At 33.5% G+C, this 121,171-nt stretch overlaps 8 protein-coding genes across 12 annotated transcripts; 5 read left to right on the forward strand and 3 right to left on the reverse strand.

Moving 5' to 3' along the window:
- Positions 1 to 14,598: 14,598 nt before the first annotated feature.
- On the reverse strand, positions 14,599 to 36,799 carry LOC111062805 (protein-cysteine N-palmitoyltransferase HHAT). Of its 3 annotated transcripts, none has more exons than XM_039427190.1 (10): positions 36,644 to 36,799; positions 28,941 to 29,091; positions 27,930 to 28,102; positions 25,692 to 25,892; positions 23,979 to 24,197; positions 23,086 to 23,226; positions 22,062 to 22,207; positions 19,554 to 19,755; positions 18,529 to 18,670; positions 14,599 to 14,806 (listed from the first exon to the last, which is right to left on the reverse strand). In XM_039427190.1, the coding sequence occupies exons 2-10, from the start codon at positions 29,029 to 29,031 to the stop codon at positions 14,691 to 14,693; spliced, it is 1,431 nt and encodes a 476-aa protein (XP_039283124.1). In that variant the 5' UTR covers positions 29,032 to 29,091; positions 36,644 to 36,799; the 3' UTR covers positions 14,599 to 14,690. The 3 variants fall into 3 exon arrangements, with proteins under 3 accessions (XP_039283124.1, XP_039283123.1, XP_039283125.1); XM_039427189.1 differs by having other exon boundaries at positions 22,062 to 22,279; XM_039427191.1 differs by lacking the exon at positions 18,529 to 18,670 and having other exon boundaries at positions 22,062 to 22,279.
- Positions 36,800 to 38,969: 2,170 nt separating this feature from the next.
- LOC111043450 (BTB/POZ domain-containing protein KCTD3) lies at positions 38,970 to 56,220 on the forward strand. Its single transcript, XM_039427198.1, is given in 11 exon segments — positions 38,970 to 39,175; positions 42,217 to 42,530; positions 44,737 to 45,087; positions 47,983 to 48,076; positions 48,330 to 48,520; positions 49,369 to 49,572; positions 51,947 to 52,063; positions 52,803 to 53,025; positions 53,121 to 53,267; positions 53,698 to 53,879; positions 54,936 to 56,220. Coding segments are annotated over 11 exon segments (2,085 nt in total). The 5' UTR covers positions 38,970 to 39,113; the 3' UTR covers positions 55,136 to 56,220.
- A 422-nt stretch (positions 56,221 to 56,642) lies between these two features.
- On the forward strand, positions 56,643 to 67,824 carry LOC111043443 (chymotrypsin BI). Its single transcript, XM_022328398.2, has 7 exons — positions 56,643 to 56,827; positions 57,853 to 58,021; positions 62,597 to 62,759; positions 63,079 to 63,257; positions 64,241 to 64,330; positions 66,921 to 67,072; positions 67,540 to 67,824. Exons 1-7 carry the CDS (start codon positions 56,771 to 56,773, stop codon positions 67,726 to 67,728), a joined length of 999 nt encoding a protein of 332 aa, XP_022184090.2. The 5' UTR covers positions 56,643 to 56,770; the 3' UTR covers positions 67,729 to 67,824.
- Positions 67,825 to 70,586: 2,762 nt separating this feature from the next.
- On the forward strand, positions 70,587 to 71,396 carry LOC120350828 (zinc finger MYM-type protein 1-like). The gene has a single exon (XM_039425721.1). The coding sequence runs from the start codon at positions 70,587 to 70,589 to the stop codon at positions 71,394 to 71,396; it is 810 nt and encodes a 269-aa protein (XP_039281655.1).
- Positions 71,397 to 73,069: 1,673 nt separating this feature from the next.
- Positions 73,070 to 82,534, reverse strand: LOC111043444 (DNA polymerase lambda). The gene is made up of 5 exons (XM_039427197.1): positions 82,384 to 82,534; positions 81,477 to 81,645; positions 81,021 to 81,112; positions 76,433 to 76,594; positions 73,070 to 74,492 (listed from the first exon to the last, which is right to left on the reverse strand). Exons 1-5 carry the CDS (start codon positions 82,417 to 82,419, stop codon positions 74,385 to 74,387), a joined length of 567 nt encoding a protein of 188 aa, XP_039283131.1. The 5' UTR covers positions 82,420 to 82,534; the 3' UTR covers positions 73,070 to 74,384.
- Positions 82,535 to 82,880: 346 nt separating this feature from the next.
- On the reverse strand, positions 82,881 to 98,813 carry LOC120351123. Of its 3 annotated transcripts, none has more exons than XM_039427194.1 (4): positions 98,767 to 98,813; positions 85,209 to 85,433; positions 84,494 to 84,680; positions 82,881 to 83,661 (listed from the first exon to the last, which is right to left on the reverse strand). In XM_039427194.1, exons 1-4 carry the CDS (start codon positions 98,796 to 98,798, stop codon positions 83,422 to 83,424), a joined length of 684 nt encoding a protein of 227 aa, XP_039283128.1. In that variant the 5' UTR covers positions 98,799 to 98,813; the 3' UTR covers positions 82,881 to 83,421. The 3 variants fall into 3 exon arrangements, with proteins under 3 accessions (XP_039283128.1, XP_039283130.1, XP_039283129.1); XM_039427196.1 differs by lacking the exon at positions 98,767 to 98,813 and adding an exon at positions 87,758 to 87,941 and having other exon boundaries at positions 82,891 to 83,661; XM_039427195.1 differs by lacking the exon at positions 98,767 to 98,813 and adding an exon at positions 87,758 to 87,941 and having other exon boundaries at positions 82,903 to 83,661; positions 85,209 to 85,545.
- On the forward strand, positions 92,635 to 118,905 carry LOC111044544 (N-acylneuraminate-9-phosphatase). Its single transcript, XM_039427193.1, has 4 exons — positions 92,635 to 92,792; positions 107,870 to 108,044; positions 113,057 to 113,292; positions 115,070 to 118,905. Exons 1-4 carry the CDS (start codon positions 92,688 to 92,690, stop codon positions 115,325 to 115,327), a joined length of 774 nt encoding a protein of 257 aa, XP_039283127.1. The 5' UTR covers positions 92,635 to 92,687; the 3' UTR covers positions 115,328 to 118,905.
- On the forward strand, positions 92,834 to 97,870 carry LOC111063175 (neurochondrin homolog). The gene has a single exon (XM_022350860.2). It carries the CDS (start codon positions 93,254 to 93,256, stop codon positions 95,495 to 95,497), a length of 2,244 nt encoding a protein of 747 aa, XP_022206552.2. The 5' UTR covers positions 92,834 to 93,253; the 3' UTR covers positions 95,498 to 97,870.
- Positions 118,906 to 121,171: the final 2,266 nt, after the last annotated feature.

The raw sequence follows: 121,171 nt of genomic DNA on the forward strand, positions 1-121,171 counted from the left end.
ATATTGAGCGTTCAAGTAAGAACTGTCAGAGCTGTATAAATTTGAGTCCATTAAAATTACCATGCTTGCAGGTCTAGTTATTTCTAAACTTTTTTCAAACTCTTCAGCTTATTTTTCTCAACTTCCTGGATGAAATGAGATTGGAACTTTAAGCCTTCTCAAAATACAATATCCTATCTATTTTTTGCCGAAAAAAACTGAAGATCTTGGCAGAATAATAGGCACACCGCTCAAAAATAAATAATTCCATGGAAACCAGTAAAAAAGATCCTAAGAAAAATCATTGCTATTCTTCAATGTTGTTTTTCATCACGAACTGCTTATTATTAAATCACTTTTTGCTATTAGAAAAAAACGACTAGCAGTCAGATATTTTACAATAGATGAATTAATCACTCACTGTGACAACGAGATCTTTCGGCAGGGCCGCCATCTTCTTGGTTGTACTCATAGACAAGTAGAGGGATAGGATGGCAATTTTTAGTGTGCTGTTGGTGTCTATTGGATTAGTGTCTGTTGGTGCTGTTGGTGTCTATTGGGTTTGTTGTGGCTGAGAAGGTAATCGAAGAGGATGTGGGATTTGAAGTTGGTTTGTTTGTTTAATATACATTGTCTATTGCTTTTAAATTGGGTGTATATCTCAAACTGTTCTATTGTGTCCAATTCTGGTCCTTTGTTTTTTATGTGTATGATTTGTAGATCAGTATTTATGTTTTTGTGTTTGTGATTTTCTTGAATTAGGTGGTCGGCAAATGTAGATTCTGTTTTTGTTTTTAGTCCCTGGATATGTTCCTTGTATCTTTGATTGAAAGAACGGCCAGTCTGTCCAATATAGAATTTATCACATTTAGAGCATTTTAGCTTGTATACTCCTGGGAGTTTGAGTTTTTTGTTGTCTTGAATCTTTTCTCTTTTATTGATTTGCTTGTAGATTTTATTATTTGTTCTAAATGCCACTTTATACCCAGATTTTCTAAACATACTTCCTATTCTGTTGGATTTGTTGTTTATGTATGTCAGTGTTATGAACTTTTCAGTTTTGTCCTTCTCTTGTTTTTTATTTTTGATTTTTTGGAGTGGCTTGTCGATTAGGTTGTGTTGCTATCCGTTCTGTTGTGCTAAATATTTTATGGTATTGAGTTCTGCTTTATTGTAGTGTTCAGGTGAGAGGGGGATGGTTTGAAGTCTGTGTAGCATAGATAGGAAAGCTGAGTGTTTATGTTGAACAGGATGATTTGAGGAGTTGTGAATAAGGGTATCTGTCATGGTTGACTTCCTGAATATGTTGAAGGAGTGTTGTTGGTTGTGTTTTGTGATACTTAAATCTAGGAAATTGGGGGTGTTTTCATGTTCATATTCAGCTGTAAATTGGAGTTTTTATCGATTTTGTTTTCTATTTTTAGAATTCGGCAGGCTTCATATCTTAGTTCATCATGATTTTCAGAGTTTGTATGTTGTAGTCCCTGTGTCAATAATTATGTCTTTTTCAGTTTTTGTGTTGGTTTTGTATTTGAGGTTGTGCTTCAGTCCTTTATTTAGGAGATTCATTTCAGAGTCAGAGAAGGTTACATCTGTTATTGCTATTACTGGTATCTTTAAATAATGATTATGATTTATTATGCCATTTCGAGTGATAAAGTATTTTTTTCAATTGAATGTTTCTATCAACCAGTCACGTCGAAAAACATGATTGGTCTTATAAGAAAATTGATTCGTTGAAGAAAAAATTAACATTATTCATATTTAATATTGATAATAACGTTCAATTCACTTTAAACATGAACATAAGCAGTTGACAATATTCAGGATGGATTGACACCGTAGAGAATCATACTCGTATTCTATTCTATCCTTTATGGTCATATAAGCGAATTAGAGATCATCATCGAACATACTCTTCCAAATAATATACAATTTTCCTTCTTGTGTTTGAATGATGAAACACGACCATTGACACGTTTTCATCCAGGTAAACAATAAGGCCTCTTTCACACGTTAGGGGACGTGCAACTTGAAAACTGAACAGTGTTCACGTTTTTTTTTTGTGGAAGTACATTGAGTCCAATCATGTCTTCCACATGGCGATCCCGAGCCAGGAACCTCCTTTTGTCAAGTCTTTTGTCTACCAGGTTCAGCACAACTTCTTAAAATAACATTATGTTTGATTCAACAGAATTCATAAGGACGGCAAAACATCAAAACGACAAATAAATGCTTCGGCCTCTTTCACACGATAGGAGACGTGCAACTTGAACACTGAACAGTGTTCTCGTTTTTTTGTCGAAGTACATTGAGTCAAATCGTGTCTTTCACATGGTGACTCCTATCCAGGAACCTCGTTTTGTCACGTCTTTTCCCCTCGAGGCAAGCAGAGGCAAGATCTAACAATTATGCCGACGTTTCCACAAAGTATGACTCATCACTTTTTTCTCAAAGTCTAACTTCCTTAAAAATATAGATAGAAGATTTCTGATTTCGGATTTGGATTCAGCGACCCCAAATTCTTTAAAGCATAAGTCCCGTTTTCGAAAATATCCGAAAACAAGGAAGTTATGGCTGTTTTTAATAAAGCTTTCTATTATCATATAATTATACGGTGAAAACGAACAGGTACTGTACTATACAGTACGTAAGTACTCTAGCTATTATAATACAACTTACACTGTATTCGTGTAGGAAATTTGGTAGGTTATTTATCTTGATTTCTGAAAATACCCCAAAATAAGGGAGTAAGATAACTTTGAAAAACCAAAGTTTTCCTGCCGATTGAAGAAACATTAAAAATTAGTCTAAGACATATTATGTCTTAGAATAAAAACGTGTAACAAATATCAGATCACTATTCAAGCTATCAAGCTTTTCATCAATTTCATAAGTTTGTGTCGACGGTATATGACATAAAAGGCAAATGCTCGCGCTTGGTCCATAGTTCTACGACTGAGGAATGAGGATTTAGGTCAGCAACTAAAATCGACAAGCCATGATTGTCAATCTTACTCATGATACAAAGCTTTGTACTATGATACATGGTTTTCATTCCGTATCATTCTTTAATAAAATAAAACAAGATTCCGGTTTCAAAACCATCAAAGTCGCCAGGCTGGTCTGAGCTATTCATGACTTTTATTTCAAATCTATAAATTAAATTAAATTTTATATCTATTAAATCAATGCTATTTTTCAAATATGAAGCCTTTTCTATGTCCATCAATTCTCTTAGTGTTTTGTCAATGTGCTTTGCTAATTTGTAAGCTGGTGCTCCTTGATAATTTACTATTGGGCGAATGGGTGTGTCAGGTTTGTCGATTTTGGGTAAGGTTTGGAGAGTTGGGGCAGTAGGGTGGATTTGTTTCAGGTACCTTTTCTGGTGTTTGTTGATCATGTAGATTGAGTTGTTGATAGTTTGTTTTACTGTTTTTTTATATGTTTCTGTAGGATCTTTTTCAAGTTCAATTATATTGTTTCTTGTGATGAATTCTATTGTTTTTTTGGATAAATCACCATTGTTCATTATTACTGTGCTGTTACTCTTATCTGCCTTTAAGAATGTGATGTTGTGTTCCTCTGCTTTTTCTCTCAATTTTTCATCTGTGTTGTTCTCTGATTGATTTGATGGTGTTTTTATTTTGTTTTCTATTTTTAGAATTCGGCAGGCTTCATATCTTAGTTCATCATGATTTTCAGAGTTTGTATGTTGTAGTGTCAATAATTATGTCTTTTTCAGTTTTTGTGTTGGTTTTGTATTTGAGGTTGTGCTTCAGTCCTTTATTTAGGAGATTCATTTCAGAGTCAGAGAAAGTTACATCTGTTATTGCTATTACTGATATCTTTAAATAATGATTATAATTTATTATGTCATTTCGAGTGATAAAGTATTTTTTTCAATTGAATGTTTCTATCAACCAGTCACGTCGAAAAACATGATTGGTCTTATAAGAACATTGATTCGTTGAAGAAAAAAAATCAACATTATTCATATTTAATATTGATAGTAACGTTCAATTCACTTTAAACATGAAAATAAGCAGTTCACAATATTCAGAATGGATTGACACCGTAGAGAAACATACTCGTATTCTATTCTAATTCAATGGAGACAGACACCTACTACCTCCTTTATGGTCTTATAAGCGAATTAGAGATCATCATCGAACATACTCTTCCAAATGATATACAATTTCCTTCTTGTGCTTGAATTATGAAACACGACCATTGACACGTTTTCATCCAGGTAAACAATAAGGCCTCTTTCACACGTTAGGGGACGTGCAACTTGAACACTGAACAGTGTTCACTTTTTTTTTTGTCGAAGTACATTGAGTCCAATCGTGTCTTCCACATGGCGATCCCGAGCCAGGAACCTCCTTTTGTCTATCAGGTTCAGCACAACTTCTTAAAATACCATTATGTTTGATTCATAAGGACGACAAAACATCGAATGACAAAAAAACGCTTCCTAAGTAACTGGCTATTTAACAAAACATGGCTTCACGAAATACATACACGATAATTTAGAATAGTTGGTACGATAGTCATGCTTTTCGCATAGTGGCAACACTGTGCTTGCTCACTCACTTCTCCAGTATGCATTATCCACTCAGCAGTTCTAATACAAACACAGACATCAGTTTCGTTTTACTTGGAATGGAATGACATTTTTTATTCTTTCAATTCCTATTATTACCATAGATCGATTCAGATCAGCACAATGTTTATACTGTATGTTCATAATACATTTTTCTGATTGTTGCAAAGAAATAGTCAATAATTACTGGGAATTTAAAGTGATATTCAACGATTTGAACCTGATAAATTGGATTGTTGAATGATAATTGAAATTCAGTGAAGTTTACTGTACCTACAACATTCCTTTTCCTCGTATTTTATTGGGTGATGAGTGAAGATGATTTCTGTTTTCTTATTTGTATTCATCTTTTCATAGTTCAATATTTTTTTGGGAGAACTAGAACTTTTAAAAATTAAAAATGTTTACCTATGTTTAAACTTTTCAGGTGTTTAAAAACTTCTTAAAACCGTTGCCTGTCCCTTTGTGAGGCAGGAGTATTATTATGTTAGTACGTTTACTATATAATCAATCATATGATAATGAAAAGCTGTATTAAAAACAGCTATAATTCCCTTGTTTTCGGGTATTTTTGAAAATGGGACTTACGCTTTACAGAATTTGGGGTCGCTGAATCCAAATCCGAAATCCTCTATCTATATTTTTAAGGAAGTTAGACTTTGAGAAAAAGTGATGAGTCATACTTTGAGCAAACGTCGGTGTAATTGTAAGATCCGTCGGGTTAATTGTAAGATCCCCATGTGAAAGCACAGGGGAGCTGCGAAATATGAAATATGATCTTCAGGAGCCAGGATTCTGCCGTGTGAAACTAGCCTTAGGCCTAAGGCCAGTTCCACACATAAGGAACCTCCGGTTCACCTTAGGCCCTAGGCCTAAGGCCAGTTTCACACGGCAGAATCCTGGCTATGTATTTCAAATTTATAAATTCAGCATCTTAAACCAGGGGCGGTCTGGCCAGGTCGGCTGGTCGTAAATCTCCGAGGGCCCCGAAGGGGGCTCCCTAAATGTAAAACCTGCTTTTGCGAATTCACTTGGACTTTAAATGTTTTTTGTAGTAACAATAATCCAGGCAATGAATGCTCAAATAAAGGTATAGAGGGAAAAGTTTGGAACACAATTTTCAACTCCACAGCTCTTTTAAGGATAGTACGACTGTTGCAGCAGTTTTATTTTTGAGTGTTTGATAAGAAGTTTAGACCCCCTGTGCTTAGTTCCGGAGACGTTCCAATAGGTACTCAATATGAATGTTCATACTGAAGCATACTGCCAATTAATGAAGACTGAATAATGTGATATTCGAGAAAAGTCACTTGTTGCAAAACTTGAGATTTGACACTCAAAACTAAAGCTGCTGCAACAGTCGTATGGGAATGCGTGAAATAGTCGAATTATACATGAAATGGAAGATAATTTAATGCTCTACAATCTCGTGATTAGCACATTCTTGTTTCATCAATAGTTGAAGAGTTATGAGACTCGAAAGAGTGAAAAAATGGAAGAAAAGCTGGTTTTTCTCGAAAAGTATCAGATTTATCAAAAACCTCTACCAAACAAACTTGTAGGAAATTTATTAAGCTTCATTTTTATGTAGTTGGTTATGTCAATAGAACACATTGTTTCCAAGATATAAGCATGTAAGTAATAAGTGGAAAATGCAACTTTCAAACTACCCTCATCCCTTCAGCATATGATGTAGGGGTTGGGATTTTTTATATTCTCACCTCCAAACTAGTCTCAACAAAGCTGCGAAGTCGAAAATTGTGTTCCAAACATTCCCTCCAAATTTCATTGTCAACTGATCAGAATATTAATGTTGTATATATATATCATATTGTTGCTGAACAGAAAATTTCACTCTCAACACTAAAACTGCTGCAACAGTCGTAGGGAAATGCGTAAAATAGTGAAAATATACATCAAATTGGAGATAATTTGATGCTCTATCAGCATATAATCAGAACTAATTTTTTCCATCAATCGTTCAAAAATTATACGGCCGAAAATATGAAAAAATTGGAGACAGAAGTGTTTTTTTTTAAATGTCTCACCTTCAAAAGCGGATATCTCAGAAACTATGAAAGATATGGAAAAATGTAAGAGACAAAACTTGTTTGTAATTTTGTAACCTTCAAGTTTGCATAGAATAGAAATGTTCATAAGATTCATAGTTTCAGTGATATATGCGAAAAATGAAAAAAAGGTACTTTCAAGGTAGGGGTGAAGACTTTTGATATGTCAGTCCTCTTACTATCCTTAAAAGAGCTGTGGAGTTAAAATTTGTGTTTCAAACTTTTCCCTCTATAATATTTCGTTGACTGGACTACAAGGTAACAAAAATATATTCATTTCTGAGCAACCAAAGCAAAGGCTCTTGTGCGCGCATAAACTATGAAAAGTGTACCCGAATCTTATTACCAAACAATACATTATCTGCATTATCATATTTCCAACTTATGAATTGTGCCTTGGTCAGTATTGAAGAACGATTTGTTCCGAACCAAGATATTTTGAAAGACTGTTTCTGGCTTACTCCGAAAAAGTTTAAAGAAATGAAAACACTTGACAGTTTTCCTGCAGACGTACTTTGCGCTATCCCTAAACTGGCCAAAGTAGAAATAAGTTGAAAGTTAAGTTAATAAGTTAACTTTAGTTAAGTTTTTAAAGGGAGCTAACACCAAGGATAAAGATGACATTCCAAAAGAAGAGCCAGAAGAATCAGATCTTACATCAGACTCCGAGTCAGAGGAAGCTTCTCCCGACGAAGCTTAAAATTGTGACGATGGCAAAATTGCGAGCAGTTCATGTTAACTTGTACCGGTATGTGGCCTACAAATTTGTATTGACAATTCCATGCACACAAGTTACATGCGAGCGAGTTTTTTTCTAAGCTGAAAACGCATTTGAGAGCGACGCTTGGACAGGACCTGGCTTCAACCATTGATGAACGTTGAGAGGGATTTATTTCACAATGTTGTCAAGGACCATAATATTATTGACGAGCTCGCCAAATCTAGCCAAGAAATGTCTAAATCACTTTTAGTGCAATTTTTCCGTTCTGTGTAATCTAACAGTCATTGACATCAATGTAAATTTGATAATTATGTTCAAATGACTTTAATTTTTATCCTTTTTCGGTTATATTTAGAATTTTCATGTTGTATTCCAAACACGTTTAATAATTTTAATTGTACTAATAAATACTACATAAAAAATTTTGTTTTTTATTATCAAACCTAGTTCAATTTTAGTTACTCCCAATCGCAATTTAAAAAAAGTATTTTCTCATGAAAATAACTAAATTTTTTGAAAATAAGCTACCAAATACCACATATTATATACTCCTAAACGGTGTAAAAATCAGTTATCAGGCATCAATTTATATAAAATTTTCGGGGGGAGTGTCCCCGGGAACCCCCCCGCTCTTGCTGGAGGGTATTCCAGACCCCCCAGACCCGTCAGTGGGGGCCCCACAATCAGCTATGGCCGAGGGCCCCCAGCTGAGCCAGACCGCCCCTATCTTAAACGTACATTATCATATCACATCTTTCATCAGCTTCATAAATCAAGATACGATTTCAAACCTAATTTGATCAAGTCTGAGATGCGTGAAAGATAATGAATAATAATAATCCAATCCCTAATTAATGTCAGGTTGCCAGAGGGGTGAGCGCTAGAAGACACTCAACAGCAAGGCGCTAATTAACGGATTCATGTAGGTGAATTAAAACGGTAGACAGAATATGACACGCTTATCTGAGCTCAACACATTACATTTGCACACAACTTGCTGTAATATGCTCTATATAGTAATATATTTGTTGCAGCGTCGTGTTTTTAATGTAACTGTCATTTTAATAAATGTGTGACTCAACGCCCAACCCTACGTTTCCATTCTTAACGACACCTGTGCAGTGCATTATTGTGTCATCCTCAATTTCAAATTAAAATGGCAATACTAATAACAATTACGTTTTGTCGCATACATGTCGAGCGCCTCCAGAATGTTTTGTATCTCTCTCTCTCTCTGTTCCCCGCTCTTTTATTTTGTTTCTCTCTCCACTCGCCAAATTAAAAATAGAAGGGGAGCGTCCTCGCAGCAATAAATGGAGAACGAACGTTGCGAATTACCTCCAATTAGGAGTGCTACCGCTGTTTGCACTGTACCATGCCTCACACGTCTCGCAGCTCGCAGCACAGAGTAGGCCTTGGCCCTATAGCGTGCTGCTCAAGACTGATGAGAATAAGCAACAAAGGGTTGAACATTGACGAAGAGGGTGGGTATAAACGACATACGGAAATTGGTGCATCTTTTGAAGAACACATAAAATTTTATGGACAGTATGAGCAATGGAGCAAGCAAACATTAAATTACCTAGAAATAGTTCAATATTTATATAAGTAGACTAGCAGGGCACCCGTGCTTCGCTACGGGAATTAAAAGATAAGATTATTTTTGTGAAACATTTATAATCTAAATCCTACCGAAATTGTTATAATCGTTTTTGAGATTAGGCCACAACTTGGCATGAAAATTATTGAGTCAAATAATTTGAATAATTAATTGATGTGTTGGAACTGCTCTGTAGAATAGTAGTCCAATTGCAGAGAATATTGGGCGGGGCTTAAGAGTCGACCTCGACTCTATTCATTGGCAATTAATATTTCCCGTTGACAGTTATCAAATTAGCAGTGATCATGTTATTTTTGCTTTTGCTTGATGTAATTGAAGATTAAATTACAAATTAAGTTGATTCGGAATTCTATGACTGGTATCCATGGATCTCTTGCTTATTCTGAAATTTTTGGCATAGCATGACACTTAATTTCCGTTTCACTTATTCAAAAGTGTGAAAGCAGCCAATCCACTGATTCTTTCTTCCATGGAAGTCCATTCATACAAAAGAGTCTATTCATAATAGTTAGTATAACATTTATTGTGGCTGATTCCTCATGTCCTAAATTTTACTATCATAAATATTAAAGTAGGATGAATTTGCATAAATCTGAATAGAGTTTATTCAATCACTTTGATTATTGACTAGACTACCATCATATGATTTCTTTCTTTGATCTTAGCTTGAAACCAACAGCTTAGGGATGAAAATTTGGATGTAAACTAACATATGACTCAATTTAATTTCTATTTAAAATATCGGGGCTTCGAGCTTCGCTTGTTGTTTATTTATTGATAAACAGAATACAATTATTTAAAATGATTGGGGAAGGACTAACAGGCACAGCCCAAAACTGTTTCTTACACGAATTTTGATTTATAGGCTACACTATAAATAGGTTACCATATGTAACAGCGGGAATCTTCCTGGATATTAGTAAAGCATTCGATACAGTTAATCATAGTCTGCTGTTCCGCAAGCTGGAGAGTGCTGGTGTAAGGGGAATTCCACTAGATTGGTTTAAGTCCTTCCTACAGCGTAGGAAACAGTATGTAAGGATCAGAAACGTTGCAAGTGAAGTATTACCCATAACTTGTGGTGTGCCGCAAGGTTCGGTTCTTGGCCCTATTCTCTTCTTAATTTTTGTAAATGATTTGTATAATGGTGAATTGAATGGACGGATAACTGCTTTTGCGGACGACACTGCTCTTTCATATAAAAGTAATAACCTTCAAGATTTACATCAGAAAATGCAGTCTGACTTGAACAAAATATCTCTATGGTTTACATGTAACAAACTTAAAATTAATGTAGCCAAAACTAATTATATGATGTTCAGTCTCTCTGGAAGTGCTGACTTGCCTGCTCCACTGCGCTTTCACTCTCCGGTTTGTTCCTATTCTAGCTGTGACTGTCCCAGTATCAGTCCAGCAAAGACTATCAAATATTTGGGTCTTTCACTGGATGAAAATCTGAATTGGAGGCAACAAATTGAAACTCTAAAGAAGTCTTTAAGGTTCTATTTGATGATTTTCCATCGCATTAAATATTTGTGCGATTTTAATGTAATGAAGGAACTTTATTTTTCATTTGTACATTCCAAAATTGAATATGGAATCACATGTTGGGGAAGCTCCTATTACGCTAACCAGGATCCAATTATTAAACTTCAAAAAGCTTTTATAAGATTGATAACGGGCAGTAGGTTTGATGATCATACATTTCCACTGTTCTGTCATCTTAGAATTTTGCCTGTTAGGTTCCTATATGTATTCAAGGTTTTGTCATTGTTCTTCAATATAAGTGGAAATAGAGGTGTGACAATTGATTACTGTCAGCCTGTTACCGCACTTCGACAGACCAGGCGGACTGCGGCTTCCCAAGTCAGATGTCCTAAACCCAATTGCACTCTTTTTCGTAAAACGTTCATTTTCCTGGCACCTAGATTTTATAATGCTTTGCCGCTTGAGGTCAAGAATGCCATTGCTGCATGTAATTGTGGAAATAAGATTAAGAGATTAATTAAAATTTGGCTTTTGTCACTCACTCCCGAAGCTCTAGAGTTTTTGTTCATAATTATTGTTTAATCCGTCTATTTTTCTTTCCATTCTGTTAACTTTGCATTCTGTTATCTTGCTTTTCTTTTTATTTTTTCTCCTCTTTATTTTTTTGTATTTTCCCTGCTCTTCTTACCGTTTTTTTTTTGCAACATAAATCAATAAATTAATCTTTTCACACAATTTGAATCTCTATTTTTAATGATTTTCTTTTGCTTTCTCTAATTAGCATCATCTCTTTAATAATTAAATACTAATATCCTATTTTGATTACAGCCCATAAATGTTTTTTTATCTCTCTTTTTTCTTTTTTTTTCAGTCCATTCTATTGCTTTAGTAAAATAGTGTGACTCCCTCCAGCGGTCCGTAAGTTGCATCTTACGTGCTGGATTGTATTTTTCTCAATAAGTAATATTAAATTTGGTTTGATTCGTTACTATGCAGTTATGTATATTATAAACTTGTTTATTTGTTTTTTTTATATGCATGTATTTTACATTTTCTTGTATTGAGCTTATTGAGAATAATAAAACTTCAAACTTCAAACTTCAAATATGTTCCATACACTTGAATTCACATCCAATTTTAATCCAAACATAAGAAAACAGAAAAGTGCTGATTTAGATTGTTTACAGACCAAATTGAATAACAAAAAACACTCACTAATCACTTGAAACTGTAAAATAATGATCAACTTTGAAAATTATGATATACTCTAATTTAGGATGATATACCATGTCATGTCAACAAATCAGATTATTTTGATTAAGTCGATTAAAATTTCTAGATTCAACAGCTAGACATAATTCTATCTCTCTCCTACACAGGCACTCTGTTATCGACAGATGACGAAATTATCTGTTTTTCCAAGAATGAATAATTATTATTATCCTTTTCATGTCCTTCAGCGAGTTTCCCAGGGATGAGACCTAGTGCAATCGATTTTTTATATCATAAACCTACTATGTTCCAAATTTCGTGAAAATCGTTAGAGCTGTTTTCGAGATCCCTTGGACATACATAACCATATACAGAAATTGCTCTCTTAATATAATGGGATTCACAACTTTAGTATTGTGATCTATCAATATCAATAGGTTTGAAAGGAAATAGGAGCAGTTTTTTTTAATAGGAGGCTTCTCTCATTGGTTCTCGTGGTATTTAGTCCGGATAATGAATTAACAGACAGTGCAACTGGCTCTCTCAAGGCCATGGCTGCGTACAAACATGAAGCAACAAAGGAACCAATACAACAGAGGCTGAAGAAATTAGTCGCATTTCTATCACCTCACAATACACATTACATTCAACTACCATATGTTTGGAGAGATCGATTTCAAATTTCTTTTGCTATATTCCGGTCACTTTCTGAATCTATTTTTCCAGATGTTCCATGAATACTGTAATGTTTTAAATTAATTAGGTCGCCAAATTTGTTGACTCAACTACAGCTATTGTAGGCCTAATATTTTTCATTTGCACACACTCTCACGTTTTCAACAGATTATGGAAACTTTTTTCTGATCAGCTGATACTTGAGGGACCAATAATCCTCTCTCAAGGAACTTCAGCGAATTTTCCCAGAGTTGAGACCTGTTCCAAAATAATGTTTTTTGTCGCAAACCCACTATATTCCTCATTTAATAAAAATCGTTAGAGCCGTTTCGAGATCCATCCGACATACATACATATCCACAAACACACATATTCAAACAGAAATTGCTTTCTTAGTATAATTGACTTCAATGATTATGATTTCATTCAATGAGAGCTTATTTCACATGATAATAACAGCTGGCATCAAAAGCAAAAATGTCAAACATGATTGAAATTGAAACAGTAGCGATCATCAACATCTAAATAATCATCAACAGTATCTTCATCTGATCTAAATTAACCAAATTATAGTAAGATTCACATCAATGTGTCAGCATTGTTTGAATGGGGAGCATTGATACTATTAATGAGGAATACTGACAGTCAACGAACTATTATGCATATTCTCTAATATTTTTAGAACAAACAATCAATGTTTGGGAATAATTGATTCACGAGAAAAGCGCCTTACTTCAATGAAAGATATTTTTACATTAGGAAAAGCAATAACAGGTATTAGGCCGTTCTAATAAATAACCCCTTTCTTTCGCCCAAGTTATATTTTGGCCGAATTTCCTCATTCTTTGCAAATAGATTACACAAAGGACACTTCTGAAGTTTTAAAAATACCCTCCATATATCATACTGAATTATTAAAATTTAATCGAAACTGTTCAAGCGGATTTCGCGATGTCGGATATACAAACAGAATTAGTCTTGATAGAATAGGATGAATTGATTGAAGCAACTCCAGTCATAAAAGTTTGTTTTATGAAAAATAAAAATTATCTATACACCCAGGAATAGGTTATAGCTCCGATTGAAGCAGCAGTGCCCAATCAATTTGTTTTCGATAAATGCATTTTAATTAGTTCTTCAACTTGGTGCCAACCTATGAAGTCATCTCAACTTAATGCCAACCTGACAAAATTATTAATTTAGTTGCCAGTAGTCAACAACTGTTTTGAAGAGGTACTCTTTCTAGATTATAGTTCTATAGTAACATATGATATGGACATTTCAATTATAATTAAGAGATTGGGAGAAGAAGAATATACATGCTAAAAGACGAACTTTACACCCTTAAAAACCACCCTTAGAGTTGAAATATCGCCAAAAGATTTCTTAGTGAGCACCTAGGACGTATGAGGAAGCTATATTCCAAGTTTTGTTGCAATCCATCCTGTAGTTTTCCAGAAATCGTGATCAGTGAGATAAGAATTTTATAAGTATAGATTCTGCAGAATATTAAAGTTGTTGCTTTGTTGAGTAACACATAAACATTCTCTAATACTTTAAGAAATTGGAAAAAGTTTACAAGAATGGATAGTTTTACAAAAATATTTTCCAGGAGGCAATGTCTGATCCTCATAAAATTTGATAAACAATAATGATGTTGAGTCTCGCAAATTTAATGTTGTGAACTCGAAGCGAGCATAGCATTACTTTTTTTCTGTGTAATAGTAGAGGTAGTTCAATTCTATAAATTACAGTACTGTATTTGGATTTTCGTCGATCTGAGAATATAATGTGATTTCATGAAAAATTAGAGTTCTTTGAACTCCGATATCTGTTCTAACACATACTGTATCCATTTCGATGAAACAATGTCTCTTAGAGTAGAGAACATTATCAAGCATCCAAGCAATATTGCCAATGAAACGTAAAAACCTGGACAGAGAATAAGCTCCAAATTTCTTGAAACTTAATTTCCGCTGAAATATGTTTTTAAAATTGGGGTTGCATAGTAATTGGATCACCCGGGAAGCTACTTTGGAAATTTTGAATTCTGGTTCAACATATTATTCTCAGCATATTATTCATTTATCGGTACCAAGTATCAATTGTTTCACTATCATGACTCAAACAGCAATTTTGGAGATTATTTCGTAGATTTTATTAGACAGTCAGTCTATGAAAATATGTGGAGAGGAAAACGTAATGAAGGCTGGAATAAAGCTACAAGTTTTAAAAATATATTTTCTTATTTATAAAAACGGATAACGGTGATAATATGTAGAAAGAATGATGTGCTGAAGTGGAAATGATTCTATTATATCACTGATATTTAGTAGTTATTAAATGCTTTCTTTGTTTCCATCTGGATATTTCCATAGCTGTTATGCAGAAATTATATGCCAGAATGATGAATATAAAATTGAACAGCCAATTTCCTGAAACAAAAAAAAATCAAAACTCTAAAAGCGATTCAGAATATCTTTATTTAATTATGAATTATTATGCTCAGAGATTGTTGACATCATAAAAACTTTCTAACTAATCACGTTGGAAATCTTTTTATAAACTTTGACCAGTGTAGCGTAAGGTGGGAGTTATGGGGATGTATCCCCCCCCACCACCGAAATAGGATCTACATTTTTTGTGGCCGGATCAGCCACTAATTAGCTTCTAATGTCATATTTTATTTTTATTGTATGGACTTGATTAATACAGAAGAGATGAGCAAATAAATACTCGAACATAAGAGATTAGAGAATAGCACAATTATTTTAATATTATGAGCAAAGAGTTGGCGGTGTCAGTGAGTAGTCTAGAAGTGCGTAGGGAGTAAAATAGCAGAAAACTACAGAGGGGGGAAGCACATAAAAGTGAGTCAATCTTGTTTACTTTTCAACATTCGATATAGTTTATATCAATGTACGGTACCTAGAATGCATTCTAGGTAACTTGGTTTATATTGCTCAAGTTGATAATAGATTATTTAGTTTCATGCATGTGCTGATTGAATAGTTTGACTGCCTATAGACCTATTGTTGATATACTTAAACAAAGCTCCAGCAGTTTTTACTTTCCTTGCCCTATTACCATAGGCAAGGAAAGTATTGCTTTCCGAAAAAAATTAAGGTACCCCAATTTCTAAATTTTAATACGTTTCAAGGTCCCCCCCTGAGTCCAAAAAAGTGGTTTTTGGGTATTGGTCTGTATGTGTGTGTGTGTGTGTATGAGTGTATGTGCGTCTGTGTACACGATATATCATCTCCCAATTGACGGAATGACTTGAAATTTGGAACTTAAGGTCCTTACAATATAAGGATCCGACACGAACAATTTAGATCTAATGCAATTCAAGATGGCGGATAGAATGGCGAAAATGTTGTCAAAAACAGGGTTTTTCGCGATTTTCTCGAAAACGGCTCCAACGATTTTGATCAAATTTAAACTCAAAATAGTCATTGATAAACTCTATCAATTGCCACAAGTCCCATATATGTAAAAAATTCTGGAGCTCCGCCCCATCTATGCAAAGTTTGATTTTAGATACCCAATTATCAGGCTTCAGATACAATTTAAAGAAAAAATTCCAAGTGGAAAAGATTGAGCATGAAAATCTCTACAATTAATGTCCAGTAACATTATTACCTAAAATTTCAATTAAGCTTGAAATTCGAGAAAATGTTATTATTTCAATTGCAAACTGTTGGCAACTGTTGATTCTATTGAAACATTCACTATGAAGAGATAGATAGCAGACTTTGTGTGTCTCCAGCGTTATTGTCCTGTCACCAGCTGGCTTGGATCTTTGAATAGACTTCAGATGCGCGTGAACACTAGCGTCAGGTGATACATTTTCATAACGGCAAGGAAAGTTGTGTGAGTGAGCCACACCAGATTTTTTAGAAAGTACAATCAAAATTTTCCAGTTAATTGTCTAATAAATGGGCGTAGTTTCCACCGTAGAAACAGCAGACCATCCCCCAATATTTGAGAGAATGTTTGTATCCCCCTCAAAATAATTCAAATACTAATTCACCCAATATTTGGGAAAATGGTTGTATCCCCCTAAAAATAATTCAAATACTAGCGCTGAATAAAATATTATTAAAATTTGGAAAAATTGTGAATCGAGTTTCAACTAAGCCTATATTGTTAGTTTGTTGAAAAATTGTTTTTCTACAACTGCGCGTAAAGAAAGAATTTACATACTCAATTCTCCTCGTAAAACAGCTTATTTCTTATTTTTTTGACAATTCCTATACTCTGATTAGAGTCTCTGGGAAGCTTTAAAAACAAACAAACAAACAAACTTTTTCACTCGCTAACCATCCGCGCATGCGCAGTAGATTTTCATTACGCTCGCTAATCATTCGCGCATGCGCAGAAGAGTTTCTTTACACTCGCTAATCAGCTGATGGTAAGCAGCTTGCCAAAAAGTCAGATCTTAGCCTAAAAAGTCGGTAATTGTAGCTCCGCCGATATAAGTAATTTAACAGGTTTGGGCAGTTGTAGAAAAAATTTTGTATGTAATTCGCGCGTAATGCTTCTTTATCACTCTTGCAAAATTATCATGCACCGCTTCGCGTCGCGTGATAACTGTTTTGCGCGAGCGATAAAGTCACGCATTACGCTCTTAATACATAAATAGCTATTTAAAGCCGAAATTATAGCATGCTATCTAATAAAGAGTAGGCCTATTCAGGGCTACTACAGTTCAATGATTATTATGAATTATTTTTTGAAATGATTGAATTACTAATAAAATTCTTTTCCATTCCATTGTATAATATACATATTATGTTATTCAATTGAAAAATCATAGGCCTATGGTAAAATCGAAATAATAAGTAGTAGCCTAATGAATACAAAAATACTTGAATGGAATGTTAGTTTTTGATTGGAAATTGCGTAAACTCGCACCAAATTGAAGGTATATTTTCAAAACTTTCCGGGGGAGAGCCCCCGGACTCCCCTTTGGGAGTCCATGCCCCTTGGGGTATAGAATACCCCCACATCTCCTGTGTCCCCCCGCCAAAGTTTAGGTTCTTTCTACGCCAATGTTATGATCCTCCCTCCACCGAATTTTTTTCTGCATATGCCACTGAGTTTGACCTTTCATAAGTTATTGAACTCCATGCATGACCTGCGTTTCTGCTATCACTTAAGTCGAAGGTTTGATTTTAGACTATATCTGGCATAGAACCTTCATCAATTTTCATTCACGAGTTCATGTATAGTAAGAAACCATTGGTTTTTTTTTAATTTGATTGTAAAAAATGTATAATTGTTTTTTTAGATGTATTAGAATATTCTTAGAAATAAAAATAAAAAACGAAGTACCCTTTTTTTAAATTGTTTACTCACAATATATTTCGGCTATGATTCCATTATCATTATTAGAATATTTTTATTACTTATTATTATTAAACGAAAATCCAAATCAAATGCTGCAATCCACCACGAAGACTTCTGCTACTGCAAATATGACAACAGTGTAAACAGCTAGATGGAAATTCGATGAGCACTACCATTCAAAAATTATTTGTCAGCCCAGGAATCGAACCCAGTACCTACTAATTGCCGGTCAGGAATGCTTACCCTTACACCAAACTGACAATCTCTGGATAGCAGTGCTCATTTTATACGAAGCCATTTATATTTGAATAATTGCAATATCTCAGTAATTTCCATCTGTATTCTTATTACTCCCACAGTATTATGAGCAAGAACATTCGGGGTCATTCAATATGTTATAACAAGGAAATTAACTATAAACAATAATTCTATAATTTATAAGCAGTAAAAAAACAGTCTATAAATTGAATGGGCTGAATACTATAACAATGAAAATGGAATATTTTATTTTTATAAGAAATGTACCGAAAATTTAGATTAACTCATCCATTATTCACTGGTTTATTAACCCTCAACTGAAACTTAACAGTACTATTCTGGCAACTTCAAGAATAATTTTTTATTGCCAATTTCTTTGTCTTTTTCATCAATTATCAATATCTTTCAATGAATTCACTTTCATTGTTTCAATTTGAAGCTTTTGACTCCTATAAAAGGAAAACTTACGAAATATTGGGAATATACAGTACTTGATACAGATTTAAAATATATTAATCTTATTTGAATATGAAATAGGCCTACCTACCTTCTAGAAATTGACTGTTGATCACACCTCCTCCCTCTCCTGGGCAATACATGTAGGCATTGAAATGAATCCCAAAAATACTGAATGGCGCGAAGCAAAGGGCTAACAACCTTTTCTGATTGTTGTTTGAGAATGTATTGTTCTACAAAGTTTGAAAACATAGCATCAGAGAGTATAATGTATCGTGCTTGTTTAAATAGAAAATATTAAATTTGTGGTTTTTATGTAGGCCTACCTCTATTGATTTGTTTAATAAATTACCTGGTTAAATCAGTCTATTAAAAATACATGGTATCTCCATCTTTCACACGATATCCTACGTTTTATTCTCATCAACTCAATTAATACTTGTTAAAAAAAACTTAGGCTGGTAAAACTTAGTGTAAATCTTGGTAGCATGCTACGCTAGCATACCACAAATACTGCTGACTGGCTGAAAATACAAAAATAATACAAAGCTAGCACCAACATTAATGCTTTCATTGCTCCGAACTTACTAATGATTCAATAACTGGTATTAATACTGGGCAATTCGAGTCAGTATTGATTGTATCAATAATGCAACCTACTTGAACTGTGAGCTACAGAATTTATATTTTGATTTCGGAAAGAGTATAAATATTTCTATTGTTGAATCATTCGGAGAATGGTAAGTTAATTTTGTGTACAATAAAGTTTTTATTATTTTAGTTACGCTGCTTGAATTTTTTAAACAACCTTTCATCATTTATTATGGAATTATGCTTTGGGGCACTTAAATGATTGATAGGTAATTTCGGTATGATAGTCATTACTGAGAATGCTTTTCAATGGATGATCCTAGGATGAGAAAAACTGAAACTAAGATCAAACATTGCGTGTTCTAATGGTTACATCCATTTCATTAAGCTAAACATTTTTAATCTACATGAGACAGACTTAATAATAATTAATCATAGATAGCAAACCATATCACTTAGGCTTTATAGGTTTCATCTTCTTCAACGAATTACAATAACTATGCTTAAATTTGATGAGTAACTTACCACCCAGACTTGGAACATGTGAGTTTTTGAAATGTAGCGCATGATTGATTCTAGAGAAAGTTCTATGAAATTCAGTAAGCTCCAGAGAAATATGTTTTCAGAGAATCCATGCCATAAGAAAACATAACAGAATGTCACTCCAGACGCTACTAATCTTCTCCAAAATGTCTTATTCTCTCCTAGAACTGGATCGTAGATATATCTGCAATCACAAACAATAATGAACTAGATTTAAAATCTTCAATTCAGCGCAAGGATATAACATAAATTGATGGAGTCATTGAGCACCTGAAAAATGATGGATTAGTCCACAAGAAATTAATCAAATACTACAGATCAAGAATAAAAAACTGATCAAAAATTGATCCGTTTTTCTATTCAAAAAATGCGAATTCGAAACCTAAAAATTGAAAATATTCAAAATTCGGTTCGTGCAAAATAATCAAAGAATTCAAATTCATTCATTGTCTCAGAAAATAATACAAAAACAACAGATAACATAAAATAATTCACTTGAAAAATTGTAAAGTACAAAAAATATCATGTTAAATTTCTTAAAATTAATCGCCTTTACCAGCAAAACCTGATTGATTTGTGTGCTGCGACGAGAAACAAAACAGTTAGAAAATTAGAATTGTACATCATATGGAAGGAACTTACTATCTAGATTGTTAGTTTTTGTTTGGCATTCTTATCGAGGAGTGAGAAACAATCATTTATAATGTAAAGCGTATCTATGTGTATGATGGTAATAAAACTAAAAAACAGAATTAATTATGTAACAGGTGGAATACATTTATTGATTAAATACACTGAATTATTCTAATAAAGCTTGATTTTGTGATTATGTACCTTCAGAACTGGTAAAATGTACCAAATTGTAATTCTGCATAATTGTAATAAATTCCCCTGGTTCCAAGAATGATTCCTAATTATTGCGATACAATAAGGTTGGTATAGAGCAATTTTGCTATAGAATTGAACTGTTCTTTGGATAAAGAATTTCGTTATTTATTATTCCAATTATGAAATAAAAAGATATTCTAATCAAATATAAAATTATAATTGAACAAAATTATAAAAATAGCATATAGTATATGCAGATATGGTTGTTTTCATTTATTTCATGTGGAATTTACTATAGTAATAGATTTCCTTTCGCAATAGATTGTAGATAACAAGGAATAGATTGCGATTTTTTTATTTTGCAATAATTGTAATGGGGCTAATATATTTATACTTTAATAATATATGTGAGCATAGATGACTAATTGGTGAAATTTATTGAATTTGAATAATATTTTGAAAATTACACTAATTTATTATATCACTTTATAATGGGGATATCGCTTGGCTTGTGAGAGGTTAAATGGATCTATCTCTTATAACTCATGAGAAAGAAACAATTTATAAAAAAGAAAACAAAAGAGAGAATAATTTGATAGAGAACTAAATAATTCACTAGCCGATTATTTGCCTTGAATTTTCACAATCCGAGATACCCAATTGTTTTAAAATTCAAAAATTTCTACGACGGTAGAAAAAAATAGGAAAAATAGATGCCTCTTGGCAGTCGGTTACAAGGATGGGACCTGGAAATATCTACAGCAGATAAACGGGCCCGACTCTATCCCTCTGTATTGGGACACTATTCTCTAGAAAAAGGGTTATAGAAAGTTTTAATTATTTAATCATTAATTAAAAGGCAAATCCTGTATTATTATTTTTACAGTTATTTTATATTTAAACCCTATTACTATTCTATTTCAAATTCAATTTTTATGTTTTCAATTTATTAAATTATTATTATGATTCTATTTATTTCTGGAAAATGGTGTCCCAATGGTGGCCCGTACATCTAATGAAGATAGTCTCGTTTTCTTAACCGACTGCCAAGAGGCATCTATTTTTCCAGTCCAATTTTACTTGTCATGAATTTCCACCATCGTCGACATTTTTTTAATTTTAAAACAATAAGGTATTCGGATTGTGGAAATTCATGACAAATAATCGGCTACATAACACAAACAATACACAAGCAGTTAAAATCTTAGTTGATATCATAAAGATGAGATGCAATATGATGGGAATATGAGTAATGCACCTACATCTTCACAGAAGCGTCACAGTGCTTAATCATAACAATGTCCCTACTTGTTGAACATTGGATAATGGATTACAATTAATTGAGAAACACTGACTGAATTATTAAATTCCGCTTCATTATTTTAGAAACAAGAATGCATTTTCGAGTTGAAGCAAACACATCTTACACACAGTCCTGTATGTAAAATATTAAAGTGGAATTTGACAAAAATGTTTTGATGATCAATGAATGTTTTGATAATGATCAAACGATTTGACGATCAATGTTTTTCAATTATGGAGAAGTTTAACAAGATTTATTCTACAAATTACAATTATTTGAAATTCGAATACAATATTTTAAATTGATACATCCCAATAGAATTCTACTGTGGAATATAGATGAGAAACATAAACCATTACCTTTTCATGAATGAGTAGAAGCCGATGTCAAATGACCGCCACAGCTGCGAATCGCAATACATGTAGCAAACACAAGCGGGGGGTGGAGGTGCATCGTAGTTTTCTGCTCTAGCCAGGGTCCCAGTCAGTCCATAGATTGCCAAGTACTTGATGTAAAAGAATAATGCCAAATAATAAACAACACCATTCAGGTACCATGCGCCCATTTCCTTCAGTTGCTGTGGAAAAGATGATCAGTTTTTCGAAATACACAATTAGTTCATCATCGACAATTATTATGAAATATTTGACAGCATTGTTAAAAAATATTCTCAATTTTTTGGAAATAGTATCAATTTTTAATGTTGTTATTCATATTTTATTTTGTTTGATGAACTGACACATTACATCACATTTGAGTATTATTCATTTGAATCAGAATACCTGAATATCAGTTAAGGAATTTGAAAAAACAATATGGTAGAACAAGAGTACTCTACATCAGGCTTTCCATTACCCACGGCCACACATGAGTCTGGCGTCTTAGGCCCAGGACTGATAATTACGTCCCCCTCAGAATAACACTATTTTATATGATTTCAAAATCTATGATAAGGCTCTTCATGCCTTACAATGATTACTTACCATCACCACAATTATTTCTCTTATATCTACAAAGTGATTTTTAGCTTCAAAGACAGACTGTTGAATTAGGAAGTCTCTTCCCAATTCAACTATTGAACAATCAAAACATTCAACAGTGAACTAAATAAAACCTTGCGCTGTAAACCTACCAGACTTTTCTGGATGACTTGACCCAATTACTCTCATATCGTGCTAAAGTGTGTCTATCAGCATAAAATCTAGGAAGATCTTAAAAGGAACAGGAATCATTCCATCTAATTTATGAATTCAAACAAAAATCATGAATTTAATAATTCACACTCAATAGTAACACTGATTATTGTTATAGAATTTCAACAAGTTAGACATGATTCAACATAATCTCAATGAAAAGAGAGAATAGAAGTAAATTTATACTTACATCCAATTTATATTCAAACGCATGAATGTAAAAGAAATGAAGGAAAACATCGAGGACCAACATCCAAAAAGTATAACGCAGTACGTTGAACGTCAATGATGCAAGCCTCTCTCTGTTCCATATTTTGAATCGCCTACTAACCTAAAACATTTGAAGGAGAAAAAATTCAAGCATACGTTTTTTATTAATTTGATAACAAATATTGTATGAATAAGAAGCTGGTGTTCAAAAGATCAATGTCCAATGGAAAAATTATGCTGTGTCTCTAACAAGAAATTCAAAATATTGTAAGTAAAAAGGAACACAAAATTCACAGAATGTATGAATAAGATGATGAATAAGGTAATTTCATTATAATTTATAACATGGGATATGTATTGTATAATGTATTGTATATCTCTTCCTGGAGTAATTTTATTTAATAAGCTTACATTACATTTGCTTATTTCATAATAATACTATCACATTTATTCAAAGACGAGCAGGTGTAGGCCATGCTCTGCAAGCATCATTATTCAATGATTTAATAATAAGTTTCCATAATTGATTATATTTATGAATTTGCGTCAAACATGTATTCCCTATCACGTACATGTTCATTTGAATAGTGAAATTTATTGATAGTAAAGAAGATTTTCACCATACGACAAGATTAGATTGTTGAAAAAGTAAATTCGCATGACTTTCTGTTGGTGGGGAGTCCCTTGAGGGAAGAGACGTCAATGGACCTTACGACTGTTATACTTCAGTCATGGCCGACAGTTTGAAGTGCCCATCTGATAGCAAGGCAGTGACCTCGTTGAAAACTTGGATTGTTATAATATTATTACAACGCAACTGTTGAATAATAGTAAATAAACAATACAATGATTATAAGAATCCTCACCACTTACCCCGTTTTCATAATCCTCATACATCATGAAAGGGCCCAGGAAAAAAAGTGGTAAGTAAAAGGTATAGCCCAACAGTGAGATGAATACATCGAAGTTCTTCTCGATTCTTGCTTTGCCATTTATATGATCCAAACAGAAACTTATACATTTCAGCAATATCCACGCAGATACGACAGCTGTATTGAGATAAAGAGTATGATCTGTTAAGCCAATAGAAACCTAGGAACAACCGATATATTAATAAAATGTATTTTTCCTTGAACCAACACGCCACACAGAATGTCCCCCGATTGGCTAATCCTCACCAACAGCTGATTCTCAGCCAAGTAGGTCATTCTGGGTGGCATTTTGAATTGTTGGAACGCTCGTCAGAGGCCAGCTTTACACATCAAGGAAAAGGAATAGTACTCCAGTTGACCAGAAGTTATTCAAAATGTTATATGAAAGTATATTACTGATTACAAGTTTTCAATTATTAAATGAAGCACTAAAAAACATACAGCTTTGGGTCTACATCCAATAAGTTGAAAAAGATCAAGATTTAAAACAATAGAGCTATTTGATGATTGTTCAGAATGACAGAGCTAACAATTCTTGTATAGCGAGATTAACTTTAATCTAATAGAATATCTTTTAACACCAACGCTTTCTATTCAACCAATGTGACAATTAAAATAGAATTTATTTATTTATTAATAGATAATAGATACAATCCAGGTGAAAACAACAGGCATTCGCCCAAAACTGTTTTCAACCTTAATTTAAAATAAATAGTCCAGAGGTTATTGTATTATTCTTACCATGGAAAACAAGAAAGACTCTGGTTTGCTTTCACTCACTCAAAAGTTGAATAGGTTGATTTGTGAAACTTTAGTGATCTTATGGAACAAAAGTTTTTTTTTAAATAGATAGAAGCATATTTTTATTGTGACGGGGCTCTCTACTCCTGTACAGAGTCGCAAGTTATATTGTACTGTTGTTACAACTAAACAGGTGTAGGATAGACATCCTCCATCCTGACTGCCGAGCTATTTAGATCCTACTATAACTTGAAAAGGGAAAAACTGATGTTGAAAGCATATTGTCTACTCTATAGAACTTTAATGTTCTATCGCATCGTTACATGTCAGCGTTTGGACAAAAGTATCTTAATTTCTATAATAAAATAATAATATCGAGTGACCTGGCTGGTTCAGATCTGGTGTCAGAGTTTTCAGGTCACACCTGATCAATTTTAGGGCCTCTGACATGACCTAAGGACTGTTTTAGGCAGCCGGGCCGACGGATAACGTGTCCATCCGAAACACCGGAGTGGCCCGAGAAAAAGAACTTGTCTGGGCCGGGATTTGAACCCTGGCCTCTGAATTATAAAGCCAGCATCTAATAATTTATTTTATGGCCACTCCTTAATTTCTATAAACACAGTATGTGTTACAATCATTATTATTCTGTGAATGAAATTATACTTTTTCGTACGTTGAGATTCAATGAAAACCCAATTTGGCCTCCATAGCAAACATTTTCAAACGGGAATCATATTATATGTGATTGTTTTAAAATAAGTATGAATGTTAATCACAAAATTATAAAATTGTCTACATGATTGATTGTCTACAAGTTGATATTAACATCTAGTGGAAAATTGTTTCTATTTTAAATCACAAACTGTTAGTTTTTAATTTTATTTTGATCCAAAACTTTGTCGATACTTACTAATAAGTATGATAATCCATATCTGAAACCATATATTGCGTATAGGAGTAATACAGATAATATCCATACAACAATGGTCGATCTAGTCTGAAGAGCCAAGTAATAAAGACACACCTGACTGATGAAAATCAGACAGATCTCGGGACCAAATGCATTCAATACAACTAAAATTGTTGTCACGAAATAGCATATTGGAACTGCCTGGAATAGAAAATGAAGAAATTGATTATTCTGTATGAAAAATTGAGATCTCTTCATGATTTTATTGCTAAACGGATGATATATTAATATGCTGCCTTTAAACAGTTGATAGACTACATCTATTCAATGTTCCTTTAATGAGCAGACTCGAGTTTTAGTATTAAACTGTTGAGTTCAACCACAAATAAAACTGTAAGAACATACACGGTCTATGAAAAATATGGCAGAGGCCACACGTATGTTTAGTCTATGTTTATTTGGACATGAACTACAGAAAACAATTCTAGAATACACAGTATATTTCTTTTTTATGTGTCCTGATATAGACAGACATGAATAACTAAGTAGTTATAGAGTTAGGATTTTTAGAATCAGGAGGTTTACAAGTCTAGTGTACAATAACTAAACTGTGTATTTGAAGAATAAATGAATATATTTTCCCTCCACCTCCTGTCTAACGTGCTTACTTTACTCCCTGGAACATAATACCAAAGTGTCACTTTTTCGCTCTCGGGAGGAAAAAACAGGAGAACTCCCTAGAGCGTAAAAATGACTCCATTTAAATAACATGTGAAGCATCTCTATTTTAAAAACGTACATTTGAAATAGGTTAGAAGGTCTAAGCTCAGATGAGGAAGCATATAGAGTAGTCATTAAACCAACTAAATTCAATACTTCAACCAGACATTTGATCAATATATGAAATTTATGTTTGTATGCTAAAATTATTACAAACTTCATATCACTATACTAAAAAAATGTATAATTTTTTTTTATCCCATGTTATTCAAAATACCAGCCAACGAATATTCCTCTTTAACTTATTGTTATTACAACATTTGCCGACAGATAGCGCATAGCACTGTCGGCGGAGAACTGTGATTACAAGCCAGCCCAGCTGTTTACGTTTCAGATTATGTTGTAACACATTGTTTGGTCACGTACGTTTTTAAAAATTATTTTATTAGCAGTTTTTATAAAAATGTAGGTGGAGGAAAAATCTTGTGTATATCACAAGTGAAACATGTTTTTCTCCCTCCGGAAAATTGTTGCCCTCGGCTTCGCTTCGGGCTTCAAACTTTTCCCTCAGGGAGAAAAAACAGTACTTTTCACTCTAGATATACAAATAACTATTTTGACAACGGCTTCTGCAACTGATTTTGATGATTGGCAATATAAATGATTCTTATTCGTATTCTTTAAAAATCCATATTTTTATCCAAGTGGAATAGTAGTTTATTATGTAGTAGTTATATTAGTTCAACAGTAAGATACTTATATCAATTTAAAGTGGGACCTCAATAATGAGAACTTATTTAGAAACAAGAAAATAGTATACAACTATATGTGCATCAAGATACAGTATCAAAAATATGAAGCAACATTACACAACAATAGTACACGATTTTGATGTATTTATAACGAGAATTGTCGTTATAAATACATAAAAAAACGTGTATTAATACATCGCAGTGCGGAATGGATCGAGAAACCTTCATCTATAACTACCGTCTTACGAATTTTCCAATTTACTAAAACAATATTTACTATACAGCTATATGTACATCAACATCCAGTATCAAAAATATGGAGCTAACTGAACTCTTGCTCAGCTGGTGTGCAACATTTCACAACAAGCGAGACCAATTTCAATGCTAGTTAGTTATAATATAACTATAATAATATATTATTATAATATATAATATTCAGATTAGCCAATTGAAAATAAATAATCCTGGTTAGAGCTACACTACAGATTGATGCATTAAAAAAATACTTTTTATATTTTACAACAATAAAATTTTTATCCCATTTTGGAGAGCGTTCGAATTTTTGAAAGCTCAAAGATCAGAAATTTCAATTATTTGAGTCACAACATCTCTGAAGACAGTGTATATTTTATAAGTCATACTGTCATCTAAGTGGATAATTTACATTGATACAAATTTCATTTCAATAATATGGAGTTTTTCATCTTGATAAAAATATTCAATAATGGGAGCAAAAGGAGAGTTACTTCCGGAGAGAAACGCCTACCTCCAAAAACATCCATCTTGTAATTTCGGATGCTATAAGATGAACAAAAAACCAGGGGTAGATGGATTTTAACAGATTCAACCACATTTGCCACTCATAATCGGCACAGTCTTTCTTCAGGTTCCAAAGCCAGCCATCTTCAAAGTCTTCCGCATAGTCGGAAAATTCAAAATCTGGAAAATTAATACAGTAAGCATTAATACAGAGCACATTAAAACAGTGAGCATTTCAATTTAAAAATCTAAAACTCATTTCAAATTACTTTTTACACCAATAATTTTCCTAACAAATGCAGAAAAATTATGGAAAATTAATAACAGTAGGGATAACAGATATTTTAAAACATAGCAATGTCTACAATAATAAATAGGCTAGACTGGATAATTTTCTTAAAGAGATTGTTGTGTTATTTACTGTATATTTAAGTAACATGAAATATTTTCTAGTTCTGATAAAGTTGTATTGTTAAATTGATTATATTTTTGAGGGTCTTTGAGAGAGAACGATACTTTTTGAATACGAGCAAAATGGAATGGAATATAAAGGCCATCATAATCAATTGAAAATGAAAACCCCCCCTTTTCTATATCACTATATCAAGCTTTCTAGATACTTCTACAACACAATACCAAGAGTACATTGCTTTGATAAATAATAATAATAGTGGATCAATGAAAATATAAATGGGGGAAAAGTGTTTGATTAAAAGAACAAACAGAAATGTATTTTAAAACACAGAGTACCTTGGAGAATATCGTATATATTAGATTTATATAAAGTTTATAAATATAAAGATTGAACATGTTTCAAGCTACATAGCAAATTTTAGTTATTTGTTTGCTACCTTTTCTACTGACAGCTAGTAGGTGAAGCCGAATAAATTTTAATACTTTACATAAAAACTTGAATAACATAGATAAGTGTCACCAATATTATACTGTGTATTTGAATACCATTTAAGTAGCTGTACAGTATCTACGGTATCTATGAATTTAATATTTTTATACTTACATTTTCCTGCTTCATACACATGGTAGGAAGCAAACAGAAGAGCGGAAAGCCACACTAATCCATTGAAGTATAGCTCAGTTTTTGGAAGCATTGTGGGTTATGTCTCCATTCCAACACACATTGTCCAGTCGTTCTTCACATTCTATTAAACCTGTAAATGGAGTTTAGTTTACCTTAGTCAGATTAGATTTTGTTATCTTACCTAAAAGTTGAGCAAATATTATTTTTTAATTGGGCATAATTTGCGGAAGTGCTTTGTAATGACTATAGTTCACTTGGATAGAACAGTAAATCATACATGTTACGAATAATCTGAAGGGTATATAAGTTAGGTATAATATAAGATAAATCAATCGTAGTTGACTTGAAAAAATATATATATAATTAATATACAATCCATTTATAGGAACAGAGTGCATAGCTCACACATAACATCAATGCAGACTGTATATAATTTGGTTAGACATGTCTATTTGAATAAAAAAGGGGACGATCACTTATGTTAATATTAGAATATTGATAATATGAGTATCAATACTGGAATTCTATACTATAAATTTTATTGATTCACTCAATGTGAAGTGTCCTCTTCTACTTTCTTTATTTTGGATTTTTTTTAATTATTTGAGGCTTATTTTTCTAAGTAATGATTAATTATAATAATTATTATACCATTGAACTACTTTGTGAAATAGAAGACAAAATACACCCAAAATTTTGTTGAATATGATTAACTGACATCACAGATTCAAGACTATGTTTATTTAGTCTATGCTGACATTTACTTTGGAGTCACGGATATATTATTATTTTACAGTTTCAGGTAAACGGCCAGTTTGTTACTTGTGAATATACAAACTTTTTATTCGGTTTTCATCCTTCGTATCTTATCACAGTATTCGCTGTTATTCTTAATGTAGTGATTGTTTATTCTTTTTAGGCTGATGCAATGTATGAAGATACATGGTGCAAAGTATTTAATTTTATTCATGATTGTTCTCTGATAATAATTTTCGTTCTGAATCATACTATAATCAATGCTCCTGCTATCAAGTTGTTTTTCACTTATTGATGAATTCGATTTCATTTTATCGGTCCTATTCAGATAAGATAGGTCACTTTTACTTTTCGTTAGCAATACAGTTAGGCTCATAATAAAGTTCAATATAATGGCAGTTCAATAGCAATATATATAGGGCATTAAATGATAAACAATCTAAGCTTCCGTAATTTCACGATTACAACTTTTCATTCTAAATTAAATCGATTGCTGCTGTTTTCACAATTTTTATTCTTACATGGTTTCAAATCGCATGTATAGTTGGAGTTACTATTTTTTTTCTTCTTCTTTGAATCAGGAGTTGGTTAGGTAAATCTCATCTAATGTTATTATAATGTTCATGGACAGGCTAGTGTTATACTTTAAAACAAATACTAATAAGATAATACTTCATCACATAATTTTTATCATCCTCAGTTTAAAATTTCACTGTAATCACCTATCATATTTCATTCTTCTCCCATATATATATATATATATATATTTCTTTTTTATTTTATTTCATTTTGTTCGGTTTTTTTTTCTTTTTCCTCATAATACTGGATTTCAATATCTTATACCAAAACGTTAGAGGTCTGCGTTCCAAAGTTCCAAACTTTCCGGAAAGTTTTAGAGTGTGATGCTGATGCAATTGTCCTCACTGAAACATGGTTGTACGATGGAATTCATAATGAGGAATTGTTCGATGAGCGGTACACTGTCTTCCGCAGGGATAGGTCTGGTGATCAGGGGTTGAGGGGTGGTGGAGTACTTGTTGCTGTTCGCAGTTCTCTTAAGGCCGTATTATTATCAGAATTTTCATCACCGGTTTTTGAATCTATCTGGATTAAGATTTTATTAAATAATAAAGATCCGTACTACATCAACGCTGTTTATTTTAAACCATCGACTTCCTATGAGACTTATCTTAGATATTTTGAATTGATCGAATCATTCAATGAAATTTTAAATAGCAATGTAATAGTCATTGGTGACTGGAATATTCCCGAAATAGGTGGCTCTAACTTTGACTTCAGTAGAGGGTCTCGTCTGGCAGCTGCATTGGGACTTTTCATGGGGGTGATGGGCTTAGAGTCTTATAATGGAATTGTCAATTGTAATAATCGGACTTTGGATTTGGTTCTTAGCTCGTTCCATGTCTAATCTTTCCGGCCTAACATGTCGCATCTGACATGTTAATGTTTCAAGATGCGATGACTGTTTGGTTGCCGAGGATAAACATCATCCTACGCTTTCCATTTCTTTTCCATTGCTTCACATGAGGGCAGATCACGGAGATGAATCAAATGACAAATTTCAATATGTTTTCAAGAGAGTTGATTTTCTTCGCTTGTATGAATCTCTGAGAGACGCTGATTGGACCGCTGTCTATTCATGTTCGGAAGTCAATGAGGCAACTGAAGTTTTCTATAACATAGTTTACTCATGTTTTGACCTGTGTGTTCCTAGAAGAGCCGCTGGTGATCGGATTGGCAGGTACCCTCGGTGGTATACTAGGGATATAATTCAAGACATCAAACGGAAGGAGAAATGTGCCTGAAAGAGGAGAGTCTCTGCTTATCACGACGAGGAATTTAGAAGATTGAGATCCGCTTTGAAACTTAAAATTTCTCAAGATTATCAGGCTTATATGAATTCAGTTCAGACAAGTATTGGTGGTGACATGAGGAACTTCTGGTCTTATATAAATAATAATCGAAAGGGTAAGCGGTCAGAGAATTTTATGAGATGGAATAATACTTTTGTCGCAGGTACTGAGATTCCAGAGGCGTTTGCAGATTATTTCTCATCTGTTTTCAACAGAAGTGACAATCATGCTGGAGTTTTTGATGACACAATTGGTCACTCCCCTTTCCACTTGAATTCTATCTCAAGGGCTGATATAGTTAATTCTATACGGAGCTTGAAAGGTAATGGATCTGTTAGTCCAGACTTGGTTCCACCGTATTGCATCAGGGGCTGCTCCGATTTGTTTATTGAACCGCTTGAGTTCATTTTCAATCTAGCACTGAAAACATCCACGTTTCCTGATATGTGGAAGCAAGCCAAAGTAATTCCCATTTTTAAAGCTGGGAGCAGACAATCTGTTGAAAACTACCGTCCAATATCCATTATTAATTGTTTTGCAAAAATTTTCGAAAAATGTATTTATAAAAAAATATTCAATCATATAGAACCGTGGATTGCTGATTGCCAGCATGGATTTTTGCCAGGCAGGTCTACAGTGACTAATTTGTTGCATTTCCGGAGTGAGGTATCAGCTTGTCTTGATGCAGGTACTCGTGTTGACACTGTGTATACAGATTTATCAAAAGCTTTTGATACTTTAAACCATACAATTTTGGTCCGGAAATTGTCATCCTTTGGGTTTTCACTGTCAAGTGCTAGATTTATTCTTTACTATCTGTCTGATCGGAATCAATTTGTTTCTGTTGGTGGTCTTCATTCCAGATCTTTCAGTAGCCCATCAGGCGTTCCACAGGGTTCAAATTTGGGGCCTTTGCTCTTCATAATATTCATAAACGATTTGCCGGCTGTCATAAAGCATTCGTCTTGTCTGCTGTATGCAGATGATGTGAAGATCTTCAGGGTGATTAGGTCTGAAACTGATTGTCAGCTGCTTCAAAGTGAAGTAGATAGTTTTTTTGATTGGTGCTTGAGAAATCAGCTCAGAGTTAATATTGGTAAATGTGCTACGCTGTCTTTCACAAGACAAAGAGATCCGCAAATTCCCATCTATAGAATCAATAACCAAATAATTAAGAGAGCGGACCATTTTAAAGACCTTGGTGTAATTTTTGATCCTGAGCTCAATTTCAATCATCATGTGAGAAGTTTATGTTCCAGAGCATGTCAACAGATTGGATTCATTCGGAGAACCTGCTCTCAATTTGATAATCACAATATTCTTATTCTATTATATAAGACACTTATCAGAAGTTTATTAAACTATTGCTCTGAAGTATGGCATTCATGTCTCGCCTCTCATAAGCTGGAATTAGAAAGAATTCAAAGTAAATTTCTAAGGTTTGTATATTTCAAGCGTTTTAAAATGTTCTGTCCTTTCAATTTTCCCACAGCTAACCTAAGAGCCATATTTGATATTCAATCCCTGGAAGCAACTAGGAGCTGTAAATTGCTTTTGTTCCTATATAATATATTGAACAACCGTGTCCAATCAACCTACCTCCTTTCATTGCTGAATATATATGTGTCTTCAGTTTCACGGCGTTCCGGCTTCAGATTTCTTCCTCCCCAATGCAACTCCAATAGTCACTTCAATTCTCCAATCAACCGCATGATGAATCTTTATAATTACCATAGTTTTGACCTAGACCTTTTTCATATGAATCCCAGTCAGTTCAAGAAGGCATGTAAGCGGCTCCACCCAATGTGACACCTATTTTTCCCACGCTAGACCTCATCAACTTACATAGAGTACCATATTTAGTAGATGACTTCCTTTCATTCTTAGCTCTGTTATCATTTATCTCATTATTGGAATGTTATTTGTATTTTCTTGATTCCCCTCTCATTATTTTCTCATATTGTAAATGGTTTCTAGTACAGTATAATAATAGTATAGTATTTAGTATATTAAGTTTTCAGTATATTTAGATTCTCATCACATTTTTTTCTCTTCACAAATATGAAATAGTTTTTTCCTTATGTCTTTCTCTCGATTTTTAAGTTTTTTGTAAAGTGCTTATTGTAATTTTTTGATTGGGGAGCAATTTTTGGGTTTTCCCGTGTGCTCCCATATTGTTGTAAATAAATAAATAAATAAATTTAATATGGTAGGCTATTTTCACATTCGTTCAGATATTTTCACAGCGTTCACATCAGCGTAGCGTAGCTTTCAATGTTGGCAGATAGGACGGCTACGTCTTTCGAAGACGTATTTCAGCGTAGAATAGCATAATGTGAAGAGACGTTCACATTATAATAACATAACTTTACAATATAAATCAGATTTAACATTAAAGACTAAAAATTAGCATGAAAATAGTGGTTTTATGATTAGAAATGAGTGATCATACACCTATCCGAAATGATCATTCTATGAACATAAATAGAGTATTCTTTGAACTTAATAATCACTGAAGATCAGTTGAAGTAATATTGTGTGATCTCTCAAAAGCATTTGACACTGGAACACTACAGTATCCAACAAACAGGCTATCATTGCTGGAGGGGACACTATACTGAATACAGTTTTCAATATTATCTATTGACAAATAATACACTAAAAATAAATATCATCTTCAAGTATCAATAAATTTATTGCCCTAAAGCATATTTCAACTGAAAGATGTCTATATTCATTTAGATTGCTGTGATATTATCTCTAATTCTTTCTGAATTGCTTGACAATATTAGTTATTCAAAAATCTCACTCAAGTTCATAATCATATTAATACGAGTACATAAGTAAGTTGAATTCTATCTTTTGTTTTAAAAAGCTTGAACATGTGGTTTCTGCATGAGCAAAGGAAACAAAAAAAGGTTTAGCATGTTGACTGAAATCTTCAAGATATAGCTGCTCTATGTGAATGAATCCATTGTAAATCTGACCACAAACTTCAATTCCCATTTTTCATTATTTTTTGCCCTTGTCTTAGCATGGACAAGACACGGGCAATGATAATGGACAATGAAAACATGTAATGAGACCAACAATCTCAAAAAATTGACTTTTGTGATTATGTAATCTTGTAGAATGAGAGCTTTTTTTCACTCATCATCATGAGGGGAAACTTATTTGACATGTCGTAAACTATTAGAACCGTCGCAAAGTAGACCCACGCTAATCCACCTAAAGCACTCCATGCCGTGGAATGTTTTGTAAACCATTGCTATAGAATTATCCATAATAAATCAGCTGACAAGTGGATTATTCATTGCATGTAATATTATCATTACACAGATGTCTGGAGAAGCCTAGCAATGGTTTACAAAACATCCCACGGCGAGGTGGTGGATTAGCGTGCTTGCTTTTCGTGGATTAGCGTGGGTCTACTTTGCGGCGGGCCTTAAAGCTGTGCTTATTGATTACCTATTTAATGCAACGAGAGAATAATAATCATAATCGCATTCAGCTGATCTGATCTTCATCATTATCTGATCTTATTATTCAGCTAAAAGAACCAATAACATTGGAGTTCTTATACTTGTCGTCGAACGTAAGTTGATGTTCATTAACATTTGAGGTCTCCCATAGGGGTGTAATTACATTGAATGCGTATATGTGGAAGTGAAAGTCAAATCATGCATGAACCGAAAACAATGAAAAGTGTCATTAATACAAGTTGTGACATGAGTCATGCATGTAGCAGCTGACACTGAACGCATCAGCAAGTGCAAGCGTTCAAGTGTGAGTAATCCTACATGACCAACATGAGATACAGGTAATGATTACTATTGCTCTTTCCAGATTTTATCTCATCTGCAAGCTTGGTCATTCATAACTAAGCGTGCACTTGCACATATATAAGCATCTAATGTGATTATATCCTTATGTAAAAGAATGACTATAATTCTTAAAATGTGTAATAATTATTAGTTCTGCATGCCTTTTGAAACACTATATTAGTCACTAGTATTCGGTGTTCAGTGTAAGTTTTCCTACATGAACTAAATGAGATACAGGTTGTTACATGTATCATGCATGTAACTGCTGATACTAAACGCATCTGCAAGTGCAAGCGTTTAGTGTAAGTGATCCTACATGACCTATAGGTAATGTCCTGTAAATAATGGTTTCGCCTTTGCTCTTTCCAGATATTGTTTCTCAAGCTTGGTCGCATATGTATAACCAAGCGTGCATTTGCACGTGCACCCATCTAATGTGATCATATTATTATTACTCTTATCTGAAGAATAAATGTAATTTCTTCAAATGTGTAATTATTAGTTTTGAATGCATTTTGATGCACTATATTAGTTACTAGTATTCTTGTTCTAATCAGCAAATCAGAGCGGTGTGATTCAAGACACTTTACCAACTTGCTTATTATCAAATTTTTGGTTGCAATCGATCTAATAAATAAACCAATTTATTCATTGACTAAGCTGGCTGAGGAGCCACTATTTTAAAACCTTTGAAACAGTCTGTCTGGTACCCCCAGTCGAGGACGAAGACATCAAGTATCAAGTTTAGGCCTGGTTGCACAAAAGCCGGTTAAATTTTAACCGAGATTAATTTCATGAGAACCAATCAGAGAAGCCGTCTTACCAAAAAGGCCTTCTGAATTAATCACGGTTAAAATTTAACCAGCTTTTGTGCAATCAGCACTTAGTATATTACACTATCGTATGTTATTTTGAACGTAAAATTTCTAGAATTAGACACCGGTCTTTAAACGTGAAGTTTACTCTTAAAAAAAGATAGAACAAAAATGAACCGATTATCATCTTATAAAATTATTGATCTAATACTGTAGAAGATATATATTTGTATTTTATCGTTGAGGTTAAAATTTTTGAATATCAGAAATCATTAACTTAGATAGCTCTTTTTGGTAAAAGCTCTTAATAGAACAGAACTTTTATTGTTTTTCATTCACTTTTTGAAGAAAATAAAATATAAATAGATGTGTTTTAGAGTTAAAATAAGATTGACTATTGTGTTCTTAATACTTACCAACGTTTTTTCACTAGAATAGAAACTATCACAATTTAAACCAGATAACAACTTCAAAGTTTTAAACAAAAAAGAAAGGTTATGTTTTGTTTGAGATTTCATTGCCTTCTAGATGACAAGATAATCTTTGAAATTAATCATTCTTTTTTCAAATATTATGGAATATTTCAATGGTTCAGAAATAATTGTATTGATTTCTACAGTGATAATAGATATTGTATGAATTATAATTGGATTGATAGAATGAATTCTGCTTGAGAAGATGTTGTTTGTACTGCTGTTAAGTGGTACTACCACAAACCTGATTTATGTTAGATGAGGACAAAGTGGGACTATCACCAACTTTATTCAACAAAAACAAAGTCCATGTTAAAATGACAATAATTTTCTTAACATTGTTATTATTCTTTTCATCATTCAACAAAGCAGATAAGGTGAGACCGCCAGCTTTAAGTGGAAGAAATTAAGCAGATCTTTTCGAGAAAAAACCAAAACGTAAAAGCTAGTAGTTGGCCACTTGAAACCACATACAAATCCGTAGATGGCAACTTCAAAGCTAGTAGTTGCCCGCCCTCTTTTTTATTGTTTATTTACATATTTCCTGTATTTAAACAATCAATGAGTATGAAAAAATATATTTTAATGGTAATAATGTAAATTTGAATTTGAAACATTAATATACAATTAACTTTATACAGAAGAATAATGTTTTGCAATATATTCATTTAGTCATTAAAATGACTATTTGTAATGTAAATTTGAATTTGAAACATGAAAAAAACAATTATTACGGTATACAGAAGAATAGTTTCTTTGCATTATAGTCATTAAGTCAATAATTATACACATCCAGTCAATATAGTCAGTTAGTCAATTTAGTCATAGTCAAACATTTCAGGTACATTGTATAGGTCTCTTGTTCTGCTGACTTTTGTCGGCTTTTCAATGCTTGTAATATTACATTGTCCATTCATAGTAGAGCACATCTGGGGTCTGGCCGAAAAGGCCACTTCCATAACTTTCCACTCGGAGTCATGGCAGAAATTTTAGCTTGAGATGGGAGTACCTCCAAAACAGCCCCCGGGTAAAATTTGCTATCATACTGAACAATAATGTACTCCCCGACAGCTTTTTTGGGAGGATACTTGTTGTTATCCCACTGGAAACGCTACTGCGTCGTGGTCGTCGCTCTGCAGAAACTCCTCTACAGAGTAATAAGGTCTGGCTAGCAGGTAGGTCTTCAGTGCCCTCTTGAACCTGTCTTCCCTCTCTATGGTTCTAATGTTTGCTGGAACCCTATTGAATATGGCGGAGCTGAGGAATTTGGGCCCATTTCTGGCTAAAGTAGATGTCACCTGCTCCACATGAATCAATCCTGCTTGTCGAGTGTTGTATGGATGGACTGCCTCATTTCTAATAAACAAATCCTGGAGTCCTGTTTTTCTTACCAACAGCATCCTCTTCTCCTTCATCATCTTCCATTTCATTTCCAAAAGTGACATTTGCACATGTGTCCGAATACAAAAAAGAGAAACTTTCATTTCTTCTTAATTTTTTATGTTCAGTAGCTTCTTCTGATCTGTGTCGATCTCTTTCAAATTTCTTTCTTTTCTTCCAGTGCATCTCTCTCCTTCTTTCGCTTTCATTTATTGGCCTCCTCCAACTTCTGTTTTTCAATATTCTCTTTGTTTTCCATCTTCAATCTCAGGTATTTCCGATAGTCTTCCCCAAAAGCTATTGCTGGTAATTTTTCATTTCATTTAATTTATTCATAGATAATAGATACAATGCAGGTAAAAGCAACAGGCATTCGCCCAAAACTTCTTTCTAAACCTTAATTTGGAATACACGGTCTAGAGGTTATGTAAATAATAACTTAATTCACTTAATTTTTCCTTATGCTTCCTTTTTGTATTCTTACTCATATCTGTTGACTTATAAAAGATATGTATTTTTAAATGGACTTGGCATAGAACTGACAGATGATGGTCCAGGTAGTGAATGAATTGGTGAAGAAGATGTGGTGTCTGATGGGATCTCAAAGACAACAGAGTTAGAGTTGAGTAATGCTAGCAGGTGCTCCATCAGCAGAGATAAAAGAGAAATCAACTAAATTTCCAGATACAGGCACATTATCAGCAAAGATAACAGGTAACTCAGCTACATTTTCAAAGGCAAAGAAGTTATAATAATAATCACCTTCACATTGTTCCATAATGAAAATGTACCTTGTTGTCGGTATTTATAATTTTTGTTGTTCAACTTTGGCACAAATGTAATCCTAAATTCTTGATTGTGCTGCACCCTATGTGGCAAACCTGAAACCAATTTGTTGGTGATGGTGAGTGTGAGTGCGAGCTCATAATGTTTTCCTTTGTGATTTTGATTAGTGATGATTGAAGCAATTACTTTGAAATGAAATTGCCTTGATGAATTTTTATTAGATTTGGATCTCTTCTTTTTCATCACCATGTCAGGAGTTTATCCAAATCATAATGGTGAAATAGTGTATTTAAATGTAGGAGGCACAAGGTGAGCAATGAACATTATTATGTTTTTACTAGGTTAGCAAGTGGTCTACTCTTTTCAACAGCTGTTCCTTATCCCGTTGACATAAACAGATTGACAACATTTTAATTTGATGTATAAATAGCTAATTTTAGGTTTTCTTTTTGCTTGTATGAAGCAGATAGGAAAGTTTGAAGTACAGTAATCTATAATTATCACACTTATAATAAACACCTTGAAGGTGTTTTTCCACAAAGCTTGAAGTTGAACAAAGTTCTGCCCATATATAAAAAAGGCTGTGGATCAGATTATAATAACTTTAGGCCTATTAACATAACCACTACTGTTTCAAAAGTATTTGAAAAGGCTCTAAATGATCAAATCGTGGGTTTCTTTCTTCGAAAGAAACAATCTTTTCAACAATTCTCAGTTTAGATATAGGACTGGGAGAAATACGGTTAGAGCTGCAATTGATCTATGAAGGGATTGTCTGAGTTCTTTAGAAAACAAGAAATTTACTCAGACCAAACTGTTTTACCTGTAAAAAGCATTTGACACTGTATCGCACAAATTGTTGCTAGATACGCTTGCATTTTATGGCTTCCAGGAAAGATCTTTGAGACTGGCAGAATCTTATTTAGGGGATTGATTCCAGAAGGTTGTTTTTGAGGAATTTGAGTCACAGTATCTACCTATCTCCCATGGCGTGCCTCAGGGGTCTATTAGGTCTTAGGACCTATTTTGTTCATCGTCTGTATGGGTGTCAGTGCACTAGAAATATTCAACAGGATGCCAGTGAGTCTCCGTGTGCGGGAAGTGAAGATATTTGAGAGGGTGCTTTGGGCAAAGCTTGTGAACCTGCCGCTTTACTCCATGAATGAGGAGGCGAACTATCAGGGTCGAACTCAATACAGAATTTTTTTAAATTCGCTTTAACTGCCACCCATCTTGATCTTATGTTTTACCTAATGACGCAATCTATCCAGCTAGTGCTGGTCATGGATGGAGAAAACTAAATTATAAATGATCTACCAACAATTGTAAACCCTCCAGCCAAAAGCTATTTGTTTGCGGATGATTTGTGTGTTTTTCTGAGCTTGCCCACATTAGTTTCATTGAGTCAGGCTTCCCAGAACTTGGCTGATTCGATCGAGAGCTGGTGTAATTCAAATTTATTATGTGTAAACTCTGATAAAGTTTAGAACTTGACTATTAGTTATAATAGAAGACTGACTATAAATGAGGAGAAAGAGGCAAAGTTTCTGGGCTTCACACTTGACACGTGCCTTAGTTGGTCCCAGCATATTGACATAGTTGATAGCAAGCTGAATAAGGGAGTCTTCTTAATTAGAAAACTGAGGTCATATGTCAGTTTGTATGTTTTAAAGGTGATTTATTATGCTCGCATCAATTCTCATTTTTCATATGGCACCATACTTTGGGGTTCCAGAGCTTACAGTGGTAGACTTTTTAGATTACAGAGAATGGCTCTCAGACTGATTTGTGTGCTTTCTAACCAAGCACCGAGTGCTGAGCATTTTAAACTTCTGGGAATATTGACTCTACCTTCAATATTTGTTTAACAGAGCCTTATTTATGTTAAGGAGAATTTGGAGAAGTTTGTGGAGCAGGGGATAGTTCATAGCCATAACAGTAGAAATAGGGGTAATTTGACTACTTATCGGTATACCTATTCTAGTACACAAAAAACATTTTTATTTTTATCAATAAAATTGTTTAATTCACTTCCTGAAGATCTTAGAAATATGGAGGATGGAACTTTTAAAAATCATATGAAACGGTTCTTAGCAGCTAACCCTTTAAACAAGATTGAAGATTTTTATACATTAGCTAGGAATATTCGGTTATAAGTTGAAAATCAGGTGACATATTATCATAGGGAACTGATAGTGTAACTTACTGATGTAATATATTTGTATTTTGTATCATGTTGTGTATATTTGACACTTGTATTTTATCTGAAGACCTCAGATATTGCTGCAATAAAGATTCTATTCTAATAAATTTAGCTACTAGAAGGTTATCTGTCTATGCCTGGTCTATGCAAAGCCTTCTGCATATGTCTATGCGAAGGCTTCAATTTTTTATTGTAAGAATAATACATCTTTATTTTTGCTCAACTTAGCAATATCAGATCTGTTAAGCTGTGTTTACACCAATCCTTATAGATTCTATTAGATTGAACATAATTATTTATCATACACATGATGCACATAATGTGTTTGTCGCAGCTTTAATTTTCAAAATTCAATTGAGTTGTGAGCTACATAGCTGTAGTTTTCACTTTACGTTCTTACTCAACTTTCAATAATAGAAATTGAATCATTTTTAAAGACTTGATCTCTTGAAGAGAAAGAAATTGACTCATTTTTAAAGATTTGATCTCTTCAGTTTCTTTTCACTAGTTGAAGGAATCATCTACTGCAGTAGGTAATGCTTTACTAGCAAGTGGGTTACTTTTCACCTTGAGAATATATAAGTAGGCTTTTTTCAATGGTTTTATGTTTTGATAACTTTGGTTAAATTCATTATGCTTACAATATAGTCGTATAATTTATATTAGGTTACTAACCTCTGTATCATTCCTCCATGTCATAACTATTAAAACCTGCTTATTCTTGATCGAATAGATTTGCCACTAAGTTAGTCACTATTTTCTAAGTTCATACATGGTTAGTTCTAATTTCTACGTTCTTGTTCTTTGAGCTTTACAAGTTTTTGATTCCATTTGCCGGCCAGTATAGCCGAGTCAACTAAGGCGTTGCACAGCTTGCACCCTTCAGTCTGATAGAACTACCTGGTTGTGGGTTCGAATCTCATCGAATAAGCATAGACGTTTATCATTTCATCAAAATCACTCCCATTACCCACGCACATGCAAAAAGCTCGTGTGGGCTTTTCACATTACCCATGGAAATCTGTGTTCATCATCCTCAGCAAGAGAGGATAACAGCAGGTGTATTTTTTTCAAATTAAATATTTTTATATTAGGCAATTAGGCTAATGCTTTGCATAACTTTTAGTTTAAATTCTTCTTTTTTCAGATTCTCCACTTCACGACAAACTTTGATGTGGATACCGGACTCATTTTTCACAGCTCTATTAAGTGGGCGAATTGCGAGTCTCAAAGATGAAACTGGTGCAATCTTCATAGATCGAGATCCAAGACTGTTTGCGATTATATTAAATTATTTACGAACCCGTGACATTGATTTGAAAAATGTAGAAATCAGATCTCTGAGGCATGAAGCAGAATACTATGGGATTGTGCCTCTAGTCAAAAGACTCATTTTGTGTGAAGATCTAAATCAGTCTTCCTGTGGAGATGTCTTCTTCTATGGCTATCTTCCACCACCCAGTAAGTTATCTCAATTAAAAAAAAAGTTAAATTTCATATTATTCAAAAAAAAAATTCAGAGCTTCAAATGCAGTGGCATCTGAAGGTCTGAAAATTAGAGAAATTTTGAAAGAATCAATATAAATATAATGATAACTTATATTATTTCAATATGTGATTTGCTTGTTATTGCAGTGTGTTAACTGTAAAAGTACTGCTATATCATGCAACCAGGTTACAGTGCACTTGGCTTGGCACCAATAAGCTTGTTTAGTTCAGGTTGTGATGTCTCTTTGACAGAAATGTATTTGTATTGTTCTGAGTTGCTGTGAATAAATATTGTGATTGAAATTCCAAGAAGATTTAAAGGGTACTTTTCCAAATTCTACAGCACCATCAAGACCATAATAGTTTGATCTTTCAAAGGATATGCTACACGTAGCGTGAATGTCCTAGAACCTGGGAGTACCGTGCTAAATGTTTAAATTGAAAACCGTCTCTGCGGTGTAGATTCAATGTTTAGATTCTTCTCTCATTCACAACACACATGAAAAAGATTAATGAATGAATATTTTATCGGTCCTTAATATTCATAAATTCATAGCTAGTCAATAAAATACAAAAACATCAAAATGAACACAACACTTGAAAAGTATTACAAAAACAAATCGTAATCAGTAAACATACCTAAAAAGATTCATCAACGATATACAAGCACTTAGAAATCAATAAATCTTTCAAATCCTTCTTAAATTAGCTGCACTTTGAAAAATAATACAACAATATAAAACGTGTATTCAAATACTAATTCTATATATTCTAGGGTTATTCTATTATACACTATTAAATGGGTATGATCACATTGAATGCACTTATGTGTAAGTGCACGCATGACCAGGGGCGCAGAAGAGAAACAAAATGTGGAAGGAGCCATGAACGCGCGCACTTCCTGCCTTCCTGGTGGTGCTCAGTGGTCGAAGCGTCATAACGTGTTTCTATGTCTGTTTCCAGATATTTTCAAAGAGAATGCACACATGGTCTCGCGTGCACTTGCTCATACACGCATCCAATGTGATCATACCCTTGTTTAAAGAATGAATGTAATTCTTCAAATGTGTAATTATTAGTTCTGTATGCCTTTTGATACACTATATTAGTAACTGTATTAGTTCTTCAGTACCAAACATATACAATTGCTCCTGAACTCCTTACCAATATTTCAAGACATTGTTCTTGAGTACGAAACATATCTAAATATCATTTTCAAACTGTCCAAAAGTCCTTAGTTACTCAAAAGCCGCCATTTTTTTCACTCACTATTTTTTCTAAATAATGACTGAACATACGAAGGTGAAACTTTGCACAAGCATTCATGACAACTAGACAGGGCTACAAAAATCATAGCGATTTTTCGAATTCATAAAAAAAATTGCGGCTGTTAAAAATGTTATTTCTTGAATAACGAAAATACTGTTGAATTTACTAAAAATACAAGACAACTTTTTTAATAATAGTATCTTGTCACATGGACGGGAAGGGGCATTTTGCAGGCGATAATGATGTTTCTAGTCAAGGCGTTAGCCGAGACGAGAATTTTATTTGAGCACTGCAAAATACATTCACGTCCAAGTAACTTACACTATTTTTTGTCATAATATTAATTGTCATAATTGAGAAATAGAAAACATAACCTGCTTGTGCTGAAGTTACTACATGCATTCTATAAACAACCTAGTTTACAAATTCCGAATCAAGAATTTTGTGGAAGACAAAAATTTAATTACCAATCGATTGACACCTCATGTTTCAAAATTGAACGAATATTAAGTGAGATATGGCAGATTTAGTGATAGGTGACCGCTGAATGCCAAGACCAAGAGGGTTATGTAACGTTCCATTATTGGTTGAAATAATCTAAAATCGCTTACGAATAACATACAAAGTAGATGGAGATTGAAACAAAACTCCAGAGGTCACTTAATTACTTATCAGTAAAGCTGCCATATCTCACTTAATATTTTAGTATTAAACAAACTTAACAGTTTAGTTTTGAAACATGAGGTGTCAATCGAAATTCTATTAAATTTACTGAAAAAAATATTCTTGTAATTACTTGTATTCTTGTTATTACTATATAAATTTAATTTGTTTGTTTATCTCATCAGTTTCATTGATAATTGAAAATATTGTTTCTAATGGATTGTACTCTTTGTTTACTTGTTCACAGTAGCGCCCGTACACGAACCGGTGAGCGCCGGAACGGGAACTGGAGAGGACAGTCCGGCCCGGACCGGTCCGTCACGCGCCGGCACAGACAGCAGCAGCCAATCAGCAGCAAGCCACGCCTCCTACCTGCCAACGCCACACACGCACGCGCGTACCCCACACACGCACTCGCGCAATTCATCACTGGACATGCGCATTGCGTCCACACGCAGTGCAAGCCAGGGCAGTGGCCCAGCCAGGGGCTGTCACTCCCGCACGACCTCTCTCGACCTCAGGCACACTCGCAACTCGTCCGCCGATCTCAACAAGCTCATCAGAAACGATTTGGGGCTCGTGTTTGGAGGTAACCAAAGTGAGTATAAGTCATATTCTCCATTTATTATCATATAGTCTACATGATTAATTTTATTGAAATGGGCGTTAAATAATTAAAATAGTATTGTCATGAGTGTTTTGACTAATACATGGACATCGTCAGGTACAAGTAATGGAAGTTTCATCAATTATTGGAACCACCTGTCAACTGTTGATAAACCCATGAATTAATTGTATTTTGAGGAAGTGTAGGTACATTTTACAACACTTTTCTCTATAGCTGCGTACAGACTTGAGCGCCACGACCCCACGCTTTCCACTTTTTATCAGCTGATTATATCTGTAGTTGTACAGAAGCAATAAGGTACAGAAAGTATAAACATAGTGGTAACCCACCCGTCCTGTCTTCAAAGAACAGGTTAGTTGGTGCTGGTAAACCCAAAACCCGAAAATAAGTAGAAGTTTGGTAATTGTGTGATCACTCACCTCAGGATGTGAAGACTGGATGTGGACTGTATTAGATATGTAAAGATAGGCTGCTTGAATGATGTATGGTTTCTCAATTCATGTATAACTTGTTTTGCAATAGCATAAAACTAAGAACGCGTGCAAGTAACAAATAAAACTGAATTCAACTTTCTCCAACGGGAGATTATAAACATAGTCTATAATACACACATATTTACGTTTCACAGAACGTTTGCACGCACTGTGCATATCACGGAACGTAAAGCACGGTCTGGCTTCGACCACAGTAGCAACAGCATAAGTGAGCCCGGCTGCAGCTCAGCAGCTCCGCCCGGGCGGCCCGGGGAAAGGGTGGCTAGGGTAGGGAAGAGGGAGGAATAGAGCTCACCCAGCCAACTTCTCTAGAAGGAGTAGGGAGGAGAGGTGGAAGCAAAATAACCAAAACTAAACACTCAACTTAAGATTTCCGCTTAGCCGGAAAAATCCACCACATAGCATCAGCATAACACAGGGACAGGAAATTTATAATTGAGTTGATTTGAAGAGAGAGTTATTGGTCAAAATGTAGCCAATAGGTAAAATTAATCTTTATTACATGTAGGCTACTTTAAGATTAATACTGAACGGACGAAATCAGATCTCTTTGCGAGGAGCGATTGGAAACTTATATTTTATATTAAGGCCTGAATAATTACGGAGAAATACACATGTCCCTCCAATAGGAGACGAAACTTGTTCTAAAGCTGCTAAATAGAATTATATCAAATAGCATAGATCCTATTCAGATTCTAAGCATCGGAGGAAAAGGGTATTCAAATAAATAAGACCAATACAGTCCAGTTGAACTTGACTTGGACCTGAAGTTTGGCGTCTCATACAGATGGAGGGAACAATTTTAAATCTGGTAGAAAAATTCAAGTACCCGGGTTCAACAATTGATAAAGAAACATTGTTTCTTTTGAATGTAAGATTATAAAATCCTGACGTGTCACATGCTGTGCGAGGTCTGCTCGACTATACAGCTTTATGTGACAAAATTAAACTAAAGACGGATTACTGAACAACGAGATAGCACATCGAGTAAATACAGTCTGGTTAAATTGGAGGAAAATGACTGGAATATTTTGTGATGGAAGAATGAATGAAAAACTAAATGGAAAAATATATAAAACAGTCGTGCGGCTCGCTTTGACATACGGAGTGGAGACCTGGGCAGTTGAAAAACCCATGAACACAGACAGGATTTCAGTGAAATGAAGATACTGTGGTGGAGTTGCGGCGTAACTAGTAGGGATAGAATCCGAGATGAAATAAGAATAAAGGTTTCAGAAATATCAAAGAAAATGTAAGAAAAAAGACTGCAGTGATACGGACATGTGGAGAGAAGGGAGGACGATTATATGGGAAAAAAGATCGACCACTTAGATGTCGAAGGCACTAGGAAGAGGGGAAGACCTAGGAAGAAGTGGGACTAACTTTTTCGGGTCCGAGCAATAAAGGCATCAGAGTTGTCGTGTTACAAATGCCAGAGGCATTTCCGTGCCACAGATCGTCGATGGTGCATTTTGTTGGGCAGAGGGCACACTCCAAAAGATGTCCAGTGTCCTGTAGTTCATCACACTCGCAGTTCAGGTCGCCGGCCTCTATTTAATGCCATCAAGCCCGGTTCAGTCTTGTTGGTGTAACCCCAGTTCTAAGCTGGTTCAACACCGCCCATGTTCGCAAGTACAGGTCAAGCCCTGAAAGTGTTGGTGCTTGTTTTGGGAACCATGGAGGTGGATCGGAAGATTTAGAGCTCAAAAAAACTTCCTTGATTTTAGCCTTGAAGGTGGTGGCTGCTCCATTTGGTACATCACATGTCGTATGTCAAAAGTTGTTTGAATACAAGAAATGAGAAAATTGTATCGCCAAGGTCTTGTAGAGAAGGGACTAACACCAAACGAAGCCCATGACCGAGACTCCTGGAAGCGACTGAACCGAAATTCTGACCCCACCTGAGTGGGAAAAGTCTGAGAAGAAGAAGAAGAGGAGGAGGAGCATAGATCTTATTCTAATAGAGTCTTTTCTCTACCGGCCAACCTAAAAGATTTGGACACCAGGAATTTCAAAATTAATCTCAGAGATTGGCTGGTTGAGAGACCATTTTATTCATTAGATGAGTTTTAAAATTGGACTGCCTGTGTCTTGTATGTGATTAAGTAGGCTAAGGCAGGAGTACAGGTCTGAGTGATCTATGTGACTGGTTTTCCTGTTTAAACATTCTATTGTGTGTTTTTCACCTATATAAGTTGAATGTTGACCCATCCTCTGTCCACTATTGTGGATGTTCAGGACATGATAAAAATCTAATCTATAGAGTTATAAACTTGTTTCAAATATCAACTACCACATTTGATTCAACGGACAAATATAGTGTCTATTTTTCTGTTTTTCCATGTCAATTCACTCTTTAACTTGCTTTCAGGTAATAACTGGGCGGACCCCCTCAGAGTACAGATTATCAAAGCACATCACCATTGGATAGTTGTTGCCTATGCACATTTTGTTGTCTGCTACAGGTAAGCTTCTATTATTCCAATATGACTTGAGATAATAATTTTTTAATCATTGGGTTAGGCCTACCTTTTGTAGATTTTTTTTCTATTTGGCTTTAGGGTTGTCTTTTAAACCAAGACTTTTATGCTCAACACTATATAGACTATTATTTTCATACCGTAATCTACTCAATATCACAATGCTACGTTAGAGTAATTTGTATGCATTTTACTTTATTGGGGTTCTTCTAAAACTCAAATGATTTGTGTTGCTCAGGCTGAAAGATTCGACTGGCTGGCAGCATGTGTTCACATCCCCTCACATAGAAAGCTGCATTGAGAGAGTCGCAGTCAACTCCAAGCTTGTTCAAAATGGTGTCAATGAAGTGTCAAAAATGGTAGCTATCTCATATGCTAGTCATATACGCTTATGGGGTCTGACAGAGCTGGGATCTCGAACCAACATAGGTAAGATAAATTGTATCTCTATTCGTGTGATAGTAAATAATATATCACCTGATATGTATATATTTTTCTTAATTGATCTTTTTTTAATTTATTAATATGTGAAAACATAATTTTCAAAATATATATCTATGTATATATGCGAACACATCAAAACCCCCACGATGAATATTCCTGGAGATCGGTAACTAATTATCAGAATTTATGATGATAAACAGTCTATTCTGTCACCATTGATCTCACAATTAATATATCACGAGATATATCTGTAACTAATTATCAGAAATGACAATTGCTGCTTTAACCAATCATTAAGGGCTGTTTGCACAGTCAAAGCTTAAACTGAATTCAATCAGCTAGTGACTTAAACTAAAAATGAACCACATTGTAATGATCAAGACTTGATTTGGATTCAGTTTAAAATGAAATTTAATCTAAACTGATACTTTGCAAACGGCCCTTACACTCATAAATCATATTTTAAATATTATCGGAAGAGTATAAAATTTAAATTTATACTAATTTAAAAAAGAAGATTGATTTGTAATATATACTGGTATAGGTGATGAGATCCTCTTTTGATTATCTTACACGAATATTAACTTTAGACTAGATCATTGATTAATATTATGATTAAAAGGTATATTGTTGAGATAATTGCTATTTTTATAGTAGCAATTAATTTGATATTACGATTCATATATGACTCAATATATTAATTAATATTTATTTCACTTTCTATAACGAACTGCTAGTTAATAATTCGTGACAACAAAACATTGACTGTAGTGTCGTTAAAATAGTTCAAGTACGAATTGTTAATTGATAGTTGATATCATAATTGTTTGCAGGAACATTCAATCTGAATGTGCGAGTGGAATGCTTATTGTTCATTGGCAGCCAATTAGTGGCGCTGTCACCGACCGGCAAAATAGGCGTTTGGCATTCAATGACTCACAACTGGCAGATACAGGACGTGCTTCCCATCTCATCGTTCGACACGGCTGGTTCCTTCCTCTTGCTTGGCTGCAATAACGGATCCATCTACTACATCGGTAATTCACCACTTCACTTCTCATTAACATCATCATAAGTTGACATCGTCAATAAAATGTTTGTGCCGTGCTATGAATTAGAAAGTTAATTTGGAATTTAGAATTTAGAAGCACACACAATATAACTTAATAAAAGGGATGCTTGATAAACATACCTAGTGCTAGAGAACGGGAAACCAGAAATGACAAGAGAGACAACGAAATAGAGAGAAGATATCAACTATATTGTCACCTCTCACAGTTAAATTCAACAATTAATAAAACAAAAGAAGTTACATCAAGAAAACCGAAAATAAAATTACTAAATTTAGAAAGTTATCTTTGATATAGATAATTCGGTAATAACCTATTCTGTTTGCTTTACATTGAAAATGTTTTAGATTGAATCATAAGAAGCTTAAAGGACTCTAATTTCAGAAAGAAGAATTGAACGTTATCATAGATATTGCTCAGAAGCTAATCACAAATAACAAATAGATATTTTAAGAAAAAATCCAACAGAAAATTCTTAGAACTATTAGAACATCCAGAACACACTTGGAAACTTTTAAAACACTATCAAAACATGATCAAATATTAATAATCCCCAATAATATCTATTCTGTATCTTTATATCATGAAACCTGCAAAGACAAATATTCCTCAAGTATCACATCACGGAATTTTATATAGGAAGACTATTCAAAAAGATGTGTTATCAAAACAAATTTAGAAAAGCTAGGGTCCTTGAAACTTCTATTCGATCCTTTACAACTTTAAGACCAAAATTATTTTAAAATCAAAAAAATTCCATTTCTTCTAATAGGTACTCTACATTTCTACATATTACACTCAAATGTATCTATCACAACAAATTTAACACTCTGATGGAAGCTTTCATTGATAATCATTTCCTTAATTATATTATAATCTATAACGTACCTTTAGTAGCGGTTATAGGAGGAAAATCTCCATTGTGAGGTGACAATTTGATAGGCTATCCTCTCTTCTCAATTAAAGCAATTACTGAGGCAAAAAAAAGAAACTAAAATGCTACTAGAACAGAAGGTTCCAGAGCCAAATACTAAAAAACCTAAAGCTGGCATAGAAGCCATGATAAACACAAAGTTCTGTGACTACATTTTGTACTGCTTACAACAGAGGACAGACGCTGAGTGAAAGCACTTCGCTTTTCTCGTCTTGCCATGGACAGCTGTAAACGGCCTTACTAGATAGGAACCTAACCAACGTTAACTGTGATTGGGAGTTACTATTTTCTAGAAAAATTTCCGCCAATAGAAAGAAACGATACAACTACAATTTAAGATACATTCTCCCACCAAGTGACAGCTATTTTTCCTTGACAGCTATAAATTCCTTGCCTTATAAGGTCATGAACCAGACTGGTGCTCCAAGAAAAACGTTGATTTTCTTAGTACTATAACTTCCACGCACACACTTACAGAGTCGACACTAAACAACGCAGAAAAGCAAATGTCATGAACTAAGCTGATGCTCAAGGAAAATCGTTGTTTTTCTTAGTACCATAACTTCTACGCACACACTTGCAGAGTCGACACAACACAACGCAGAAAACTAAAACAGCAAAATCCATTTTCACAACAGACTAACTTCTCAGGCTAATTCACATAATTCTCATCACTCACAATTGTAACAATAAATATTGTTACAAGTTGATCTAACCTATCATTTCAAATTGAGAAGAGTGTACAACTGTATAATTTTGCTTAGCATTATAATGATTATATTAGTAAATAAATAACTTTCATGATTGATTTTTTCATTTATATATTCCTCATAAATTACAAAATAGATCAATAAACTATACAATACACATTGCTACAATTAAATCAATGTACAAAATCAATTAGGAACTACTTTCCCAAAAGAGCAATCTCGAGCTTGGGGAAGGAGCCACAAATATCATATTCTTCGAACCATATTGAATGGGAAATATTTTTGTTCACTTTCCTATAACTGAACAGTATTCGATGAAATGTTCTTATTTATTATTCTATATGGGTGTGTAGTAATCTTTCCCAATGTGCATATCCCTGTTTATAAAACAACACTCCTGGTAAAACTGAACTGTTTCCCTTGCGTTTTGCCAGTGTCACTACAGTAATGAAATAGGGAATTTCCTATCCATTGAAGAATTGATTTATAAAGGAAATTGATGAATAAATAAAAAATGATAATTTTATTGCCAAGAAACATACATGTTATGAGCAACGTCAAAATCACAATGTGTATTATAATCTAAAATAAAGTCGTAACACTATACACTAGAATATTACACTATATATATTTCAGTATACTCTAGAATATTCTTCACCACTGCAATTTATCACACTAGTTCTCTACTATTTTACAGATATGCAGAAGTTTCCGTTGCGTATGAAAGACAATGATCTACTAGTCACCGAATTGTACAGAGATCCTTCTCACGACCCCATCACAGCTATCTCTGTCTACCTTACGCCTAAAACCAGTACGTATACAAACCAGTGTTTTCATAGTGTGGTAATGGTATTAGATGAAATATTGAAAAAGTATAGTAGACTTGCTTGTGAACTTACATGCAGTAAAACGCCAATAAAAAGGATATCTCTTTTTAACGTTTGATTAAGAATACTCTAGAGCGTACTCAAATCAAATTGTATTCCTTCAGTGTGCGGTCAGCCTAATTACCCGTAGGTATATAAAGATAAAACGATCATTCAGGATATATTTTGTATCAATCATACGTTGGATATAATATGTTATTCAACTGCCTCGTCATAGCATCTCGTCACTAACATTGTGCTTTTATAAAAATCTCTAATAAGTAGCCCATAACAATGCAACCAAACCTACAATCCCTACAATCAATCATTCATCCAAAATTATAATTTACTGATACATAATGAAGTGTGATATATTGTCATGCATAATATATTATGCATACCGAATGTAATCTGAAATTATAAAACCATAAATGTTTTCATCCTAGTACTTTTTCAATATTCTTTATATATTGTTCAATACGAGTATTGATGAATTAGTTCAGAGATTCAATTCAATTTTCCAAGTTCCAAGAGAGTTATCTCCTTAAGGTGGGATGTAGATGGATAATTTTTAAGGGTCTCTATTGATTTTTCTCCAAATAGAAATAACAATAACTGTCTAATACTGTTATTCTATTGATAATATGCAGTGATTCTTATGGCATGTGTTTTGCTATTTTGCAGCTGCTTGTGGCAATTGGATTGAAATAGCTTATGGAACGAGCTCGGGTACAGTAAGGGTCATAGTGCAGCATCCAGAAACCGTTGGAAATGGACCGCAGCTATTCCAGACCTTCACTGTACATCAGAGTCCCGTTACAAAAGTTTGTTGTCATTTGATAAATTTCTGTAGATGGTAATCTGTGTTTTATGGTAGAGCTTCTCAGGCGTCCAATTAATTGATATTGTACTAGATTATTTATTTACTTGATCAAATTAAATTAGTTGGATTTATTCACCTTCATAAAACTCTCACCTTTTGTGAATTAGTTTTGAATTTAGTATTCGCTGTAGTACTTACTGAATTTGATACTATTAAATTGGTGTTCCAGGGCCGTTTGGTGAGCAAGATGACGAACAAGTGTTCGTCCAAAAAGTTGTACCAGAAACACCGGAACTATTTGTCAGACTAGCATCCAATGGAAAGAGGTGAGTAGCAACTCAATAACAAGTGTTCCACTGGCATATTCATTGTTCTGTTGTGGAGTTCATGAACTATCTATTATAGGAAGTAAATTGGATTCAAACTTGTTTCTAAGAGTTGGATAAAGCTTGAAAATGATGCTCTTAGTTGAAATACAAAGTAAACAGTTTCTAGCTTGTCATATTTTATTTTTGCTCGATACTCGAACATTTGTTAAATAAACAGTTTTTAGTTTGTCTATTTGATTTTACTCAAATATTTGCTAAGTGAACAGTTTTTAGCTCTTTTAGTCTAATATCTGTTCTTACATTGTGGAATAAGTTCTGGTGTAGCATCTAGTTGATGCATAAACCAAATTGGACTAGAACTCTAACTTTCACGGTTGTACCAAATAATTATATTATTGGACTAACGTTTGCTTGGTATGTTGTGCAGGGTGTGCGTGATTCGTGCAGTGGATGGCTCGACAATAACATCGTTCTGTGTGCACGAGTGCGAGGGCTCGACTAGGATGGGTTCAAGGCCGAGGCGGTTCATCTTCACTGGCCACAGCAACGGCGCTCTGCAGATGTGGGACTTGACCACTGCGCTTGCGCTCTTCAAGAAAGCCGAACCTGGTGAGTGCAACAAAAGCCTACCTCACAAAACACCTGGCAACCATAGGCGCTATCGTTCAACTCATTAGCCTACGTCACAATCATTATGTTTCCACACGGAATGAACCAGCTAATTTTTAATAGCCTTGCATCATAAAAGCATGTTAAAATGAATAAACTATTTTGAACACTTTGATCTCCTCATTATTAGTAGTAGAGTTGGCACTAGACTTGAAAGACTTCTTCATTAAGTCCTAAAATTAAATTAAATTCATGTTTTTTTTAATACAAAAAGGTTTTGTCTACTTGACTTGAATCATGCTTCCAGCCGAAGTAAAAACCCCATTTTACCAAATACAAAATGAAAACTTCCAATTTTGAATATTATTTTTTGGAACTGGAATGATACTCTAGTTTCAAGTTTATAATTAAAATGATGAATCTTTCAAGATTATTTTTTGCCTTTGACAATTCATCTATCGTCACAAAAACACAAATAATACAGTTTGAAATACAAACAATTTCAAAATAAAAATAGAAAAAAGACGAATTGTAATGAAAATATAAATGTAAAAAACGTACTGTATGTAAAGAAATTTTTGAATATTTAATAAGTACATTTGTAAAATTTTTATTTTCATTATAATTCTTCTTTTTCTATTTTTATTTTGGAATTTGTATTTCAAACTGTATTTTCATAAATGTAACTGATTTCTACCAATTACATCTCAACTCCTCTCTACCTTTATAATAGTTTTAATTTTTAATTTCTCAAGATAGCATAATATAGTTTCAGTAATCCAATGAGAAACTTTTAAATTAAAGTAGTCTATATTGTGGATTCACAGCCTCAAGAAAAGATTCATTGATAAGAACAATGGTATCATACCGTCAAAAGCAGTCTTATTTTTTTCATAAATGGATTCATTAACAAGATCAATGGTATCATACAATCAAATGCAGTCTTGCTTTTTTCATGGATAGATTCATTGACAAGAACAATGGTATCATACCGTCTAATGCAGTCCTGTTTTTTATTCAATTGTGATTGCTAATTGGTAATTGTTTGTGGTGCAGCAGTGCAATCGAATGGAGGTCCAACGGCCGAAGAGCTGCTGAAGTTGTTGGACCAATGCGACCTGAGCAACAGTCACTGTTCCACGCCGTGCATCTCGCCGTGTCCGCAGCTGATTGGCTCCGCGTCGCGCATCAAGGCATCCAACGTAGCATTCCTCAACCAGTCGCACAACCAAGACCATGCTGGAACCCCGTGCTGATTTTCCCCTACAGCTGATAGCAAAAGTAAATTCAAATCCAGACAACAATAATTTTTAGGAACTGCAATAGGATGCAAAAATACGGCTGCAACAAACGAGTTGAACTTCAATCAAGGATAAGCGCAATGGTTAAGTGGTAGAATGGATATTTTTGTCCTAACTTCGCCACACCATTAAAAAAACTCTTATTCTATTGAAATAGGTTCGATTTACTGATTTAGATATACTGTAGTTGATCCCAATTTGTTTAACCCCAGAGAATCGTAAATAGTATTAAATTTCTACAATGTATGTCATTTGTCAATTTTCTCAAAAATACTTTTATACTCGTTATTATTGGTAACTATTCTTTCCCATTTCATAATGGATGTTGGATTTTTTCAGATTTTGAAAATTATTTAACAATGTTAAAGTTATTCAGACAAAGTTGGTAACAAATAGTCTGTGGTCATTAAAAGCACCTATAAATCTGTTGAAACAAATGTATCTTTCACCTCAAGGAAAATCTTCTTTCTAGCGATTTCGTAAACAGTAATTATTTTTGTTTGAAACTAAAATAAATTGAAAAAGTGTACTGTGGAACTGATTTATAAGTTTGGTCAAAGTCACCAAGTAAACGAAATGAGGTATTTTGTAACTTTTATTTAATTTTTTATCCAGAGTATAATACTTTAATGCTAATTTCAAGATAGATCTATTGTCCTTGAAAACGCAGGGAACTATTAACAGTCAATATTTATCTCATGTGATTATGAATGATTATCATTCTTCATTAGTTTTTCTTTTTTAATAGAGATTAGTAGCCTATATAAATAATATCATTGTAATCTAAAATCATGTATGACGTATTGTATGACCTGCTCTTATTCACACCAATAGAATTATTTGCTCTTTCGCATTGTATATTCATATCAAATAATGATTGTTAGTATATAGATGATTTGGCAGATATTGTTAACACGAAATAAAATATGTATATTCTGTAAGTAGAAAATATTATTGTTTTGATATATGTTTTTATGAAATGGATTTATAGGAAGATGAAATAAATAAACTGAGACTGTTTATTTAGTTGTTGATTACAATATTTTCTCTTTTGCTCTGATCTCCTAACTTGAAAAAACTCGTATGTAGCCTCCGGTTGAACAAGTATTTTTGGAAGTTTTGAACTTTTAATAGAATATTTGAATGAAATTCCCGACTCCGGAAAGAGGCTTTTGTTCCCGCGCACCGTTTGATAGCCCATGCCGAGAAGAGCTTTTACAACTCAAATTTTTGAAGGGTAACTTCACTCAACTCAGTAATGATAAAATTGAATAACAGTTTATCTCCAAAAAATCGAATGTATCCATTGATAAAGAATATTTTTTGAAGCATCATTCACGTCAATCATCGTATTCAAGTTGTATTGTTTTTTAATTATTCACTTCATTATTGAGTTATCTATTGATAATTTGGGACCGGACTTCCCACATAAAACCTGTATTTAAAATTCTCAATTGCCACTTCAATTGGAAAACAGTACTCGAAGATAAATAACGCATGTAATTGTTAACATTTAGTATTTATTCAGCCTTTGACAAGATCAAGACAGTAGTGTTGTCTACTCGAGTGGGTTTACAACGTCCTTCCAAAATGAGAGACATCTTCACTTGGCTGTTTTTGTCTATGAATATTTTTTATCTTGCGCAGGTATGAAATTAGCATTTTTCTCAATTTTCGCGCTTTGATACTAATAATACACCTAGTGGTCTAGTGGGAAAATTTAAAAAAATTTTACGAATTTACGATTATTCAAAGGAGTTAACTTACAGGAATTGCAATATTTTCAAATTGAGTTGAATATTAAATAAGTTGTATATAAGTTTATTTTTTAATAAATATTGTAGTGAGGCACGGCATAGTAGTTATATTTACTTCCAAGTTATTTACATCTTCAAGTTTAACCTCTTCAATCATGTTGCACACTCCGAATTTCAATCAATTAGTAGAATTAAATAGATTTGGATTTACCAGGTATGTTGTGCATTTGAGTTGTGCACAACGCTGCAAACGCAACATATTTTTATACTACTTTTTTGTTAGGGCTACTCTTAATTATCAAGAAATAGGAATAAATTCAAAGTAGGCTACCCTTTTTTAAATAAAAAAGTACTTAGATTTTTGATTAAAAAAGGTCATTTGTCTCTTAATATAAATCTCAGTACCCTTAATGTCCGAAACACGTTGTGACAAAATAATTTAAAAGAGTACTGAGTACTAATATTTTTATTTATAAAGGTACTTTGATTTTTATTTTTATTTCTTGGCAACATTTACTGTAGGCTATACCGTATTTATTTGGTTGATGTATTGATGTGTCATTCAGTAATACGCCTCTGAATTGACAGTCACTTCATCACTTCTACAGTACGGTAACTGATTTCCTAAAGATCAATATTCATTATTATTGTTATCACACTTCCCACTAACACAAATGCTTCACAAATAGGTTTAATAACATTTTCTACTTGCCTACGAAATAGGGACTATTTCGTCTTTCCCTATAAGAAAGTTGGGAGTATTACCTACTAAGTAACTATCGTACTACCCCAAAGACCTGACTGTCAAGTTTCAACGCGAATTTCTAAATAAACTGTATGTTCACTCCATAATATGGAATCCGTCTTTTGAAAATTATAAAACCATTTGTTTTCAAAAATGTTTTACCATTTCAGGCCAAATTGACAGATATCGATGGATTTCTCGTAGACTTGGAAAAATTGGAACCTCCACTTTCAGTACCAAATACTAGAAGATTGCTTGTGAAATCGGGAATATTTGAAAATCCAGTTGGAGGACCAAATAGTGGCGTAGGAAGATGGTTGAATTACTTCAAACCTAATGGTAATTCATCTTGTATCATTTGATTTTTCAATGATGAATAACAGCAATGTAGGTTCTAAAATGACTATAGAGAATATTTTATTAGCATATTCTTTTTAGATGTAATTTTATACTGATACCAGTCAAACTACAGTAGAACTCAACCTAATTTTTTGTTACCGTTATCTAGAGCACTTGTTAGGTAGCCTAATTAGGCCTGTATATTGAACGCCATCAAAAATCTAGAATATATTAATTTATTCCTTGACCTATATATCAGATATATATATTAAACTATACTAGTAGTTCTGTGAACAGTATACCTCGCGCTCAGTAAGTTACATTGACCTGTTGTTATGTTTTCTCAAAAATTAATAAATAATTTATCAATTTAAAATGTCTAGAAAAAATCCTAAATAAACATAGAGCTTTCTGTCCTATCGTACCATGACGTGTCGTCCCGGAATGTGAGTGTGAGCGCTGTTATCAGGTCTAGCTGCCGTCGATACGCCAATCCAATCAACCCATCAGAGAACATTCTGTGTTGGCGAAAAATCGGTGTGTTGAAATTAACAAAAAAAACTACCATAATGCTAATTTCCTACAAACTTCATTTTTCACTTTTCATGATTTTAGAAATCAATTTCTTTTCAATAATATTTGTTGCAATTTTGATCATCTTCCAGATTGAAAAAGAAAAATGTAAAAAAAATGTTTTCTATCAATAAGTCCAAACTAAACTAGAATCATGGCCTCAGCTTATGGAAAGACAAAGTTAGTAGACAACTGTCTACCGTACATTTTCAAGATGGATAGATACCGTACATTTTCAAGATGTTCTATGTTTTTGAACGGGTAGTATTATAGTCCACTAGACTGACAGAATCCAAAGTTAGGGCAGTGGACTGTGAATGATAGTTGTTATTAATATCTACAAATAAATCTTTGAATTCTGTGCATAAAAATACTGATAGCTTGAAGTGTGGCAAGTACGCCAATAAAAGACCAAATGAGTCAACAAGATAAGATTTGATAATAATAAAATAATAATAGGCAGATGGCCACATACAAAAACAATTGTAAGTAGATTGAGTCGAAAAATCTTGGGATAATTACAACATGTGATAAAAGACGTTAGAGAAATACAAAATTTAAATGAAATTAGGTCAATGACCATTGAAGCCTGACAATAATCAAAAAGGTATTATTAATGATACCTGAATTGCGAATATAAATTGAGTGCTAAAATGAAAAATTTACTGCTGCAAAATTCAATCTTAATGATTTACAAAAGGAATAATAATAAATGACAATGAGCTGTAGATAGTGCTCAACAAATAGAATACAGTAATATAGGCGGCATGGGCCTTCAGTAAACTAAATGTCAATTTAGACATCAATAGAACAATTAATAGGCGTCGGTGGCCTCAGTGAATTGAATGTCAAGATAGACATCAATAAAACAATTAATAGGCGTCAGTGGCCTCAGTGAATTGAATGTCAAGATAGACATCAATAAAACAATTAATAGGCGTCAGTGGCCTTAAAATATCACTTGTAAAGCCAAGGGTAGCTGTCAAATACAATGAAATAGTTGTTAATATTGAGTACAATTATATAGGCGGCATAGGCCTTCAGTGATTTGAATGTCAAGATAGACATCAATAGAATAATTAATAGGCGTCGGTGGCCTCAGTGAATTGAATGTCAAGATAGACATCAATAAAACAATTAATAGGCGTCAGTGGCCTCAGTGAATTGAATGTTGAGATAGACATCAATAGATCAATTATGTAATACATGCGTAAATGAAAATTGAATAGAACGATTTACGTAACCTGAATAAAATTTTGAAGAGGAGATGCAGCCAGGCAGACAGGCAAGGAATCCGCAATACCCAAAGGAACAGGACATCAGCAAGCGACGATGTGATCTGGCCATGCAATGACAAGAATGGAAGCGTCCACCACAGCAGGCAAATCCCCCAGTGGAAATGTGAGCAGGAGCATGTAGAATTCCAAACGAATAATCCGACCTTCAAGTTGCGGAATTTCTAGATTGATTTCCAAACGGTAGAGATGATGAACTTGAAAGTTTGAGTTTCAAGAGGTGAAGCCAATTGTTAGAAGAATGGCAATTGACGCCCACACGAGGTTGTGAACTTGACAAAGTTTATCAGCGTAAATATGTGAAGAAATCGATGAATAATTGAATCACAATTGAAGAATAGAATAAACGAATTAATTTGAAGGAGTAATTCACACCTTAAAAATGTTCCGTAGATCAGATGAATAGCGATAAACGCCCACACGAGGTTGCAATTTTGACAAAGTTTATCAGAGTAAATAAGTGAAAAAATCGATGAATAATTGAATCACAATTGAAGAATAGAATAAATGGATTAATTTGAAAGAATAATTCACCTTTAAAAACGTTCTGTAAACTAGATGAATTTGGATGAAAAGTTTAGACCGGGAGCGAGATGTGCACTCACCGACTAGACTCCATTGAAAAAAAAAGAAGACAGACCGACGCTCAAGCAACAAAAGGAAAGCGGAAATGTCAGCCACGTACATAACACGTTTTCAAACGTTTGGTGAAAAAGTAGCAAATATCTAGAAAGTAAGATGCCTAAAGACAAAATAAATTCCAAAAAATCAAATAGTACAAATATTAAAATTGAAACGACAAATAACACGACAAATAATATAGGAAACCAACTTGATTGGGGCAGTAACATGGAACCTTGACTGTGACGTCACTGGCCAGCGCAGACGGACAAAATGACGACATGATGTCTACGTAGTAGCGGAACGAGTAACAAGTGGAACCGTTACAATAAATGCTTTGTCAGATTTTACAAGACAGCTGATTTATGATGAATAATTCTATAGTCTGATTTTTACGGTAATATTGGCATATGAAGGAGGCTCTTTCCTTTTAAGTTATCCTTGAAATGAAAAAAATTCCAAAAACCTTGTATATACGTCGACGCGCAATTTAAAAAGGAACATATCTGTCAAATTTCCTGAAAATCTATTACCGCGTTTTGCCGTAAATGCACAACATTTAAACATAAAGAGAAATGCCAAACCGTCGACTTGAATCTTAGACCTCACTTTGCTCGGTCAATTATCATACCAGTGTATAGTTCTGTGAACAGTAGACCTTGAAGCGGTTACATTAAACCACAGCATATGCTCGAATAGTATACCAGAAAAAAAGTGCTCAGTAGTAAAGTACCTCAAAAAGTACCTGCTAATATATTTGCTGACGACCTAACAATTTATTCACATTTCCAAAATCGCAGTTCACACATGTCATTGATCAAGTGAACAATGATATTGCATTACTTGTTGAATGGCCTTGTGCTCATAGGTTAGCACTTGACCCTTCAAAAACTTCAAGTATTGACATAGAACACCGTAGGCTTTTGAATCAATTGGATGTCCCTAGCGCACCCCCAGTGATCATCAATGCTACTAATGTTCCCTACTGTTCCAGTTTCAAAGTACTAGGCGTATTAATTGATTGCTCATCGAGCTGGCGGGAACAGGTTACTCATGTTTGTAATAAGGCTTTTGGAGGAATGCATCAACTGAAGAGTACGGTATAAGAAGATTTCTGTCCAGAGCTGTTCGCACTACCCTTGTCATGTCCATAATAATGCCGTTCTTTGATTATTGTTGCATTTCTTATAACTTCATTACTAATAAGTTGAATGGACGGCTCCAACGCGTTTCTCTCGAATCACTTCATTCTTCGTGGAGTCGGGTTGACTCAAATATTAAATAAGCGTAGACATTATCCTCTTCTCTGTCAAGTGTATGAAATTCTGGTCCTGAGAGTAGGTCCTACTTATCTAGCAAATGATTTCATCCGTCTTTTTGATATCAATCAAAATCGCAATACAGGTTTCATTTGTATAGGCTACCTTGCGAATTCTTATCCATCGCACTGCAACATTCAATTGCTCGTTTGTGGTAGCTGCTGAAAAACTTCGGAATGCTATTCCTGAACATGTAGGTTTTCTGTTTCTCTTAGCGTTTTCAAGATGAGACTTTCAAATTACATTTGAAGGACAATGTTTATTTTTTGTTTGTCTCTATTTTATTTATCTTATTCATTCTCATCTGTTATTTTTGAGTTGGGAGATCGATGAGCGTATGTGTATATGTTTAGAAAAGTTTGTCATTTTATTTACTTGGTATTGATGGAATTTGAAGTGATTACTTATTTCTATCAAGATTATAACAAATAAGATCTACTCTTTGTTTCTAAAAGTTTTCTTCTCAACATATTTTGTATAATTTGTTTCAATAAGCCTGTAGTATTGGTATGCAATGGGTGTTACATGGCCTGCCACTGCCAATAGATTGTAATTTGTATTAAAGGATCAATAAAATTAAGAAGGTACCGTATTCAAAAATGTATAACAATGTTGATAAAAAAGTTTTTAAATGATCGATTATTACAGGGGCGCCCACAGATTATGTATTGACATTCTGGGGGGGGTGGCTCAAAATAAATCGTGATTATTGAATAAAAACCCGAGAAAAGCACTGTTTTCTCATAAAAATCCTTGAATTATTCAAGTTTCCAGCATAATTCAAGGACAAGATGCGACTTCTCAAAGCCAATTTCCATACCAAGCGGCTCTTTTTCTCAAGAGAAAAAATGAACAAACTCATTCTTCGTTTTGTGGAGGCTCTCTCATCTCTCGATCGCTTATATTAACAGCAGCACACTGTCTTGACAAGTGAGTACAGTAATGACCTCAATCATTAATAACATCCTTATCATTTATTGTTACATTACTTATTGAGTTTTTGTTGAACAATAATAATAAATCATCTCTCTCGTATTAATATAGATGGGGAGGATATTTAATAAATATATAATATAGTATTAAACATAATTAAAATGAATATGCTCCACATCAAAATATATATCCTAACATATTATTAAATTTCATGTTTAACCCGCTTCAATGATATCATTATAAGCAACTTCCATGTATTACAGAACAATATTTATAGCCCAGAATTAACAAGTTATAATTTTTTGGCATATTCTAGTATCGAGGAGGTTGAGGTATGTTTGGGTTGCATGCACTTCAATAATGATCATGAGAAGAGGAGAAAGGCGTTTTTAGTGAAGAAATCTTCAATGATAATACATGAAAGTTGGGATCCAATGAATTTAAAAAATGACATAGCACTTCTGATTTTACCCACAACGGCACCACTCACTGACGGTAAGTGATTATTGAGTTTAATAGAGATCGATTTTTTTAAATCCCAGCACTTGAGTTCTGTTGTACTTTTAACTTACGTATTCTTTCAAAAGAAGTTTGTCGTTCCAAGTTGAATGACCAGTTCACCTCTCTAAACTGCTTTCGACTTCCTTCTTCAAGAATACGTGAGAATAAACGTTCATCAAACAACCAATAATAATTGAGAATGAGATTGCTGCAATACCTATGGACAAGCTCCGAGAAGTCAAGCGAAATGTTGTCCAGATGTGTCAACTACAAAAAAAAAACTTTTTTTTCATATTTTATTCGAAATGGCTATTTATTTACATTCAAATGCTTGATAAAAGTATTACAATTTTGCCGATAACCAGTTAGAATAACTTGTATCACATAATCCCTGTTAATTGAATAACTCTGTATTGATAATAATGGTGTGCTTTATGATAAGGAGTCTTTCATTTTGGACTTCCTAACTTTGACCACTGATTGCGGCCGTCTAGTTAAAGCTACAATTTGTTTAATTGGTTTTCATCTATTCAGTATGTCTTTCCAAATTACCATGAAAAGTTATACAGTGAAAGCAAATGATGGAATTGTATAAAAAAATTATTATTGTTCTATGCAAGCGATGTTTCAAGAGTTTTGCTCATTTTATGGTCGCTATAATCCGAGAGAACTACTCGCTATTTGGAGAATTTTGCCCCACTCAAGAGCTTGGGCTCTCTGAGTTCGAATTGACGATTATAGCCAATGATTATCGTCTCTTTGTGGCCCAAACTAGACGATGCGATATGGATGTGAACTATATTCTTTTATTTCAACAATAATAAGAGGGTGCAATGTGCCAGAGACAGCGCATAAAACAATTGACATTCTGGAGTTGATTTTGAGACATGTCTATTATTTTGTGCACACTAAAATCGTGTGATTTGATCCACTTAACGTTTTCTTGTCGGTGTTCCCAAGGAATTTTTCTATTTCAGGTGTAATCAAGCCTTTAAAATTGCCGAAATTGGGAAGTATGTTTGAGGGTGTGGAAGGTACAGTTAGTGGATGGGGCAAGACCAAATCAAGTAAGTAGTGTTTACGTTCATTTTAAATACCAAACCTCGCGACTGAAGAGCTCGCTATTATTTCATAATACTGATGACTTATTTTTATCTTAGTTCACTCTTCAAAGTTCCATTTCAAAAAAAAAACAAAACAATTAGCTACATTGAAAATGTGTTATTGTCTTTCTTTCAATTTAAATACAGTTTTGTTTTTGAAGCCTACCAGCCAACTTTGCACATAATAGAATGCCTAGAATAGAATTACCTCAACTGATTTAATAAAAAATATGCTGTTAAAATATTAGCCCAGGCAATAAATGCTCAAAAAATGGTATGGAGGGTAAAGTTTGAAAGACAATTTTTGACCCCGCAGTTCCGTTTGGGATAGTGAGAAGGTAATCATATTAAAATTCCCCACTCCTACTCCTGGGCTAAGGGGCTGAATTTCCAACAAGTTTTGTTCAGTTGAGTTTTGTGATATCTTAAATACTTTTTGCGATAATGCTCTTGAAAGTGTGGGATTTTTAAAAACACAGGTTTTCTTCCAACTTTTTGCAGGCGCATAGTTTTCGAGATATATGCTAAAAAACAAAAAAAAACTATGTTTGAACCACCCGCAGTCCCTTAGCACAGGGGGTAGGGATGGGGACTTTTGATAGGTTTACCTCCTTACTACCCTAAACAGAACGGAGGTGTCAAAAATTGTCTTCCAAACTTTTCCCTCCATAACCCATCATTGAATGGACTATTTAGGATAAAAACCTTATGAAAAGAGAAATTTTAAATTTGATTACCATCATAAACATATTACCAACACAATTGTAATTATATTTTACTAAAATAATCTTTTTCAATATCCTCCCTTGTTATAAAATGACAGAGTAGTTTTTTTGACCAACGAACTCGATTTGTAGAATGGTTCTGAGAATATGTGTTCGAAATTTGAAGTCTATTGATCAAAGCGTACTCTATTTTTCGTAAAATATACAAAAATCAACTCTAAACTAGTAATTCTTTTAGCTTGTCCAATTAATAAATTACTAGCGAGTGAATTTGTTACAAACATAATATTCTTTTCCAAATATGAAAAAGAGCTCGATCATTATACTTGATTGAAATGATTTGAGAATATTTTTCTTCTCTTTTCGTCCTGTTCTTAGCTTAAAGGCTTAAACTCAGAGGCGAGGCGTACGGTCATCTCTGGATTCGCCGATGGATGGACAGAAATTGATATGTAATGTGTATATTATTAAATTGACAATATTTAAAAGAAATGCCAAAAAGAAGGTGAAGAACCCAAAAGCTAATAGTTTTTTGCGAGCACGCTAAGTTTGAATAAAGTAGACTACTGCATCATCAGTTCCATCCGTTCAATGTGATTCTCAAAATTATGCGATTCCAGTAATGCTATTGAGCATTCGTTACCACCACTCTTCTGCATCATTACTCTCCCTCTCCCCGTAAACGATGGTGGAGTAAACGGTCAAAGACATCGCTATTTTCTGCGAGTCACTGTTCCGCGCCAGTGTTGCAAACGATAATTATTTTGTCTGTAATTTGTTAATATATTGATAATTATTGTAATTTCATTCCTATTTTTAAATTTATTTCAATTATTAAGGGCCAGTTTCCGAGCTTGGCGTTTAGCTAAGTTCTAGACTTTTCAACTCTGAAAATTGGCTTTCCGAAACGGGGTGTAGACGTATCGAGGAGGGTGTAGACGCAGTGCCCAGGAAAGTCAAATTTCTGAGTTTGAAAGTCTAAAACTTAGCTAAATCCCAATCTCCGAGTTCAGGAACCGGACCTTATAATTATTGATAATTACATTATTTAGTTTGCTAGTTAGGGTATTAGTTTGCAACACTGGATCTAGACTAGACTCGACAGATAAAAGCAATACACAAGTGTGTATAGTGGAGTGTCGATAGAGGAGTCTTTGAGAGAGAAGGATGACTTCTAAAAATGAAAGATTATTATATCTTGATTAGCGGAGGGGGGTGCAGCTTTCATTCAAACTTTCAGCTGAATTGTTCATGGAGATGACTGAGCCAAAAAGTCACGCCTCGCCCCTGCGTTAAACCATTATTCTGTAATTCTAGTTTAAAATTTACACAATCAGATTCCTACTGGAACATTTTATATTTTTGACTGAATAGAGTAGGCCTTCCAGGTACTGGCTATAGATATATTTCTTCATTGTGAAATACAAATTGCACTATCTCATAGAAAAGCAGATGCCTAATTTTCTTTCTGCTTCTTTTAGAATTTCTACAAATTTTGAATAAATATTAAAGTAAGCAGATTTGGGCAGAAATTGCATATTAATAAAACAGTATTAATTAAACTAATATTCAACATCAGAAGTGTAGTTCTATTGAGCACTGAAAAACCAATTTACGAACTTATTTTTATTGTGAAACCATTTTTATGTAGGGCAAAAAACTTTTTTTTATTGTAGAAAATAATTTTTTAGAGAATATGATAATGTTGGATCCTCAATGAATGTGAACCATTGTGTTACAAATATCATGAATTCGTTCTATTGAATAGACAAAAAAATTCGAAACTATTGTCATTAAATTCAGAGTACAACTTTTGACATTTTTCGCAGAGGCAAGTGGCATATCAAAAAAACTGAAATATATAAGCACTGCTATTTTGGACCAGAAGAAGTGTAAAGATTTCTATAAGGAAACTTCAAATTATACAATTGAAAAACATCAATTATGCACGGACGGCTCAAAAGGAAAGAGTACTTGTCAGGTAATTGGTAATTTCTCCTAAAGTATGTTTGAATAGTTCGGCTTGAAAGCCAGATTAACAAGTACACAACATAATTTAGAACAGTGAATTTTCAATCTTCCACTGTTGATGCAACAAATTCAAAACGTTGATTATCTTTAAAAAAAATGTAGGCATATTAATAAAAAAATTGAATTATTTGGTTTCTTAAATGTCGGTTACTGAGAGATCAAATAATATTGTTTCATATTAATAAAATATGAGAAGGGTAAGAGAAAATTTTTATTTCTATTGTACAGACAAGTAACCCTGAATAGCATTGAAGTGTTTATATTTCTAAAAATCTTGAATAATGGAATGTTACAGTTATTCAAGAATAAATTGGACCTGGAAAACTGATCGATTTTTCTATCGATTTCGAGAATATAAATTTTTTCTATAGAATGCTATTTTTAAATATTAAGAATCTAATTATTTTACTTTTCTAGGGAGACAGTGGTGGTCCTCTTGTAATCAAAGAAGGAAATGAATACACTCAAATTGGAATAGTATCTTTTGGATTAAGGGATTGTGAAACGAAATGGCCAAGTGTTTACACACGTGTGAATGTTTTCCTACCATGGATACAAAAGATCATGAAAAGTCTGTATAGAGACAATAAAATCAATAATAATTAACTAATATTGGCTTAAATATTGTCCCGATCCCGCACTCATCCTGCACCGGAAGACGCGAGGCTGATAAAAGAGAAATAATTAGGAGTCTGCAAATATGAAAATGTAAAATTACCTTCCAAAGAATGTTTAAAAAATCCTTAATAGAATAACAGTGATTTTCAACCATTCGCACACCTTTTGTAATCCCAAGCATTTAAAACCAATAATAGCTTTGTCAGGAGAGCATTTTAGAGAAACCTGTCATTAGTCTAGGTCTCTCGGTTCTTCGCCTTTCGAAACCAATATTGCTTTGAATTCGAAGACGAAAGGTGAATTGGAAAATGAATAAAGGAAGTTACAACTATATTCAAAAGCAAAATTTATTTCAACAATAATAATAATAATAATTATCAATATATTTACAGTTTTGTATAAAATTCCTGATTGATCATACATGAAAATTAATGATTGATTACAAATAATAGCAAATGTCATCCAAAATCGATAAGAGCAAACTTCTTCATTACATTACTATCAAGTAATGCAAAACTAAAAGAGAGAAAAATATAGATTTTATTTAATGTCTTCTTATAAGTTTAATTTACTTTGGAAGTTTATGGAATGAGTCGAGAAGAGACTGTTCATCTGTAAGTAAAAAATAGGCCTGTTTCTGTATATAGTGACAGCCAAGGACGAGGACTTGCGAACTGTTTAATAGACAACAACCTGACATGTGTTGGTTATGTCTACCCAGGAGCCAAAATAAAAAATGTTATTGAAAATGTGTGCTCTCCCCAACAACAAAAGTGATTTCACAGTGATATTGGGTGGAACAAACGATGTATCGTTTAATGATGGTGAAAATGTGTTGATAGAACTTGAAGATAAACTGGAAAAAATAGAAAATAAAGTCATAGTTGTGGACATTCCACTGGCGCCGACTCCATAAGGCCTGGGTGGGCTCAAGCCCCCTCAAAAATAATTTTGGGGGGGCGGAGCCCCCCCAAAATTTCAATTGTCTAACTTAAAGAATCTGTTAAAAGTATACAGTTGACCGAGTATCGGAATTATTGAAAACAGAAAACAGCGTTTTAATAACTGTTAAATATTCTTGTCATCCTTAAAATTTAAATTAATCAATTTCAATGTTTAGAAAGTAAAGACAAAAGACTTCATAAAATAAAAAACCCGCAACTTGTAGCTCTAAAGTTGCAACCAGTTAGCAAGCTATAAATAGGTTGCCTATGACTTTTGCCAAGGTCACTGCTCCCGGCCGGCCAAGGGAGGGGATGAAGCACCGCCATCTTTGTCTAGTGGAACCGCGTCAAACGGGACATCGTCCCTAGTAAACAAACACTTGCAGTCAGTTCCTATTAGTTCAGTTTACACCGTGTTTCGTTATATTGATGTGATTGAGTGATTGAGATTGAGTATTAGCAGTGAATATTGATGGAGTATCGAGTGTCAAGTGAATTATTGTAAGTGATACAATATGGACAAGTTTGTATTTAAAAAAGCGCGTGTTGATGAGATCACAAAACCACTCCCAGCACTGGAATCATCTGTAGTGGTACCTGGAACATCTGCCAGTCCCAGTAATAGTGACAGATAGATTTGAACAGCAATAAAAAGGTAATCGGTAAGGGAAGATCCTTTCAGAAGTCATGGGTATCTAAATATTCTTGGTTAGAATATGAAAATGAAACTGACAAAGCATTTTGTAAAGTTTGCAAAGATGCAGAAGCGAAAGGCCTTATTAAGTTTACTCTAAAGAGAGAAGATGCTTTTACTTCTGTCGGCTTTTCAAACTGGAAAAGGGCCTTGGAAAAGTTTCGTACTCATGAAACTACCAATGTTCACAAGGAGAGTATTCTTAAATTGTCAACTGTTTCAAACTCAAGTGTAGCTGCCCAGTTAAATGAGCAAATAGATAATGACATGAAAAAAGCCCGGTTAGCGCTAACTGCTATTATCACAACTATGAAATTCCTATGTAGAACAAGGTCTAGCAATTAGAGGCCATGAAGACAAAAACTCGAATTTTTTGCAACTATTGGAACTCAGGAAAGAAGATGTCCCGGAATTAAAAGACTGGCTAAATCGTTCAGGTTTTAAATGGACATCCCATGATATTCAAAATGAAATAATCGATTTGCTAGGTCAGTCTGTTCTGCGGTCGGTCTTATCTAACATTAAAAAATGTGAACACTTTTCCATCATGGTGGATGAAACAAGTGATGTTTCGATCCACGAACAAGTATCATTTTGTATTAGGACAATAAATGATGATTTGACCACCAATGAAGATTTTATTGGATTATATGAAACGCCAAACACTGATTCCAAAACTTTGTTTACTATTGTCAATGACATTCTGTTACGTTTGGATTTGCCCATTGAAAAATTGAGAGGACAGTGCTACGATGGTGCTTCTAATATGAGCGGAAAGTTTAATGGACTGCAAAAGTTAATTTTAAACTTGCAACATCAGGCCATTTTCGTCCACTGTACTGCACACAGTCTTAATTTAGCAGTTGAAGACAGTCTTCGGTGCCTGACTTGTATGAGAGACATTATGAACCTTGCAAAGGATCTAATTAATATTAGAGAATCCCCAAAAAGGATGGAACTATTCAGAAGTGTAATCAGTGCCAATGCTACCGTTCTACATGATACATCAGGAATTCGACCACTTTGCCCAACTCGATGGACAATGAGAGCATCAAGTGTGCAACAAATCTTGAAGAATTATGAAAATATTTTGGAGTTGTTTGAAACCATCTCTTCCTCGGATAAGAACGAAGCAGGTTATAAATGTGCAGGCTTTTTGGAATCAATGCTGACTTTCAAGACGTATTTTACAGGTTTATTGCTATGTAATGAACCCAGTTGAAGAGGTAAATCGCAAAGTTCAATCACCTGATTTGAGCGTAACTGATTTAGAAGATATGTTTATTAACCTAGTCTGTATTTTGGAAGAAAAGCGTGGAGGGTTTGAGGACTTCTGGAAGTTTTGCCTATCAGTGAAGCCACCATCAGTAGCTGAACCGGAACTAGCAAGAAAACGCCGCATTCCTCAACGGTATGAAAACAAGGAGGCTGGAGCACCCCACACATTCAACACACCAGCTGAATTTTTTAAAATCAAATACATTGAAATTTGTGAAACTGTGAGGTCTTGTGTTGCCAGCAGATTTGATGCAACAGGACTGTCAAAGGTCATTGCAGTGGAAAGGGAGTGTCTGTCTGTTTTAAACGAAGGACAAAAAAGTGATATGACACGCTCTAAAGAGTTTTTTCAAAATGATCTGGACACTGACAGATTATTCTTACATTTGTCAATGTTAAGTGACATTTCCAAACAAAAGAAGCTGCAACTTCGTACGTTGAATGATGTTAAAAAGTACTTTGAACTAGAACCCAGTGTGAAGGAAATGTTACCAGAACTTGTGAAAGGCTTGAAACTGCTTCAAGTTGTGCCGGTGACGTCAGCAACTAACGAACGTTCATTTAGTGCCCTGCGCCGCCTCAAAACCTACCTTAGAGCTACAATGGGACAGAAAAGACTCAACAACTTAGCGATAACTCATGCTCATCAAGATATTTTGGAAGAAATAGACATTTGTCAAGTCATCAACGAGTTCATTAAAAGGAATCCAGTCAGAAGATCCAGTTTTGCACTCTTCTAAGGACAAACTGTTCTGTTTTCTCTTCTAAGGATAAAAGTTTCAGGTAAAGCCTCAAATTCTGTTTACTTTACATTCTAATGTCAATTTTTCATGTCATGTTTTTTAAAGACAGTTTTCAGCAATTCTTTATCTCAGAATTCTGTTATTTAGGCTACAATAATTTCATTCAATACTACTTAAATTATTTTTTAAAGAAGTTGGCTGTATTTTAAACACAAATACAAAAACACACATACATTTAAAATACAAGAACTTAATTTTTGATTGAAACTTATGTAACCTTTACCTAAAATAAATAGAATATTTTTGATTGAAACTTATGTAACCTTTACCTAAAATAAATAGCTTTTGAACCTCTTAGTAACAGTCAGTTTTGTTACCTATTTTTTCATCCATACTTGATTTTCTAACTTTGAATTCTAAGCAAATTATCCTATAAAGAGCTAAGTTGAGAACAAAATTTTTCAATAGGCCTAGGTTTCATAACAGGCGATGGACCTATTTATTAAAACTTATACATGAAGTTGATTGGTTTACTGTTAATTACACTTTTAATGTTGTTATAAAAGAACAAAAACAATGAGCAATCTCCACTTAAAAAGTTGCCCCCCAGACCCCCCGGTGCAATTGAGCCCACCCAAAGTTTTTGATAAGTCGGCGCGCATGGGACATTCCATTGAGATACGATCTTCCCCATAGGTCATATGTCAATAACGAGGTTGAAATAATTAATAATAAAATCTATAATCTGTGTAGAAAGTTTTAAAATGTAAGTTACGGTATTATAAAATCAAGTTCATTTAAACGTAGTCACTACACAACACATGTACTTCATTTGAAGTTATCAGGTAAACATGAACTTGCAAGGCAAATTGCATCAGTTGTGAATGAACAAAGAAATCAACTAAATGATCTTACTAAAAATGAAACCTGTAATTCAAGGCGGGAGTTGATTCTAAAGCAGAGCTGGAACTCCTGATACCCTACATTCCACATCAGTTCCAGAATCTCAATTACAAGTGGATGATCTTATTTTGTTAGATGATCAAACAGCAGCAGACAACAGTATTGACAACGGCAACCCATTCCTTGTAAGCCTATATTTATAAAATTAAATATTAAGACTGTCATCAATCTTTACATCTTTGAACTTGCTGCTTACTCTCTAAAGAAATTACCAGAAACAACTCTTAATGAACATGTCCACTCACACAGCACACGTAATAGGGGTAAAATGAATTTCCAATATTGCAGATTAAGTAAATCACTTAATAGTCACTGTATAATGTACAAAAAGGTTTACAATAGTTTGTTGGGGTCCATTAACAAATATGATAATATGACTTTTCTCAATAAATTGGATATTTGGCTGAGTGAAAATCCTTTCTATGACATTGAGGAATTCTTTGAGCATCCACATATAATTATTTAGTGTTAAGTATTAGAAGTGCTAAAGTGTTGTTTCAATCAATTCTGTTATTCAATTCCAAATATTATTGTCTGTCCTGGTGTTATTTTTATTGTTTTTTTTTTATTTTTAATGTTTAAATTCTATATATATAATGTTTTTATTCACCTCGGCTTTAGACTAAGGACTCTGCTCCGTTTTCATGACTTTGTCAATACATGTATAATTGTGAACGACAATAAAAACATTTGATTTGATTTGACTTGGATTCAGCTTTCCAGAAAACAGCAATTCTTTTTTAGACCACATAAAAATGTCAAAGACTCTGATTTAAGTGTAAATACAGGTAAGTGTTTTATGCATTTGAATATTAATGGACTGAACAATGACAGATTCAACAAATTAGAAGAGCTCAACATATTTTTCAATCAGAATAAAAGTATTACTATTGTATGTTTAAATGAGCACTGGTTAACAAATGTCACTATCAGCATCTTGAATAGGTTAGAAAATTTCAAGCTAGCATCATATTATTGCCGTCAAAATAGATATGGAGGATCCTGTATTCTAGTAAAATCTGAGTTGAATTTTAAGGATAGCTCTGATTTAACAGTAGATGAAGAAGAAAATATTTTTGAAGCATCTTGTATTGAAATAGAAGAAATGAATGCTCTCATAATCTCTATCTATAGAAGACCAGGCAACAATGAAACAAAACTGTTTTTGATTAAACTGACCAATCTTTTTGAAGCAGTTGGATGAAGCCGCCTTCAAGAGAACCGTCAGGAAGCTGCTTTGTGACAAGGCATATTATAATGTGAATGAATTTATGAGTGATGATTTGAATTTTTATCAAAAGTGGTCACTGTTCTATCTGCCATCTGAATAGTTGTAATTATGTGTATTGAAATTGAATTTTATGATGCCATCTACCCCACAAGTGTGAGTGGTAATGGATGAAGCAGAAGTTATTAAAGGTAGCGTCAACAAGTGTGGTAAATCCAATTGTTGTGTGTATTAATGAACAAAGCAGACATTTTCAACTTGTTTTATAAAATGTTGGTCACAATTATGTAAATCAACAATGCATATAGCCGAAGTAGCCTATATTATATTTATGAAAGTTATAACAAAATCATTTTATAACATAAATTCAGAAAATGTCTGTCTTGTTCATCAATAGACTCAAATATTTTTTTACCGCACTTGTTAACACTTTTGTTCGTTGAAGTATCCCTAAAATAATATTTATAATCTTTCTTGTAATGTTTAATTTCATTTCCACCTGTTGTAACCTGTACACATTAAATTACTCTACATATATTGTTTTATATACATAAATAGTGATGCTATCTTGTTGAAGCCACTCACCGAATATAAAAACCTCACTTTTTACAGACATGTTTATTTTGATGTGTGCGACATAATGAAGGCACTGTATATCTAGGTTCTATTGTATCGAAATTATAGAACAACATTTCTAGGGAAGATTTTTGTCGATAATAAATTACTGAGAGTTTACTGACATAAGGAGATTCAGCTGGTAAATTCGAAAGACTTCATACATTAACAGACTGCTTTTAGTGGTCTCTTTCTTCAGGTGGCCTGTATTCCAGGCCTAGTAGCTTAAATATTGATTCCTCAGTTGGTGTTTCTATCCGCCTGCCCTCATTGCATTTTTCAGCACCCTGCAAAACAGTAGCATATCATTCATCTACAAAAAGTTATAGTGAATATGATTAATTTGATATTCCATTACGATCATCTCGTACGAGTGTAAAATTACAAGAATTGATAGAAACAGAAAAGTAAGATGAAATAGATATAATCAGCTACAAGAAGTTTCAAAACTAACATGGAAACCTCTTGGGAGCCCATTATATAGCTAAACATTAATAATAAAACCATCATAAATATAATTAGGTTCAGAGGTGCTGCGTTAGGTACTCATATACAGAGGGTCGAAGATTCCATTAAAAAATCAGAAGACTCAATGGAGTAAGGCCTGATAAAAATTTAAGATGGTTACAAAGATACAAATGAATATTAGAGAACGATTGTTTCTTGTGTTTTTGTTTCTGGAAAATTGATAATAACTATGTATTTATTACAATATTAATAAGTAACATTACTCATTTACAAGTTCTTTCAAGCATGACCGCATATGGAAGTACTAAGTACATTTCATGAATATTAGATTACACATGGTACTGTATAAATATAGAATCCAGCAAGAAAAAATTGTTTTAACATCAGAAATTTGTCCTCTCATAAATTCTAATAAAAAATAATATAAATTAAACATTAAGAACATAAATATGAAGAAGGTACTTAATAAATGATCTGAAGTGACAGCGACAGTATAATAGCCATATAGTGAAGTCTACCACACTACATGACAAACTTGGACACATTCAAATTCAATTTATTCACAGCCAACAGTACAAATTGTAAAACAAGGCAGAATCAGAATAGTTCATGTTAATGAACACTGGTGCATACAGGATAAGATAGATGTTTATAAGCTTGCTGATTTTTCTGGAGCAGCTAGTTTTGTAGGTCTACTCAGGTTCAGCTATTTATGTTATAGAGTATTTCAAGCATCATTTAATTCACTAAGTATTAACTCCTTCTGTGAGCTTAAACAATTTGAGGCAGTTATGATAGCCTTACATTCAGTCAAGTTGATACTTGTCTCAGTTTATCAGTTCCCTGATTCATCGATTGAGGTCTTCACAGATAAGCTGTCTCAACTGTTCGATTTTATTGATGTCACCCCTAATTATTACAAATATAAGATTAAGCGGTATAAATGAATGTAAAAACCTTTAGAGCTATATCTTATAAATATATATAAAATACAATCCATCAATGTTGTTTTCCATCACGAACTGCTTATGGTTAAATCATTTTTTCTACAACTGCGCGTAAAGAAAGAATTTACATACACAATTCTCCTCGTAAAACAGCTTATTTCTGAGGAGAATCTACTTTTTCGCTCGCTAACCATCCGCGCATGCGCAGTAGATTTTCTTTACGCTCGCAAATCATTTGCGCATGCGCAGAAGAGTTTCTTTACGCTCGCTAATCAGCTGATGATAAGCATCTCGCCAAAAGACAAACCACTCTCGGTCAGATCTTAACCTAAAAAGTCGGTAGTTGTACCGATTCTACAGCCATGATGGATATCAGTGTAAACGAATTCTTATAAAATCCGCCAGATATAGCCTAAGTGATTTAACAGGTTTGTGCAGTTGTAGAAAAAATTTTGTATGTAATTCGCGCATAATGCTTCTTTATCGCTCTTGCGCGATAAAGTCGCGCATTACGCTCTTAATACATAATTAGCTATTTTGCTATTAAATTCTAGCTAGCTAATTCTGACTGCTAGTCGTTATTTTTAATAGCAAAAAGTGAAATACAAGTTTTGTAACAAAGAATTAGCACTGTTTTGTTTTAACCATAGAAGAATTGAATCTAGAACCACTAGCTCTACATACGTTTAGAATATAACCTTTTTGTGTACCGTACCGTGAATAGCTGCTCTTACTGGGATGAACGACGAAAATGAACAATGGAATTGAAAGGATAATGATTTCGAATTGGGAAATAAGTACAAAAATAGTACCTTTCTGAAAATATCAGCTGACAGAGAGTGCTCAGATAGACTCATGCTTTTGCGGGATGCCAACAGACGGATCGATCTATTGAAGAGAGCCGATCCAGTGTAGTGCATCAACGCAGGTGCCTTCTCACGCTCTGTCACTACAAATATATCTAGACGTCTGTGCTGAAAAATCACAAGAAGAGTTGAAAAATTGGAATTTTCATAATAAAAACCTTCACCGAATATTTGGACATTGTCTAAGGAGAGAGAGGTTTCATTTGAAAAAGGTTAAATTAATTCATTTGAAATTAAGTTATTGTAGTAAATTTGTTGCATCTAGTCATTAAATTATATAGTGAATAAATAATTAATTCGTTGGCAGTTTCTCACGAATTACATATTATACCAAAGCACAGGAATGAAAATGTCTCTTGGATTCATGATATACATACATACATTTAGAAATAGGAATAGTTTATTCTGTAGTCGTAATACATGATTTATTAAAACTGATACAAAAACTACAATATTTACAAACTTCAATCTTATAATTAATTTATTTAATACTAGCAGGGAAAATGTTGTGTTCTTTGCACTGGAGAAAATTTTGTGTTGTAAAATGCAATCTCCTTGTGTCAAGGAAACATAAAAACATGTTATCGGATAAGCACGTTATATTGTCGGTCCCGGCTGAAGTATGACAGTCGTAAGGCCTATTGACGGCTTAAATTATATATATATATATATATTATATATATATATATATATATATATATATATATTCAAGCGAGGTGGAACATCCGTCAGGCACTACCCACCAATAAAAGCCATTGCCATACGAATATTATTATAAAAAAATTGAATAATTATTATTTTGTCAAAATTACGTGGATTATCTTTATGTGAGTTGAAAATTCTCAGCAAAAAAATGAGTTTGATCGGTCTCGAACCCGCAACCTTTCATTCATCAGTTACGCGTGCTACCAATTAGGCCACGGAATCACTGGGAGAAAGCCCTGTTGGTTGGGCTTTCATCGTTGCGTAAAATTTGAAACTGGATAAATTTGTTTTAATCATGAGAATGAAAATATGTCTATAACCATCCCCAGTAAATTCAGAATATTAATGTAATATTGTGAAAGTTAATTAGTTCATCAGTTATGATGCGTCAGTCATGTATTTCCTATTCTGTACATGTACAAGCCAATTCCCTCCTTTATAATATTATATATATACATATACACCGTGTCCCACAAACAGGTTTACACGTTTGATTTTATATTACGTGCCCATTCATGCACCTAACTTTTTTTAATTTCACACAGATCACAAAGTGGGTTCTAGAAGTATTCTGGGAAAATTTCAAATCCCCAACCTTCGTAGAAACAAAATGGCGGCATATTGAAAAACGATACTTTAAAAAATTAAAAAGGTGTTTTTGGTTTTATAAAATATTTTTATAGTTGCACTTTGGGGCAATATGATTCAAAATAAAAAACTAGAACATAGCCTAATGAAAAACCTAAACTTCCAAAATTATCTAAACCTAAAGTCCAAAATTATTCAAATTGGAACCCATCTACAGCAACACACTGATAACAGCGCTCAAGAAATGATTCGTAAGCTCTCACAAAAAAACTCCGCGGTATCTATTGATCGTTTTAGTTCCTCATCATTATTGAAGCTATGAGTATGTAATAGTATGAAATTGAGTGGGTATATTGCAGTTGTTTTTTTGTGTGTCTTATTTTTCAGGTTTTTGAACTGGAATGAACTTTGATTCTTACTTTCAGATTTTAGTGTGAGAATATTTGACCATGTTTATTGAATTTGCTAACTTGTTGTTTAGTTGCCGAAATTATAGCAATTTTCGTGCATTTTTCAAATACAGTTTCAATTTCATGTCGAAAAAGCCACTATATTTGAAAATTTTACTATCATTGACCTTTTTGCAGCTTTGGCTTTTCCACTGGAAGTTATGCTCAACGCTCGTGGAGGGGGAATAATTTTCAGTGAAAAGGCCGCAGTTCGAATTGAGACATAACCGGATAAACTTCATGTAACGGTGTGCGAGCCTCGGTCCTCTGAATGGGAAAATTTCCCATTCAGAGGGACAAATTGTCAAATTTTTGGTAATCAGTAATTTTGATTTAGTTAAAGTCCGAATTCGAAAGAATCAGTAGATGTAAAATTAATAGGTTAATTGTGTGCGTGAATTTGAGTAGAGGTAGTGAGTTTCATTACGTTCATTGAGTTTTGGATTATGTGTTCTAGTTTTAAACTTTGTAAAGTTCAAATATTGTTAAAATGGCGAGTGCCAAAATTTTGTTGTTTTCGTATTATAGCTCAAAATTTAGTTTCATAGAATGACCGAGGCCCGAATTTAAATGCAGCAAGTTAGCAAGTTCCCAAGTGTAGAAATTAAAAATTAAATATGCCTTCTGTCCTAAATCAATTACTGGATAGATTTGTTTGAAAATTTGAATGTTACATGACTTTTATTAATTCGTTCGATTTAGAATTCAATAAACCTGATGTTAAATTTTAAAAGTATTTTTCAATGGAGTTCCTAGTTCGTAGTTACTATAGTTGCTAGAATGGGTGACAATTAAATAATGATGATAATCTTTGCATTTGGATGAACGAATCCACTATAAGCTCCCAACCAATCAAGGATTCAAACATAAGTTTAGTCGTATAATTCATCAAATATTATAGAAGAGTAGAAACACCCCCTCCGATTACATTTGGTGGCGTGCGGTGAGAAAGTCTGCAAGAATGACTATGGAACCCTTGTTGTCGAATATTCCACATATAAGATTTTTTATTTGGAAGATTATCTAAGTCATGAGATAAAGTTATCAACGGTTACAAGTATAAACTATTTCCTTTCAGTAACCCCATAAAAAGGAGTCTCAAACAGTTAAATCTGGTGATCGGAGTTGCCAATCTCAAAAATCACTTCCACGACCAATCCAACGGCCATGAAGTTTCTCATTTGGTAATAGTCTAGTCAAGGAAAGGTTATAGAATATAGAGTGAAAAGTTGGGAAGACAATTTTTGACCCCGCAGTTCTGTAAAGGGTAGTAAGGAGGTAAACATATCAAAAGTCCCCAACCCTAACCCCTGTGTTAAGGGGGTGGGGGTGGTTTAAAGGTACCATTTTTTGGTTTCTCGCATAAAACTCAAAAACTATGTGTCCTAAGGACTTGACTGTCATATAACAAATTAAAGCTTACATAATGTCCTACAATATTCATTCTACAACTTTTTTTATTTCTCGATAATCAGCATCAGCTCTTCCTGTCGATTTTTAAAAAGTTATAAAAAACAAAAATAGAAAAAAATTGGTGGCAAACGTGTTTTTCAAAAATGTCACACCTTCAAGAGCGGATATCTCGAAAACTAGAGGAGATATAAAAAACGTTGTAGAATGAATATTGTAGGAATTAGGTAAGCTTTAATTTGTTATATGACAGTCAAGTCCTTAGGACACATAGTTTCTGAGTTTAATGCGAGAAACCAAAAAAATGGTACCTTGTTTACCTCCTTACTACCCTTAATAGAACTGCGGGTTCAAAAATTGTCTTCCCAACTTTTCCCTCTATACCCTTATTTCATTCATTGCCTGGACTATAATTACTTGACATGATTTGCGAAATGAGATGGAGCACTATCTTGTTGGAAGATCGCTTGATCCATTTCTGGTAGCATCAAATGAGCCAAGACTAACGCAACGTAGTAAACAAATCAGATAATAACTCATCAAAGTAGTTTTTATAGGAAGCGAATGGGTAAAATGTTCAATATGCCGCCATTTTGTTTGTACGAAGGTTAGGGAGCTGAAATTTTCCTAGAATATTTTCAGAACCTACTATGTAAACAGTGTAAAATTTAAAAATGTTCGGTATATGAATGGGCACGTAGTATAAAATTAAACGTGTAAACCTCTTCGTGGGACACGGTGTATAAAGTTTCACAAACAATCCTTTTTATGATGAACATAAAGAAAAATGTATGGTTTGTATTTTCATCACATTCAATCAGTTTTATTAATATAACATTATTTTCATAAGAATTATTATAATTTTATAGTTCTTTCATGAATGAGTTTAGATTTACAGTAGAAGTAAAAATGGATTAAGACTCATGCACAAATGAATACTCATTGATCTCTGGATCTACCAGTAGTTCTGGAACGAGAAGTTAGAATACATCCTATTGTTTCATTTTTTGTTACCTTCATTCTGAATGTAATCATGCGATATCATTTGTAAGTTCACCAGACAGCATTGTGTAATTTTACTTTTTGTGTAGTTGAGAAGTTGATATTGTGGTAGTTATTCATATCGAATAAAATAATTTCTGACAATTTCTTAGTCTTTTTCATTCAATTGTGTAATTTTGTTGTATTGCAGTAATATAATTATGAACGTATGTAACTAATCTATAAAATTGACAATCAGCAAGAAGATTCAATCTAATGTGAGTTTAAGAAAAACAATCGAAGTATGTAATGAACTTTTTTCATATTGTAGATGTTTTTCATGTTTAATACCTCTGACATGGGTTACTTTACGAAGGAAAAATAATATAGAATAAATGTACCTTTCTTCCTTCTCCAGGCAATTTGCAGAGACCCATATACTTATGATGATTTCCATTAGATTCTAGTGGGGTGAGATCATCAGAAATAAATCCTGTAAAATAATAAATTGCATTAATAGATAATATTATAACTCAATACGATTAATAGACGTAAGAATTGAATAACAGAATATCAAGTCAAACTTATTTAAATATATGATTATCACTCCACAGGACTGATACAGTCTCAATCAATCAAATATGTTTCAAAAATTGAATCATACACAAGTTTCCTCAAACAACTCTGTAACAAAAATATTAGTTTGGGCAAGTTTATACAAAGCCTCAGACAGCGCGAATAAAACGTTCGATGTCTGAAAGATTCCACACACTGCAATACAATACGAGTACACGCGTCGGTTAAAAATGCGTATAAAAGGGCCCTTAGAGGAAGGTTAAGTTCAAAAGACATCTTACCGTTTGTTCTTAATTTTACAAGGATGGAGGTCAGGAGTTCCTTCGAACACACTTCATCAGGTCGGATGAGAAGCAGGTCAACATCTCCGCAGGTCTGTTTACCTCTCCTGTATGAGCCGCAAATCATCAATTCAACATCTTTACAAATGGAAAGCGCTATTTCTTTAACCTAAAACAAAAAAGTGAACCAAAGATTGTTGAAGAGATGAATTAAGGATTATTTCAAATCACGTAAAAACCTAATAGCTGAATCAAATTTTAGCATCGAGATTGAGTAGGGTGTTGACAAAATCGAAGTTAATCAATGCTGTAGATATTTTTATAGCATAAGTCTGAAATAGAGTTTACTATTCGAACTATACCATAAATATAATAATTGTTCTAAACAGAAATTCTTATATAGACTGCGGCAGCAAAACTTCCTTATTTTAAAAGTAAATAAAACTCTTTTTATGGATCAGAATGTTTGTATTTATTTCTTGTAATGTAGACACATATAATAAAATTCATCACATTGCCTTGTAACTCACTAATCTACGAGAAGGAAATAAACTCATGGCAATGCTACTACTTCAACCAAGAGTCTCCTAGAATAACACAACTTGATGTACTTATGGATGATGGATTTGAAAATTCACATTTTAAAAATAAGTTATGAGTTGTTAAAATACGTTACTGAGTTGTTTAAAATTAGTATTGGGTCTGAATCGATCTCTTGAATAGTACCTCAGATGAAGACATTGCATACACTAGCCTAAACTACCAATGCTAGATACTAGACGTAGACTGCACAAAGTACACTTCAGCAATTTAAATATACATATTTTTGAGATCAATTTTAATCCGGAATCAACTAAATCATGTTATTGATCACGGTTTATTCAACTCATGCTTCCTGCACACTCACCTCTTGGGCAATTTCTTCAACCTCAGTTCGACTCATCCTATCTTGAATTTCATCAAAATACTTGAGCCCTATTTTCTGCTGCTTTGAAAGTGATGCCTTCTTTTCCAAATCTTCCAATGTTCTGAAACCCTGAGAAAATATTTTTTATAAAAAACTGAAACATGAGTCATTTGGGCTCATCCAACTTAATCATAAACAATTTCTCAACTGATAAAACTATATAAACCAAAATGAAGATTATTCATCATTTGGATGATATCAAGAATTATTTAAAAATGTTTTCCTCTTTTAAAGACCTTTTTTTATTCTAATAGTAATTAATTTAAACATTCAATGAAAGCTTTATGAATAGAACTAAGAACTTCTTATACTGAAAATATTTACCGAAGAAGAACTAAATATCTGAAGGAAATTCATCGAGTGAAGCTATCCAAAAAACATTTTTCATTTATTAGATGATTTAATGTTTATTTAGTTGAAAAATTACACATTTCCTTGGACACCAATATTTGGACTCTGAATTATTATGATTGATTATAAGGAAAACCTATACTTAGGCAATACGGTACTGTATTATAATAATTCTGGAGAAAAGCAATACGCATAACTTTCATTCAAGGAATTACTAAAGGATTGGACTATTTTGATTCAATCAATTCATTTATTTTACAAACGTACATAATACGAAATAACAAAGAAAAAATATAAAATTGTGAAATAAAAGTGGACAACCCTAGGCATAAGCCCGAGTGGGATGTAGAAAAATTCCATATTCATTAATTTATTCATAACTAGTATTCTATATGGTACAGAAAAAATGTTAATAAAATATTGGCAAAAAATAGTTTGAGAAATTGAGAGAGTTCAATGTGTTAGACCTCCCAAAGGTTTTACTTGAAACAGTCACTCTTCGATAATTATAATTCATTCACATCATATAATTATATTTTTATCTTAATTTCCCTTTTGAACAATTGACTAGGATCGTTTTTTCTTCTACTGTATTTTCAAAGCTAAATCCAGATGACTAGGCCTATTTCATTTTTCACTAATAATAAATTTGACATTAAACATAATTACATCATAGCTGGTTATTTCCTTGCCGTAGTTTTTGATGGCGCTGATGGCTTTTTCATAGCTGTACGTCCTCCATTGATCCCCTCGAGCCCTGAATGCATCAGCCAATTTCTGCAGCTCTGTGATTACGGCTTGGTTCTTATTCTGAGAGCCTTTCAAATCTGTTGATAGCGATGAAAGCGAGCATAAGTACTTTGGAGCCTGAAATTTGTCAGAATACCATCATTGAAAAAACCCTTTTCTAAATTAACCAGATATATTAAAAGTGTAAAAGTCTTCATTACTCAACCTTATTGTGAATGTGGACAACATTAGATCAAATAACTTCATAAATAGCAATAGAAGAATGTGTTTTACATCAAAATATTGTTGGCTAGATTTTTTGTTTTTTGGAATGGGAAGATAAAACTATTATTTGTTCGAATAAGGATAGACTTGATTGGTTTACCATTTTGTAGTAATTGGTAGATTGACCCGCATTGAATGAAATGACTCAAGCTGTATTCGCACATGTCAGTGACAGTGAACATGCCCGTTACAGTGATAATATAATTTCCATGAATTCTAATGGGACGGACTATGGAATGCATACTCACTCGACCAGGCTAAGTGGGAATAGTCCAATTGTAACTCATGGCAGTTATATTCTCACTGTGCAGGTCACTTACACTGTCACTAATATGTGGGAAACCAGCTTTATACATTAAACAACTCATACATTGAAGAGGTTGTGATAATTTCAAGTAATTTTTTCCAATATAAAAGGTGATTATTTAGCTCGATTTCCAAAATTTGACTCTCCAATGCAATTCAACTATCTCTGCTATTATGTCAAGTCGAGATGAGATTTTACTGAGTTTACTTGTAAGATCTTTATTATTAGTATTGCCGGAATAACTAACAGAAGATTTCTAGAAACTGGGATGTAGAACGTGTTTCGCATAGAATGACTAATATTACTATGGTTTGAGGTGAAGATTTTTCTATTTGCATAAACAGTAGTTCATACATGAAAACTGATAATAAAACATACCTCCTCTCCTTTGAATTTCTTAGTTGGTGGCTCGTCTGTTGGTTGAGAAAATTCAGTTTCGCTGTCATTTTTCTCCTCATCGCTGTCTTTGACATTATTTGCTGTAACATTGGAATCAAGATTTACCAGGAAGGGCTTACAACTCAAACGAGAGTTCTGGCTTAGACATTCACATATCCATTCCAACCTGGAATATAATAATTATCTCAAGAATAAATAAGAAGATTTCAGTCTGAAAATAGGTATATATTATTCTAGGTGCCTAGCAATGTAAGACACAATGTAACACAAAATGTTTACTATACATTTTTCGTATTAATTTATCACTGGTTACTAATTACATTAATGTAAGGCACATCTTCACTATTTCTTGTTAGGCCTGTATCTCAGAGACAATTGAGATTTCCTTGATTTTATTGTTCTATCAATGAAATTGATGATTGATGCATAGATTCGCATGTTCTGTACCTATTTAAAAAAATCGATTACCTTGAAACTTACGTTACTTTTAAAATCAGAAGTAACTATGGTGAATGATGGTGAAATGTTCTTGTTCAATAGAAATAAGCATTATAAGACTATAGTGGACAAAACATTGATACAATAGTGGAACATGGTTCAAATTGATAATTGGTACAAAGGAAAATCAACAGAACTGAATCAGATGACATTTTACAATGTTTGCAGTCAAGTTGAAAGTGAAAACACAACTTACCGAACAATTTCACACTCCAGTCCTTCTCTATATCCAGCTTCGTTCAGTATATTCAGACATCCATCAGCATCATTACACAGTGCATCGTCAATGACAATGTGAGTTGGTGCTTTGGAGAGCACTATGCTCTCATATATGCAACCACCATTTTCTTTCACCTTGGTACTAAGCATTGTTCGTCTCAAGTTACTCAAATTCGCCTTGCATATGAAAATATGATAGCCGCTGAACAAAGAAGGCATTTTCCAAGTGGCAATGTTTCCCAATACATTCAGGGAAAGTTTGAAGTATTATGATAATCATTTCACACGAATTCCCAAGTTCTCAAGTAGTGAATCTGTGTGAAAAAGTTGAACGATAAAAATTAGTTTCCTAGTAAAAAATACTTAAACTTACTGGCTATAAGGTTATGTGCACCGATTATGCGATTTTTCAGCGGACGTAATATTAAAGAACAGTAATACCATGCAGGAAAAGCATAAAAATTATAGCAATTGAAATGAAGAATGATTGACTTGAAAAATATAAAACACGTGGAAATGCTGATTGCAAATATTTAATTTTTTAATCGTGGGGGCCTATAGATAACAGAAACAGTACATTAAAACAAGAGAGATCATGCTTTCTTCTACCATAGATGAGCTCTTTTTGAACTTAGGCTATATGGTGCTTGAATTTTCTTAGAAAGATTCCCATTCACACGAACATTTGTAAGGATCTTAAAGTTTTGGGGAAGGTGTAGCAAATATTACTGATGGGTGGCTTCTTTTATACTACACAGGAATTTAGTAGTTTGCGAGATCCAGCATTGATACCTACAACTATATATAACGATAGAGGAGGCCAAGACGAGTACAACCATGTTACATTGATTGGTGGAAAGTTGAAATTTTCGCCGACATTATTTTTATAGTTCTTTTGTAGCTTCAATAGGTTCAGAAATAGTCGAATCAAAGTTTTTAATTTTTCAGAATACGGTACTTCAATAAATTTTGAGTTTAGAATATCAAGTGACTGGATATTTTTCATTCATAATTTATTATTTTACAAAATCCAATAGCTTAAAATACCTATTAATCACTAAATTAACAAGTTGACTACTTTTTAAAGAAAAAATACATTTTTGCACATTCCTTGAAATATCTACTAAACTGTTGAAGTAACAAGGCTGACAATCGGCAACGCTGTTGCCCTATCTTTCTTATCTGTCGCTTCTACAGTATCTTTTTCCACTGCAATTATAACCTTCTAGTCGTGACCCTATTTTTTCTGACGTTAGTCGTGACCCTGGGTCCCAGGGACCCACTTCTTTCATATTGAATATTTCAATATATTTCAGGATAATATAATGTTATTCTGTGATTCCAATATGTCCAAGGGTTATTGATGAACGCATTGAACACTTATGTGAAGCAGAAATCGATCTTTTTTATAACCTAATTATAAAATAAATTTGTGAAACCTTGCATTTTTAGGGTAGTGAAAAGTGGCGTTTGGTTATTATTTTATATAAAGTGAACAAAAAATTCTAGTGATGAATATTATGATGGATCTTACATGCAACACTACTAGAAAGATAGGAAAAAAAATTGAAAGGTCATAGTTCACTCTTGGGATAGTTTTTACCCTACCCTCAATTTCATGTTGCACAATCTTTGCAAGACTTATGAAATTATAGTGATCAATACTATTATAAATCCTAAAACCTACATGAAACACTACTAGAAGCATTAAAAATATATAAGGTCTCATAAAGTTTACTTTGAGGGGAGGTTTATAATATTCCTGGGATCACCTGAAGTTCATTGGTTTCACTATCATTCCACTCAGGGTCTCTGGGTCAGTATTCTTATATTGAACTATGAATTTATTACAAGTATCACCAATGACATTGAAATAAGAGATCTAGAAGTCAATTTGTACATTCTTCGAAGTCTCTGTTCAAAATAAACATATTGACTGTTTGAATCCAATTACTATTGCATAAAAATTTGCATTTGAAAAAAGCAAAAAAAGTTACGTTAGTCGTGACCCTTGGGTCCCTGGGACCCAGAAACGTCATTTCACGAAAACAACAAGTCACAGAACACTCTACAAGTTTAAGTGTACTGACAGGAATTTACATGGGTGACAATAGACAGTAAAGCAAATGGAAGCAAAATTATAACTAAAACAAAAATTGCCCCGGCCCCTGGTACTTAGGGTCACGGCTAGAAGGTTGTAGACCTCACTTTCTCAGAATCATCACTACGGTATATCTACCCTAACCAGTCACAAAGTAATGAATATTGTCTTCCTTTTTTATGATTCAATATTTTTTTATTGAAATATTATAATTTGATAAAGGAATACGTGATGTATCCGTTCTGTACTAATTATTATTGTTTAAAATTGATAATTGATTTCATCATTATTGTTTTAAATTGAATGAAAAAGACTAAGAAATTGTCTTTTTCATTCAATATGAATAATTACCACAAGTTTTAAATTGATATAATACTTTACGCATAACCTCAATACAAGAATTGAAAATTTCTATTAGAACTCACCTCTTCAAACATACATAGATTGGGATGTTTTGAATGACATTATGTCTTTATATATTTCATTTTTAAACTTAATTTTACATGATTGTATTGCACGGAGATCCAATTTGAAATACTAAATTAATAATCCTTATTATGTTTTCTTTTTGTTTGCAGTTCGAGCTTCGAGTTCTCTTGAGCTATGTGCTTTCTGCTTCTGGCGCCTTCTGCTGAACATGTGTTCGTGACCTTCTAGATAATTTTGAATTATGAACGTTTTGTATAGGTTTGATACAAAAAAATTCGGTTACAATTTCAAAAGAAGATTGACAATAATTTCCCTTATTGTATTAAGAGTATATCAAATTTGATATTTTCAATCCTCATTCTCGCATTCACAGAACTTTTGTGAAGTGGCACTATACAAATTTACGCAAGAGTGAATTTGTAGATTCTACGTAGGAGAATTTGACCGAATTTCAATGTTCTCAAATTACATCGTTATAATCTTGAATATTATAGCATAAAGAAAAGATAGCGTAAGGCACCTTGTATCAGTTCACTCTGATCATAGTGACGTCCACGATGGCAGTTGAGAAAAATAGGAAAATAGTGTTGCCAATTATCTGCCTTACCACTGCCTTCTATGGAGGATAGCTGATACTGGTACCTATCTGATGTAATATCAACTGTTCATTATTATCAATATATAAATATCTTCTTATTCAGTTTATTCCCATGTCTATATAATATAGGGTCGCTGTTTCTGGTTAGCCGCCTCCAAACGCCTCTGTCCTCATATTCACCACCATCCAGCTCCATTCCCGTGCCCCTCAAATCCCACTCCACACAATCCCTCCATCATCTCCTCGGCCTTCCCCTCTCTCTTCTACCCACTACTATCATATCAGAGATTCTAATTCCCAGGTATTGTCCATCTCTTCCCTTAACATGGCCATACCATTGAAGCCTCCGCTCCTGAACCTTCTTGGACACCTGTACCACCTTTCTTAGTTGTCCCTTTAATTCTTTCATTCCTAATCCTATCCAGTGTTGTCACTCCACACATCTACCTAAGCATCTTCATTTCGGGCATATCTAGTTTCATTTCCTGTGAATTTATAATAGGCCATGTCCCCGCACCATAAATGATTGCTGGCCTTATAACTGTCTTATTGACCTTACCTTTCACACTGATTTTCCTGCCACATAATACTTCTGAAACGTCTCTCTAATTTCTCCACCCAGATTTTATTCAATATATGGTCTATTTCTACATCGACATTTCCATCTAATGTGAGGCTAAATGTGAACCAATATATTTGAAGCTATTCACCTTTCACCCCTTCATCTAATAAAACACATTCTCCAATGTCCTCCTCTCCATTAACAACCATGTACTCCGTTTTCTTATGGCTGATCTTTAACCCCCTGTACACCAGTTCTTTCCTTCCTACTCCATCTCTAATGGCATCAATCAGGACTATGTCATCCGCAAACATAATATATTCCAAAGGGGCTGGTTCATTAATGTTCTAACCCAAAACGTCCATCATAAGATCAAAGATGTAAGGGCTGAGAGAGGATCCTTGATGCAGTCCAACTGCCACAGGAAAATATATAAATATATTGAGTGTTTATATTATTCATCCATCAAGAAAATATATATCTTCCAATGATATTGGAAATGTTGTGGAGGAGCTGGATCTGCAAAAAGAGACTCCTTCAACCCCCCTAACAATGAGTAAAGACAATACCTACAATTACTCAATAAGTAATAGGTATTGATAGAGTGGTATTCCAATGAGTTTGTTCTTCACAATTGTATGGAATCTAGTTTGGTTTGCCTTTTATGGTATCTCCTTGGGGAGACTATTGAAAAAATATTTTACAACATGGATATCTCATGACACATTGGATATTTAGATTCTATAGCCTGTTTTAGGAAGCTGTTGTAAGTTACAGCCAGTATGCTGCGAGGTATCTCCAATGAGGCATCATGTCTGGTATTGAGCACAGAACATAGCTCACTGGCTGAACACAGAGGATTCCAAGACTCTTGAAGAGAGGCCAGCAATGATCCCTCAAGTCTGAGAAGGACATTATCCTCATGTTTTTTTGTTTGTTTTTTTTTTTTTTTTTTGAAGAAACAGAACATAATGAAAGGGCTGATGAATGACCCTACAGCAATAACCCATAATTAACATGCCTTTGATTCGAGACATCCAGGTATAAATGATATGATATTACTTGTGAATTCTTGTTGATTCTTGTTATAGTCCAGTCACCATACTTACAATAGTTACATCGGTGTTTACAATTTATATTGTAGTTCTGATTTTTTAATATATTGTTTGGACACATAAAAGTCCATAAGTCCAGAACCAGATTTTTCATGCAAAATTTCCTTGTGCTATATATACAGAGTGGTATATACCAAAAACCTCATTTTCCAGTTTTCAACTATTTCCATTATATCCTGTAATCAGACAGATAAAGTTGCTCTTGCCTTTTTTTAGATTATGAAATTTTTAATAGAATGAGATCATTGGGAACACTCTTATCTTCAATGAGTACTGGGTTACAATTTTTAAATAATAAGTGAAATTTTAGGAAAAAAACTATTTTAATAAATTTTAGCTTTTGAACAACAATTCTTCTGATTGGTATCGTATACATTTCAAAATCTCACTGCACTAATTTCGTGCTCCAAAATCTGAGACCAATGCTCTATTCCACATAGATTTCCAGGTACACGACCTGACTGACAATAATCTACAAATTCATCAAATTTGGCAATAGTAAGAAGTTACAAAAGGTTAGGGCCATCTGCTCTGTCAAATGACAAGGATAGCAACACCAATGTTAAATCAGTTGCTGCCTTTTTAATGTGGACCTCACAATGGTTCATAAATAATTCTCCATAGCATTTGGCAACAGTGCGGGAATAGAAAAGGGTGGATTTATCAGATAGAGAATTCTACCCAATTTAAAAAGTAATTTGACAACATATTGATAAATCACATGGAATTGATGAGATACCTTGCAGTCTGCTGAGACATTGTAAACATATAATCAACAAGCCTCTAACTATGATGATAAATAAATCCTTCGAGACTGGCACATTTCCAAAGCAGATTAAGATATCAAAATTAGTACAAATTCCTAAGAACAGTGAAACAAAAAATGTCAGAAACTACAGACCTGTTGCAGTTCAAAGTGTATTTTCAAAAATTTTTGAAATCATATTTCTCAAAAGACTTTCTATTTTTATTGAAAGAAAAAACATCTTCACTTCTCAACAGTTTGGATTCAGAAAGGGTCGGTCAACAGCAGATGCAATATTCGAACTGTTGATCAACATATATGAGAATTTGAATGCAAAGGAAGAATCAATGTGCATATTCTACGATATGACTAAGGCCTTTGACTTTATCCCACACAAGAAATTGATAAGGAAGCTGCTGACTCTGGGAATTGGGGGTATGGCATTGAAATGGATTGCAACTTATCTTTCAAACAGAAGACAGACGGTTTGTGTGAGGCATACTGGTGTGGATAGCTTGACCAAGCACTATCATTCCAAAATTCTGGAAGTTTCAAATACAGGAGTCTCGATTTGCCTGAATCGATTATGGAGGGAGGAATATGGATGTTTGCTGATGATGTAAGCTCATCATGAAACAATCATGAACAGCTAAGAAACAGAACGCAAAGAGGTTTACAACAAATGCAGGAATGGTGCACCAATAAACAGTTGATACTAAACAGAGGCAAAACAAATGTAATCAAGTTCTTCAATCACCACTGCTTAAACTGGACAACTGGACGGCTGTAGTATTGCAGTAAATGAATCCACAAAATATCTTGGGATCACTTTGAATAGTAACCTTCGATGGAATCAGCACATTGAAAATGTGTCTGCAAAATTGACATCAATATGTTACTTGATTCGTAGACTCTTACCTATTGTAGAAAATGATATTATTTTCATGAAGGTATAATATGGATGTTTTAGTAGCATAATGAGTTATGGTATAACAATGTGGGGTGGAAGCACATTGGCAAAAATAATTTTTCTGTTACAAAAGCGTATTGTATGAACAATTTGTGGAGCACCATACTTAGCGCATTGTAGGCTACTTTTTCGTCAATTGAATATTTTGTCTCTGCCATCAACATTCATCTTGGAGTCGGCCATGATGGTGAAGAGAAAGCCAGAATTGTTTATTAGAAATGAGGCAGTCCATCCATACAACACTCGACAAGCGGGATTGATTCATGTGGAGCAGGTGACATCTACTTTAGCCAGAAATGGGTCCAAATTCCTCAGCTCCACCATATTCAATAGGGTTCCAGCGAACATTAGAACAATAGAGAGGGAGGACAGGTTCAAGAGGGCACTGAAGACCTACCTGCTATAATGAGGTCCACGTTATAATGACAGTGGATAAAGATAGAAGAATATCGATGCCGATTCTCTGCATCAATCATATTTCTACACCATCAAAAACATAATTGGCACCGTTTTGGACCTAGAAAAGGATAGTATTACCGGCTTTGTCGAATGATAGACAAGGATAGCAAAACCAAAGTTGATCAAATACTGTCATTATAACGTAGACCTCACTATAGCCAGACCTTATAACTCTGTAAAGGAGTTTCTGCAGATCGACGACCACGACGCAGCAGCGTTTCCAGTGGGATAACAACAAGTATCAAGTACATTTTTGAAATACACTATTCAAACAACTAATTTTTGACCACTCTATATTCAAGCAATTCAAAATTACCAACAAGTACTCTTGACTCCATGTAGAGTGGACTCATCTGTTTTCTCATGGAATCAGCTGCAAGCATCGAACAAAGCCAGCAGCCACTCCATGGTTCATGCTCATTCATTATACTCAGTTGTCAATTGTCATTTCTAGCAGAAAACAGAACAGAAACTGAAATGGCTCCGAAAGGAAGACAGATGAAGACAGTGACTACTATTTTGTTTGATTTGGACAATACTTTGATTCCAACAAAACATGGTGACAGAAAAGCAATTGAAAAGGTATGAAATATAGTATTAGTTTTCTATACAAATACTCTAATAATACGGTTCTATTTCCATTCTTATACATACGCATGCGCAGTAGTGTTCCGTAATCTCTGATCACTGAGTGTGTGTAGTGGTTTTTTTTTGGCTTGAACTGCATGGCATAGCCTACGTTTGTGGTGGTGAAGCATATAGGTTATTCGAAGAAAAGTTACGTTTAGTGGAGAATTTATGAACTGAATCTAAAAATAGATTTTGTAAACTTTAAATGTAGAAACCCTAGAACACTCCCATTTTAGACTGCTCTAGCTAGTCGGGTGTTCCAAATATCTTTCGTTGGCACTGAATCTATTCGGGTTAAATGCACTTTCAGTTCACTTCTGCTCGTCTATGAGGTGATGTTACGCTCTTGTCGGCTTTGTGTTTTAGAGAAACGTTTGTTTTGAGTTCTACGAGTGAATTTGAACTGTTCTACAATGGCTGCTAATCTTCCTGATCCGGTTGCTAAGTGTGTGACAATACTAAAAGCTGCAAGCAATGATACAGAAAAGTTCGCCGCACTGTTTATGGTGACCAAATTAGTTAAAGGTCCAATGTGTGATTCAGCTTGTAAGAAAGCCCTCTTTGAAGCCATTGGATTTAATTTTCTCAAGAGACTTTTGCTGACATCTGATGTTCCTACAGATTGTCCTCCGTTGGTTTATAAATCAGTTGCAATGTCTGTTTTGTCTAGTTTTTGTAATGAAAAAGAGCTTGCCTCTCATCCTGAGATGCTTAACAATATCCCAGTGTTTTTTGATATTGTTCAACAAGCTGATGATGATGATTTTGATGACTATTTGATAATTGTTAGCGAAGCTTACCAATGCCTACTTAGTATAGCGTCGTATGAAGCTGGACAAAATGCACTATTTGAGATGGGAGCGGTTTCAAAGCTGTCGGAAATATACTCTCAACAAAGTTTTCAAACTGATGAAGCACTGAACATTCTGGTATCGCTCGCTAGTCGATTTGGTCCTGCAGTCTGGCAAGGTGATAGCCCTAAACCATTTCACGGCCTCATGAACAAGATAGCTTTGGATTTTGAGACAGATCAGGATGAAAGAAAATTTGAACTATGTAGTATTATGTACTCGTTGCTGTTCAACTGCCAAAAACAGGTTGTAGCTGAAACTGCTGGTGAAGAATCATGGAAAGCTTCTATCTTCAAAGGTTTGAATGATATTCTTACTAGTAAAATAGGCAAGGCTCAGCGTGACCCTGCATTGAAATTAGCTTCTGTTATTGTTGATGTCCTTGGAGTGGAGTGGTGTTTGACTGATGAAAACAAACCGCGCCAATTCTTCCTACTACTAGTACAGTTGTGCTCAATAGAAGTTCGTATGCAGCTCGAAGATAAAAATTTCAAAAACATCATTGATAATGCCGAATTGGTCTCAGCTTGTTTTGTATTTCTAGAACATGCCATCTCTTTTATCGCAGCAGAAGCCAACTCAGATACTTTTGAACTTGAGCAAAAAGAAAAACAGCAAATATATACCGCTCTGAAAGGGGCATTTGCAGCTGTTATCAATGTACTATCCAAGCTTGCCAAGGATTCACAGAGCAATAAGAACACTAAAATGACTGTGGAAGAAAAAGTTTTTATCTGTGCTATGGTCAGAGTATTAGCAGCATGGCTGGCCCAAGAGACTCAGGCCATGCGCAATGCAATCTACCAGATTCTACCCTTCATACTCGGTTTTGCAAATGATACTTTCTATGCCTATAGAGCCCGTTACATAACTGAAAAAGTACGCATGGAGAACAAATCTCAGGCCGCTCTGCCAGATCAAGATCCTCTGAGTCAGATAGACGTCCTTCGACTTCTCCTGCCAGCCCTATGTCATCTCACTGTTGAAGATCAGGCGCGTAAAATCCTACTAGAAGTTAAAGAAGATGAAGTTTTGCATGAGTGCCTTGCATTTCATTGGTCGATAGTTCATTACAAAAAACCTCCTATACCAAAATCTGAGAGGAACAAAGTGAAGAAGGAACCAGAAAAAGAACTTCCTGCTAAACTTCTTGAAGATATGAAGGACTCGCGAGCAGCTATGATCAGCATTTGTAATATATTCATGAACATCACTGTATTGGAACCAAAGATGGTTGAGGAGAGTAGTACGTTTGCGACAATCTTGAAATTTTTGTTCAACAACCTGCCTGATTTGAAAAATATTGCTGAGAACTTGGTTCTGCACGGTAACATGGCTGTGTTCGGTCTGCTACTGTTGAAGCAGCACTCAAAACGTGTGAATAAGAACGACTTTTCGATCTGCCGGTACATTCAAGCAACAATCAGGTTCCTGTGGGATGCGTTCAACGTGGATGAGAGCAGTGACAACAGTCTGGTGGTGGCACTGTCCTACAAGGAGAAGTGGATGGAGCTGATGGAGTTGTGGTTTCTGGGCATGCAAACCATGAGTGCTGTTCTGGGTGCAATCCCTTGGATCTCCGAGTTCGCCATCGAAAGTGGATGGGTGCAGGGCATAGTCGAAACACTCAATAAAGTCAAAATTGGTGGAATTCCATCGAACACAAAGTCTGCTTATGAAGATTTCCTGTGTAACCTGGTGGAAGCCAACAACAGTATCACACAGGTGCTCAAGGAGAACAACGCGCTGGCCATGTGTCGCAAGCACAGGTTCATGGAGCTCGGAAAGAAGCTGTTTGGTGACTAAACTCATTTCCCATAAGCTGGTGAGCAGCCCGACCTCTTACATTTCTAAACGGCCAAATACTGTACTCATACTTGAACTTCCAAACCCATCCTCCATGTCATAGGTTTCATAATATTTTTTTTATTTAATGATAACTGCAAAGCTATATAGTGGTGATAACATTAGTTCAAAATAAAAAAAAAACATTTATTTACAGTTTCAAACTATTAGTGAACTATGCAATTCCAATACTTGAAAAATAAATAAATATAAGTGATCAAGTTAATTCAAGATCTAGACTTTTGTAAACAGTTTATCTCTCAAAAAGTGCATCAACTATTTAATTGAAACAATTATAAGTTATCAATGATTATTTGTTACCATTGCTTCAATGAAATTCATCTATTTTTGTTGATAACAATCAACGTTCTAAACTGAACATGGTTCAGGGGGCAACAAGATTATGCCTTAAGGTCATGTTTAAATTGCAGTGCTGCTAATGGTGGAAATTCAGAGAATCAATTCTTTCCTTGGTTATGCAATTTGATCGGCTATCAAAAAAATTGTATTATCATTCACCGCCCTTTGTATTCTTTTGAATACCGTACTTCAATAGACCTATAATCATTTTATTATTATGAACTCATAATTACTGATAAATAGTCAAAGATGAATTTGTCGTGATAACTCGATCCATCGATGTTTACAATAGTCGATTCTTGGCTATCCTTATAAGTTGAATACTGCATTCATATCGGCATATTTCGATTAATTTCTTGCTTCCGCATTCGTAACATGAATAGACTAGACAGATATTATTTAGCACTTGAACTATAATATACTGCACTGATTGATTGTCTAGTATGTGAATAAAATTTGATTATTTTTACATAAACGAAAGTTTAACATATTTTAGAAACATTTATAAAAATTTAATAATTTTTACTCTTGAAAGACCAAAAAACTAATATGATTGAAAAATAGGTACTGTTGTTAAAATAGTAATTTATAAAAATATATTCATTCCCGTGTTGTCCATCCATTCTCTTGCACTATCAATTTATCATTGAATTTTAAAAAATTGAATAAGCTCTTATAACAATGACGATCGTATTGATCTAGTGTCAACATCAGACTGAAGAACTTTTCAGCATGATTATAACTCACATTGCTATAAGTATAAGTAGCCTACTTATTCCTCATCAAAAATGGTTTCAAATTCAAACTGTTTGCTCACTTGGCACCTAAAATTTATTGACATTTCAAACATTTTTAGAATACTAACTCCTTGGGAGCATCACGTAAATTATGATTGTATTTAATTTATTTTATTTTCTCTCATTTGTCAACAATGTTTGTTTAAAATGGTGAAATTCAGATTAGAGCAGTATATGTTGAATAATTATTATTTCTAGTGCTCATTTTACTGAGATAAGGGTGTTCTAAAATTATTATAATCAATACGTTGCTATTCTTAGATTGAAATATTCATTATTCACTGAATTATGAGGATTTCACATCAAAAAACACTGTTTTCTGTATGTTTTATGTTCAGCCTACCTTGAGTTGGGAAATTTCTCTTGAAACTAAACTTTGAATCACCAACTTCCCAATATTTTAAACTCTTAAATTCTCAATACAGTAGTAGAATATCAGGCTATCTACAATAGATTCTACATTTCATAAGATTAATTTCAAAACCTGTATGGGGAGAGGTGCTAAAAATTTGAAAAAATATTTACGCTGTTGATCATAATGATAATGTAAAATAATTATACATGATCACAACAATAATTGCTTTGCTGATCAGAAAAAATATTAGATTTTTCCTAGGTGAAATGCCTAGACTAAGTACCTACTAATTCAAGCAATCTTAGGTTTTGATGTAAATATATTGTATAATGAGGCTAACTTATTAGTTTTACTGTATCTCTACAATAGTACAAAGTTACTAATCAAATAAGTACAAATTCTATGTATTGATTTGTTGGGAAAAATATTCATTTATGCTGTACAATTTGATATTTCTGAGTGCTTTTTAGTCTGAGAATATTTATATGAAAGTATTTTTATGACTTCATAGATTTTTCTAATAAAGCAAATATTATGTCAGTATTTGAAATTTTCATTAAATATCGTCTGATAAAATAACTCATTTTCTAAATATCGTCTGATAAAATAACTCATTTTCTTAATAAGTTAAAAGATAATTAATTGTGCAGAAAAAATTCGGAAATTTTTGTTCGAGACTTGTTGAGGTACAACAATTATGAAACATTTCATGTATTTTCAACTATCATTCATTTTTGTGCGTTGTCTCCATAGATGAATTTTTATGCTTTTTAAATTTTGTACTGTAATGCTTTAATTTTGTAAATAAATTTCTCAATCTCAGCTTCCTCTTATTATTTATTTATATTAATGCCTCAGTCCAGTACTTATAATCCATAATTAATTTCTGCTTCTACTCCTATTTCCAATTTAATACATTTTAGAGCAACATAGCAATAATATTCACTTGCACAATTTATGGATAAATTGAATTAGAATTTGTAATCCGCATTTAAAAAATGAATCATTAAAATTCCAACAATCTAGGATTTTTTCCATACATTGTATTAGAACGGCAGAATGCATTTACTCACAGATAGGAGGCATTAAGGCTGTGCAAAGGCTAAAAATAAACTTTTTACTGGTGATATGTTCCAAAGTTTTTCGATTTGTATACTATCAAGCTATCAAAATGAAAAGTTTTCTCAGGAAAACATTTTTTTCCGATCATTACTTTTTGAGATATGAGCGCCTAAAATTCAAATTTTTGTGACAGAACATTTCAAATTCGGTAAGAGATAAATCCATGAGATTCAGAGGATAGAGTCTTCATGGTATTGTTGAAATAGTAAAACCAAAATTTTCTGAAAATATCAATTTTTGAAAAAGTAATTCAATTTACTAAAAATGACAAAAAATAACTTTTAGTTGAGTTATTTTTGGTAAATTGAATAACTTTCTCAAAAATTGATATTTTCAGAAACTTTTGGTTTTAATATTTCAACAATACCATGAAGAATCTATCCTCTGAATGTCATGGATTTATCTCTTACCGAATTTGAAATGTTCTGTCCCAAAAATTTAAATTTTAGGCGCTCATATCTCAAAAAGTAATGATCGGGAAAAAATGTTTTCCTGAGAAAACTTTTTCATTTTGATAGCTTGATAGTATACAAATCGAAAAACTTTGAAAAATATCACCAGTAGAAAGTTTTTTTTTAGCCTTTGCACAGCCTTACACTGTCGTGCGTCCCCAGTACAGTATATCCATGCAGGAGGCGCTCGGCTCGACACATCATGGGTCATCGGCATAGTCACTAATCATTGGATGAATACCTATTAAACTGCCAAGTTTTCCCCAAGAGTAAGACTTGCTTTACCAGTCTAGCAATGTAGGACTGTGAACGGCTTGTGGTACTTATGTATGAATCTTATAGTAATTTGTTATTATCGTTAAGATAAAATGTGTATGAAATCAACAACCTCCAAGTTCTGTGCATAATTTGCATTTATGATATTTACATATTTCCGCATAATAACAGCATTAATCTTATCGCAACCGAACACAGCAAATAATATAGTTGTGGTCAAAGTTCATCAGTTACAGTAATAATTCATTGTAATATCTAGACAGAGGTTTCTGCTTCTATTTATAAACTCCATGCCAATATATTCAACATCTTTCAAGTAGATTTTGTATAGGCTATGCTTTCGCCTTGGTGAAAGGCGTCATTTTCAAATCCTGTATATTTTATGCAAAACTGTTATATCTCTTGTACCTACACATTACTTTCCAATTTCTGCAACAAACTTACTAGTCCAGTCACTATTTATACATTGGTGCTTGCAATATATATTGTAGTTCTGATTTTATTATATATTATTTGGATACATGAAAAAAGTCCAGAACCAATTTCTTCATGCAAAATTTCCTTGTGCTAGATACAGAGTGGACCAAAAACCTTGTATTTTCGGTTCATTTTCCAGTTTTCAGCTATTTCCGCCAAATCCGTTAATCGGACGGATAAATTTGCTCCCGCTTTTTTTTTAATTTAACAATTTTGAATAAAATGAGATCATTCGGAACTCTTTATCTCTATTGAGTACTGAGTTATAATTTTTCAAAAATGAATGAAATTTTTAAAAAATCAATTTTGATGAATCTCAGTTTTTGATCATCAATATCTCCAGATTATTACCATTCAGATGTATAATTCAAAATCCCTCTGGGCGTATTTTCGTGCTCTAAATCTGAGATCAGATAGAGAGCTCTATCTCATACAGATTTCCAGATACACCTGACAACAATGCACCTTGTATTGCACCTTGAAAAAAACTAATTTTTAGCTTCAACAATCATCACCAACTAAATTATCGCCACATTGATAATTTGCACAAGGATATAAGTTCATAAGATTATGCTCTATGAGGATCACCCGTTAGATGCAATTCATTTCAGTATTTCCTAGAGGAGAAGCGTGCATAAGCACACCTCAAGGATCGAAATTTCAATCACTAGACTATACTGGTTTATTGTAGGAATGAATGAATATTCAGGCCGGAAGATTTATATTGTTCCCACTGTTGATAATAATATTATTCATGTACGGTATACATTTCTAGGGAATAGTAGGGGTTACATTCATAACAAATGAAATGTTTTTCATCATAAATATACAGAATCTGTTATACCTATTTCTTTAGAGCAGCATTTTACTGTAAATAATATAGCTAATATCAAACTTTATGCAAGTAATTTTTGGTCGTTTGTTTAATATTGGTTTTACTGGTTCGAACCATTAAAGAGAAAAGCAAATAAGAAACATTCAATCTCAACAATGGTTGATCATGGAGGAAAACGTATGCAAAAGTGAAGAAATATTACAGTAAGGCCTAATGTATGAAGAAATGGCTTCAAACTCTAAAGAAGAGTTTAGCCGTGACGATTGTTTACCACATGAATCAATCACTCATGAAACTCGCTCAACTAGTTTGTTGTACAAGTTGTGAATCTGCGTCCAATGGCCAGCATTACGGTTGCTATCATTTTAATGATTGCTCATCAATAAATTCAAAACCAAACAGGAACTTGCCATCCCAATAACAGACTACCACACTAAACTGGCTTCATAGTGAATGTCAATGTGAAGGTCTTCCTCCTGGTAATTTATCCCCGCACGCGATCAACAAGGTTGCATATTATACTTGAATTTATTCTACATTTGTTTCAGTGTCTTGGAACATGCACGGAATATGCAGTAAAGTTGGCTTATCAGAGTGCATGTTCCGAAATATTAGAAACATTGACTTGGAATATGGTTAGTTTATGCACCTGCAAGACTCATGATCTAGAAATTCACGATATTAGTCTATATCGACGTTTCCAATGCTATTTATAATCCCAAAACCAATTAACTCCTGAAGCCTGTTCCGTATAAATTTGGAAGTCCAGTAGCATAGGATCAGAGACAAATAATCTGGATTTTTAAATATCTTTACTCTGATAGGATTAAGACTGTCACACAGGACACACACTGGACATGAAAAATATCATAGCTTGCCGTTCTATTCATGCCCCGCACACACACACTCACACACACACATCGATTCTTGTTCGTACGATATTTTCCCATCCTTATGAATTCTATCAGATTAAACGGAACTTGACAAACATAATCTGTTTGGAATCTAATGAATGATATAGCTTCAGTTTTGACACAAATAGAATAAATATCTAAAAGATTGTAAAAGATTTGATATTTTTGCGTCACTAGAATCTGAATCAGTATTGATTCACTTCCAATGGTTGTTGAAGTGTAATTTGCATGCGATATTTCGAATAGTGTGGCTTGCTACCTTTGGGAATGCATAATATTGTGCAATATGATAAAGGCTTATTCCATTGCTAATAAAATATCCATAATTTTTGGTAATGACTAATAATTGGTATGACAAATGAAATATCACAATTATAGTTTTTTACTTGGAGTTGGAATAATAGACTCTCTGTCAAATATTCCACGTTTAGGTCTACAGTTTACAGATTGTTGTAGGTGACTTTTTTCCTCCATATAAGTAATAGACTAATGATTTACTTGATGTTCATTTAGATCCTGAGTCTTAGCAATAACCACATATTTACTTTTCTAAGGCTGGTTTTACATTGCAGCAGTATTATTAAATTGGAGAAAACAAACTTGTTTTTACTTGCAGTCTGGTCTGTCCGTCCCATGGGTCACCACAGGCCAATCGGATACGATGTCATGTGCTTGTTCTCTCCAGTCTGGTGTTTAGCAAAGTCTTGCCAAATAATTCCGCTTCTTATGTAAGAGGAAGAAGAACTGTAGGTCAACAATTTTGTACGGTACCTGGTATCTACCGCGTGTGCTTGTACTTTCAATTTGACTTAGCCCTTTCTGAAGTAGGTAACGACCTCATGATCATGATACATGCACGCACATTGATGATACAAATACAATACAAATAAATTTTATTTCAATTAATATAAAAATAAACAATCTAATCAATAAAATGTACATAATATTCAAAAATACAATATATTAAATTTACTACAAATATAAATAAATTGCATTCTTTCGGAAATTAAACCTACTCAACTATGGGAAACCCATGTTTTAGAGCAGGTGTAGTAGTAATACAATTAAATTTAGAGTGGGGGTGCAAATACATTGGGTATGTGAGCTCACATATTGTTCGAAACTATGTTTTCTATATTATGTATTCCAGTTGTTGTGATCCAGTTTTTAACGGCGCATTTAAATTTTCTTGAGTTTTCTATTATCTTGATGTGTACAGGAAGTAAATTGTGGAGTTTTGGTGCTAGGTGGTTGAAGTGTCGTTGGTATGTTGCCTTCCTAGCCACGTTCGTGATAAGTAGGCTTCTATTTCTTGTGTTATGACAGTGGTTTCTGTTTTGAAAGCTTTCTGGGTTCTTGTGCAGTCTGCAAATAATTTCTAGGGAGTAGAGTTGTCTTGCGTCCATCACACCAAACTCATTGTAGAGCTGGTCTGATGGATAACGAGGGTGGCTTCTGCTTGACTATTTTAATTATTAGTTCTTGCACTTTTATAAGGAGGTCGAGGTGAACGTAGTTTGTTCCTCCCCATCCTACAATTCCATAGGTAAGCAAAGACTGAACTAAGGAATAGTAGACCATCTTCATGCATTTCTCGTCTATAATTGCTCTCAGCATTTTGAACTTGAATATTATTTTTCTTAACTTCTTGCAGAGGCAATCTATATGATGATCCCAGCGTATAAAAGAATCTAGTATAATGCCGAGGTATTTTATTGTTGGTTTTCTGTGGATAGTGAATGCCGTGGTGTTGGAAAAGTTGACTGTTAGAAGGTTTTCTGTGGGCTGTCCATGTTGTGTAGCTGAGAAAGTTAGAAAGTGGGTCTTGTCATAGTTAAGAGTGAGCAGATTCTGATTTAGCCAATGTGAGATTTTCTGTAATCCAGTTTCAGCTTTACTCCATGCTATTGGTCACGTTGGTCCTGAAAACTAAAGAACTGTGTCATCTGCAAAGGTGGTGATATTGCCTTCAATTTCCATACTGCACAGAGTATTTATATAAATCAAGAAGAGTGTTGGACCAAGGACTGTACCTTTCGGTACTCCATATTCAACTTTGAGCTTGCTGCTTCTTTGTCCATTGACTCTGACACTGGGTCCGGTTTGACAAGTAGCTTTTGAATAGATCCCATGCCACTCCTCTGATTCCATAGTTGTAGAGTCTCTCCAGCAGAATATCATGTGACACAGTATCAAATGCTTTTTTCAGGTTCAGGAAAATTGCCAGTGGTTTCTCCTCACAGTTGATTTTTTCTGTTATTTGTGAAATGACATTGTGGATTGCATCATTGGTACTACAGTTTGATTTAAAGCCATATTGATTTGGTGATAAAATATGTTTCTTTTCAAGGAAGTTAATAAGTCTTGATTTGATACATTTCTCAAAAAGTTTTGCTAATATATTTAAAAGTGATATTGGTCTATAACAGTTTAAATCGTTCTTGTCCCCTGCTTTAAAAATTGGGCATATAATAGCTTCTTTCAAACACTGAGGAAAGGTACCTTCTCCTAGGATTTTATTGGCAATCAGTGTTAATGGTCTAGCAAGAGTTATACTGTTCTGTTTGAAGAGCTCTGGTCTGAAGTTATCTGGGCCTGGTGTGCTGTCTGATTTGAGACTGCTGATTATTTTTATCATTTCTTCTTCATCTACAGGTGTAAAAAATTCACATACTCTAGTGTTTGTAACCGTGGGTTCGTCTGCAGGTTGTTGATTGTTTAATATATTTTGTGCCAGTTCAGATCCAATATTTTTGAAGAATTCGTTGAAAACTTTTGCAATGTCTTCATCATTCTCTCCCAGTTTCAATTCTCTTCCTTGTACATCCAGTTTTTTTATTTGTGTTCTTGGTCTCTGAACTTCAGTTATTTCACATATCACCTTCCATGTCTGCTTTGCATTTCTTAAGTTTCCAAACATGTGGGAAAAATATTACATTGATAAAAATGGATAAATGGTACATTTATTTAATCAGCAATGCAAAGTGGCTGTCGAGGCAGAATGATGTCTCGTCATACACTTCTCATACAAACTGAACTTCTCCTACACAAAAGCTCCTCTACAAAATCAATAACTGTGAAAGTATTTATTCTTAATACAAGATTCACTTGGAACAGTTCATTGTATTGATACAATTTTATCTGAATGAAATGCTCATTGGAATTTTGATAGGTTTTGTTTGGTCAGAAATTCGTATTTAATTTTCACATATTGGGCTCTCCTTATTTAATAGGGTCAAAATACTATAATTGTTACTCTGAATTTTTTTGAAAATTACATGAGGAAATGACGATTTCAACTGTTGATTCATACTCAACAGAGTGTTTGTATGAATTGATATCTATTTACAAACAATATTGTGAGTGTGTTGATCTCATAACTGGTTCATGAACTTTCCATTTCTCATTGTTCGGAATGATTGATTGTTGATAGAAATTTCCTCGACCCATAAGCTGTTGACCTTTTGAGTTGAACTTCTGCCTGATGAGTAGGATGCAAACAAATGGAGTGACCTGAATAAATGAACAACTTATAAAATTCATCAATTCGTACAGTTCAATGCGTTTAAAATCCCTCCAACCTTCGGGTTGTGCCAAGATTTGTGCTGCCTCATTTATTTCTCCCGTTCGATGTAATATTATTAGATTCATCCCATTTCCCTGACCTAGATAAGCTTCAATTTAAAGCTCCAACCTTCGCCTGACTAGGGTAGTATCCATCGTAAATAACTTGAATAAGTCTATCAATTTAAAGAAATAAGCATAAGCATGTCAAAGCCAGAGTGTAAATAAATTAAGAAAATGGAATTTCACCACAAATTTAGTTGGTTCATCATCAACATTCGAATAATATTCCCCGATATTAAGAATATTTTAAACTAATTTATACTAAATTATACGATATTATTTATTCATCTTGACGTTGAAAATAATCCACATCAAATTGCATCACACAAATTTGAAAAAGTATTATCACAAGAAGAACATTTTTTTGTAAAACCAAAATATACTAATCACGGTGCAGCATAAGGACCTGAAATACAATAAAAAAATTGAATAATGAATAAATTCACTTACAATCTACATAAAATTGCATCACATAAAAAAAAGGTTGAAATGTTTTTAAATTTCATTCAATCTTATGAATTGTATTCATGAAATTCTCAATGCGCCATTCCACAAAATATAACCACTCAACGGCCAGTAGTTACTTTATCATGTTGGCAGTTTTATTTTTATGAAGATAATATTGTCACTTCAAAAGCTTTTGTAGTTGTTGAAGTGGAAACGTTACATAACACCCAGACAAAATCTGAGTTTGAAATTAAGGTTAATAAGAAACTATTTAAAACCTAGTTTTATATAAAATAAATATTGTTAAATGTGGTATCCTGTTTAATTATTTTACATGATACATTTTTGATGGAATGTCTAAAGCTGTAAGTCAAATTTTTATGTATCAGCTCGAAAAATATAGCAAATCATGAGAAGACATTCTCTGTTATTCAGTGCCAAAAATAAGCTACTTTAATTTGGTATTTATTTTGGCTCATGTGTTCTGGACCCAAGCCATGATTTTTTTGCAAATCGCAAAATTTTCCATGATTTCATGACTATTTTTAAAGACTGATTTGGAGTGAGAAATGCGCACTTTAGCTGAAATAGACACTTCATTGAAACCTGTAGTGAATGCTTCACATGCTAATAATTATTAGAAACTCTGTCAGTTTATTTCGAAGAAGTTTTTTCTCACTTGTCGTAGAATTCTTCACAGAACTGAATTCTCACTAAGTGAAAATGCTGATTTCGTAGAAAGTATTTTCGAATTAATATTTCCTAGTGTGATCTATCATTCATTTTGTATAGAAAATATTATTTTATAGAGTATTTAGGCCGGTTACAGAGCTTGACCGACCGTCAGTGCGTACGTCAGTCGCGCTTCTCTTTTCCATAGATATTCCATGTATCCGTACAGAGCACGACTGACGGCACGCATACGTACGGTCAGGACCATGCGTTTTATACAGCGTACGAAGATTCGAAGACCATCGGTCGAGCTCGTGCGTATCCGTTCCATCGGTCGACTGAAGCGCTATTAAAGCAAATAGAAGCTTTCATAGCTGTACTGATCAGTAGCCCGATCGCAACATAACCAATGAGCTGACACCTCTGCCCGACAATCAGCTGTTATTGAATTGAATAGCATAATGAATGAACTCAATTATTAATAGTGTCATATTTGAATTCAGAGTTTTTCTATACATTTCTTCAATCATTTCTAAATTTTTTATTGAAAAAATCATATATTATTAATATTATCTACATTTATTTGATCCGTAGCTTAAAGTGACTGCAAGTATTCCCAATGGTGATTCAAGCTCGAAAAAGCTCATCAAAATTTCTGATGGACATTCTGAGGTAGTTGAAAAATATATCTTCATCCCAAGCAATGATGTATATAATGGTACTAAATTACCTTTAAAATGCTCTTTGGGCTACCATCGGGTGAACTTGATATCTAAGTATTTTAATCTTTCTTTTACGAAGATAATAAGCTGCAATTAAACAATCTGTAAAGGCGTCCATTTTGTGAGTTAGAAAAACTTATATGTATGGTCAGGATGGTGCATAATTTACGCACTGACGGTCGGTCGAGCTGTGAATGTGTAAAACTGATTCATTGATGCGTACGGTCAGGATGGTACATACACACTGACGGTCGGTCGAGCTCTGTAACCGGCCTTGGAATCAAGCAAGGTCGCATAATATGATATCAAGTTCTGAAATCCTCTAAATATTTTAACTCAATTATTGGATAGATGAGTTTTATCGGGATGTCTTATATCACATAATCAGATAAACGGCATCTATTGGTTCTCCCGTTTAGAATGGTGCCTGCTTGAGGTCATTTCTACTAAAATCACTTCCTGATGGTTAGGAAACCACCCAAGACTGTAGCTTCACTTAATTATCATAATCATCATACCTCCCATCACAAGGCCAGTGCTTATTTGGGCATCGTACTCAGTAAAAATAACCTAATGATAAATATGAGGAATTCATTGATTTTTGCAAACAATTATTGGGAGAGTATTGTGCATTTTCCACATTATTTATCTATTTTACTATTTGAATAGATGATAGTGTTATTGCTATTAAACTGGTTCACAGTTTTATTTTTTACTGAGGGTGATGCCCACATGAGCTCTGGGCTTGTGCGTGGGTAATGAGGTGGATGATAATGAGAGATGAATGGACCTACAGTTTCAGGTGGGTTCCGAACCACCGGGAAGCGATTTTACAGCTCATGAATCATATTCAGAGGAGTTGGCTTGAGCGGTCACCCTTCCAACGGGAGTAGCAGGCGCATGATTCTCAACTTATCCAAGCGATAGCATAGTGACCTCTGAGTCAAACTGCTCCCCCAATGTTACTTTTGTATGATCACTTGTATGTATAAAAGTTTTTTTTATGGAGATACATTACTGAACATAAGTGTCAAATATTCATTCATATACTAGATACGGTAGATGGTAAAATAAGTATTCTATTTGCACCCTTTACAATAATAATCATTACAAGTATGCTGGTGCTGTTGGTGAATTAAGAGCCTCCCCTCCACTCTAAACACAAATTACAATTTAAAAATAAATGGATAATAATATTAACAATGTTGGAAATATACGATTACAGTAAACAGATAGAATTATTGACGTTTGAATAATTGTTTGCTTTTTATTTTTAGACGGCTAGAATACTCACGGATAAGTACTGCATGCCAGAAGAGGAGGCAGCGTCAGTCACGTCGGTGTTCCTAAGAAATTTCAGGTTATGTCCGCATAATGAAAATGAGAAAATTGATGAATGGCGTATATTTCTGTGGACCAATGCTCTGACAGATCAATACAAATGGGCAGCTAGTAAGTAATCAGTTTCCTTATTTCTACCTCTCTAAAAACATCGACATCATCATTCCAACGAAATTAATATCGCTCTAAAATATTTTCTGAATGAACTTATATGTTTATTATGTTGAAGCCTTGTTGCCTGATGGAATGCTAATGAGGGATAAGTGAATATCATAAATTGCTGACTTGATTCTCATAATTGTCATGATTTCAAGCGAAGACAAACTTGGAGTTGTAAGTACCATCATCCATTCAAATTGTGAAAATGACTCATGTAAATAGATTGAATCTTCTTGTTCAGTGTTTGGTGTACATAAAAAATAACCTACTTAATGCTTGTTCAATATCCATCATTCAGATACATTTTGTGTTTCATTTCTATTCAACTTGTCTATGTCTATGCATCTGTTCATTCAAATTGATAATGATTTGCGCTCAGAGTTTCAAGTTGATTTCATTCATTTCAAAATCATTTCATTCCATTTGGTCATGAAATCTAGAATTCAGAAACAGCCCAGTTTTTTCAAAAGCATTATTTATTCAATTCTCATCTGAGAATCAATTTTTGCAAATGTAAGTCAAGTAATTATTTATTCACTGATTTTAGCAAAAAATATATTGTTTATGGAGAAGGTAAGACGGAGAAGGTATTTATTATTGTAGGTAAGTCCAATAATACATGAAAAAGCTATATTTAAACCAGCGAAATATTAGTATATCATTCACTATACTCTCTTCATCCTTTGATCACTATATCTTATCCCTCTCCTTGGGGGAAATGGGTTATTATGCATTTTTCTCATTCCGGTATTCCATTTTTAATGCCAATTCATGAAAATAATCCAATAGTCTCAAAGATTTTGCTTGATAATATGTCAATTGCAAATCGACGAAAAATTAAAATCTTCAAATATTTTTTTGCAATTTATTCATCTTTAAAGACAGCATATTATTTATATTCCTTTTTTTATATCTGTATGTGTTGCTTCATTGAATTATTATTATTAATTGTTGCGATGAGTTTCAAAATAATATAATGAATGGGTTTGTTTCTATTTCCATGATTAATCTTTTCTGATCTCACGCATCTAGAAAATTTCTTATTATTGTAGGTAAGTAAGTCCAATAATACGTAAAAAAGCTATATTTAAACTAGCGAGAATACTATTAGTATATTATTCACTATACTCTCTCCATCCTTTGATCACTTTGTTGTTGATATTTTATATGTTTCTAATATTTAGTCATAATTATTCATCAATTTGATATAAAGTGCATTTATTGTCCGTACCGAACATATTGTTGATTTTTATCCATATTGATGTGATTCCCTCACCTAATGACTGTTTACACATTATCATCTCTCATCAACTCAATTCAAAATCAATTCTTGCTATTCTATGATTGTAAAATGGTATTAAATTAAAGCAGATGAACCAATTGAAGAGTTAGGTACATAGTTTGAATCAATTATAAAATTGAATATATTGATATATTATAGAAAATAATCACTTTAATTAAAGCAGATGAACCAATTGAAGAGTTTGTTACATAGTTTGAATCAATATAGAAAGTAAATTTGTATGGCTTTTGCTGGTGGAGAGTCCCTTGCGGGAAGTTTGAATCAATTATAATATCGAATATATTGATATATAAAATAATTACTTTTTAGAAAAATCATTGTCTATTCAATAAAACTTGAGAGATGAAAATAGTTTATGGCCAGGTGTTGTTAATTGTTTTATTTCGCAGTTAGATTTTACTGTTAAAATTATATCATATTTTTTTTAGTTTTATCCACAATGAATTCCCAAACTGGAAATGAAATGAGATTATCATCAAGTTCAATGAGTACTCGGCTCAAGTTTGATTTAATTATGTCGAAACAAAACTAATCGACAGTATAATCAATCTCTACTCAGTTCACATCAAAATTCGTGTATGCCTTACAACCACTATGCTCTCTTCCTTAATTGTGAATGATACTTATTCAAATTTATTCGATAAATATACAAATATTAAAACTCATTATTTTTTAAAAAGTATCAGTCCTCCACTCAAGAACTCATCTAATGAACAAATCAACTGTTAATCGTGATTTTAATGGCATGCCAATCATGGATGGTCATTGAATGTTATGAATGCATTATTTTCATCATTCAATTTCAATTTAATCCATCTTTGAATGAATCAGATGATAATCTCATTTAGTAGTGTTTTATTAAGTGTGCAGGAGACCAGAATTCATGAAAAAGGATTCCATTCAAAATTATTAATGTAATGACAATCTAAACATGACTGAAACCTGTATTCTAATCCGCATCATTCTATCCAACGTATTTTCAATAGAGAGTCCTTTGAAAAAATGATTAGAACTCATGAATACTACAAAAATAATGCATTTTGAATTGTCATTCTTTACTATCATTCACTTTATTATTAAGCACAAACTTCAGTAAGTATTTGCTTTTTATATTTCAGGATTTAGCATATACGATTATTATGTTCGGTCATGTACAATCAACTTGTTTTAAATTACAATTTTTATTATTGCTTAAAAAGATTAATACTCTCGAATGTGAATACTGGACCTGCACACTTATGAAACTATTTCCAACCTTAGAATCTATGGATAGATATAGCAATTGGTCCTTGACTAATGAGTGTGACTGTTTTGGAAAAAATAATTTGTATTTGTTTGCTTTCAGTCACAGTTCCAGTTATCAACACGGTTGTTGAATCGTATTGGTAATGAAATAAGCTAATATTTCATTAATAGAGTTATGTATTTGTGCTTAATGAACATGTCACATTAGAAATAAATATTGAAATTGTAATTATATTTAAATAATTACTTAATTAAAGTATACCTAGTCTTCAAAATGATTTCTGTAATATTTTTGCAATGTTGAGAATCGAAGTAGACTAGAAAATTAAAAATCGCCTTCATTATTTATCAAAATTGAATAAATTAAAAAAAAAACAATTCCAAAATAATGTTCTTTGAAACTATATGTATTCTTAAACAAATTTAATTATTCCCAATTATATTGAATTGAATGAGATAAATTACAGATAAATTGGACAAAAAAATTAAGGCAAATTTGAGATAGGTCTACTTTTTAAGTTTTAAATCCAGTTTTGATATGAATACTGCAGCTACGTAATGTGTGATACTATAAGTGAAAAGGAGCATGAAGAGTGAACTTCACTGTGGAGGTGTTAGAATTAATTCAGCACAGTAATCGATTTGCTTTGAATTATTAATGCTTGAATAACTTGTCCATGAAACCGTTTATAGGTGTGACATGTTCATAAATGCAATGCTAATCTTCTTGCCTATCCTATTTATGTTTAAGAAACGATCCTATTCTCTGCTATTACAGGGAATGTTTTGTATTCAACATGCTACACCATTTCATAGAATTAATTATAAATTGAAGAATCGTAATCGATTAATCACCGCCGTTGAATTTAACCGCACTCTCTTCATCTTTCACCACTTAAATTGCGAGATTTTCCATATTCCTCATAAATACATTGCTTTGTTTGATCTGATGTCTGCTTTTGAAAGCTTGAAGAGATTGCTGTTCAAGTATTCGATTGAATGCGACTTTCTTATTACTATTCGGAATGCGAGCAGCCAATAATTGCAAATTATTGATAATGTTTGACTCGCTTTGCTCTCGACGCCCACTAGTGGATCGGACTTATTAATTATTCACGGTACAATGCCTACTGACAAAGATAAACATGAAAACCGCAGCTATTGGCAACGACTGTTCTCTCTAGGAACTGTATTATTTCTTCCCAAACTGATAATTATTGTACATGTATAGTTCCATATCTGCTTAGCTCTGTTTAAAATATTGTTCCAACAATATTATTTTAATAATATGAAAAATATTATTGAGCGTAGAATTGTATTTAGATCAATTATTCCTTTGTAAACAAGCCTACCACATTTGAAAACGTATTACTAACTTCCTATTTCAATAATCGAATGCACGAGGGAAAGAGGCTAGCCTTCTTCTGAAGTTTTCCGTGATTAATGTAATATTTATTAACATCACTATTTTCATGTGCATGCATTTCAGAAAACCTTTCGATTTTCTGAGTATATTAACTCTTAACCTTCTATTAAAAATGTTAAGCTTGAGTTTCAATTTTCTTTAATTAATCATTGTTTCTGTTAGAAGATTCCAAAACCAAAATTGAATGAGAAACCATTTTCTCTTGGATTCACATCAGTGATTGGGGATGTATTATTTTGGAAATAAGCATGAATACATTTGTCTCATTCGCAAATTTTCGAATTAGAACCAATATTATTATAATATAGTTCAAATCGTCCAAAAACTCATAGACAATTTAAAGTAATTCCAAATTGTTTGGATCTTCTCTCTCCTCACTGCTGAATAATTAATCATTCCAGTTATCTCCTAATGATTTATTACCCAAAAATCTCATATAATTTTACTTTTTGACCAATTTTTTTATGAATTTTGTATGTAGAAACAGTTTCGATACTGTCGGTTAATCTACAGCTGCACAGTATTTACAAATCAACTTTTAAAATAAATATTTCAAAGCTAATGAATTTGTTCACACAAAACTTGAATCCATTCTCTATTCTTCATGTTGTTTGTAACAAACCCTCTACTACACGCAAACTCTGTGTTACCAAATAATACAATTAACAAATAATGTGTTTTCACGTAAACGTTGACTTTTACACTGCATCCATTTCCAATTTTCATTATAAGACAAATGAAAACAATGCATTGTTCTTTCAACTAATAATTTCCAACAACCAAGCGTAATATCAATACACTGTCTGTAATATCTTCTAAAATAGTATGTCTATCTGTATCGTGATGCCCTACATGTTGAAACATTATTCTTTTGAACTATTATCCTCTCATGAAAACTGCTAAATTTGCTAATTGTTGATCGTTTATTTTCAAGGTTACTTGAGGTTAGTTTTACCGTTGAATAACCGTGAGTGAATTTTGTTTCTACAGAGGAGATCTACTCGGAATGGATCCGGCTTCGCTATGAGTGCCTGGCGCCCGGGTCGGGAGTCATTTCCATGCTGAAGAAGCTGCGCTCCAAGTACAGCGTCGGCCTCATCACGAACGGCACCTCAGAGTCCCAGTGGGAGAAAATCAACCAGCTCAAGTTGCGCACCTATTTCGACTGCATACTTGTCTCTGGCGACCTGCCTTGGCAGAAGCCCGACAAACATATTTTCTACCGGGTGAGATATCAAGCCCCACTAAATACTCAAGTTATCTTCACTTTTCTCGGTACCTTAGAGTCCGCATCACACAGTGCGATCTCATATCAAATCATAGATAATTCACCTACTTCTATTTAAGACTAGCAGGTAACCCGAGTCTAATTAAAAACTTGACAAACTGAACACTTGAAGAATTTAAATAAGGCCTTTGACCATCCTCGGTAAAATCGTAATGATGCTTCGTCATTCGTGAATTTCCTATCCCCCACATGTACAAGCCGATTCTTTATTTTATTATATCATAGATTTATGCCCGGTTGCACAAAAGCCGGTTAAATTTCATTCTGATTAATTTTACGAGAACCATTCAGAGAAGGCTTAATCACGATTAAAATTTAACCGGATTTTGTGCAACCGGCACTTAGTTTTCCATTAGACCTGTATTAAGTCTATCAAATACTTTTTATAACTATAAACAAATGTATGTATGAATGATTGTAATATGATCATACTAGCTGGCCCGGCGAACTTCGTACCGCCAAATAGTTAATGCATCGCATGAAAATCTTAGCTGGATGCACACCTGAGGAGGCGCGATGCGGCATTTTGCATCCAGGTGCTTCTTGCTTATTGGTTTGAATGGAAGCAAAGCAATGTCTTTAGAGCATGTAAATATTTAACCTAAGGCCGCACTGCTAGATGGTTACACACAGAACAGTCATTTTGTTTTTTAGTCGGAGCGTTTAGAATAAATAAAATACATGGGCAGTTATGGAGCAGCACACACTCTTGTCTACTATCTACCGACAGCTGTTGGAAGACGCAATGATTATAACAGCTGTTTTTTATTTCTGTGTGTGGCCAGCTCACAAATCTTCTCCCATAAGGATTACATGTAAACTTTGAAGGACCGTAGGAAAGAATCCAGAAGTCTGATTAAAAACTTGATCGGCCATAAAGCTGGTCCTGAACATAAAGAACACAACTACAAAAATCATCAAATTCGGTGTACACCTAAAAAAGTTATTAAATGCCAAAATTTGAGGCTCGATTTTTATTAATATAGATTATACTGTGATACATATGACTGATATGATACCATTACTCATATAACAGTATATTTTTTGGTTTTCTTTGTACCTTACATTGAAAAACTCGCAGATTTTAAAATTTATTCATTTTCGACTCAATATCAAGCCTGTTGTTCTTTCTCAATAATAATTATTTTGGTTGTGATTACGTGTGGTGTATGGATAGAGAATAAAATCCAAATTTCCAGTGTTTGTGCTAATCAGGCAACTACTTGTAGACTTGCATCTTAGAAATTTAATTCTCAAGTGTCATATCAGTTTCTGAATCAAATATTAAAAATCTGATGTATTTTTCTTATTTTATTTATGTACTTTGTATCTAATACTTGAAATCTATAAAGTGTCATATTTATTTTGTCTAAGTTTATTCAACTTTTGTAACTTTTTTTTTGTAACTGGGCACCCGCCGAAAAACCTTCGGGTTTGGCAGGACCCTCAATTGTTTTTAGTTGTGATTAAAAATTTTGATTTAAATGCTCAAACTTGGAAAATGCATCATATAGAGAGCACACTACACTTCAAAGCTGAATTGAACCATCAAAAAATATCAAGTTATAAATTTAAATGAAATGTGCAATCTTCCGCCAATTTGTAATCTGGTAAGAAGCATTACCGGACCAATGCATTGTATGATGTAGACTACTAAAACTATTCCAGTAAGAAACACTCTGTTAGATTGTAATCGAATGAAATGTTTGTTTTAGGCGTGTGAACTGATGTCGGTGAATCCAGGTGACTGCATCATGGTTGGCGATAAGATGGAAACAGATATAATCGGCGGCAAAGCGGCTGGAGTCCTGGCCACCATTTTGATCTCTCCGAATCCATCTCTGAGTTATCTCAATTATCCTAGGCCTGATTATGTGCTGGAAAGCTCCCTTTTACTTCTAAATCTGCTGCACAATCAGCCAGAATTGGATGTCATGGATGACTCCAATAGCAATAGTAGCGATGGAAGCTGATTCTTTTCTTGCTCATCTTCTAACTCAACTCTCTTTTTAAATTTAGTAATTTATCAAGAATGCCATATACATCGCTAGCAATACTGCTAAATTAATTTTCACATTCATTTTCTATTATATCATAAGCTATAGTATGTAGCTTAACAAATTATAATTCTCTAGTATGTTTTTATTTTTTTCCAAGTTTTGATGTCTGTGGATACTATGAGGGTTTATTTCCACTGAAAGTTTCTTTTTTAGATTTTTCCTAATTAGGTATAGATAGACTTTTACTTAATCGTTCAAAGTTAAATAGAAATCTGTATATTTTTATAGAAAAGTCAATCCCAAATTGAACTAATTTGTACTACGAATAATAGACCTATTTATTAACTTGTAGGTACTATTGGATCTATTTACAAACTTTCTTTGATTTGTCGACTATTATTTTCTCTCGGGTGAAATCTGCAGTGTTTTGGAGTTTGTCTGAATACTCGTAGAAATAAGTAACTCAATGTACCTGTCTGTACCTTATTCGTCCTACTTAGATTTAAGCATCATACTAACATAATCAAGTATATTCCAAGGTGTTACTGGTAGACTTTTTAAACTATTTTTCAATCCTTAACTTTAGTTTGAGTGAATATTCTTTTTCTACATGATTGTCTCAAAATTTCTTGACTGGATGGTAGTATAAAATATTGTGTTACCTGTTTAACTCAGGTATATTCTAGAGATAAGAAGGACTTTGTAAATAAAAATTTATTTAATTGTAACAGCATTCAATATCAATATTTAGTACAATACTGGTTCGTTTGAATTTTGAAGAAGTGAGTCTCAGACCTCAGATTGTACATTTTCCCGTCTGTTACTTTATTTTTCAGGTAACTTTTTTGTTGTTACCTATAAGTGTTATTCCAATTATTTAATTATTGTGATCGGTTAGGTTTTTTCTCTATGGTTTCTTAGATCAGTCAAGAATTCAGTAGTTTTAAAAAAGGAAAATATTATTTTAGAAGATAATTAGGAATGATTTGTACTTAAATCTGGAAATCTACATTTCTTGAAGCAATATCCATTTTAATGCCTGTATTTTATTGTTTGCAATTCAAACATCTGCAATAGCCACAATAGGAGTTATTTTTTTGGTGCTAATAATAAAAAGAACATAAAATTATATATTTTGTGTACATTATCATTAAATGTACTGATTATGATAATCAAGATTTTATCCTGATTGTTTACATACTGGGAAGAAGAAAGTGGTGATTATGTTCGTATTTCCATAGTTTTTATACGATTTTCCTTGTATTAGTATTACTTGATAAAATTTGAATTTATTAGATCTGGGATTGTTGCTCTACTTATAAAGATTTTTTATAAAAGTGATAAATTTATTGAATGATCTTGTTCTAGAATATGGATGGGAACTAAACTTATCCTTTTTTAATGATCCATTGGATATTCTAAAATGAAAATGATTCTGCGAATAATTAATTTTACTCTCAAAAATTTAGTTATTGCTTTTCATTTTCTAGACAAATGTTTTTATTGTTTACAGCATAGATTTAGTCAAATGTTTTACTTGATCAAGATTTGTCCTGGAATATATTTTGATGGTTAAAATTAACTGAATTCACTTTCATTTCAATACTAATGCAATATAACTTGGCAAAAAGTAATTAAATAGGCAAGCGTGAAGATGCAATGTTTTGTTCTCTTAAATTTTCATTAATCAAAGAATCACTATCTTCAAAATATATAGGCCTCTTGAGTTTTTACCTCTCAATGCAATACATTATTTTCAGTAATTCACTGGCTGTGAGAAAATTGTGAACTTTAATATTATAAGAGTCAGTATGAGTGCGAGTGTTTCAAAATGAACATAATATTAGAGTGATAAGAAATAGAAAAACGTCTACTAAGTTTTTGTATTCTATAGTGTAGGTAGTTCAGGTTGTCTCAAATTACTAATATTCAAACATAGTTTTTCATCATCCACAAAAAAGTGAACTAAGATTATCAATAAATTGTTTACAAGTTATGATACCCTGCAAATGTTTATTTATTGGTGTATTATCCTATTTGTCTATTATGATTGCTTTATTGGAATAAAAAGTTTTGGTAAAAACTAATAATGGTTTGAATTTAATTTAAATCATTCGCTTACAAAAAGGAAGTAAATAATATTGAAATTGAAATAAGGAATATTGATAAAATAAGTAGTATACAAGTGTGTCTTCAAGGCATGATTCTTATTGTTTATTATCAAGTTGATTGTCAAGAGTTAATTATTATTACTTTTCTGCGGTGTAAGGTTGTTTTATATTTTGAAAGATCACCTCCAGATGGTTTTCAAATATTCTGGTTTCTACTTTGAAATTCAAAGTCTATGCATGATTAATCAAATACAATGATAAAATATTACACAAGTGTATGTCTATAAATTTCAGTTAATTTTCAACGAATAGTAAAGCTTTGCGGATAATTGATAAAAAGAACTGGTGTTGGAACTTGTGAGAGGATAACATACTATAAAAGTGTTTTTTAATGTTCCAAGTCATATAATTATCATCTCCAGAATATCTATATGAATTTTTACTATAAAGTGTTCATCTTTTCAAATTATCGCATCATTTAGTGATAATAAAGCAATTTGTAGTATGATTTTGAGTATGAGAGAAAGTACAAGGAATTAGAAAAGAAGCTATATTGAGTTTCGTTTTGAATTACGCATCAAGAAAAGTGTAATTAATAATCAATCTTTAAATATTTATGTGAAACAGATAAATGAGTTGTGTCTGAACATTTATCATTACATACATATGCAGTTCAAGTACAATTATTACCAGTAATCAATAATAAAATAATTCAAGAATTTTTATATGCACATAATTATTATTAAATACCGAATAATTAACATAATAGCTTGATTGAAGAAATGTTATTCCCAAATATTCATAATAAGAGTTGTCTAACAGAAACTTTTTTTGAATGATTATTTTATTAATTCAAACTGTAATTTTTAAACATTTTTATCAGTTCGTATCACTTCAATAAACTAGAGCTAGGTGGATCTCAATTTCAAATAATGATTTTATTATAGAATCAGAAAAATAGGATATGAAAAATATGTCGTATGAAAGGTGAATATATTAATATATATGTATTGAAAGGTGAATGTTTAATATTTAATATATTCCGTTCTGTTCTAGTGGTGTAGGCTCTATAACTGGAGTCGAATGAATAATCACTTTCAATGATGATTGTAATCTTGAAGACTGATCTACCGTATATTATTATAAAAGAGAATTTGATCTTGAAATATTCCTGGAGGTTCATTTAATTAATAGATTTTACCCTCCAACCCACAAATGGAGTAAATCACCGCACTTTTAAAGCATATTTAGATTCGCATGTATAATATTTTTTGCATTCTGTAGCGTACTTTATTAACAATGCTAGCATATTTTGTAAATTAAAGGTAATAACATAGAACCTAATTCTATCGTGTCCCCATCAATAAATTTATGAAAAGAATGTTTGCCATCGCTATCAATGATTGTATTGTACTTTTTTTAATAAAATAAATATTAAATCCCATGCTTGTTTTTGTTGATCAAATAATTGAAAGTGTTACTCTTTAGAAGCAGTAGATTCTGTTTTAGACAATGATCAAATTTCTTTTGATATACCGGGTGTTTCAACATGAATAGAGGTGGTTTAACATTATATAACATGGCCAACCTATAGTGTAACTATAGAATGGTCATGGTTATAATATTCATTACATCAAACTAAGGCCGGCCACTAACGACAGCAGGTCTGTCAAGTGTCAAACATGGCTGTACAAGCTATTTGTTTCTTCAACAAGATACTCAAAGCGAAAACAGCAGATTATAACATAAAATGAACCACCAATAATAATAATAAATAAACCCACGGATAATTACAGATTATAATGATACAAAAATAATTCAATAAAAGACAAAAATCTTACTTCAAAAAAATGTTTGCTTGAAGCCTTTCGCCGAAGGGCTTTTTTATGTACAAAAAGCTTGTACATACATGTTTGACAGACCTGCAGTATTATTAGTGTCTGGCCTTACAGCCACAAGTGATAAGTCAAATGGGGTCGATGTCAAACGAGGCAAACGACAGAAGAGTTCTGCGACAGTCGAGACCGGCGACATTCGAGGCCAGCGACGGTAGAGGACTCCTGAAAAAGAGGCCTCAAATGTCGCCTGCGTTAGGCGACAGTTGAGGCCACTCTAATTTTTGTACACTCCCGACAGTCGAGACCTGCGACCGGAGAGGACTCCTGAAAAAGAGGCCTCAACTGTCGCCTGCGCTAGGCTCTCCAGAATGGTAAACAGCACCAAAAGAATTATCATTTAATTTGTATGGATTTACCAGCAATTGAATAATATATTACATCCCATTATTCCTTCCATATTATGAATAAGTATTGCAACTTTACAACTGTAAATAAACCTTAGTTGCTTCATCACAACAAACGAAATTTTCAAGGATAAGCCCTATCTACTACCTTCAAAGTTCATATGCTTTTTATGAAGGAAGTTTCCATTATGACAACCTTTTTCAATCAATGAATTGTCATAGTATTTTAAATACTATATTACACAAGATGTAAAAAGTTCTATACCGTACTTATTGGGAGCTGGTTGAGGCTTTACAGTATTAAGTATAGAGGTTCATTTCTCTATCTACTGCTACGCTGTGTGAATGAATTAAGAGTTGGTGTGTGTCTGTGTGAGAAAGAGAGATTGATTGATTGATTTTATTGATAGTGTGCTAGGTCTCGACAGACCCATTGCACAAAAACAGCATTACTAAATATATATCTAGATAATTAAACAAAATAAACGATAGTATCATGAACAAAATAGTATTAATGCAATTAAGAAAAAGAAAAATTAGTAGATAATTGGAAAATGACAGATTAATTGTTATAATTATAAGATAGCAGAAAGCTCTATCCAGGAGTTAGAGAGAATAGAGAAAAATAAGGGGACAGGGAGAAGAGATGAAGAAAAAAGTAAAACATATTATATTAAAAAGAAACTACAAATAAAGCACAATTACTTTTAAGTGGCATTGAAAGATCTGATAATGAAACTGCACTTCAGCGGACCTCAAAAAGCCTACTGAATTCACATCCGTCAGGGAGAGACAGTGTGTGTGTGTGTGTGTAGAGAGAGAGACAGATAACATAACAATAAGGAGGGAATAGAAGTGAAAATGGTCAGAGTTAAATTCATATTCTACTCTTTTCATATTCATAGTTTATTTTCTGATTTCATATTTAGATTCATCTTTTCAATGAAAAGTTTTAAGTGTTCAAACCTTTCTCTTTGTGAGCAAAAAATTATTATCTTATTAACCTAGTACGTTTTTACTAGAAGGCTATATTAAAAACAGCCATAAGTCTTTTGTTTTCGGGTATTTTCGAAAATGGGACTTACGTTTAAAAGAATTTGGGGTCGCTGAGTTCAAATCTGAAATCAAAATTCCTCTATCTCCATTATTGGACGATTTAGATTTTGGTGGTTTGGATAGCGTTTTGTTAGTAGGGCAGGCCGGGTTCGCGTTGCTTACTACTAGTGTGTAGTGATTTTGCTCCGAGTCGTTCAAGGACACGAGCCAACACAGGCCACATCCGTAGGTGTGTAGGGCCCTTATTAGGCAGGAAAAGTAGTGATGTAAAGCTACTATAGTGAGATCCACGTTATAATGGCAGTATTTGATTAACATTGGTATTGCTATCCTTGTCTATCATTCAACAAAGCAGACAGTGCTATCCTTTTCTTTTCCCGCAATGTTGCCAAATCGGTTCTTAACAAT

This window comes from Nilaparvata lugens, chromosome 4 (assembly GCF_014356525.2).
Source record: "Nilaparvata lugens isolate BPH chromosome 4, ASM1435652v1, whole genome shotgun sequence".
Taxonomy (NCBI): Eukaryota; Metazoa; Arthropoda; class Insecta; order Hemiptera; family Delphacidae; genus Nilaparvata; species Nilaparvata lugens.

Coding starts and splice junctions, on each gene's coding strand:
- LOC111044544 (XM_039427193.1), top strand. CDS start 92,688: ATGGCTCCGAAAGGAAGACAGATGAAGACAGTGACTACTATTTTGTTT. Junction 92,793..107,869: donor ACAGAAAAGCAATTGAAAAG/GTATGAAATATA, acceptor TTTTATTTTTAG/ACGGCTAGAATACTCACGGA. Junction 113,293..115,069: donor ACAAACATATTTTCTACCGG/GTGAGATATCAA, acceptor TGTTTGTTTTAG/GCGTGTGAACTGATGTCGGT.
- LOC111043444 (XM_039427197.1), bottom strand. CDS start 82,419: ATGAGTCGAACTGAGGTTGAAGAAATTGCCCAAGAG. Junction 81,113..81,476: donor TGTAAAATTAAGAACAAACG/GTAAGATGTCTT, acceptor ATTATTTTACAG/GATTTATTTCTGATGATCTC. Junction 76,595..81,020: donor TGCCTGGAGAAGGAAGAAAG/GTACATTTATTC, acceptor GTGATTTTTCAG/CACAGACGTCTAGATATATT.
- LOC120351123 (XM_039427194.1), bottom strand. CDS start 98,798: ATGGATATACTGTACTGGGGACGCACGACAGT. Junction 84,681..85,208: donor CTGGAGTGTGAAATTGTTCG/GTAAGTTGTGTT, acceptor ATTATATTCCAG/GTTGGAATGGATATGTGAAT. Junction 83,662..84,493: donor AGAAATTCAAAGGAGAGGAG/GTATGTTTTATT, acceptor GACAAATTTCAG/GCTCCAAAGTACTTATGCTC.
- LOC111043443 (XM_022328398.2), top strand. CDS start 56,771: ATGAGAGACATCTTCACTTGGCTGTTTTTGTCTATGAATATTTTTTAT. Junction 62,760..63,078: donor GCAGCACACTGTCTTGACAA/GTGAGTACAGTA, acceptor GGCATATTCTAG/TATCGAGGAGGTTGAGGTAT. Junction 63,258..64,240: donor AACGGCACCACTCACTGACG/GTAAGTGATTAT, acceptor TTTCTATTTCAG/GTGTAATCAAGCCTTTAAAA.
- LOC111063175 (XM_022350860.2), top strand. CDS start 93,254: ATGGCTGCTAATCTTCCTGATCCGGTTGCTAAGTGTGTGACAATACTA.
- LOC111062805 (XM_039427189.1), bottom strand. CDS start 29,031: ATGCTTCCAAAAACTGAGCTATACTTCAATGGATTAGTGTGGCTTTCC. Junction 25,893..27,929: donor CAAGATGGATGTTTTTGGAG/GTAGGCGTTTCT, acceptor TTTCTATTCCAG/GCAGTTCCAATATGCTATTT. Junction 23,227..23,978: donor ATGAGGATTATGAAAACGGG/GTAAGTGGTGAG, acceptor CAAATGTTTTAG/GTTAGTAGGCGATTCAAAAT.
- LOC120350828 (XM_039425721.1), top strand. CDS start 70,587: ATGAACCCAGTTGAAGAGGTAAATCGCAAAGTTCAATCACCTGATTTG.